Source organism: Podarcis raffonei, chromosome 3, assembly GCF_027172205.1.
Source record: "Podarcis raffonei isolate rPodRaf1 chromosome 3, rPodRaf1.pri, whole genome shotgun sequence".
In the NCBI taxonomy this organism is placed as follows: domain Eukaryota; kingdom Metazoa; phylum Chordata; class Lepidosauria; order Squamata; family Lacertidae; genus Podarcis; species Podarcis raffonei.
The window spans coordinates 11,744-154,657 of record NC_070604.1 but is presented as its reverse complement, the minus strand read 5'-3'; the positions used below and the strand labels follow the sequence as shown (position 1 = coordinate 154,657).

The window sequence follows — 142,914 nt, the reverse complement described above, 5'->3', positions numbered from 1 at the left end:
CGTGCAACTTCTTAAAAAATTCAGATTTCCCCTCATTTGGTGCATAAACTCTTATAATTAAATATTTTTCTCCTTGTGTTTGGATTTCAATTGCCAAAATTCTTCCTTGTTCATCTTTAAAAACAAATTTCGGTGATAGGCTCTGTCAGCGCTGCCCAAGGTCCCAGCTCACACAAGACCAACGCTGCTTCTTGCTCAAGTTTAAAAGTCTTTATTGAAGTTCAGTCTCATTTCCAGACGCGCAGCGCGCAACGCTACATCAATCCATCAGACCGTAGAAGTCCCATCTGAATCTCCTCCCCCCTGACACCAGTTTAAGATTCTAGCCTTACTCCACCTCTTCCTCTGTTCCTTCTTTCTCTGGGTCCTTCTGCTAGTCGGAGTCTCAGCCCTCCGAGATTCCTCTGACGCTGATTCTCCCGACTCCTCCCCCCCCTCTTTCGGGCTTTAGGACCTGGCTCCCAATCCGGGTTTTCTGCTGTCCCGCGCTCCTCCACATTTGAACTTGGCACGCGCGCGCAGCCTCCCACTTTCCTTCTGACCGTTACACTTGTGTCACTGCTCCCCCTTTCGGGGAGGCTAGCTGGACCTGGCCTTCCCTCCGTCTCCCCACTCCCCGATGGAGGAGAAGCTGGTCCTGACTCACGTGACTCTTCCCCCCCACTGTGCTCTGGTGAGGGAACTGGCCCTACTCCTCCGCTACTCCTTTGGGACTCCCCTCTGGTTCCTTGTTTATGGATCGTCCCCTCTGGGATTCGCCTCGCCCTTACCATAGGCGCCCCCTCCTGGGAATCTTCAGATTCGCTGGAGAAGCTCATGGAATCTCTCGGTCCACTGTCATATTCCCCTACGCTCCCCTCTGATTCCTCTCCTCCGCTCTCTATTTGCTCTCTCCCCTGCTCTTCTGCTCCTGAGCCTCTGACAGGCTCTCTTTTGCATAGATTACCACTCCTCTCTTTTTAACTTTGTCCGATGAGATGAATTCTTGGCCCAATTTTTTATTTATCAAAAGTTTCCTGTGTAGCCTTATCACATGCTGTCAGTGCCGCCCGAGGTCCCAGCTCACCAAGGACCAACGCTGCTTCGTCGTTTAGTATAAAAGTCTTTATTGAAGTTCAGTTTCACTTCCACAGCCGCAGCGTGCAGCACTACGTCTCAAACTCTAGACCGCCGAAGCTCCATCTGAATCTCCTCCCCCCTGACACCAGTTTAAGATTCTAGCCTTGCTCCACCTCCTCCTTTGTTCTTTCCTCCTCTGGGTCCGCCTGCCCGTCGGGGTCTCTCCCTTCCTAGACTCCTCTGACGCTGAGTCCCCTGACTCTTCCCCCTCCCTCCGTCGGGCTTTAGGACCTGGCTCCCAATCCGGGTTTCCTGCTGTCCCACGCGCCTGTACACTTGAACTTGGCGCGCGCGCCCAGCCTCCCACTTTCCTTCTGACCGTTACACTGCTGTCACTACTCCCTCCTTCGGGGAGGCTAGCTGGAACTGACCTCCCCTCCGTTTCCCCACTTTCTGATGGGGGCGTGGTCAGCCCTGACTCATCTTCTCTCCCTGCTGGAGGAGAGGCTGGCCCTGACACATGTGACTCTTCCCCCCCACTGCGCTCTGGTGGGGGAGCTGGTCCTGATCCCCCGCTGCTGCCTTGGGAGTCCCCGCTGGCCCCCTGCTTCTGGTGCATCCCCCCTGGGACCCCCCTTGCCCTCACCATCGGCGCCCCCTTCTGGGAATCTTCTGATTCGCTGGAGAAGCTCATGGAATCTCTCGGGTCACTGTCATACTCCCCTACGCTCCCCTCGGATTCCTCCCCTTCGCTCTCCATTTCCTCTCTCCCCTGTGCTTCTGCTCCTGAGCCCCTGACACATCGTTTCCTGTAGACAAATCAAGTCCAATTGTTCCTTTTTCAGTATATGAAATATCCTTTTCCTTTTTTCCGGAGAGTTTAGACCATAAATGTTCCAGCTTAAAAGTTGCAGAGACATGATGTATTTATTTATTTTCCTCCAACTGCTCCCAGCAGTTATTCTTTGTCTAACGGTGGTATCGCTTTCTCTGACTTGCAAATCCTCTTTGTGGTCTTTCAAGAATTTCTCCTTATCTTCCACTGTTCTTATTTTTACCTTTTTCCCTTTGAAGGTAAGGGATAGGCCTTGGGGGAATTCCCACCTGAATAAAATTCGGCTTCCTCTCAACAAGGCTACCAGATCTCCGTAGTTGGCTCTCATTTCTAAGAGATATTTTGGGATGTCTTTAAAAATCTCAACCCTTGCGTCTTCTATCTCAAGAGTCTTTTGAAAATGCAAATTCAGTATTTTATCCCTCTCCTCTTTCGATCGGAGGGAGATCAAACAGTCTCTCACCCTGTTCTTCCTCCCTCCTCTTCCAAGTCTGAAAGCACTTACTATCTTAAAGTCTGGCTTTTCTTCATCTAACTCCCAAAATTCTGTAAATTCCTGCGTAAGAAATTCACTTAAACTTTCTTTCTCACGTTCAGATACTCCCCTGATCCTCAGATTAGTCTGTTTATCTCTTAATTCAAACATAGACAGCTGCGATTTGTGATCATCCAGCCTTCTGTGTATTGGTGATATCTCTCCTTTTACCTCCTCTGCTATTTCCTTTTTTTTAAAATAAATTTTATTAATTTTCATCGAATTGTACATTTCATCCCGAATACAACAAATCATAACTGTTTTGGACTTCCTTCAGCGTCTCTGACAATCATCCATATTTATACCTTTAATACACATTCCCTTCTTTCATATTGCCAATATTCCTCCTTACTCCTAATATTTCTAATAAACAATACTTATTTGTTTTTTACAGTGCCTCTTGAAATCCCGCTAGCGTTGTGCTAACACCGCATGTATTTTTCAGATAGTCTACAAATTTTTCCCAGTCCTCAATAAACTTTTGATCTTTACTATATCTAATTTTCCCAGTTAATTTGTCCAGTTCTGCATAATCTGTCAATTTTAATCTCCATTCTTCTATCGTCGGTATCTCCTCTTGTTTCCACTTCTGGGCCAACACAATTCTGGCTGCCGTTACTGCGTATTGGAAAAGCTTACAGTCCTTTCTTCTTATGTCCTTTCCTACAATCCCTAAAAGAAAAGCTTCAGGTTTTTTCACAAAAGTATATCTCAACATTTTTTTCATCTCATTATATATCATTTCCCAAAAGCTTCTCACTTTCTTACATTCCCACCATTGATGAAAGAACGTCCCTTCTTTTTCTTTGCATTTCCAACATTTGTTATCAATCTTATACATTTTTGCTAATTTTACAGGTGTCATATACCATCTCTAAAACATTTTCATCACATTCTCTTTCAGTAACGTACAAGCCGTGAATCTTATGTTCTCTTTCCACAATTTTTCCCATTCTTCGAATTGAATGTTGTGCCCCACATCCCTTGCCCACTGTATCATTACCGATTTGACCTCTTCATCCTTAGTGTACCATTCTAACAATATCTTATACATTTTTGACAGAATTTTATACTCATTATTTATTATGTCTTTTTGGAAAATTGATTCTTTTTCAGCATACCCTTTATCCTTCAAGTCTTTTTTAAATGTTTCATTTACTTGGAAGTAGTGCAGCCAATCATTCATATACTCTTTAACTTGTTCATATGGCTTCAAATTCCATTTCCCACCTTCACTGGTTACCAATTCACCATATGTACCCCATTTTTCTCTCATATTAATCTTCTTAACACTCAGTACCTCTAGCGGAGACAACCAATGTGGTACTTTTGGTTCCAATATATTTTTATATCTTTCCCAGACCTCTATTAGTGAACCTCTGAAGATATGGTTTCCAAATCCTTTGTGAACCCTTTTTTTATCACACCATAAATACGCATGCCACCCAAATCTGTTATCGAAACCCTCAAGGTCTAATAACTCATTGTTTTCTAACTTTATCCATTCCTTTATCCAGCATAGACATGCTACTTCATAGTACAGTCTCATATCTGGCAGGGCGAAGCCTCCTCTTTCTTTTACATCTGTCAATAACTTAAATTTTATTCTCGGCTTCTTCCCCTGCCAGATATACCTTGAAATCACTTTTTGCCATTCTCTGAAGGTTCCTGTACCCTTTAATATGGGTATAGTCTGAAATAAGAACAGCATTTTCGGTAGCACCGTCATCTTTATCGTAGATATTCTTCCCCAGAATGATAATTTCATTCTGGCCCACACCTCCAGATCTTTCTTAATTCCTTTCCAGACCGGGATATAATTGTTTTGATACAAATCAATGTTCTTAGGTGATAACCAAATTCCCAAATATTTAACCTTTTTCACCGCCTCTATCTCAGTTCGTTGCTGCAACAAATCAATCATATTTTGTTCCATATTTTTTACAATAATTTTAGTCTTTCTCTTATTCAATCTGAATCCTGCCACCCTTCCGAATTGTTCCATTTCATCTAAAACCTCCTTCACACTTTCTAATGGTTCTTCCATAGTCAGTACCAAATCATCGGCAAAGGCTTTAACTTTATACTCATTTAGACCTACTGTTACCCCTTTTATTTGCTTATTATGTCTAATTGCATTTAGAAAGACTTCCAGAACCGTTATAAATAACAGTGGTGATAGTGGGCAACCTTGTCTTGTTCCTTTAGATATTTGAATATCTTCAGTAATAACATTGTTCACAATCAATTTTGCTCTCTGCTCCGTATAGATTGCCTTTATACCATTATAAAACTCTTGTCCCACTTCCATATATTCTAGGTTTTTCAACATAAATTCCCAAATCACGTTGTCAAAGGCCTTTTCTGCATCTACAAACATTAAAATTGCTTGTTTATCGCTCCTATCAGACAGATATTCTATAACATTAATTATGTTTCTTACATTATCTCTCATTTGTCTGCCTGGTAGGAAGCCTGCTTGATCTTTATGTATAAGTTTTATCAATATCTTTTTCAATCTCTTTGCAAGAATTCCTGCAAAAATCTTGTAGTCTGTATTTAATAATGAGATAGGCCTATAGTTCTTAACTTGAGTTAAATCCGAATCTTGTTTTGGGATTAATGTAATAAACGCTTCTTTCCACGTTTCTGGAATGTCTCTTTCTTTTAAAATATTGTTCAAAACTTTAGTCAACGGGGTCACCAACACATCTTTCATTTCTTTATAATAACTCGATGTAAACCCATCCGGACCAGGAGCTTTCCCTCTCTTCAACTCCTTTATCACTTCCTTTACTTCTTCTTTTCCTATTGGGGCATTCAGCTGGTCTTTTTGGTCTGTCGGGATCTTCCGCACCATTTTCTCTTTTAGATATCTTTCTATTTTCTTCTTATTGTTCCTTTCTTTATTTTTATATAACTGTTTGTAGAATTCCAAGAAACCTTTCCTTATTTCTTTCGGATCAACTGTCTCTTCTCCATTTATCTTAATTTTGTTGATTGTGCTCTGCTCCTTTCTCTTTTTAAGTTGCCACGCAAGCCATTTTCCTGATCCTCTGCTATTTCCTTCACCTCTTGAGCTGTCTTGCGATTTTATGCAGCTTCCTGCAGCAGTTTCTCAATAGAGTTTGTATTTTTCTCAATAGAATCTGTATTTGAATTTACCTTCTGCCCCAAGTTGTTAATACTTAGGGTGTTTTGATCAAGTTGCTTACTTACTTTTTCCAAAGTTCCAAAAAATTTTTCTAGTGCCGAAGCAATTGAGCCTTCTTCCGAGGTCATTCCTTTATTTTTATTTTTTTAAAAGATATTTATTGAAATTTTCCACTTTAATACATTAAAAAAATCAAAAAGAAAAAACAAAAAAGTTTAAAAACACATAGAGGTCACAATCCTTGTTTTTCTATAACATATTTCCCTGACTTCCCCACACCTCCCCTTCTTATATTCAAATTCAAATTGTTAGTTCAGCAAGTTCTTATCCCAATTTTTTTACCTTTTTCTATTTAGTTCATTTTAAAAAAGCCAATTTTACCTTATAAACATCAATATTTATACATCAGTACTCATTCTTAAAACCTTTTTCTAAAGTCAACCCAAATTCCCTTCCACGACTTCCCCAATCTTCATACAAATAACAAAACAAAACAAAAACAAAAACAGATTATAATTATGCACCCTTTGGATTCCCAAACTCCACCCCCCCTTTCCCGGTTTCAATCCCCAACAAATGTCCATCAGTCTTAATCTACTATCAGCCTGGAGATCTCACGTCCGAGGCTCTTAATTCTCTCTCAATTCCTCTCTGCCGGTTTTTTTTGATGGTCCTTAATATTAAACACCAGATCTCGGAGAAGCTCTAGCCCAATGGGATCCATGTTTCTTCCAGCCAGACCTCCATACTTAAAAGTGGAGCCCGAATCTTGTTTCTTACTCCTTTCAAGTCCAAATGTCCCCAAAGCTCCAACTTCCACCTTAATCAGATTTGTAATCCTTGGATCTTCAGATCTCCACATAAGGAGATCTCTCCATTCTTCAATCTCCAATTCAAACCAGATTTTCGACATCCAGTTCTTATTTTCCTTTGTAGCCATCATGTCAGGCCTCTGGCTCTCCTTTGTCATCTGCAGCATTACAGCTCCTCCTTCCTTTTCCTCAGGAACAACATATATCGCTTTCTCCACACTCTCAAAGCTCTGAAGTTTCTCTTCTTGTCCAGCTGCATGGACTTCCTGAGTCAAGTCCTTATCAAATTCAATGAGTTTATTTACTGTTAAATCCAGAGTTGCAACATTTGTAGCCAAAACATCAATTTGGCCTTGTAACTTTCCCAAGAGAACAAAAACTCTGTCCAATTTAGCTTGTATTTTCCCTCCTTCAGCCATTCTTGTAATGTCCCAAAACCCCCTCTAGAGGGATTTTGGTTACTTAATATTCCTTCCAGTTCAAATCCAAAAGTCAAGTTAGTTTGTATCAGTTCTTCCTTGTTTTCAACAAATTATAACCAAATTGTAACAAATATAACCAGCAGAGACAACAGAAACAAAGTTCTCTTTTTCAGTCTTGACAGCTAATTTGACAGTTGTCAAACTCTTCAATACCTCTTCAACAGGCTCTCTCGCAGATCACTCCCGGGTCTGGGGGGGTGGCACTTCAGCTCCCAAAATTAGCTCTTATCCTCCAGTAAGATTTCTTATACTGTCAAATCGTGAAATTAATGTCTTTTACCCAATAAAAAAGAAAAGATTCTCTTGACCTTAGTTAGCAGGTCCTTGCTTTAGATTATTTACAAGACGGGGAGACGGACTTCCTGTTTGCGCCTTCCCCGATCGTGCCTAATTCAAAAAAAATTTTTCTTTGCAAATCCAATTTCTATACTACTCACGGGTTGTTGCTTTAAAGTCCAATTACTCACAAGAAGAAGTCAGCGCTCTCCGGCCATGGCAATGCGGCTTCACTCCGCAGGAGAAGCAGTTGACTCTCAGCACCGCGCCGCTCACCCCGCCCCCCATTCCGAAGCCTTTAAAAAGGCTCCTTCGCAGGTCGGGGGGCGCAAATGGTGCCCGCCGAGTCACCAGGTTCACAGGCTTCACCGCCTGTGATTTTTAAGGGTCCCCGCGTCGCCGCAGCGGGAAGACCCAAATCCTCCGGAGCTCAGAGGGAATCCGCCATTCGCTGATGGCGCTAACCCGGAAGTCCCGAGGTCATTCCTTTAAATCCTTGTTGACCTGACTCTTCCTCTGGTGGGCCAGAGGGACCAGATGCTGACGCTCTTCGCTGTTGCTGCTGCTGCAGTTTGGCTTTAGTCGATCTTGTTGCTCTTTCTGGCGGCTGACTTGCCATAACACCTTATCTGAGGTTCAAGGTCAGTCTCACAGTCCAAGCTTGTTTAACAATGGAAATTTTCCCAGCCTGTTAAGAGTGGAAAGTCCCCAGTAGCCAGTTGTAACAGTTTCATAAATCCTCTAGGGGGACACAGTAACAATTAAAGTTTGTAGCTAAAAAGTTCAACTTTTAAACTTCTGTTAATTTCCCCTTGAATAAATAGCCACAGTATCAGTCATAAAAACCTTCAAGTTCTAGGTATCCTTCTTGCAGAGTTAGCTTTCTATCAATTTGTAGCAAAGTCCGTAAAAAGTGCACAACACTGTAACAGTCCCATTAACCTGGCATTCCGATTCCAAGGATTGAGTGGTGGTCTTGTTCTTTTAACACTCTTTAAAACAGCAGAAAAGTCTCATTAAATCTTCCCTCCCTCTTCTGAGGGGGGAGTTCTTGTGCAGATGTTAGATATAAAGTCTTTTAAAACTCTTTAACAACTCAGGCTTAGCGGACACAGTCTATGCCTTTGATCTCTCTACAAAAGCGGAAGGCGGACTTCCTATTTTGCGCCTTGCCACTTCGGTCCAAATTCTTCTTAATAAATTCTTTATAATCCAATCTTTGTATATAACCTACTCACGGGTTGTTGTTTCATAGCCAAATTTTCAGAGGAAAAAGGTCGGCGCTCTCCGGCAACAGCTGCGCGGCTTCACTCAGCAGAAGTAGCGATTGACTCACAGCACCGCGCCAAACACCCCGCTGCAAAAACGGAGCCCATTACCGGGCTCCTTTGTCGTTCGGGGGGGCGCTAATGGTGCCCGCCGAGTCCCAGGACCACAGGCTTCTCCTGCCTGTGGGTTTTGAAGGGGTCCCCGCTTCACCGCAGCGGCAAGACCCGGTTTCTGCCAAGCTAGTCCGTCAGAGACAGAGGGATTCCGCCATTACCGATGGCGCCGCCTCCGGAAGTCCGTCGTGGAGTTGTTTGAGTACCCTTCCCCTCAAGGCCTCCCCCGGTACGTACAGCACCCCCTTATAGTACAGTAGCCTTCCTTTTCCTCAAACCCTCCATGGTTTTCCCTTTTGTTCCCTGATTTTAGTTTGAGCGAACTCGTCGTTTCTAGTGAGCCCGGCCAGTTCTCGTTTCCCAACCAACGCCCCCCCCCCAATCGGTTCTCAGGGATCACGTGTCGGACCTCCGGCGGTCCCTCTCCTTCCATGTACTCCGGCTTCCAGGAGAGAGCATCTGCTCTTACGTTTTCCTCTCCCGGCACGTACCGGATCTCGAAAGAAAACTCGGAGGACTCCTGTGCCCATCGAATCTGTCTCTGGTTGAGTACTCGCGCAGTCCTCCAGTATTCCAAGTTCTTGTGATCCGTACAAACCTGGATCTTGTGCTGCACCCCTATTAACAGATGTCTCCATCGGCGAAACGCTGCATAGATTGACAGCAGTTCGCGGTCATACACCGTGTAGTTTTGCTCCGACTTGCTCAGCTTCCTCGAGAAAAAGACTTCTGGAGGCGGCGCGACTTCCGGAGGCAGCGCCAATGGCAATGGCGGTCTCCTTCTAACTACGAGGGAGAAGCTCCGCAGAAATCGGGTCTATCCGCTATGGCGCAGCGGAGACCCTTTAAAAAACCGCAGGCGGGGGAAGCCTGCGGCCGTGGGACTCGGCGGGTGCCAAAAGCGCCCCCCCAAGTGGCAAAGGGACCCCGCGAGGGGCTCCGGAGCGGAACGGGGGTGGTGCGGCACTGAGAGTCGATCGCTACTTCTGTGGAGTGAAGCCACTGCAGCTGTTGCCGGAGAGCGCTGTCCTTTCTTCCTTGAAATTCGGCTTTTAAACTACAACCCGTGAGTAAGATCTTCTAAAGTTGGAAAGATCAAAGGATTTGTTCCTTTGATCGGAATAAAGAACTTGAATTTGGCTCTGAAGCGGGGAAGACATAAAAAGGAAGTCCGTCATCCGGTTTTATAGACAGTATTAAAGCAAAGACTATTGGAACTAAGAACCGTGAAAGCTGAATTAAAAAGATTTAATTTTAATGCCAGATTTAAGAACCCCCTTCAGAGTGGGGGGGGGGGAGAAGAAAGTACTTTTTTGAAGGGAAAAGTGGAAGGAAAGAAGAGACCACCACTTAATCCCTGATATTGGTCTGCCAGGAAAGTGGAAAGTATTGCACCGTTTAGAGACATTGTAATTTTATGTGTTTAACCTGCATTTGAACTGAATTGAAGGACCCCCTTTGCAACTGTTGCCATTCTATGGGAGAATTGGAAAGTAAGAGATACTGCTGCCTTTAGACAAAAGTTGCTTTGAAAAGAACATTGTTGCCATTGTGCTCCCCTAGAGGAGGATTGGGATACAACTGGGGAATTTGCACTGCAGCTGGCTTGGAGATTTTCTCATAACAAAACAAGTTAAGTTGTGAGAACGACCTTGGGACTTTAAGCTAAAGTTATGGATCAGGATAAACCCCAGGAAAAATCTACAAGGATAAAAACTAGGCAGCAGCAACGAAGACAGTCGATAGTAGTTCCATTTCTCCCAGAAAAAGAGGATACTGGGCAGACAGGAACAAAGGGAGTAGGCCCTGATGAGACATTAAATGTATCACTTGACAAAATATTTGGAGCTTTGGAAAAATTGTCAGCTAAAATTGATTTAAACACTACAACCATCAGCTCCAATACACAGGCTATTGACCTGCTGCTCCAGGAATCTAAAGAGACAAGGAAAATTCCTGAAGAAGCGAAAGAGAAGGTGACGGAGATAGAGGGAAAGATATCTCCAATTAATAAGCAATTGGAGGATCACAAGGCCCAACTATCTCTAATTGAACTTAGAGACAAACAGAACAATTTAAGAATTAGGGCAGTACTGGACGTGGAAGGAGGCAACTTGTGTGATTTTCTTACACAGGAGTTTGAGGAATTTTGGGGCCTTGAGACAGATAAAGATTTCAAGATAGTGAGTGCCTTCAGAATTGGCAAAGGGGGAAGAAAGAACAAAGTGAGAGACTGCTTGATTTCGCTTAGATCTAAAGAAGAGAGAGACAAAATATTGAGCCTCCATTATAAGAATCCATTGGAGATAGAAGATTTGAGAATTGAAATCTTCAAAGATATTCCAAAGCATTCACTGGATTTGAGAGCTAACTACGGTGACTTAGTCCATCATTTTCAGGTGGGAGTTCCCCCAGGGTCTGTCCTTCAATTACAAAGGGAAAAAAGTGAAGATAAGATCAGAGGAAGACAAAGTGAGATTTTTGAACCATCACGAGGAAGATCTACAGAAAGAGATGGAAAAAGAGCGAAGACATTAAGACCAGGAGTCCTGGACATAGGGAACCCACCACCAGGCTTGGAAAAAACAGAGAAAGCATTACCACCCACTGATCAAGAACAACTGACGGGAGCAGTTGGAGGGACTACAGAATAACAACACAATGTCTCTGCAAGCACTAAGTTGGAACATCCGGGGTCTGAATTCCCCTGACAAGAGGAAAGCAATCTTTCATTTGTTGAAAAAAGAAAATTTGGACTTGATTTGCCTGCAAGAAACCCACGTGATTAGAACACATAGGAAAGTATTGATCAACAAAAGATTGGGCCAAGAATTTATTTCATCAGACAAAGTTAAGAAGAGAGGAGTGGTGATCTATGCGAAAGAAAGTTTATCCCCAAAATTTGTCCTTAAAGATGAACAAGGAAGATTTGTGGCAATTGAAATACAGGCCCAAGGAGAGAAATTCTTGATAGTAGGTGTTTATGCACCAAATGAGGGGAAATCAGAATTCTTTAAGAAACTGCATGAGACGTTGTTGGACTTTATGGATTATAACATCATTATGCTTGGAGATATGAATGGAGTGGTATTGACAAACATGGACAAGTCAGACAGACAAATAATAACAAAAGATGGAAGACTACCGAAATCCTTTTTTGAAATGACAGACAATATGGATCTAATTGACACTTGGAGAACTAAGAACCCCCTAAGTAAAGAAGGGACTTTCTTTTCTGAAGCCAAAAAGACCTGGACAAGAATTGACCAAATCTGGATAACCAGAGGAATGACTCCAAAGATTTGAAAGGTGGAAATCTGCCCCAAAACTTGCTCTGACCATAACCCTGTGAAACTGGAAATGAAACTAACACTGACTGGCTCCTTCAGATGGAGGATGAATGACACCTTGTTTAGAGATCTAGAAATTATTAGGAAGGCCCAAAAAATGGTGAAAGACTATTTTGAGATAAATTTGAAGACATCAGTAGAAAAAAGGGTAATCTGGGACGCAAGTAAAGCCGTTATGAGAGGATTCTTGGTTCAGCAGAATGCAATAAAAAAGAGAACTCAAGAAGAGAAAAAGGGAAAGATCTTGGAAAAAATAAAAGAAGGAGAGAAGAAGCTTAGAGTTAAACCAAAGTCACAGGAAATCTTGAGAGAGATCAAATTTTACCAAGCACAATATATGAAAATGACAAATCAGGAGACAGAATGGAAAATTAAACAGATGAGACAGAAGACTTTTGAATCTGCTAACAAATGTGGGAAATTGCTAGCATGGCAATTGAAGAAAAGACATAAGTTAAATGCTGTGACTAACCTCGAAGTGAATGGAAAGAATATACAAAATCCACAGGAGATTAGAAACTGCTTCCAGAGATATTTCAAACAACTTTATACACAAGGGCCACAGACAGAGACTAAAATTGATCAATTTCTGAAAACCAATGGATTACAAAAAATTTCTCAAGAAAATAAATTATTGTTGAACTCTAAAATATCAGAACAAGAGGTTGAAGGTGCCATACAGACTATGCAACTGGGAAAATCTCCAGGGCCTGATGGATTAACCTCCAAATATTACAGAACTTTGAAGGACTATTTGATTCAACCACTAAAGGAGGTTTGTAATGAAATCATGGAGGGGAAAAAGGCGCCGGAGTCGTGGAAAGAAGCCTTCATCACACTTATACCTAAAACTGAGTCTGAGAAGACACAACTCAAGAACTATCGCCCCATATCCCTGCTTAATGTGGATTACAAAATCTTTGCTGATATTTTGGCTAAAAGACTTTAAAAAGTTTTAGTAGAAGTGATACATAAAGACCAGGCTGGCTTTCTCCCTGGTAGACATTTATCTGATAATATGAGAAATGTAATTAACATTTTGGAAAAGTTACAAGTGAATACTAATACAAAAGCGGTTTTGATATTCGTGGATGCGGAGAAAGCCTTTGACAATATTTCTTGGATTTTTATGAAGAAAAATTTGCAGGGGATGGGGGTTGGACAAAATTTTGAAAATGGTATAGGTGCGATTTATTCTGAACAAAAGGCTAAACTTATAGTTAATAACATAGTGACAGAAGAATTTAAAATTGAAAAAGGGACACGACAAGGCTGCCCAATTTCCCCATTGCTTTTTATTTCGGTCCTGGAGGTTTTGCTAAATATGATAAGAAGGGACCAGCTGATTCATGGTATTCAGGTTGGAGCAAAACAATATAAACTTAAAGCCTTTGCAGATGATCTTGTATTGACATTACAAGAGCCAGTACCTAGTACCAAGAGGGCTTTAGAATTAATCCAGGAGTTTGGCCATGTGGCAGGCTTTAAGTTAAACAAGTCAAAAACTAAAGTTTTGGAGAAAAACTTGACACCGATGGAGAGAGAGGTTTCAGAAAGAGACAGATCTGACATTAGTAAAGAAGGTAAAATACTTGGGGGTGAATATGACTGCTAAGAATGCAAATTTATTTAAAGACAATTATGAGAAATGTTGGTCAGAAGTGAAGAAAGATTTAGAGATTTGGTCGAATTTGAAGCTTTCCTTGCTGGGTCGGATTGCTGTCATTGAGATGAATGTACTGCCAAGAATGTTGTTTTTGTTTCAATCATTACAAATCATTGACAAGACGGACTGTTTCAAGAGGTGGCAAAGAGATATCTCTAGATTTGTCTGGCAGGGCAAAAAGCCCAGAATAAAATTTAAGATACTTACTGATGCTAAAGACAGAGGGGGGTTTGCCCTGCCGGACTTTAAACTTTATTATGAATCAGCAGCTTTTTGCTGGTTGAAGGAATGGCTACTTCTTGAGAACACTGACATCCTAGATCTTGAAGGTTATGATAATGTATTTGGGTGGCATGCATATTTGTGGTATGGCAAGGTTAAAGTGCATAAAGCATTCAAAAACCATATTGTCAGGAAAGCATTATTTAATGTCTGGACAAGATATAAAGATTTTTTGGAGAACAGAACCCCAAGGTGGTTATCACCTATGGAAGCGAAAGCTATGAAAAAACTTAATATGGAGGGAAAATGGCCAAAGTATTGTGAAATTTTGGATCAGGAAGGTGACAAGCTGAAATTGCAGAGTTATGAGAAGCTCAAAGGGAAGATGCGAGACTGGTTACATTATTTTCAAATAAGAGAGGTTTATAATCAAGATAAAAAAATTGGTTTTCAGGTGGAAAAATCAAAGTTGGAAATAGAATTGTTAGAACCCAATGCTAAGATATTATCAAGAATGTATAATTTGCTGTTGAAATGGAGTACTGAGGAAGAAACAGTAAAATCTGCTATGATTAAATGGGCACAAGATATAGGACATAATATCATGTTTGCTGACTGGGAGCAGTTGTGGACCACTGGGATTAAATTTACGGCATGTAATGCCCTAAGAGAGAATATTATGAAAATGATGTATAGGTGGTACATGACCCCAGTCAAGCTTGCAAAAATATACCATTTGCCCGATAACAAATGTTGGAAATGTAAAGAAATTGAAGGTACATTCTTTCACCTTTGGTGGACGTGCCTGAGGATTAAGGCTTTCTGGGAGACGATTTATAATGAAATAAAAAAGGTACTTGTGATGGGATGGTGAGCTGCTTGTGCGTAAAATCCTAGTCCCTCAGAGTTTGGCTAAGTCCACAAACCTCTGTCTGTGACGGAGCTCCTTAAGCATGGCTCCATCAGTCGCTCGTTGAATCGGACAGTGGGCGTTTACGGAACTTCTTCCAGCATAAAAGCTCCTTAACGGAAACGCGTCTTCTGGACTCTCGGCGTGACAGTTTCCGGCGAGGAGTGGGTGTCCCTATAGGAGGTCCTGAAACCTCCCCACTGTTCTCGCTTGAAGTGTCTCTGAGCCCTCCCTCCGACTCACTTTCCCTTGGAACTCCACTTCTCCCCCTGCTGGTTCCCTCCTCAGCTGAATGGTCTCTCTCACCCTCCGTGAGCCCTTTCACCTCCTGCGCCTCAGATGGCAGTTCCCTGACATCCACCTCCCCTCCAGGGCCCCCTTCACCCCCTTCCCTCCCCTCCTCTGCGGGAGGCGAGGGAGCAAAACCCCTGAAAGAACCTCCCTCATCTTCCGAAGTTTCGAACACTTCCCTCCACCTGTTGCTGTTTCTGGTTTCCAAGTACTCCTCCTCATCGGAGTCTGTTCCTTCTTCCAACTCCGATTCCCTGAATCCTTCCAGTTCCTCCTCATCGTCGGTGGTGCCAAAGTACTCCCTCCTGAACCTCGCTACTGGCTGAGGTTTCCTGGGGAACCTTTGGTGGAACGTTTCAATCAAGATCTCGTCACTGACCTCCTCTGCCGTCACCCAGGTGTTTTCCGACTCCGGTTCCCCTTCCCACGCGACCAAATACTCCACCTGATTACCCTTCCACCTGGAGTCGATGATTTCCGCCACATGGTTGCTGCTTTCCCTTTCTTCTAAGACTGGCCCCCGTGTGGATACCCCTTCACCTTCCCCCCTATATGGTGACAGTAATGACCTGTGGAATACTGGGTGCAGTTTCATGTGGTTCGGTAACCGGAGTCTGAAAGCCACTGGGTTGACCTGTTGGACGACCTCAAATGGTCCCAATCTTTTGGGTCTCAATTTCTTGCAACCCCCCTTGAACGGCAACCCTTGGGTTGATAGCCAGACCTGACTCCCCACCCTAATGGTTTCACCTTCCCTTCTGCTCTTGTCTGCCTGCCTCTTATATTCTTCTTTGGCCCTTTCTAAGTTGAGTTGGAGTTGACGATGGATCGCTTCCATTTCTTCTACAAAATGTTCAGCGGCCGGGACACTCCATCTCTCCCCTCCTCCCCCTGGAAACGCCCTGGGGTGGCACCCATAATTAGCCAAAAAGGGGCTCATCCCGGTGGACACATTCTCCGCATTATTGTAAGCAAATTCCGCTAGCGCCAACTTTTCGGCCCAATCGTTCTCTCTGTCATTGACATAACACCTCAGGTATTGTTGGAGGATACCGTTTGCCCTCTCCGCCTGCCCATTGGTCTCAGGGTGCCTGGCAGTCGAAAAGTTGACCTCTACGTGCAACAAGCTCATAAGTTTCCTCCAGAATCTGGACGTGAACTGTTTCCCTCTGTCGGAGACCACCCTCAAGGGGGCGCCATGCAGCCTAAAAATATGTTCTACAAACAATTTCGCTGTCTCTTCCGCCGTGACTGCATGTGAGCAAGCTACAAAGTGACCCATCTTAGTTAACAGGTCTACTACGACTAGTATGGCGGTTTCCCCCTGGGATTTAGGCAGATCAGTCATAAAATCTATCGATACCGCCTCCCACGGTCGTTCTGGTGTGGGTAACGGTTCTAATAACCCCGCTGGCGCCCGCCTTTCTCCTTTGGCTCTCTGGCATTGGTCACACCCTCTCACATACTCCCGTACATCCTCCCTCACCTTGGGCCACCAAAACTCCCTGGTCACCAACCACATGGTCTTGTGTTGCCCAAAATGCCCCGCTGTGGGGTTGTCGTGCAGCTGTTTGAGTACTCTCCCCCTCAATTCCCCTTCGGGTATATATAGTGCCCCTTTGTAATACAATGCCCCGTTTCTTTCTTCAAAACCTCTGGGGTCTTCTCCCTCTCTCCTTAAACCTCTGAGCTTATTCTGGGCGTATTCATCATTTACCGTTCCCTCTACCAGTTCCCTTTGCCCCACCCAGGCCGCCCCACACACCCAGTGGTCCTCTGGGATAATATGTCTCTCTTCAGGCGCTCCCTCCCCCTCCAAATATTCAGGTTTGCGTGAGAGAGCGTCCGCTCTGATGTTTTCTGGACCTGGCACATAGCAAATTTCAAAATGGAATTTGGAGAACTCCTGGGCCCACCTCACTTGTCGTTGGTTGAGCACTCGTGCCGTTCTCCAATACTCCAAATTCTTGTGGTCCGTACACACTTGCACCTTATGCTGTGCGCCAATTAGTAAATGTCTCCATCTCCGGAACGCTTCGTGAATGGCGAGTAGTTCTCGGTCATATACGGTGTAGTTCCTCTCGGATGTGTTCAGCTTACGTGAAAAGAAGGCACACGGTCTCCATTCCGACTTATTGCTCCCTGGCTGAAGCAGCACCGCCCCCACCGCCCGGTCTGAGGCATCAGTTTCCACTCTCATGGGTTTTTGTAAATCCACATGCAGGAGCTGTTCTTCCGAAGCGAATGCCCTTTTCAATTCCTCAAATGCTTGCTCCGCCTCCGCCGTCGAAACGAATTTCTTCTTGCTGCTTAGACAGTCCGTGATGGGAGCCGTTAAGTGGGCAAAGTTCTTGATGAATTTACGGTAAAAGTTCCCAAACCCTAAGAACCTTTGCACATCCTTTTTCGTTTTCGGTGGCTTCCATTCCAGCACCGCCTGGACCTTGCCTGGATCCATGGCTAATCCCTTGCCTGATAAGCGGTACCCCAGGAATTCCACCTCCTTGGTGTGAAACTGACACTTCTCCAATTTCACCCACAGCTGGTTTGCTTGCAGTTGGCTCAGCACTTCCCTGACATCCTTTACATGCTGCTCCTCATTCTCTGAATATATCAGCACGTCATCGAGGAAGGCCACGCAATTCTTGTAGAGCAAAGGTCCCAGGACATGGTTCATGAGCGATTGAAAACATGCAGAGCCTGATTGCAATCCGAATGGCATAACTAAATATTCAAAAGCCCCCAAAGGGGTGAACATGGTGGTTTTCCATTCATCCCCTTTCCTTATTCGTATCAGGTTGTATGCCCCTCTCAGGTCCAGTTTCGTGAATATCTTTCCCTTCCTCACCCTGGTCAAAATGTCATCAATCCTGGGCATGGGGAAAGTCACTGGTTCTGACACGGCATTTAGGGCCCGGTAGTCCACTACAAGCCTGGGTTTATCCGTGTTTTTTTTGTCCACAAAAAACACTGGGCTCCCCCCCACCGCTCTGGACTCTCTGATGAAGCCCCTCTTCAGGTTTTTATCAATAAACTCCCTTAACTCCTGCATTTCCCTGTCTGACATGGCGTACAGCTTGCCCACGGGGAGCTGGGCCCCAGGGACCAGGTTAATTTGGCAGTCAAAGGCTCTATGCGGTGGTAGTTTATCTGCTTCCCTTTCACTGAAGACCTTGCTCAGGTCAGCGTATTGTTTGGGCACCTTCCCTTTGTCCGCCACTTCCGTCCCTGCTAGAAAGGCTTTTGCCCCTTCTGGCACCTTTCCCTCTCTGCAGTGTTCCAGGCAATGTGCTGACCCAAAGGAAACCACTCTCTGATGCCAGCCCACTAGCGGATCATGCAACGCTAGCCAGCTCATTCCCAAAATGACGGGAGCCCCTCCCAGGGTGGCCACATTGAACGCTATCCTTTCGGTGTGCCTGGCCACCCTCATAACCATTGGGACGGTCTGTAGGCTAACTTCTCCTCCCAACAGCTCCCTCCCATCGATCGTGGTCACCTGCAGGGGGTTGCTTAAAGGGAGTATCTGTATCTGGTGTTCAGCTGCAAACTCCTTACTCATAAAATTACAGGAGCTGCCTGAGTCCAACAGCGCCTTTGTCTTTAGTGGGTATCCGTTTGCCAGCTCCAGCAACACCTCTATTACCAGGGCTGGCCTTGGAGGTTCCGGAGTGGGCACTTTTACTGCTCCTTGGCCTGGCTGCAGTGCCCTGACGGTGGCAGCCAGGCGTTGGCTTTTACTGGCTCCTGGACTCCCTCCTCCTTCCCCCCAACAGCTCCCGCCATCCCTTGCCATTCCTTTCTTTGCGGGCAGACTCTGGCAAAGTGACCTGGCTGCTGGCAGAGATAACATTTCTTGGCGCTCATTCCCTCCTTCTTCCTCCCTTCACTGGGATTTGAAACTGCGCGCGCGGGAAACTTGGCTCCGGAATCTCTGGAATGCGGAAATCCCTCCAACGCTCTCCTTTCCCCTCCCGCTTCTCCAAGGCTCTTGCCTCCTGGCGCGCTCCAATGGTCAGCGCTGATTTGGTCAGCTGGTCCATAGACTCTGCCCTGGGCGCCCGGGAAAGTTCGTCTTTCACCGCCGAAGAAAGCCCCTCTTCAAAGAGCATTTGAATGGGTTCCGCCGATAGGTCCCACCCCAATTTATGTATCAACATTGTAAACTCAGTCCAGTACTCACGAACCGATCGGCTACCCTGTTTACAAGCCATCAATTGTCTGCGCACCAGTCCCTGTTCAATCTCGCTGGAAAACATCAAATCCATGGCGCGAAAAAACTTCCTCGTGTCCTTCAGCATTTCACTATTCCCTGCCATCAGGGGTCTAACCCAGTCTCTCGCCCCCCCTTCGAGATGGCCAATCACAAACGCCACTCGCGATGCCTCGTCGGGAAAGTCGTCAAACTGCAGCTCGAGAGCATACTGCATCTCTGTCCTAAAGGCTTGGTAGTTCCTGGGGTCCCCCCCAAACTTCTGCACCAATCCTGGCATCTTTCTTGCTAGTGTAGCGCCTTTTGCCTTTTCTGCATCCTGCGCCCTCCTTTCCTCTAGCCTCGCCGTTTGCAGCACTAGCTGGACTTCCAACACCCTGTACCTTTCTTCCAGGCTTGGACCCTCTCCAGCTCCTCCTGCTCCCCCGGCTCCAGCTGGGTTGCTCATGATGCCTCTCTGCACAAGCTGCTTTCAGGGACTGTCCGATTGCTGTGATGGGATGGTGAGCTGCTTGTGCGTAAAATCCTAGTCCCTCAGAGTTTGGCTAAGTCCACAAACCTCTGTCTGTGACGGAGCTCCTTAAGCATGGCTCCATCAGTCGCTCGTTGAATCGGACAGTGGGCGTTTACGGAACTTCTTCCAGCATAAAAGCTCCTTAACGGAAACGCGTCTTCTGGACTCTCGGCGTGACAGTTTCCGGCGAGGAGTGGGTGTCCCTATAGGAGGTCCTGAAACCTCCCCACTGTTCTCGCTTGAAGTGTCTCTGAGCCCTCCCTCTGACTCACTTTCCCTTGGAACTCCACTTCTCCCCCTGCTGGTTCCCTCCTCAGCTGAATGGTCTCTCTCACCCTCCGTGAGCCCTTTCACCTCCTGCGCCTCAGATGGCAGTTCCCTGACAGTACTTAAATACACTTTTGTGAAGAAACCAGAGGCCTTTCTCCTGGGCATAGTTGGCCAATTGGTGCCAAAGAAGGATAGAACTTTATGTATGCTACAGCAGCAGCAAGAATACTCATCGCAAAGCATTGGAAGACACAAGAATTACCCACCTTGGAAGAATGGCAAGTAATTGACTATATGGAAATGGCTGAGATGACTGACAGAATCCGAGACCAGGGAGAAGAGTTGGCGGAAGAAGATTGGAGGAAATTTAAAATTTATTTACAGAAGTACTGTAAAATGTATGAATGCTGATGACATTGAAATAAAATGAAGGGGTTCTAGTAATAAGAGATAAAAATTATAAATTATAAATTTGGGAGGTAAAATATATAAGGACAAAGTAGTAGGATACGAATTTGCTGAACTAACTGTTAAAAAGGGATATAAAAAAGGGAGACGTGAGGAAGTCAGGAAAATAAGTTAATCGAAGATGAATAATTAGAAAAGAGTGATTTGTGTTTTTCCTATTCTATTTTTTGTGTGTTGACTGTTCTCCCCCCCCCCCTTGTTAGGTTAAATGTTTATATTTTATGTATTGTGAAAGTTTGTATTGTTGTGTTTTATATTTTCTCTGTGTTTTTATTGTCCTATCTTTCTATTGTTAAACTTAATAAAATAGTATTTAAAAAAAAGAGAGAGAGAGAAAAAAAGGCACACGGCCTCCATCCCTGCTGGGCCCCTGGCTGCAAAAGTACAGCTCCGATGGCTCGGTCTGACGCGTCGGTCTCCAGACTCATGGGCTTCTCCAGATCCACATGCAGGAGCTGCTCTTCCGAAGCGAACGCCTTCTTCAGTCTTTCAAAGGAAAAACTTCTTTTTACTACTGAGACAATCGGTGATGGGTGCTGTCAAGTGGGCGAAGTTCTTGATGAACTTGCTGTAGAAGTTGCTGAACCCTAGGAACCTCTGCACGTCCTTCCGGGTTTTGGGGGCCGTCCATTCCAGCACCGCCTGCACCTTGCTTGGGTCCATAGCTAGGCCCTTGTCTGACAACTTGTACCCCAGAAACTCGACCTCTCTGGCGTGAAATTGGCATTTCTCCAGCTTGACCCACAACTGGTGCTTCTGCAGTCTCTTTAGCACTTCCCTGACGTCGCTGACATGTTGCTCCTCATTGTCAGAATAGATTAAGATGTCATCCAGAAAGGCTACGCAGTTCTTGTACAGCAAGGACCCCAACACGTGGTGCATGAATGCTTGAAAACAGGCGGAGCCCGACTGTAATCCAAATGGCATAACTAAGTACTCAAAGGCTCCCAGGGGGGGTGAACATAGTGGTTTTCCATTCATCCCCCTCCCTCATCCTAATCAAATTGTACGCTCCCCTGAGGTCCAGCTTGGTAAAAATTTTCCCCTGCCTCACCCGTGTTAAAATGTCGTCAATCCTGGGCATTGGGAAGGTCACAGGTTCTGACACAAGGTTCACCCCCCTGTAATCTACGACCAATCTGGGCTGATTTGTGTCTTTTTTGTCCACAAAGAACACCGGACTGCCCCCCACCGCCTTTGATTCTCTTATGAAACCTCTCTTCAGGTTCTTGTCAATAAACAGCCACCACTCCTGCATCTCCCGGTCAGACATGGCATACAGCTTACCCACCGGCAGCTGAGCCCCTGGGAGTAAGTTGATTTGGCAGTCAAAGGGCCTATGGGGGGGGGTAGTCTATCCGCCTCCTTCTCGCTAAAGACCTCCTTCAGGTCAGCATATTGTGGTGGCACCTCCCCTTTTGGCTCTACAGCCATCCCAGCCACCCTGGCCACTGTCATCCTTGGGTTCTTCCCCCCCAGACAGTGTTCCAAGCAGTAAGCTGACCCAAAGGTGACCGACCGCTGATGCCATGCCACTACTGGATCATGTAATGCCAGCCAGCTCATTCCCAGTATTATTGGTGGTCCTGCCAGTGTGGCTACGTGAAAGGCAATGGTCTCTGTGTGCCTGGAAATCCTCATTCTCATTGGTGGGGTCTAGTGCGTCACTTCCCCTCCTAGAAGTTCCCTGCCATCGATGGTGGTCACTTGCAAGGGAAAATCCAGGGGCAACAGGTGGAGTTGGTGCTCTAGAGCGAAGTCCTTGCTGAAGAAATTGCAGGAACTGCCTGAATCCAGCAGCCCCTTAACCTTGACTGGGTGCCCATTCGGGAGTTCTAGCACCACTTCTATGGCTATAGCTGCCCTGGGGGGGTCTGGTTGGGGCACTTCTATTGGTTGCTGGCCTGGCTGCTGTGCCTGCTGATAGGCAGCCAAGCGTTGGCGTTTCCCTGCGTCTGCCCCTTTTCCTCCTCCTCCTCACAGCCAGCAGCTCCCACCATCCCTTGCCAGGCCTTTCTTTGAGGGCAGACCCTGGCAAAATGTCCAGGCCGTTGGCAGAGGAAACACTTCTTGGTGGTTTTCCAATCCTTTCCCTCCCTCTTGCGACCTTCACTGGAGTTTGAAATCTCCCCCGCGCGCCATCTATTTCCATTGGCTCAGCCGGCTGGGAAGGCTGCCTCGGTATTTCAGGAATGCGGTAGTCATGGCAACATTCCCCTCTCCCTTCGCGCTTCTCCAAAGCCCGCGCTTCCTGTCTTACCCCAATCGCGAGCACAGCCTTGGTCAGCTCATCCATTGACTGAGGGCGGGGTGCGTGGGAAAGTTCATCTTTCACTGTTGGGGACAACCCTTCCTCAAATAACATCTGAATGGGTTCGGAGTCCAAATCCCACCCGAGCCGGTGGATTAACATAGCAACGCACAACCAGTAGTCTCTTACTGATTGGCTTCCCTGCTTGCACCCCATCAGTTCCCGTCGCGTCACATTTTGCTCCACTTGACTGGAATACATTGCATCCATCGCCTGGAAAAATTTCCTAAGGTCCTTCAAGGTGGCATTTTGCGTTGCCATTAGGGGCCTGATCCATTCACGGGCCCCATCCTGTAGATGCCCAACTATATAGGCCACCCTCTCCCCATCATCAGCAAAGTCATCATGCTGCAGTGCCAAAGCGTACTCTATTTCCATTCGGAACGCGTTGTAGTCCTGGGGCTTCCCCCCAAACTTGTGCACCAGTCCCGGTACCTTCCTTGCGGTGGGGGTGGGTCTGACCTGGGCATCCTGAGTCCGCTGTTCATCCAGCCGTGCCGTCAGGAGAGCCACATGCTGCTCCAAATCTCGGTTCCTCTCCATGAGACTCTGCACACCAGCAGTCCGCTCCGTGGCGCCGGCTTCTGCGGTTTGACTCATGATGCTGCCCTGCCTGTTGCTGCGCACAAGCAACTTCAGGGACTGACGGATTGCTGTAATGGTTATAGGGGTTGCTCGTGCGTAAGTTACTGCCACTCTGGGCTTGGTTGCCTGGTTAAACCTTTCTTGTCTGGACAGCCATTAGCTTCATGGCTGCTCAGTCACTAGCAGAATCCGTCAGTGGGCGTTTCTTGAACTTCTTCCAACACAGAAGTTCTTTGACGCCAAGTCTCCTCCTACTCTCCCTGCGCAAAAGTCTTCTGCGCAGGGTGGGTGTGGGCAGCGGAGGATCCATGCTCTCCCCGCTGGTCTCCGGCGAGGAGTCCTGGAGCCCCTTCGCCGATTCCCCCATCAGCCCCCCTTCATCCCTGGTGTTACGCTGATTGCCTTCCCCAGCAGATGGGCTGCCTCTCCCCCTGCTGGGCCCCTCTCCATCATCGCTCGGGAGCCTTGCCTCCTCCTCTAGCTCCGATGGCAGTTCCCTGACAGGGGGCTGGTGTGCCAACTGTGCCACAAACTGGGGAATGCAGAGCTGGCTATTACATTGGGACAGCAGATGCAGTTTGCCCAAAATTTACAGCTAAGATGCTGACAAAAACCAGTCATTGGGAGGGAACATGTTACTCCAGAGCAAAAGCAACTGCACTGACTTCCTCATTCTTTGAGCCCAATTCAAGATGCTGCATTTTACATTAAAGATCAGACTTTAGCAATGACCTACATTTCTTTTTTACGGGTGTTTTTAAACACAGCATTGCCGCTGTCTTAACTGCTTTTATTTCTTGCTCTGCAATTCTGTTTAGTTTTGCAATTGTTTTATTGTATTTAATGTTTTTTAAGTTGTGAGCCATCTCAAACTTTTCTAAGGAAACACAACACTGTTGTGTGGAGCCGTCTTTGGGTTTGGTTCAGAAGCACCAGCTGATGGGAGAACGCAGCGACCGGACTGCAGTGGTGGCGGTGGGCATCTGGCCATTGTTCAAACAGCTGCACTGGCTGTCCACTTACTACTGAGTCAGGTTCAAGGTCCTTGCATTGCTTGACAAAGCCCCAAACAACTTGGGTCCAGGATACCCCAGCGACCGCCTGAACCCTTATCATACCCCAGTTCAATCACAGAGGTCATCTGCAGAACCATCGTTGGTCATTCCCTGAGTTGGTGAGGCTCGTCTGACAAGAAGGAGTCGCGCCTTTGGTGTCACTGGCCCAGTCCTGTGGAACTCCCTGCTACAGGAAGGGGAAGCGGCTGCTGGAACAGGAGCGGGACCAGAGGGTGGGGCCTGCTTCTGCCTACAAGCAGAGCCCCAGGAGAATCTCGGGGGGACTCAACTGCTCCCGCCCCCCCAGTTTGCAGTGGGTGCGGGGAGGGCGGCCACGGAGGCGGCCACGGAGGTGGCTCCAGGTCCCCCTGCAGGGAGGCTGTCCGGGGAGGGAGCAGGGCGGGGGGTGCTGCATCTCTGGTGGGCTTGGCCTGGGACTCCAGCTCAGCGTGGGAACCTCGCCAGCCTCAGTTTCCACAGCCGTAAAAAGGGGTCTGGGCCAAGCCTCCATCCGGCCTCTGCCATGGTGACCGCCTCCTCCCACCTCCCTCCCCCGCACGCAAGACAAACGCGGATGCAGGAAGGCGGAGTGGGCGGGGCAAAGCGGCCCGCCCATTTTATTCGCTGCTTGCTCCTCCAGGGGGCGCTCGCAGCCTCGCCCATTGGCTGGCGGGCCCGAGTCCACTATTGGCCGCCCTAAGTGTCCGTCTTGGGCTCCATCCTTCCTGAATGGCCTTCCTCAGGGATCCCGCCCCTTGTCCTTTCCGCGACCCTCATTGGACCAGCCGCTGGCCGTGGCCTCCTCCTTCAGCTCACGCAGGAAATTGTTGCGCAGGCACAGTCCGCGCATCAGGGCCGAGGCTGTGAGGCACGCTGCCGCCCGGAAAGGCCTCGCCTCCGCCAGCCGCTCCAGGAGCCGGTGGTCGTTCAGCAGGGCGAGCAGCAGCCGGTGCAGGACCATCCTCGCCGCGAAAGGCAGGTGGCTTCTGACAACCGAAGACTCCAGGCAGGAGAAGGAGCCGCGTCGCGAGCGGCGATTGGGCAGAGTAGGCGCCGGGCAGGTCACATGCTGGCCTGTTGTCAAGATTGGCTGGGGGAGCTGAAGGCCGCGCGTGCGCCGTGCCTGGCGTGAGTTGGTCCGCCTGACCATAGAGTAGCGGGTCCTGTGGGCGGAAGTGAACGCAGCTTCCGGGCCTTTGGCTAAAGTGCAGCTGAAGTCAAGATAGCTGTCGGGAGTAAGCCTGGGCCAATGGTAGCCAGTAGGGTGGGAAACCGCCTTCTTCATAGCTGCCAAACATCCCTTATTTGGAGGGACAGTCCCTTATCCCAGCGCCGTGTCCCGCAGCAGTCCCGGATTGATGATATCCCTTAAATTTCCCTGGTTTCAAAGGAAGCAGCTCCTCTCCCTCCCTCCCTGCTGGCCAGGGAGGAGGGAGGCTCCAACTGTGTTGCTTGGCTGCCCGGCCTCCTCTCACCAGCCTCGGCCCCCGGGAGCCCCTCCCCACCGGGACTGGCGGGAGCCTCGGGCCCTTCCACCGCCATCCTCCTCGCGGTCACCGAACTGAGCTTCTCTGCCTTGGGCCTCCGGATGAGATGGGCAGCCTGGCGCGGCCTATGAATTGCCGAGGAGCCTTGAGAGGAGAGTGAGGGCAACCACAGAGAAAGCAGTTCAGAGAGAGGAGGAGGAGGAGGAGGAGGCGCAGGCAGGCGTTCCAAGGGCTACAAGGGAAGGACTGCAAGGGCTTCTCCCATAGATTTGTAGTGGTAGACTAGCATAGATGGTCTGATCTGCGGGTTTATTTCGGGCGCTATTCCCCCCCACTTCCTCCCGCCCCTCCTGATGGAATTGAGAGCTGAAGATGGAGCACGAGAGAAAAGATACAGAACTGCAGCAGCATCTTTGTAGCTTGGACTTCGTTTTGCGCGAAAAGTGGTTGCTGCTTGTAGTTATTTAATTGCAGTGTTTCATCAGCTGGTGTCTTGAGCAGCAACCTCTGGAAACGAAGGGCTAAAAACCGGCGCTGCTCTCCCAAATTATGTGGTCCCTTTTAACTTCGTATTTCAGCTGGTTGACTAAAATCCCTTATTTTGGCTGCTGATCCCTTATTTTCAAATCTGTAAGTTGACAGCTATGTTTCTTGGAAAACTAACCAACAAACTGAAACTGATACGAGGACAAATAGAAGAAGACGCCTTCACCCTGTATGGCTCCCTTCTATCACATATACAGCCCAAGAAGACAATGACAAGAATCCACCAACAGCAAAGGAATCCCTCTGGCTAACCTGATTCAAAAACACCCCCAGCCCCCACTCACACACCCATGGCCAACCCCAACCTCTCCCACCACCAAAGGAACACAAGTGAATAGTAAAGAGAACCTGCACAAACGATGCTGACGCCAAACCCCACAAATGTAAAACAGAAACATCGCCACCTGACCCTAACCCCACCCACCATGGCCCCCTCCACCTCTTTCCCCCTTTTCTTTCTAATGTAACACTACTGTCTCAAAAAATGAAACTGATCTGCAGAATATGTAACTTGAAAAAAGAGACATTGCACATACTTTTGTAAATCAAGAAATATTTAATAAAAATACGCTTTAAAAAACTTATATATTTGCTAAAAACTTTTCTGTGTCATTTTCTGTAATAGTTAGCTGATGTCCTCTGTAATTTTAATTCTTTTTTACTGTACATTTATAATAGTTGTAAAAAGCTTTGGGACTTTATTATGAAATTGCTGTATGAAATAATTTTTTCTTAATTAAAAAAACTATTAAAAAAACAAAACAGCTAAGGTCACCTCAGCGCTTTCTCTCACAGCAGCAGCAGCCACGGCAGAGGACCATGCAGGGCTGTTGTGCGCATTCCTCTCCACAGCCCAACCTCCAGCTGCAATGGGGTCTCATAAGGCTGGCCTGGTTTGTGGCGGTGGGAATCCGTCTCTCAAACCAGTTTGCAGGAGGCGGCAGTCGGAGTGAGCTTCATTGCTGGGCTGTTGTAAGCTGCTCCCTTCCAGCTCAGGCTCTGGTAACGAGTTGTGTTGGGATGGGGAAAAGGTGAGATATATATCACCTATATATATATTACATATATGATATGTGTGTGTGTGTTGGCCCAAACCATGTAATGCCATGTGAGTTCGGAAGACTGGCCTCCTCTGAGCCCATCAGTGTGGTGGTGGTGGTGGGGATCCACTGGTTCCCAGTTGCACTTATTGTACAATCCTGGATTTCTCACCTGATTTCTAAACTTGTGAAGCACCCTGAGATCTTGTGATGAATTGTGGAATATAAATCTAATAAATAAATAAATAAATAAACGCTTCTTGGTGTTAGAGATACAATCCATGTAGATATGTGCCTTCTCACAATGCACAAACATAGCTCCAAAAGTGATAGCGGCTAATAGCAGCCTTTTAAAATTTAAATGCCCCCGCCCTTTAAAATTTAAAGGAAATAAAATCTCCTTGTCATGGAAATGCAGTTCCTCCTAGGTAGGATTTTAGTTGTCTTAAATATACTGTCAAGACCAGAGATAAGCAGTAAGGCACCTAAGAGGTATCACTTTATTGATTTAATTAATTCTACAGGAGCAGGTCAGTAACTCCAGGTCAAAACCCAAAGGCCCCAGGCCTCGAACATATGCATTGCCAACCCTTTTATACAATTTTGTAACTTGTAAAAATTACCAAATGTGTCAAAGCAATGAAACGAATGTGTGCATATCAGTTTTATCTCTGTTAATAGCAATATCCTTTATTGCTGTTTATATCTGTTTATCTTATTGATACATTAGCCTCTGCCATGTCTTTACCCTCTGAAGGTTGTGGATTCTCCCTCATTGGAGGTCTTTAAGCAGAGGTTGGATGGCCATCTGTCATGGAGATTCATTTAGTTGAGATTCCTGCATTCTCGTAATTTTGAAGAAAATGTAGCCAATCCACCTCACATTTTTTAAATGGAATGGTTCAGCACAACCAGCAATTTTTAAAGGAAACTTGTGGAGTGTTTATTGTAAATTGAGCCTTTCACTGCAACATGTCTACTCAGAAGTAAGCCCCACTGAATTCAATGGAGCTTACTCCCAGGTCATTGCGTAAAGGCTTGCAGACTTTTACCATTTTTGACCCTGGTGAAAGAAAGCCTAGTTTTGCCCCTGCAAGCAGCATTATTGATACAAATGAAGAATATCATTGCAGACCTCCTGCAAACTTGCCCCTCCCAGGCCTTGCAGAGCGGAAGAGAGGGAGGAACCTTGGCTCCCTGACTTAGTTCTCTCCTACATGAGAAGGGCAGGAGAGCCATGCATCCTTCCCCTGCAGCCCTGGGACTCCCCCTTCTCCCCAGTACACCTCTGGCAGAATGATAGAATCATAGAATTGTAAAGTTGCAAGGGACCCATGACAGATGACCAATGTTTAAAAACCTTCAATGAAAGAGAGTCCACATTCTCCTGAGGGAGAGTGTTCCACGGTCAAATAGCTCTTGCTATCAGAAAGTTCTTCCTGAATAAAGAGAAGATTCATCAGGTACTTGCAGAGGGGAGAGACAAAAGCCACCCCTTCCCCTTTCAGGAAGAGACTTGGGAGTGTGAAGAGAATGATGGGAAAGGGGGAATGGATGGGGCAGTTGTCTAATTTTTAACTGTTTAAATGTCACTCTTGGAGTTGGGACCCGAAGGCCCTCCTGTTGGGGAAAGAAATAATGGAGAAAAGATACTTTCTGCTTGTGACTTCTGTGCATGAGGAAATCCTGAGAGACGCATAGGAGGCAGTGCACTTGCATCCTCTGAGGATGCCAAAGCTGAGGGCTTCTGATTTCAATTAACTGCTTGTGGCCTTCAAGCAGAAGGCTTGTGAGCCCCTTGCTGGGCTCCTGTCCTGAGCTGCAAATTTTCTGTGAGGTGAGTGAGGCTGAGAGACTTAAGAGAAGTGTGACTAGCCCAAGGTCACCCAGCAGCTGCATGTGGAGGAGCGGGGAATCGAACCCGGTTCACCAGATTACGAGTCCACCACTCTTAACCACTACACCACACTGGCTCTCAGTCTTTTATATGGAAGATGCCTGATGCATATCTGGCTCTCAGTCTTTTATATGGAAGATGCCTGGAAAACTTTGCCTGTAGCATTCCCAAATGCCAGCTTAATAACTGAGAGAGGAAAGTCTCTGAAACATACCAGAACTGCTTTGTTATCTTTCCACAAAATAAATACATCTATATAACACCTGTTGGTTGGATGCCACCCACAATCTCTGCTGAGGTTTGGCAAGATTCCAGGGGAGTCCCAGGCACTTACCCAGGGTCTGTGTTCCCTTGAGAATGAAGGCATGGAGGAGGCTGTTGTACCTTTAAGAAATATGATATATTGACATATCTACACCTGAATTTGGATGGAAGGAGTCCAGATCTAACAACGTGGTCATCCAAGAGGGGTTTGTTCCCCACAGCAGTGCAGCAGTGGAGTCCAAGGCATCTCTCCCAGCCTCCCTTCAGCCATCCTGCCAAAATGGTTCTCAGCCCCCAACTCTACATATGACATCATGCTCTGCTACCCCGGTAACATTCCAAACCTCCTGTCTCTGTTTGTACATCTGGGCATGGGGGAAGGACAGTTATCTTGCATTACCAATGGCCCTCAGTGACCCTGCATCACTTCTTAGTAGCCCTAGCGTAGCCAGGTTGTTTTGCATAAGCTTGCCCATAATTCGTCTGCAGTTTGTATTTTCCCTTCATATTCCAAATGGATGCTTTATTTGAGATTCCTGCATTGCAAGGGGTTGGACAATAACCCTATGAATCAAAACCCTATCATTTATTATTTTCTTGGGGTTGGGGGGGTTCCCCTCTCAAATTCATAGAACACCTATATTGCCGCTAGAAGAAGTTGTTCAAGCACATGTCAGCAGGATTGCTGCTCTTGAGGGACAGGCTCCTCGGACTTCCTTGAGTGGGAATTGACCTCCTGAGGGTGACATGAACATGTTCCTCATCAACAGCACCTGGAAGAGCTACCCAAAGGTAGATGTTGGTCTATGTCCCACTGTCTCCGCCCTGGCCCGCCACCTAAGGATGCCAGCTGCTGCAGCATATGGCTAGGCTGGCTAAGCAATGGACATTATGTTTATTTCAATGAACTGAATAGAGTGAAAGATTATGAGTCATGGGGGCATGGAGAGTGTGTGTATTAACAGCGCTTGGTTTATTTTTTTAGTTGCTAATACTGTTTTATAGATTATAAATGCTTTGTTAATCATATAATATGACTTTTGTTGTAATTGTAATGTTTAGCATATTTTTGTTGCCGCTTTGTTAATACACTGGTACCTCAGGTTACAAACACTTTGGGTTACAAATTCCACTAACCTGGAAGTAGTACCTTGGGTTGAGAACTTAGCCCCAGGGTGAGAACGGAAATCGCGCACCAGCGGGAAAGCGCGCCTCAGGTACCACTGTTGTGTTTTCTAGGCTGTAATTGTTTTTACTGATGATTTGTTAGGCTGAAAGAGCTGCTCAATGCCCCAATGCTGGGTCTGAATACGAAACACTCTGAAAACTTGGGGAACCTGCAGCCCAGACCTCCTACAAACCCAAAGGAGCAGCAATCTTATCTCCTTCAGAAATGTTACTAAAAATAGCCTAACTGCATGGACAAGAGTCAATGTGAAAGCTGTGCAAACATTCTTTCTTCTCTTCTCTCCATTCTGGGAGATTAGACGACTTCCAGGTGCACACAGGACTCCACATTCTCAGTGAGGCCAGTTTGAGAGAAGAGAACATGCTGTGGCTGGGTTGCAGTTTACTGCTGGCGGCTCTTGCAGGTACAATCCCCCCCGCAAAAAATCTGGACAGTTTATCTGCCCAAGAATAGTCATGAAATGTTGGGTGAGGATGAACAAAACTGCAGTACAGAAGCTGGAATGCAAATCCACGGCCATCAATCCAGAAGAGGGCTAAGATTTCAGTGTGCAAGTAGAAGTGTCCTGGCAACAGAGGAGGGGAAGGAGAACCAGGCAGTTAAGCCAGGAAACAGAAATGCAGGAGGGCTATCTCCATTATCAGTCATACTCAGATTTAACCCACTGATATTAATGGGCATGCCTAACTTAAGTCCACTGATTTCAGTGGGACTACTCCGAGTATTACTTAGTTAGATACAACCAAAAAACCCACTCTCTACACTGACCATTCAGACTATTCACCCAGTCCCACCTTATTAAAAAAGCTCAGTGGTGTTAGACTTACCAAAGCAGCATTTGGTCAATCTGTGCTGTCCATCACTGAATTTGTTCTGTAACAGTGTGTGAAACTGACATATCCCTAAGCAACTTGGTCCCAAAGTACCATGAGACCCCAAAGTACTTACTTTCCAATGTGACCACCAAGATCTGTTGATGGGGCACTTCTGCTGGTCTCCTCACCCCAATGAACCCTGAGGTTTAGCTGGACGTCATTAGGGATTGAGCCTTTGGTGTGGCAGCCCCTGCCCTGTGGAACTCCCTGCCACCAAGAGCCATCCCTCCCTTCAGACATCTTTTGAAAACTTTAATGTTTAGAGAAGCCTTTGTAACATGAATCTTATTTCATAGTATTGTAGAGTTGAAAGGGACCCCTAGGGTCATCTAGTTCAATCCCCTGCAATGCAGGAATCTCAACTCTGTTAACTAATTAGTATTTATTGGCATTTTAATAATGTTTTCATGCTGATTTTATTCATATATATATATATATATATATATATATATATGTGCAGGTTGTAAGAAAATAAATTAACAGCTCATGTCAGAATAATTAAAAGCAGTCAATTATTTGGGCTGATTGTACAAAGAGGAAATATCACTATTATATGGGGCAAACCAGCAGTGTACTATAGTTACTGTTTTGGAATAGTCTACAATAATACATTATTATCTTTCCTGTGATTTAATATCGTGGCTTTTATTTTAGCAGTATGAGTGATGGTATGTAGAACTCTGGCAGAAATTAATCAGGAACAGTTGCTAGCTACACTTACTTGCAATATGAGACCAATAATTCAAAGGATTCCTATGCAGGGAGATGGAGGTGGAAAGCAGGATATGGTGGCAAAAAGTTGAGCCTTTGTTTACTAGCAGGAAGAGATTGCATGCAGCGCCCTCATCTAGCTACCGTAGTCTGGCTGACAGATGCCATGGGATAGGCTGGATGCCATTTCCTGAGTTCACGAGGCCACATTGCATTTTAGCATGTTCCTAACCAGTGAAAAAGTCTTGATTTTTTCCTCTACCAATTATATATTGAGCTGTTGCAGCTGCTGAGAAGTTGGTTGGTAGTGCCAAGTGCCAACAAGATTCTGTGCCGTGGCAAGTCTCCCTCCAGTCAGTGCACCATGTCTGCAGTAGGGCCCTCATCAGCCAAGAATGGGTGTTGTCCTCAGCTCAGTGCAGCAGGAGGTGGGTATAAGCCTGCTTCACACCCTTTGCACACAATCTGTCTCCCACAGGGAATAAAGTCCATTCTCTGCTGTTGGCTGCTCTGTTCTCATTTGAAATAGGAGGGCAACTTGTGCATTTGACTGCCTGCCTACAAGAATCCTTGAGGGTGAGCAATGAATCTTTCAACCCAGGCTGAGGCAGAAAAACTCTAGGGAGAACACTATTGACCCACCTGCTCTTCTTCCAGCAGCCCAGACCACATGGAGGTCTGGCTTGGCCTACAAGTCCCTGAGACTCCTCCTAAGGAGAAGCAACAGGTCATTGCTGCTGCCAAGCTGGTCCCTCATAAGCAGTTCAACAACTACACACTGGACTATGACATCATGCTCATCAAGCTTGCACAACCAGCTGTCCTGGGTGAGCTAGTGCAGCCCATCAGTTTGCCCAGCCAATGTGCCATAGCTGGGACCCAGTGCCTGGCTTCAGAATGGATCAGCAGCAACTGTGAGTACAGAGAGGGTGGTGCTGAGAGACTAACCAGGACCAGCAACAACTCTGACAGACTGGAGCAGGGGGCTGCTGGAAGATGCCCCTCTTCGTGGCCATGGGGGATTATGGTTGGGATGCGCAAGGGGGCACTGAAGTTCCTTAGTGATGCATGGGATAAATGACACCATGCAAAAAAGGGAAGGGTAGATGAACGGCAAATGGTGGGAGGGAGGCACCAACAATTCATTGTACTATGATAGATTCATGGCAGGTGGCAGTGCCCCCTTGAAGCAGAAAGAGCTCAAGGAGAGAGGGGTGAGGCCTGAGCATAAGAGTCTCCCTCCTGCCTTGCCCCAGGCAGCTGCTCAGGATCAACATATTTTGGGCTTACAGCTGATGGAACAGACAACCTTCTGCAGTGCTCCTACCTTCCAGTCACATCTGATGCCACGTGCAACAATGCCTACCCAGGACGGTTCACTGACAGGATGCTTTGTGCTGGACAGCTGGACAGCAGCCAAGATGCCTGCAAGGTGAGGCTCTTCTCTTTTTACTGGCAAGTCCAGTGATTGGGGTGGGTGGGTGGGTGGGTGGGGAGCAAACAACAGAGGCATACCTTGACTCCCTTGTGATCTTGGCCAGAAGCTGTATCAGTACATCTGAAGCTGGGAGAGACCATGGACCAGAAACTCCAAAAGTTTGCTTTCTGTCACCTTTCATGCTCTGCCTATGATTTTCTCCATGACCATCAGGACTGCTCTTCTTCGTCTCCCCCTCCCTCTCTTCCTGCAACTCTCACCTGCTGTCTCTATCTTTCTTCTATCCAAGTGCCACTTGGCACTCCACTCACAGTTCCAATAGCATCACTGGCCAACCTGGGAGATGGTCCTGCAGGGCTGATGAGATGGGTGCCTAGAGGAGCCTGCATGCCTTGCCTGGCCTCCCAGATGGGCATGTGTGCTCCTAGCCACTCCAAGCCATGGGTGAGAGGTGCGGTTTTGGTAGCCCCCTGAGCCTGCACTTTTTGGTGGGAGGTAAGGTTGTATAGGTGTCCCTGATTTTGAGTTCAGTAACATGGTCTAATTATGTGCATCCACACACCATATAGATGAATGCTTCCTTTCAGACTAGAGCTGTCTCCAACCAATTCACTCACAAGCACAAGCATGCTCCATAGGCAGGCTAGTAGCTACTGGCCGAACATTAACCAGAACTAAACAACAAAGCATAATATATTTGAAAAGTACAATGAAAAGGCATGTGCCAAATTCTCCCCATATCAAAGTTAAATAGCATTTATGTTATTCCTACATTCTTGAGAGGGCCAGAGGGGCTGTAAGCGCAAGTGCACACCCACCCCAACAGGAGAAGGGAAATTCTCCAGCTGCAAGAGCCAACCTCTTGGGACCACTCAGGAGGTACTTGTGGCTGGGGAAAGCCTCACACAGCTCCCTCTCTCCTGTTGCAGGCAGTGCTCCAGGGCCTGAGAGTTCAAATAACGACAGTGAGAAATTGCCATGATTTGATCCTGTCCCCTGGAGAGTCCCAAAGCTGTTGTCTATGTCTTAGGGAGATGTGGGCAGCCCCCTGGTGTGTGAAGAAGCCCTCCAAGGACTGCTGTCCTGGAAGAAAAGCTGCAGTGAAGAGAACCGGCTGGGGCTGTACACCAAGGTCTGCATCTTTGAAGACTGGATCCACTACACAATTGCCAATAACTGAAGAGCAATAAAGCCAGATTGAGCTCTGACCTGGTATCTCGCTGCTCTGAGAGAGACCCTGTGATCTGGCACCACCAGCAATGCAATGACTATACAGGCCTGGCTACTGTGGAAGAGAAGGCTTCTAGGAAGTCTACCCCCCAGTCTGCCCACCACCAGAGGAGTCATGGCTGAGGCAAGGGAGCAGAATCGAATGATTTGCTCCCTCACTCCTCAGCTTCCGGCACACCTCCTGGAATGGCTTGATTTCACATTACGGTAGATGTTGGTTAGGTTTTACCATGTAGGTGAGGGAATATATTAACTATATTTTATTCCTCCACAAACCTGGCCAACAGACAAAACATCAGCTTATCGCTTGTGTTTAGAAGCACAGTGCCGAGCATCTTAAACAGTAAAAACAAAAGCCTTTAGGCTGATCTCCCCCTTCTGTTACCCTGTTTATTATAGAAACAGGCTACCGACTGAAAAGTATGGCTAAAACATATAGTTTACTCACAGTCAAGCACCTGTCCTTACCAACAACAGCAGTAAAAATAAATGCAGGTAAAATACTTGTATTTACAGTGAAAGCAGCCTCAGGCATGAGCCTGATGGTGGAGCAAGCAGATACAAGTCTTCTCCCATTGGCTGGTTGAAGAGAGAGAGAGAGAGAGAAGGAGGAGAAAATACTTCTTTGCTTCTTCCCTCCTGAAATATACTCAGAGTCGCAAAGTGATTTCATGCTCTTTATTCAGCTCATAGTGGTGAGGAGGAATGAATGAAAGTCCCCTCAAAGTATCTGCTTTATATACATTATTTACACAATGGGCTGCACATGATTGGCTAATTCCGGAATTCTACTGTAAGCCAATCAGGTTGTGGATTCACTTCTATCTGGAGCATGATTGGGTAGTTCCTGCCAACCAATCATACTGCTGCATTGTTCTAGGACCAATCAGACTGCTGCATTCTGAATCCTATTGTTCTAGGACCAATCAGACTGCTGCCTTTTGGATCCTATTGTTCTAGGACCAATCAGACTGCTGCAGTTTGGATCCTATTCAACTCAGTACATAACACCTCCCAAGAGAGGAGGTGAAATGAAATAACACAGAGCCTTCTCTACCAATTGCATTGGTCTGAGTCCACCTAACAGCAATACTGCTCTGTGATTTTAATCCCCACACTTGCTTACTAGTAAGAATATGCATTTTTAGATTTGATTTCTAAACTCCCACAATATTTACTCCATGGAGCAGTTTCATTAGCATCCCAGCCTTCCATGGCCTAACACAGTCAAAGCTCCATGAAAGAACCTACCACACCAGCACCCACCTAGAGCTGGCTCTGAAGTCTGCCTGTTTGTGAAGTGAGGCACTTGGGGTGCTCAGAGGCCCGACCCCTCCAACGGATGTAAGTTGCAGAGCTGCTGATTTCCATACCCCCTAAGGTACCCATCTCACACACCCCTCTGCAACGTCACTGTTTCTGCCAAGAAAGTGCCTGGTAGGTTGAGGCACAACCTCTTCAGTTCTTTGCTCTTCATCCAAACTGGCTATCAGTTGTACTTAAGGAGGCCACCCAACAGTCCCTTGCCTGAGCTAAGCCAAGCCCCCTTGCCCACCTCACCAGCTTCTTACAGACATCTCAGTTCTGTTTTCCCATCATTGCCAACCACAGAGATGCCAACTGAGAGTGCCCACAAATGGCAAGTTTAGTTGAGTGTGCTCATACGCTCTGAAACAAACACCAACTGATTATCAAAACACAGCATCCTTGGAGGTTGCTACTGCTGCTGAAAGCTCTTAACTCTGTCCCTTGATAAAAACAGGGTTATGACAGGAGGGATGCATTCCATTGTCTCTGCAGGCAGAGGCGGAGGAAGGGGGTGCGGTGGGTGGGTGCCACCCTGGGCATCACCACTGAGGAGGGTGACAAAATGCTGGGCGGCACTCACCACGAGGCCTGCAGCATGCCCAAACCACCAGTGGTCAGGACCTCATTAGCAGGACCAGTGGTCAGGGATGATGGGCCTTGTATTCCCACAACATTGGGTGACCCAAGGTGGAGAAAGGCTGCTCTGCACTGACTGGCAACCACTCTCTATCTCACACAAGGCAGAGATACCTGGGTGCATTGGGTTCGCTGATGCGTTTGGTGCAGAAGTTTCCCCTACGCAAGTTGCTCTCTCTGTGGTCTTTGTGGTCTTTAAGAACAGGCGACAAAGTCCACGGCCAGTCCTTTGGCAAACACACAGGGCAGAAGTGAAACCAATTGAATCATCTGAAGCAAACTTAACAATAATACAAGGCTATGGCTATATGCACACTAACTTGAAATGAATTTTGTTGAGATCAATGTGACATTTTGGAACCTGGGTGAAACTATCCTGAAAAGGGCAAGTCAGCATAGAAGTCTTTTTTTGTCTTTTGTCTTTACATGGAATGGCTGCAGGTCTGTCCTGCACATTTTTCTGGAAGCAAGTCCCAAATTTATGGGTTCAGGGAAAGGCCCAAAGAAAAAAATCTATGCCAATCCAGGCTATTTGCCACAGAAAGGCCTTCATTTGGCACCAACACCCAAGCTAAACACTCTGTCAGTTTGCCTCAGATTCTAGAGAATTGTAGGCTTCAGAGATCCCCAAGGGTCATCCAGCCCACCCCCTGCAATGCAGGAAGTACACTTTGATTGCAACTGACACTCACTGTTGCTCATGAGCACCAGAAGCAGGTGTTGTCCCCTTCCAACGAAAACCCAATCTGTTTTTGGAGATCTGCACACACCTCCTCAGGTTGGGCAGGTGGCCATGTTTCCATTTCACTATTTCATGAAAAGTATGTGTTGCTTGATTGTAGAACAAAAAACCTCAAAGCAGTTTACAAAACCAGCAAAAGCACAGGCAAGCGCAGCAAAATCCTTGGCAGTGAGCATGGGGGGGCAGGGGGCACCGTGGGATTTTCACTTGAGTAAATGCAGGACGGGATGCCAGTATGGCCGAGAAGCATAGCTCTTGCAGGGGGACCTCCATGGACAGATGCAACCTAGCAGGGAATGGGCTAGGTTGGGGAGGGGGGCGAGCGAAGACCAGAAGCTTAATGCTGTGATGCAGCAGCAGCAAAAAAGGCGAATGCTCTTCTCGGCTGCCTCCACAGAAGTCTAGTGTGCAGATCCAGGGCCCAAATCCTGGAGAGTCAGTGTTCAAGTTCAGAGGCAAGAGCATTTATGTTGCAGGCAAATCCTCACTGGTATCTGCAAGGGGGGCTGGGAGAGACCCTCACCATGCCACCTGAAGAAGAAGAAGAAGAAGAAGAAGAAGAAGAAGAAGAAGAAGAAGAAGAGGAGGAGTTTGGATTTGATATCCCGCCTTTCACTCCCTTTAAGGAGTCTCAAAGCGGCTAACATTCTCCTTTCCCTTCCTCCCCCACAACAAACACTCTGTGAGGTGAGTGGGGCTGAGAGACTTCAGAGAAGTGTGACTGGCCCAAGGTCACCCAGCAGCTGCATGTGGAGGAGCGGAGATGCGAACCCGGTTCCCCAGATTACGAGACTATCGCTCTTAACCACTACACCACACTGGCTCTGAAGCCCTGGAGAGCAGCAGCCAGTCAGTGTAGAGGTGGTGTGGCATAGTGGTAAGAGCAGTGTTTCTCAAACTTGGGTCCAGACAACAGCTGGGAAGAAACAGTGGATCAGAATGTCGGTCTAGGGCCCGGGAGGCTGGGGTTCAAATTCCTGTCTGGCCATGAAGCTCACTGGGTGACCTCGGGCCAGTCACTCACTCTCAGCCTGACCTCCCTCGCAGGGCTTTTGTGAAGACAGAATGAGCAGGAGTGGCAGAGCCTAGGAAAAGGGACGGGCCGCCTGTCGTTCTCTCACTTTAGCCTGGGGGCTGATGCCGTAGCTGGTGAAGGCATACTGGCAATGCAGCAGCCCCAGGTGGGTGATCAGGAGCCGGCAGTAAGCGGTGAGGAAATGCCAGTAGAGAGCTTGGTCCAGAAACCAGATCTCAGAATGCGGGGTGACAACTGGAAGAGAGAAGAGAGACTGCAGGATGAGAAGAACAGACCACCCCACCTTTCAAGGGGGCCTAGGGATGACGAACTGGGCCTCGGTGCTTTCTGCAAAGGATAAAGGCGTTTCCAAGGGAAATTCATCCTCTGAGGCCCTTCTTCGGGTGCCTCCTCCCCGAGAGGAGGGTGGCTACACAAGAACAGGCCTTTTCTGCAGTGGCCCCCGTTTGTGGAAGGCTCTCTCCAGGAGGCTCGCCTGGCACCTTCGCGACCTATCTGTAGGCGTCAGCGAAAATGTTCCTCTTCAACCCAGCCTTTGACTGATTGACACCTGATATCTTTCTAATTATGTTGGGTGGGGGGATGCTTGTTTTTCTTCTTATTTTTATTATGCATTTTGTGTTTTTTTATATTGCAGTTTTAGGTGGTAAACCGCCCTGAGATTTGTGGATGAAGAACGGTATGCAAATTTTAATAATAATAATAATAATAATAATAATAATAATAATAATAGGGAAAGATGAAAGCCAGGCATAGCTTGCTTCAGGAAGACTTCATCACAGGCCATGATAGAGAACAGCCTTTGTCAACCTGGTGCCCTCCAGTTGTTTTGGAATATCCGTCCAAAGCCCATCAGTCTCAGCCAGCACAACTGTATGGTGCGAGGAACAGTAGTCCTGCCCTATTCCCTGACGGGGAAATAAGAGGGGCTGAAGACCTATAGGGAGTGGGGAATGGGGCAATCCGTCATCCAGGAATGGCCCTACTGCAGCTAGGGAACCTGACAAAGCTGGTGAAAGGCACTGCTAGCTCCCTGACACTTTCCATTAGCTCTTGCTAACATTGGATGAATTTGCAAGTCACAAGAAATAGTTGATGCAAATGAGCCGCAGTTTCTCTCTGGCGCGCATTCTTCCCCCACCTCCTTTCCTCCCCAGACTTTTCCTTCTGGTTTTCCCTTGGCAACCCTTTCCTGTTTTGTGGGGGCAGTGGGGCGTCTTGCAGTAGGACCCCCTCCTAAAGTGGCTCTCTGCTATCAGCCTAGCTTCCTTCCGGGCTTGAGAATCTCCGCAGCCAGTTATTTCCTCCCAGCCTAACCTGCCTCACAGGGTCGTTTGATGATAAAATGTGGGAGAAGTTAATGACGTGCCCCATCTTGGGCTCCTCAGAGCAAAGGTGGGATATCAATGTAATGAACAAAAATGCTCCAGGGCTATTTTTTATTGCATTTTTATCCCACCTTTCCCTTCAAGGTGGTTCTCTCCCTCCTCATTCAATCTCCACAACAGCCCTGTGAGGTAGACCAGGCTGACAGGCACTGACTGACCCCCCCACCCCATGGCCAAGTGGGGATTCGAACTCTGGTCTCCCAAGGGGCAAATTGTACAGGGAATGCGTACAATGGAATTTTATGAAAGCAAAACAGTACAGTTTAATGATTTTAAAAGGTGATCAAAATCCATATAAGAGACTGTCTGTCCTCAAAGAGTACTATTTACATGGACACCCTAAAAGCTGAGTAGAGAGTCTCTCTGAACAGAAGGCTGTTGTGTACCCCAATATTATCTATAAATATAGAAAAGTCTTGGAAAACTGCTTATAATGAGTACTATTTTAGGAAGACTAAGGACAGATCGTGAAGTTGAGGCTCCAATACTTTGGCCACCTCCTGAGAAGAGAAGACTCCCTGGAAAATACCCTGATGTTGGGGAAGATGGAGGGCACAAGGAGAAGGGGACTCCAGAGGACGAGATGGTGGGACAGTGTTCTGGAAGCTACCAGCATGAGGGAGGCAGTGGGAGACAGGAGTGCCTGGCATGCTCTGGTCCAGGGGGTCACAAAGAGGCGGACATGACTAAACAACAACAACAGCAAACTAGCAGCTGGAACCTTGTCAGGAGATAGGAGGCAGATATTACCTTGGAAGGCAAGAGCTTGCTAATGAAGGGGAGTTAAAATAAGACACAGGGCAACAAGAGAATAAATGCCTTAAAAAGAAGCTTGTAAGATTTAAGATTGCTCGGAAGAGACCAAAAGGACAGAATGTACCCCCAAAGCTAATAGGGAGACCCCAACACTGAAAGAAGAGAACAGTAAGTGACTGCTCTTTAGGAAATCCTTGCGACCAAGGTCACATTCACCCAGGAAGCGAGAAAACTGGCCAACTCCGGAGGATGGAAGACCCTTTGAAGATAAGAAAGCGGCGCTGTAGAATTCCATCCTGCGTCATAAATGATGTCAGAGCAGCAGTTTTCATTGCTCCTACGTCATGAGGGGCTTGCCTTTCGAAATGGGTCCAAGGTCTGGCCTGAAGTGCATACATCGCTTCAGTCTCTCGAGATTGGAGACTAGTTGCAACTAATCAAGGGTGGCTTTCCCTCAAATCCTTGGTCATTTTGATTGGCTAAGAAATTCCATCTTCCCCCAGACCTCTGGGAGATTTGCAGCCAATGGAAGCTGTCATGCAGCGGTGAATTAATCAAGGCAGAGTCTTATTTAGAAACAGAATGAGACTTGTCTTGAGAAAATAAACTTGCTCCTAAACAGCACAGCCAAAGAGCATACAGAGTGCTCAGAGCGGCTCCTTACAGATTAACTGCGGTCCTGGGGCCACTCTGCCTTAGTTTACACAGCAGCAGCAGCAGCAGCCCAATTCCACAGACTTCTCCTGGCTGAGACACCCTCAGGCCCACAGAGCACCTGGCGACTATTTCGAGGGATGTTTAAAACAGAAATTTGAATGTTGTTTTTCTCCTGTCCTTGTTTGTGGGCACACGTGCTAAACCCTGTCTGTGGTGCCTACCCCTTTTCCCAAATGATAACACAAGAGACCAGAGTATGGGTTCAAATTGGCCACAACTTTATTGAACTTCAGAAGTGGGAAACTTGGCACAGGCCTTGGCAGGTAACCCTCTCAGCCCACCTGGCCGAGGATATGCAGGCAGTTGAGGCCCAGTGAGAGGGGACTGCAAAGCGCAAACTTACACAACATGCCCTTCCACTGACCTCGTCCAGGGAGTTTGACCTACATGCTGCCGCTATAGGGCCAGGGACTCCCAGTTTGCCCTTTAACGGGCCCTGCACGCGCCGCTGCATGGGGAGGGAGCATGAATGCATCCCCCCCAACTTGATGTTAGACTAAAGACTACCTTGCCAAGGCCTAAAACCGCCACTCGAGGCTCTAAGGGGCCTCGCCGCCAAGTCCCACAACTGAGGACCAATTAAACCCCGCAATCTATCCAGTCCCCAAGGGCTTGTCGCAAGTCGTGGAGCCAGACGTCATTGCCCAGTGGGGTCAAGTGCACCCCGTCCCCCCAGAATAGGTCAACTCTATCTGCTGTGATGGTGGGATGTGGGATAGAGAACCCACCAATTTGGTGCATGGTGTTGCGCATGGCCCTGTTAATTTTATTCACCGCATAATTGAGGCGAGAGGGATTGGAAGCCCCCCTCCAGTGAAGACGGGGTAGGAGATTGGACCAGCCGATGGTCATTGATGGATACAAGGCATGCAGGCTTTTTAGATCTGCCCTTGCAGCAAGGGTAAGGGCAATGCCTTTTTGCTCCACTAGATCGTTCTCCCCCGCATGTATAATCAAGACCCTTGGAGGATTAAGGGTCGCTGCGGCACTACGCAGCATGGGCATCAAGCTCCGCCAATGCATGCCCCGCTGGGCCATCCAATAAAAGCATACCTTGGGGTAGATGTTAAGGTTAAGGCCACAATTTTGAGACCGTGCATGATCCGCTGCCCAATGGACCATGCTGTGGCCTATCACCCAGATCTTCATGGTGGGCAAACCTGTAAGACAATTAAATTGCAAGTGATAAGGAGAAGGAGCCGGGACGAATGTAACTTTTGTAGGCTGTCAAGCGCCAGCGGCCCGGTGTCTTGATGTATGCGGGGTCCCAACCCTGTATCGCTGCTGAAGTAGCAGCCCCGATACAAAACGAGTGCCCAGAATATTCCTGGGGACTAACACTGCAAGTAGATAAGGCTTTGCGTAAAACCGCTGTGAATTGTGATCGCGTCAACGGGCACGTGTTTGAGTGAATGAAGAAAGGGCCCTTGAACTGGGGCCGGACCCTGAAGAAGTGGCGTGTGTCGCGATATGGGCAGGGGCCTGCCTGTTCCGTTGGGGACAGCGTGAGCGTGACCCCTTTCCGCAACTGGTCAGTTTTTGAGGACCGAATCTTAACATTCAACGTATGCCCAGAGAACTTGATGTCGTTGTCTGCCAATCCTGATTGCAGGGGCCCAGCCAAACACTCCCCAATGCGCATGGCACCAAAAAAGGCTAGGGAAAATGCTGCCCAAAAGAGACGCGTTTCGAAATTTGACCAGCAGATCTCTGGTAGTTTTTTCCAAATTAGATAAAGTATGTCTATGTTGATAGGCTTCCTGCCATCCTGACGAGGGGGAATGACACGCCGCCACCCAGCCAGTAACTTCTTGATGTGGAAGCTGTCACTGGGATCTGGCCAGTGACGGAATTTACAAAAGAAAGAAATAGCTGCCCTGTAAAGCATTAAAGTTTTTATGGCAAGGCCCTTGCTCTTTAGGAGCACCAAGAACTGAAGCACCTCCTCCTCAGATGCGTGCAAGGTTACAGAGCCACGAAAGCGCCCAAAGGCATCCCAGGCCCTGGAATAAGAACGTCTAGTGGAGGGTGCTATTGCTGCCAATACTCCCTGGTTTACTTCTTGCTTCCAATCTCCCACAGATCGTCTGGGAAGGCGTCTGGGGACTGGGCTGCTCCTGGTGCCAGTTCGCGGAAACGCTCCATCTGGAAACGAGACAGGGCATCAGCAATGTTATTGTTAAGGCCAGGTATGAAGCGGGCAGTGAAAGAAATATTGTGCCGCAGGCACTCCAAGACAAACAGGCGCAGGACCCTTATGACCCTCTGGGACTTTGCTGACTGCCTACCACTCTTACCACTGCTTGATTGTCAGACCAGAAACAGACCCTGGAATTCGAAAAGAGGGTTCCCCAGATGCGAATGGCGACTAGAATAGGAAAGAACTCCAGAAAGGTTAAATCCCGAGTAATGCCTGCTGCGTGCCAAGAAGATGGCCACGGCTGGGCGCACCAATGTCCCCTGAAGAACACGCCAAAGCCAAAGTGGCCAGAAGCATCAGAATGAACCTGGAACTCCTCCCCGGGGTTAAGGCACTTCTGCCAAAAAGAAACCCCATTATAATCCTGCAGGAATGCAAGCCAAACCCTCAGATCGTTCTTTATCTGCTTTGTCACCCTGATGTGATGGTGGGGGGCTACCCCCCCAGCCGTGAGCCGTGCCAGACGGGCACAAAAGGCACGGCCTGGTGCCACTACTCTACATGCAAAATTAAGATGACCCAACAGGGATTGCACCTGGCGAAGGGTGGTCTTCTTAACCCCAAGCATTGCCTCCAGCAAAACTTTCAAGGATTCCAACTTGGTTTGCGGTAGGCGTGACGACTGCCGAATTATGTCCAATTCAATACCCAAGTAGGAAAGGATAGTCGAAGGGCCCTCAGTCTTGTCAGCAGCCAGAGGTATGCCAAAGTCAGCTGCAAGGCGCATGAATGTAGCTAGGGATAGGGCACAGTTGGGGGAGTCTGGGGCCCCACTGATAAGAAAGTCATCTAAGTAATGGGTCACAAAAGGGGAACCAGATGTGGTTTTGAAGGCCCATTCAATGAATGTGCTGAAGGTTTCAAAGGCTGCGCAGGCCACAGAGCAGCCCATGGGCATAGCCTTGTCAAAGTACCAGCTATCCCTGAATTTGAATCCAAGCAGCCAAAAATCTTCAGGATGAACTGGGAGCAGCCGAAAGGCTGACTCGATGTCACATTTTGCCAATAAGGCCCCAGTGCCCAATTTCCTAATAATTTTAATGGCCACATCCAAGGATGCATATTTAACTGAACAAAGCTCCCGTGGTATGGCGTCGTTTACAGACCCACCCCTAGGATAAGAAAGGTTGTGTATCATGCAGAACTCACCAGGAAGTTTTTTGGGCACCATGCCAAGAGGGGAAACTATAAACTTTTTGAAAGGGGGGGCCGGGAAAGGGCCGGCCACCCTGCCTAAACGCCGCTCTTTTTCAATTTTGTTAAAAGCAACAAGGGGCATTTCCATTACCGAATTTTGATTAGGAGGGGTTCTGGATACCGGTGTATTGGAGACAGGGATGCAGAAGCCAAAACGAAACCCTGCTTCCAAGTAGTCGGCTGCAGTACTGTTGGGATAAGCCTGTAACAAAGGTAACATCGCGGAGAGGCGGACAGGGGTTGGGGCTAGGGTGGAAAAAACCTCATTTCCGGGAGGCAGCCTTGGCTTGCTGAGCTCCAGAGATAGAGGCTCCTGAGTCTCCCTTGGCGTCCTTGGCTCCACTCCCTGATCCTGTTTTTCGAAAACTGCGAAAAGGGGGCTTAGCCCGAAAACACTTAGTCCGTGAGTGAGGACCACCACAGCGCTCACAAGCATGGTCAAAGCGGCATCGGTCCCTGCTGCACAACCCATTATTAAATTCCCAACATTTTGATATAGCCACTGTCAGCGCTGCCCAAGGTCCCAGCTCACACAAGACCAACGCTGCTTCTTCCTCAAGTAAAAAAGTCTTTATTGAAGTTCAGTTTCACTTCCAGACGCGCAGCACGCAACGCTACGTCTATACCTTAGACCGTCGAAGTTCCATCTGAATCTCCTCCCCCCTGACACCAGTTTAAGATTCTAGCCTTACTCCACCTCTTCCTCTGTTCCTTCCTTCTCTGGGTCCTCCTGCTAGTCCGAGTCTCAGCCCTCCTAGACTCCTCTGACGCTGAGTCCCCTGACTCTTCCCCCTCCCTCCTTCGGGCTTTCGGACCTGGCTCCCAATCCGGGTTTTCTGCTGTCCCGCGCTCCTCCACATTTGAACTTGGCGCGCGTGCGCAGCCTCCCACTTTCCTTCTGACCGTTACACTTGTGTCACTGCTCCCTCTTTCGGGGAGGCGTGGTTACCCCTGACTCATCTTCTCTCCCCGCTGGAGGAGAAGCTGGTCCTGACTCATGTGACTCTCCCCCCCCCACTGTGCTCTGGTGGGGGAACTGGTCCTGATCCTCCGCTGCTCCCTTGGGAGTCCCCTCTGGTCCCTTGTTTATGGAGCGTCCCCCCTGGGACCCTCCTCGCCCTTACCATAGGCGCCCCCTTCTGGGAATCTTCTGATTCGCTGGAGAAGCTCATGGAATCTCTCGGGTCACTGTCATATTCCCCTACACTCCCCTCTGATTCCTCTCCTCCGCTCTCTATTTGCTCTCTCCCCTGCTCTTCTGCTCCTGAGCCTCTGACAGCCACCCTTTGCACTTTGGAGGGGGGTTTACCTGACTTCTCCCCAAAAGCCCTTTTTTGGAAGTTTGGGGCCACTACTTCGGACCAAAGATCATTATCCTTGATGTCCCAACGGGCCGTGGGTTCTTCAGCAGCCCTCTCACAGAACAGCTCATCGTAAGCCAAAGCCGCTGAGTCCCCTGCCATTTTTTTGGCTTTTAAGATAATGCCCAGATAGTTAGCCAAGTGCCAAGCCCTATCTGGGTAAGCAGCGGCCACCAAACCCATGTAAGAGGCGAAAGCAGCTAGCCAATTGTCAAAAGTTCTATATTGATATCCACTGCCTTCTTCTTGCGACGCGATTCAGGCTTAAACTTGGAACTACAAGAATAAGCTGGGGAGAGCAGGGCAAACAAGTCCACAAATTCCCCATTTAGAATGTGGTTGCGTATATTCTTTTTAAGCCGGATGCCAGGAGGCTGATCCGTGGTCTTGAAGTTAGATGCCCGCACCTTCCCTTTTGCATCAAGCCCATCCTCCCCACATGGTTCCTTGGCCCCAAAGGCACGGCGATGGCACCGGGTGCGACGTTCCCAAATCCAACTAGGCAGGCCAGGGGCCTTGTGGGTAGTAACCCAGTACCCTTTGCACCGTTCTTCTGACTCGCCACAGGAGGAATCACACGTACCTGAAAGATCTGAAGAATCAGAAGAGTCCCTCCTCCGACGTGTTCTGCGCAAATCAGGGCTGGAGGAGCTGTCTGATGAACTCGAAACCGGTGACCTATGCCTCGCGGGAGCGTCAACGAGGGGACTTATCTAAGTGCTCCTTAGCCCTAGCCAGGCGACGCTGCAGGATGCGGTTCTGACGCAGTAATTCCTGCACATCGTCGTCACTGGACTGGGAAGAATCGCTCTCAGCAGTGAGCTCCTCTGTGTATGCCTGCTTTTTCTTCTTAGGAAGGGCCCTGTAGGGCCTGGCATCAGAGGTGGAGGGGCCATCATCCCTCACTTTTTTCTTAGAGATAATTAACTTCATAGGTGGGACCTTCCGGCTGGAAGACAAGCCCCTTTTTTTTAATCCTGTTGGCTGCCTTTACTGCATTGCTAGGGGTACCCCTCGATGCGGCTCTTGGGGTGCCCACCCCTACGGCACCAAGAGAGTGCGAGGGGGAGCCTTCTCTTTGATCAGCAGCCACGGCTAGAGACATAATGCACCTTGAAGCAAGTCAACCACTACTAAGACCTACAAATACCTAAGTATGATGTTGTATTTGTTTTTGTTTGTTTGTTATATTAATTATAATTATTAGATTTATTTATATTTGCAATCGGAATGTTTTGGTGAAAGACAGAACCAGCCAACGTAATTGCGCACAAACGCTAAGACTGCAAAAAATAGAGACAGTTAACACACATCCTGAAGACAAACTTGGGGGAACGGGGGGGGGGGGGTGGGTGGAAGCATGACCGCCATGCGGCCTGACTTAGTCCCCCCCCCCCAATAAGGAAAAACTGAAGTGGGTTGCCCTGCAGCCCGGCGAGGCACCCCCTCCCCAGCGTGATTCAGCTCAAAAAGGTCGCCTTGTGGCCCTCTTCTGCGGATGGCAAAACAGCAGACCCGCCTAGCGGCCCAGCTGAGGCCCGCGCCACATTTTGGCCAGCAACACCAGTGGCTGGCAGCAATGCCACCCCCCCCCAGCTGCAAAACAAGCAGCCACTGGCTGCTGCCTAGCTGGGGCCTGGGCATCCCGCTCGGGTCGGTAGCAGCAGCTTCAACAAACCACAACAATAAGCCTCAACAGACAAATTAAATCATAAATCTCAACAGAGCCTCCTGGGTTTGCAGGGCCTCCTGCGGGGGTAATGCCGCCGCCCCCCCGCAGCTGAGAAAGGGACTAGGCCGCGTTTTGAGGCCTAGGCAGGCCTGTGCCGTCCTTCTGGGCTGGCAGGCAATGGCAGGGGGCAATGCCGCCCCCCGCCCCCCCGCTGCTGGGAAAAGGGGACTAGGCCTATTTGTCCACAAAACTGCTAATTTTGCTAGTTTTGCATAGTCCATTATCTCACTTATCCCTTCTTTGGAACTTCATTTTCCTTCCATTTCTGCGCATATAGAATCCTAGCTGCTGTTGTTACATATAGAAACATCTTTAACTAATTATATCGAATAGCAGGTCACCACAACCAAAAACTGCAGTATCTAGCACACCATTGCAATGATAAACTCTAAAAATATAATTGAGACAAGACATTTTAAGGAAAATTCATCAGAAACTATTCACCTTGGTTGTTGTTAGTGGCTGTGGACATGCCATAACATTACAGCACATGACTCCTTCCCCCCGGAGAATCATGGGAACTGTAGTTGACCTCTAAACACAGTGCTATAGGTCCCAGTGCAACACATGCCTGGCTTATCCTAGAGATCACTGTGTGCAAAATTTGCGGTGCCACTTGAGCCTAATATTTACCCTGCAATGCCAACCACCTTTGCCCAGGACAATGTACGACACCCTGGACTCAGCTCTTCAAAAACTATTAGAATTTGGACTAAGAAACAGGAGAGTGTTCTGGAAGGAAGGATATTTCAAAATGACTGGAAGATCAGAATTATGAAATGGGGGGAAAACTTGGAAAAAATATATTTAAAAAACTCTTCCAAAAATCCCTTTAAAAGAATCAAGTCTTTAAAAAAAAGTCCTAAAAAAGTATTTAAAAGAATCCTTTCCAAAAAATTAAGAAATTGTACAGTAGCCCCTTAGAGGTAGGTAGTTGGTCTACCTAGCTGAATCTGGGGGGGAACAAGAGAGAAGAACGCAGGAACAAGTGAAAGAAACTTTCTCCTGACAGCCAGAACATGGAAAGGCCTCCCCAAAATTTTTAGTTTGGAATGTATAATTGGCTTTATTGTTTGTATTATGATGTGGCAAGAATTGATTTGATTTGTTATCATTGGAATGTTATTAATGGAGAATTAATTTTAAAAATATTCAATCCATTAATAAGTTCTTAGTTCATCTTCGATGAAGGTTTGCCGGATCATAAATCAGCAAATATAATGTAAATAGAAAAAGAGATGAGCAAGAGGTCTCCTTTCCACTGACATCATCATTCCATCATGTTGTCATAGTGCTGTGACCTCATGTCTCCAGGGGCTTGGGAGCCCTTAGCAACGCTGGTACACAGCGACCTCCATAGAGAGTGAGTGTGTTTTCTTGTTCTCCCCAAAGTCAGTGTGGTATATTTAGTTTTAATTTGGCATTTGTGTTCCCTTTTAATAAGAATAAGAATAAGAATGAGAATTTTTTATTTGTATCCTGCCCTCCCCGGCTGAGGCTGGGCTCGGAGCGGCTAACATCATAAAAAACCCCCAGGAAGGACCTTTTAGGCAGAATTTTGTTCCAAAGCCAGAACCATTCAGCTCTTTCAGGGGCTGGCCAGGGTAAAATGTAGAAATTGGAGACAGAGGCCTGTTCAGAGCTATTTGTGGTGGTATCATTACTACCCATGGAATTCCTTACTAATTAAACGTCTCCCTGATTTCACAAGAGAAATAACCATTCTCTATATAGCTCATGTCTGGGAAAAGGTGGCATTTTCCCAAGGTCTTACCATGAGGGTGCAGTAAATGAGAATTGGCCCTAACAGCTTGCTTGGTTCCCTCCCCTGTACGTTTTAGGCTCACGTTCCCTTTTTCTCTGGGATGCGGTGCAGGCCGTGATTTGGGCTGACTTCCCAGAGAGCCTCTGTTGTAAATAAAAAATTGCCCTTTTTCCTTATGGGGTTATCCAAGAGCCCATATAGAGTCCTTACATAGGTTCCCTATTGGTAGGAGAAGATAACAGAGGCCAACCAGAGAATATTGAGAAGCAAGGCAGCTAGTAAGCTTGATCTTTATTGATCTGTTGCAACAGGGTGCTCCCCTCACCCGCAGGAGAGACGAGGAACCCAGAACAATGGTGCGCAAGGCCTTATATGGACTCTTGAAATTGCCACCCTGTAGACCAAGACCACCCCTGGAACATCATACATACATCACAGAAGGGGTGTAACCTAAGACCACCCCTCAGATACATCACACCTACATCACAGAAAAGGCGGTCTAAACAGAAATTTGATGTTGTTTTTGTCCTTGTTTATCTCCTGTTTGGCAGGTTACTTGACTGGATTGCCTGAAAAACCAAAAGGCTAGAAATTGAAAAACCAAAAGGCTAGAAATTGCCAATTGGGAAAAATTCCTACCATGCCCCTTGCGGCGACAGACCGAAGTCCATAGCAAAGTCAAAGACCTACCTAAAGCCTATTTAAAGGAGGGAGGGTGGGAAAACGTGAGGGCTAGCCGGCGAAAAGAGGGTGAGCCCCCTCTGCGCCGGCCCTAAATAGGGCAGGCCACGCCCCCCCAGCCAGCTGATTGGCTGGCTGGGGGGGGCAGACCCGGCCGGGATTCCCCTGCTCACGTGGGGTGGGCATGAAGCCCGCAACCCCACCTCCTGGGCAGGCCGGAAGTGGCTTTACTTGATTGGATTGCCTGGGGAGCCCGGCCAGTCTTTCGTAATGATAAATACTTAGTTCCTGGGATGGTCACAGACTCACCCTATTCAAACACAGACATACCCTTAAGACAGGATTTGTGAAGGAAAAGACAATGGGGAGGCTTTTCCAGTCTGACCTTGCAGAGAAAACATTTGCTCAGTTTAGGAATCAAAATGGCTTCAGGTCGGTCTTCCTGTGCTGATCTATGTATGTGCGCCTATCACACCATCCCATGAGCGGTGTGAGTTGTTCAACCGCATTCTAAATGACATACAGCATTACCAAACCAATAAACAGAATATCCAGTCAATCTTCAGTACCTATAAAAGAACTTCAGGGATAGGACCAGAAACATTAGCCTCATCCTTAGGATCAGAAGCTGAGGCTCCCACAGATGAGAGTTGTTGTTTTCAACACAACAAAGCCACTTCCGAACCTGGCGAGGAGTTGGGGTTGTGGGCTTCACGCCCACTCCATGTGCGCGGGGGCTGGTTCCAGCCCCCGTGAGACTGAGGGAATCCTGGCCGCGTCGTCAACCCAGCCAGCCAGTTGGGTGGCTGGGGGGCATAGCCTGCCCTATTTAGGGCCGGCGCGGCCGGGGCTCGCCCTCTTTTCACCTCGCCAGCCATCCCGCTTTGGTTTGTATTAAGGTTGTTTTGTCTCTTGCTTACCTTTTTTTAAGGCTGTGTATCTCAATTCCTTCGGTGATCGATTTTCACTTGGATTTACCCGCGCATCGGTGTTGTGCCTCCCATCGGATTGCCTGCCTCAAGCCCGCCCGTGTTCCAGGCAGCGGCTTCGGCAGCCAGAGCCATTTAGCTCCGGAACAGCAGGGCTGAAACCGCACTGGAAAACCCCATCGACCGGGTGTTCCCTTCTCTCTGGGTGGCTTCTCTGCAGCGGAGCTTTGCGGAACGCGGTTTGCACGTTCAGCGCCAGCCCATCGCCGTTTAGTCCTTTTACTTGGAAGCGCACAGCTCGCCCGACGGATCAGGTTTGGCTGGGGGTTTTTATTTCTAGCCACATTCGCAGGGTGGTGGGGCACCTTTAACGTTTGTGGGGGGCTTGGTGGAGCAAAAGGAGGGAGGCTTAAAAGGACACGTCTTTGTCGCTACCCCTTTGCATTTGGTACTGGCCGCGTTGCCTTTGCGTTCCAACGGTTGCTTCTTCACCATTATACCTTTCCAAGAACCTCAGCCAGACTTCCAGATCAGATTTTACCTCTTTAGATAGGCGAACCCTGTGATGGGGTGACCGCAAGCCTGCTGACAACCTCGCGAGGCGGCTGCAAAATGGGCGGCCTGGGGAAACCACTCGGCAAGCAAAGTTCAAATGGCCTAACAATGACTGAATCTGCCTGAGCGTAACTTTTCTTAGAGGGAGAAGTTGCTGAATGAGGTCCCTAAGCGCAACCAATTTTTCACTAGGAAGTTTTGAGGTTTGGGCGACTGTGTCCAACTCAATGCCTAGGTAAACCATAGTTGTAGCTGGGCCCTCCATTTTATCTGCAGCCAAAGGTACTCCCAGCTCTCCTGCTAAAGATGTGAAGGCTTCCAGAAGGGCCGAGCACTTATGCCTACTATCAGCTATGCGAATAAAGTCGTCCAAGTAGTGTGACACACCCTCAGAGCCTGTTCTAAAACGAAGCGCCCAGTCCAAAAAGGTACTAAATGCCTCAAAGGCTGCACAGGCCACTGAGCAACCCATAGGCATTGCTTTGTCTACAAAGTAAGTAAAGGTAAAGGTACCCCTGCCCGTACGGGCCAGTCGTGTCCGACTCTGGGGTTGCGCGCCCATCTCGCTTAAGAGGCCGGGGGCCAGCGCTGTCCGGAGACACTTCTGGGTCACGTGGCCAGCGTGACGAAGCTGCTCTGGTGAGCCAGCACCATTACAGCACACGGAAACGCCGTTTACCTTCCCGCTATAAAGTGGTACCTATTTATCTACTTGCACTTAAGAGTGCTTTCGAACTGCTAGGTGGGCAGGAGCTGGGACCGAACGACGGGAGCTCACCCCGCTGCGGGGATTCAAACCGCCGACCATACGATCGGCAAGTCCTAGGCGCTGAGGTTTTACCCACAGCGCCACCCGTGTCCCGTGTCTACAAAGTATGCCCCATCAAATTTAAAACCCAGCCACCGGAAATCTTCCGGGTGGACTGGCAGGAGTCAGTAAGCAGACTCTATATCACATTTCGCCAGCAACGCGCCTTTTCCAAATTTGCGAATAAGTTTAACCGCTTGGTCAAATGAGGCATACCTCACAGAGCAAAGTTCCTGAGGTATCGCATCATTGACGGACCCTCCCTTTGGGTAGGATAGGTTGTGAATCATGCGAAACTCACTGGGTGCCTTTTTGGGGACGATGCCTAATGGGGATATATGCAAACCCTCTATGGGAGGGACAGAAAAGGGGCCGGCTACCCTCCCTGCCTTAATTTCTTTAAGTATTTTCTTGCACGCCACTTCGGGCATCTCTCTAACTGATTTCTGATTTGGTGGGTCACCTGAATTGGGGGGGGGAGCAACTGGGATTCTAAAACCTAAACTAAAACCTTCCCAGAGAAATAATGCAGCTGTTCTGTTGGGATAGAGATCCAAAAGGGTTTTTAAGGCTCACTTTCCCTCTTTCTCTTTTTTTAAATAAATTTTTTATTAATTTTCCAACATATATCAAAACACAACACAACTAACAATACACAAACAAACACACATACAAACACGTATAATTTCATAACCTCTTTTTCTTAAACCTTATTTCAACGACTTCCCCATACCTCCCTTTTCTGCATCCCTGTTTTAAACTTTTCCAGCAACCCCAAATTTCAATTACAGTGGTGCCCCGCAAGACGAACGCCTCGCAAGACGAAAAACCCGCTAGACGAAAGGGTTTTCCATTTTTCGATGCGCTTTGCAAGACGAATTTCCCTATGGGCTTCCTTCGCAAGACGAAAGCCCATAGGGAAATCTCCAGGACAGCGGGGAAGCGCAGCGCGTCTTCCCCACTATCCTCGGACCTCCTCCGAAGGCTGGCGGTGGGGCAGAGAGACCTCCTCCCGCCGCCAGCCTTCGGAAGGCTCCTCCGAAGGCTGGCGGTGGGGCGGAGAGACCTCCTCCCGCCGCCAGCCTTCGGAAGGCTGCTCGGAAGGCTGGCGGCGGGAGGAGGTCTCTCCGCCCCACCGCCAGCCTTCGGAAGGCTGCTCGGAAGGCTGGCGGCGGGAGGAGGTCTCTCCGCCCCACCGCCAGCCTTCGCAAGGCTGCTCGGAAGGCTGGCGGCGGGAGGAGGTCTCTCTGCCCCACCGCCAGCCTTCGCAAGGCTGCTCGGAAGGCTGGCGGCGGGAGGAGGTCTCTCCGCCCCACCGCCAGCCTTCCGAGCAGCCTTCCGAAGGCTGGCGGTGGGGCGGAGAGACCTCCTCCCGCCGCCAGCCTTCGGAAGGCTCCCCCGAAGGCTGGCGGTGGGGCGGAGAGACCTCCTCCCCGCGCCAGCCTTCGGAAGGCTCCCTCGAAGGCTGGCGGTGGGGCGGAGAGACCTTCTCCCCGCGCCAGCCTTCGGATGGCTGTCCTGAAGACTTGTGGTGGGAGGAGGGTTTTCCTTCCCACCGCCAACATTCAGAATGCTGTTCTGAATGTTGGCGGTGGGGAGGAAAAACCCTCCTCCCACCGCAAGCCCCGGGAACAGAGGAGAAGCGCTGCGCGCCTTCCCCTCTGTTCCCGTACCTGTCCTGAAGGCTTGCAGTGGGGAGAAAAGCCCTTCTCCGCACCGCCAGCCTGGCAAGTGGTCTCCATAGGAACGCATTAATTGATTTTCAATGCATTCCTATGGGAAACCGTGCTTCGCAAGACGAAAAACTCGCAAGAAGAAAAAACTTGTGGAACGAATTAATTTCGTCTTGCGAGGCACCACTGTACTTATAATTCACTTTCTTTAATCCTTTTTCTCTTACCCAATTATTTGTCACTGCAATTCTGTTTTACATTACCCATAACATTTTAGCACTCATTAATTTTACAACAGTTCTTAAGATAAGTTTTAAATTTCTTCCAATCTTCTTCCACCGTCTCTTTTCCTTGGTCACGGATTCTGCCAGTCATCTCAGCCAGTCCCATATAGTCTATCACCTTTGTCTGCCACTCTTCCAGCGTGGGTAGTTCTTGTGTCTTCCAATACTTTGCTAAAAGAACTCTTGCTGCTGTTGTAGCATACATAAAGAACGTCCTATCTTTCCTTGACACCAATTGGCCTACCATGCCCAGGAGAAAGGCCTCTGGTTTCTTATGAAAGGTACACTTAAGTACCTTCTTAATTTCATTATAGATCATTTCCCAGAAGGCCTTGATCCTTGGGCACGTCCACCAAAGGTGGTAGAAAGTACCTTCAGTTTCCTTACATTTCCAGCATTTATTATTGGGCGTATGATAGATTTTTGCAAGCTTGACTGGGGTCATGTACCACCTACAAATCATTTTCATAATGTTCTCTCTTAAGGCATTACATGCCGTAAATTTTATACCGGTAGTCCATAACTGTTCCCAGTCAGCAAACATAATGTCATGACCAATGTCTTGTGCCCATTTAATCATAGCTGATTTAACCATCTCATCCTGTGTATTCCATTTCAACAACAAGTTATACATTCTTGACAAATTCTTAGTATTGGGTTCCAACAATTCAGTTTCTAATTTTGATCTCTCCACCTGAAAGCCGATTTTCCTGTCCTGTTTGAAAACTTCATTTATCTGGTAGTAATGAAGCCAGTCTCTTACTTTTGACTTCAATTTCTCATAGCTCTGCAATTTCACTTTTCCCTCCTCTTGTTCTATGATTTCCCAGTATTTTGGCCATTTAGATTCCATGTTAAGTTTTTTCACTTCCTTAGCTTCCATTGGTGACAACCACCTAGGGGTTTTGTTTTCCAACAAATCTTTATACCGAATCTAAACATTATATAGTGCTTTCCTAACAATATGGTTTTTGAATCCTTGATGAATTTTAACCTTGTCATACCATATATATGCATGCCAACCAAACCTATTGTTAAACCCTTCCAGATCCAAAATGTCTGTGTTCTCAAGAAGTAGCCAGTTTTTCAGCCAGCAAAAAGCCGCTGATTCATAATACAGTTTTAAGTCTGGCAGGGCAAACCCCCCTCTTTCTTTTGCATCAGTTAATATCTTAAATTTTATTCTGGGCTTTTTGCCCTGCCAGACAAATCTAGATATGTCTTTCTGCCACCTCTTGAAACAGTCCATCTTGTCCACAATCTGCAGTGTTTGAAACAAAAACAACATTCTCGGCAACACATTCATCTTAATAACAGCAATTCACTTTCCCTCTTTCTCTGGGATGCGGTGCACGCCGTGATTTGGGCTGACTTCCCAGAGAGCCATCACATGAGCGGTGTGAGTTGTTCAACCACATTCTAAATGACACACAGCATTACCAAACCAATAAACAGAATATCCAGTCAATCTTCAGTACCTATAAAAGAACTTCAGGGATAGGACCAGAAGCATTAGCCTCATCCTTAGGATCAGAAGCTGAGGCTCCCACAGATGAGTTGTTGTTTTCAACACAACAAAAGGGATGGCGTTTCACTCCTGCATCTGCTGGAGAACCGCCCCCCCTTCCAACTAACTGAAAGTACAACCTGGGAATATACACAGAAGCCCAAATGATTATTTGGAGGCGGAACAGGTACTGCTCGCAGCTGATGGGGTGCGGCTCTTCCCATGCGCCAGCTTCTTTAGAGCGGATCGGTGTCCTGAAGCGACTGTCTGTTGTCCATGCCTTCCCCTTTCTCCGGGGGGGGGGGAGAAGCCAGGGAGTGAAGGAGGTGAGGACAGGTGACCCCCCCTAGGCCCAAAGTCACCCCAGGCCTCAAAACCAAATTTCCCATTTCTCTCGTCTACAACAGCTTTTCTCTGCTCTTCTCTGCTTTCTCACAAGATGCTGCTGCATAAGCAAAAGGTTATTTTTTATCAGTACAAGAAGGCTTCAAAAAGCTAATGAATGGGCTCTGTCAATGCCAGGAATAAGCAGGTCTGGGAACTGAGTCTTATCTCATCCAGTTGCATCACATCTTGGACACACTGAACGCAAGGCTTCTCAACCCCCTTGGCTTCTCATCCCCCTTTCCTGGGAAGGGCGCCAAGAGTCCCAAGAGTCTCAGGACAGGAGCTTTCTGTTCATGCTCAGGGAAACTCATGAGGCAGGACTCCTGAGGAGGGGGAGAAGGGGGAGGGAACTGGAGGGGAATATATGCTCTGTGCAAATGGCTGTGAACTTGTGCTTGTTTATGAAGTTATCACACTAGCTCCTTCTACCAAGCCCGGATGATAGAAATAAAGCTCTTTCTCTGAAATTATCCCTTGAGTGCCTGTTTGACTCCCCTTTCCCTCTCCCGGGTGCAATGCTCTTCCCACCTGAGGGCAAAGCCTGAAAAGGCTACGGGAGTTGTGGCGTCCTCAGGCACAGAGGTTTTCCAGGTAGCTAGTCCCAGTGTCAACTTCTGCAGGCAGCGCACCTCCACCCGCACACAAGACAAGCCGCCTGCAGGAGTCGACTTCTGCAAAGTGGCCCAGCAAGGGGAGATCCTTCCAGCCAGACCTAGTCTGTCCTGGGATCCACCCAGGAGAAAACGAAAACAAAACTATTCACACAAAAGGCAGGCCTTACATCCAGGCTTTTACTGACCGTACATTAAAAGACCTTTTCACAAGAGATATTGAAGATAATAAAACACAGCACCCAGAATTAGGAAGAGATAACCAGGCTGGAATAGTAGATCATGTCAGATCATTTTCCTCCACAAATTTTACAATATTCTTCCGCGGTATCCACTTCCTCCCCCCTTGGATCTACATGAGCTTGCTATTTCCAGGTCTGTCAAATATTTGGTCATCCTTCTCACTCTGAGTAAAAAGACTTCCTCATTTCAATGTTTACAAATAAAAATACCATACCAAATACTTTGAATCATTCCCAAATTCTGTCACTATTCAGGATAATATTTCCCAGTTGCTAAATTTCCAGCAATCAAAACTGGAATATCATATTCCAGTCTTAATAGAATACCTAAAAATGACACTTTCTTATCCAGAGATTCTATTTATTTTTTAAAAATAATTTTTTATTGATTTTTCCATGGATTCTACTTCTAACAATATATCTTTAACAATTTTTCATATTTCGACCCTCCTCCCCTGGACTTCCCTCGTACTCACATTTTGTTTTATTTCCCTATTGTTCACCTTGCGTATTTGATGTTTCCCCAAAAGTTCCTCAATACATATAGTCTTATTTTTTGTTGTAGACAGTTGTGATTGTTCACTCAAACCCTGCCAATGAGTCCATTTATTTATGTTGCCTCTTCATATATGTTGTAAATGGTTCCCATTCTCTTTTAAAGTCTTTGTTGTCCTTTTCATGTAATTTTTTTGTTAGTTTTGCCGGTTCTGCATATTCCATAAGTTTCCCTTGCCATTGTTCTTTCGTTGGTATTTCTTCTGTCTTCCAAGTTTGTGCTAATAAAATTCTTGCTGCTGTTGTTGCATGCATAAATAATTTCCAATTTTCTTTTTTTACGTCTTGGTCTAAAATTCCTAGAAGGAATGTTTCTGGTTTCTTAACAAAAGTCTTTTTAAACAGTTTTTTCAATTCATTATATATCATTCCCCAATAATTACTAATCTTTTTGCATCTTGCAGGATGGCTTTTTTTCTAAAAGGAAAAAAGAAAAACAAGATCTACCCCTCATATGAGGATGAGGCCCCTGCCCTACTGCCGGCATTGGCGAAGCCTTCAACATCAGCCACAGAGGGCAGGAGGAAAGATCAAGTTGCACGCAAAAACAAGATCTACCCCTCATATGAGGACGAGGCCCCTGCCCTACTGCCGGCATTGGCAAAGCCTTCAACATCAGCGGCAGAGGCCAGACCGGCAGAGGCCAGACCCCTAGTCTTGCCAGGGCTGGTGAAGCCCCAGACCAGCAAGCAAGACCCAAGCCAGCAGCGGCCCTCAAAAAAGAAGAGCCTCGAGGACTCTGGGCCAGCGCTCCCAGGTGAGTAGGCAGAACCAGATCCCTTTTGGGTTCCCCTTGGCCTTAGACTTGGTGTTTACCTCTACGGATGTTGGTGATCTGACACTAACTAAAAGCGAAACAAAAGAAGTGCCATGGTCAGACCACTTCCTGGTGCAAGTGGACTTCTCCACGACCCTTCCCCTCTGCAGGGAGGTGGGACCGATTCGGATGGTCCAGCCCCGCTACTTAATGGATCCAACTGGTTTCCAGAGAGTGGCAGGGGATGTTTTATCCCACGTTGATGGCCTCTCAGCTGATTCCCTGGTGGCCCTTTGGAATGCGGAGATAACCAGGGCTATTGACTGTCTGGCTCCGAAGCGCCCTCTCAGATTGCATGGAGCCCGGACAGTTCCGTGGTTTTCCCCAGAGCTGAGGGCGATGAAACAATCGTTGAGACGGCTAGAGCGCTGGTGGCGGAAAACTCACTCTGAATCAGACCGGACACGGGCTAGAGCTCAATGTCGAGCCTACCAAGTGGCAATGGTGACGGCGAAGAGGGCCTTCTTCGCCGCCTCCATTGCATCTGCAGAAAAGAGCAGCAGGAGACCTTTTCAGGTGGTTTGCAATCTATCGGAACCACCTGCACCACCGGGGCATGGTAGGGACCCCAAGATCTCCTGCAATGCTTTTGCAAAGTTTTTTTTGCAGATAAAGTCACTCAGATTTAGAAGGAGGTAGACTCCACTGTGGGAGCAGGGCCAGGGTGGGAGAGTGCTAGAGTTCTGTCTAGTCCTGTTACATGGGATCAATTCCAATCTGTTACCTCCGAGGATGTGGACATGCTGCTTGGACAAGTGAAACCGACCACCTGTCTCCTTGATCCTTGCCCATCCTGGCTGATAAAAACGAGCCGGGAAGGGCTGGGCGATGGGCTCTGCGGGGTGGTGAATGCTTCTCTCTGTGAGGGAGCCTTCCCAGACCCGCAGAAAAAGGCGGTCATTAAACCGCTTCTTAAAAAAACATCTTTAGACCCAGCCAGTTTGGCCAACTATCGCCCAGTCTCAAATTTACCATTCTTGGGCAAGGTGATTGAGCGGGTGGTTGCCGAACAACTCCAAGCATGCCTGGAGGATGCAGACCATTTGGATCCCTTCCAATCAGGATTCAGGCCTCACCATGGGACTGAAACTGCCTTGGTCGCGCTGGTCGATGATCTCCGGCGGGCTAGGGACAAAGGTGAGAGCTGTTTCCTAGTTCTGCTGGATCTCTCAGCGGCCTTTGACACCATTGACCATAACATCCTTCTGGACCGTCTAGAGGGGCTGGGAGCTGGGGGCACTGTTATACGGTGGTTCCGCTCCTTTCTCCTGGGCCGTGTCCAGAAAGTGGTGTTGGGGAATGAGTCTTCAGACCCCTGGGCTCTCACGTGTGGGGTGCCTCAGGGTTCCGTCCTCTCCCCCATGCTTTTTAATATCTATATGAAGCCGCTGGGAGAGATCATCAGGGGGTTTGGGCTGGGTGTTCATCAGTATGCAGATGACACCCAGCTCTACCTCTCCTTTAAATCAGAACCAGTGAAGGCGGTGAAGGTCCTGTGTGAGTGCCTGGAGGCGGTTGGATGATGGATGGTGGCTAACAGTTTGAGGTTGAATCCTGACAAGACTGAAGTCCTGTTTTTGGGGGACAGGGGGCGGGTGGGTGTGGGGGATTCCCTGGTCCTGAATGGGGTAACTGTGCCCCTGAAAGACCAGGTGCGCAGCCTGGGAGTCACTTTGGACTCACAGCTGTCCATGGAGGCGCAGGTTACTTCTGTATCCAGGGCAGCTGTCTACCAACTACACCTGGTACGCAGGCTGATACCCTCCCTGCCCACGGACTGTCTCATCAGAGTGGTGCATGCTCTAGTTATCTCACGCTTGGACTACTGCAACGCGCTCTACGTGGGGCTACGTTTGACGGTGACCCAGAAACTGCAATTAATCCAGAATGCGGCAGCTAGACTGGTGACTGGGAGCGGCCGCCGGGACCACATAACACTGGTTCTGAGAGATCTGCATTGGCTCCCAGTTCGTTTCCGGGCTTTCCTTTCGCTTCCAGGCATATCCGCAACTGAACGTCCTTTCGGCTTTAGCCCAGCCACTTCATCAGCTCTGGATCTACTTGTACTTGTCCTCCGCTCTTCCCCAGTAGCATGTTGGACGCCTTCCGACCTGAGGGGCTCATCTTCCAGCGTCATAACTTTTATATGCCTGTTGTCTTTGTCCATGGAGTTTTCTTGGCAGGGATACTGGAGTGGCTTGCTGGTTCCTCCTCCAGGTGGATCACGTTTGGTCAAAACTCTCCACTATGACCTGTTCATCTTGGGTGCCCTGCTCGGCATAGTTCATAGCTTCTTTGAGTTCTTCAAGCCACTTCGCCACGGCAAGGCAGTGATCCATGAAGGGGAAAGTCCAATGCTGCGAAAGGAAAGTCCAATGCTGTAAAGAAAAATATTGCATAGGAACCTGGAATGTAAGAACCATGAACCTGGGTAAGTTGGATGTGGTCAAAAATGAGATGGCAAGAATAAATATTGACATCCTGGGCATCAGTGAACTAAAATGGACGCGAATGGGCGAATTCAGTTCGGATGACCATCATATCTACTACTGTGGGCAAGAAACCCGCAAAAGAAATGGAGTGGCCCTAATAGTCAACAAAAGAGTGGTGAAAGCTGTACTGGGATGCAATCTCAAAAATGATAGAATGATCTCGATACGAATCCAAGGCAGACCTTTTAACATAACAGTAATAACAGTAATCCAAGTTTATGCACCAACTACTGGTGCTGAAGAAACTGAAATTGACCAATTCTATGAGGACTTACAAGACCTTATAGAAGTGACACCAAAGAAGGATGTTCTTATTATAGGGGATTGGAATGCTAAAGTAGGGAATCAAGAGATAAAAGGAACAACTGGCAAGTTTGGCCTTGGAGATCAAAACGAAGCAGGGCAAAGGCTAATAGAGTTCTGTCAAGAGAACAAGCTGGTCATCACAAACACGCTTTTCCAACAACACAAGAGACGACTCTACACATGGACATCACCAGATGGGCAGCATCGTAATCAGATTGATTATATTCTCTGCAGTCAAAGATGGAGAAGCTCAATACAGTCAGCAAAAACAAGACCTGGAGCTGACTGTGGCTCAGATCATCAGCTTCTTATAGCAAAATTCAAGCTTAAACTGAAGAAAGTAGGAAAAACCACTGGGCCGGTAAGATACAATCTAAATCAAATCCCTTATGAATACACAGTGGAAGTCAGGAACAGGTTTAAGGATTTAGATTTGCTAGACAGAGTGCCTGAAGAACTATGGATGGAGGCTCGCAACATTATACAGGAGGCAGCAACGAAAACCATCCCAATGAAAAGGAAATGCAAGAAAGCAAAGTGGCTGTCCAACGAGGCCTTACAAATAGCGGGGGAGAGAAGGCAAGCAAAATGTGAGGGAGATAGAGAAAGATACAGGAAATTGAATGCAGATTTCCAAAAAATAGCAAGGAGAGACAAGAAGGCCTACTTAAACGAGCAATGCAAAGAAATAGAGGAAAACAACAGAATGGGAAGAACCAGAGATCTGTTCAAGAAAATTAGAGATATGAAAGTAACATTTCGTCCAAAGATTACCATAATAAAGGACAAAAGTGGTAAGGACCTAACAGAAGCAGAAGACATCAAGAAGAGGTGGCAAGAATACACAGAGGAATTATACCAGAAAGATATGGATGTCTCGTACACCCCAGGTAGTGGGGTTGCTGAGCTTGAGCCAGACATCCTGGAGAGTGAAGTCAAATGGGCCTTAGAAAGCACTGCAAATAACAAGGCCAGTGGAAGTGATGGTATTCCAGCTGAACTATTTAAAATTTTAAAAGATGATGCTGTTAAGGTGCTACACTCAATATGCCAGCAAATTTGGAAAACTCAGCAGTGGCCAGAGGATTGGAGAAGATCAGTCTACATCCCAATCCCAAAGAAGGGCAGTGCTAAAGAATGCTCCAACTACCACACAATTGCACTCATTTCACACGCTAGCAAGGTTATGCTTAAAATTCTACAAGGAAGGCTCAAGCAGTATGTGGACCGAGAACTCCCAGAAGTGCAAGCTGGATTTAGAAGAGGCAGAGGAACCAGAGACCAAATTGCAAACATGCGCTGGATTATGGAGAAAGCTAGAGAGTTCCAGAAAGACATCTACTTCTGCTTCATTGACTATGCAAAAGCCTTTGACTGTGTCGACCACAGCAAACTATGGCAAGTTCTTAAAGAAATGGGAGTGCCTGATCACCTCATCTGTCTCCTGAGAAATCTCTATGTGGGACAAGAAGCTACAGTTAGAACTGGATATGGAACAACTGATTGGTTCAAAATTGGGAAAGGAGTACGACAAGGCTGTATATTGTCTCCCTGGTTATTTAACTTATATGCAGAATTCATCATGCGAAAGGCTGGGCTGGAGGAATCCCAAGCCGGAATTAAGATCGCTGGAAGAAATATCAAAGCCTCAGACATGCAGATGACACAACCTTGATGGCAGAAAGTGAGGAGGAATTAAAGAACCTTTTAATGAGGGGAAAGAGGAGAGCACAAAATATGGTCTGACGCTCAACATCAAAAAAACGAAGATCATGGCCACTGGGCCCATCACCTCCTGGCAAATAGAAGGGGAAGAAATGGAGGCAGTGAGAGATTTTACTTTCTTGGGCTCCATGATCACTGCAGATGGTGACAGCAGTCACGAAATTAAAAGACGCCTGCTCCTTGGGAGAAAAGCAATGACAAACCTAGACAGCATCTTAAAAAGCAGAGACATCACCTTGCCAACAAAGGTCCGTATAGTAAAAGCCATGGTTTTCCCAGTAGTGATGTATGGAAGTGAAAGCTGGACCATAAAGAAGGCTGATCGCCAAAGAATTGATGCTTTTGAATTCTGGTGCTGGAGGAGACTCTTGAGAGTCCCATGGACTGCAAGAAGATCCAACCGATCCATTCTGAAGGAAATCAGCCCTGAGTGCTCACTGGAAGGACAGATCATGAAGCTGAGGCTCCAATACTTTGGCCACCTCATGAGAAGAGAAGACTCCCTGGAAAAGACCCTGATGTTGGGAAAGATGGAGGGCACAAGGAGAAGGGGACGACAGAGGGCAAGATGGTTGGATAGTGTCTTCGAAGCTACAAACATGAGTCTGACCAAACTGCGGGAGGCAGTGGAAGACAGAAGTGCCTGGCGTGCTCTGGTCCATGGGGTCACGAAGAGTCGGACACGACTAAACGACTAAACAACAACACGTTTCCGGGCACAATTCAAAGTGTTAAAGCCCTAAACGGCCTCGGTCCAGTATACCTGAAGGAGCCTCTCCACTCCCATCGTTCAGCCAGGACACTGAGGTCCAGCTCCGAGGGCCTTCTGGTGGTTCCCTCATTGCGAGAAGTAAGGTTACAGGGAACCAGTCAGAGGGCCTTCTCGGTAGTGGCGCCCACCCTGTGGAATACCCTCCCTTCAGATGTGAAGGAAATAAGTAGCTACCCTATCTTTAAAAGACATCTGAAGGCAGCCCTGTTTAGGGAAGTTTTTAACATTTAACGCTGTATTGTTTTTAATACTTGATTGGGTGCCGCCCAGAGTGGCTGGGGAAACTCAGCCAGATGGGCGGAGTATAAATAATAAATTATTATTATTATGATACAAGGTCGGGGTCTCTCTTGGTTTCCTTGATGTCTGGGTGGAAGTCCCCCCCCCTTGTTAAGAGGTGTGTGTCAGGGGCTCAGGAGCAGGAGCACAGGGGAGAGAGGAAATGGAGAGCGAAGGGGAAGAATCCGAGGGCAGCGTAGGGGAGTATGACAGTGGCCCGAGAGATTCCATGAGCTTCTCCAGCGAATCAGAAGATTCCCAGAAGGGGGCGCCGATGGTCAGGGCAAGGGGGGTCCCAGGGGGGACGCACCAGAAACAAGGAGCCAGCGGGGAACCCCAAAGCAGCAGCGGGGGATCAGGACCAGTTTCCCCACCAGAGCGTAGTGGGGGGGAAGAGTCACATGTGTCAGGACCAGCGTCTCCTCCAGCGGGGAGAGAAGATGAGTCAGGGCTGACCACGCCTCCATCGGAGAGTGGGGGAACGGAGGGAAGGTCAGTTGCAGCTAGCCTCCCCGAAGGGGGAAGCAGTGACAGCAGCAGTGAAACGGTCAGGAGGAAAGTTGCTGGCTGGGCGCGCGCGCCAAGTTTAAATGTACAGGCGCGAGGGACAGCAGGAGACCCGGATTGGGAACCAGCTCCTAAAGCCCGCCGGAGGGAGGGGGAAGGCTCAGGGGATTCAGCGTCAGAAGAGTCTAGAAAGGGCGAGACCCCGACGGACAGGCGGAACCAGAGGCGGAAAGAGCAGAGGAAGAGGTGGAGTAAGGCTAGAGTCTTAAACTGGTGTCTGGGGGGAGGAGACTCAGACGGAGCTTCAGTGGTCTGAAGTTTGAGACGTAGAGCTGTATGCTGCGGCTCTGGAAGTGAAACTGAACTTCAATAAAGACTTCCGTACTTAACAGCGAAGCGGCGTTGGTCCTTTGTGAGCTGGGACCTCGGGCAGCTCTGACAGCGTGTAACATGGAGCAGGGACTTCCGGGTGGCTGCCCCTGTTCTGCATTGCTGGGGGTTGGACTAGGTGACCCCGCAGGTCCCTTCAGATGCTACAGTTCTATGATCCCTGTTCAGATATGGCATGCACCCACTCATTGCAACAGGCGAGAAGCCCCCTGAGAAAGAACTTGCCGTCTTTTCTCGTGTATAAGACGAGGTTTTTTACCCACAAAATCAAGTGTCAAATTGGGGCTCCTCTTCTACAGGGGGAGTGCTGAGGGGGGACGGGCGCTTGGTTGTAGCCGCCAGGAAGAGATTCCCAGCCATGATTTCTTTGCTGTGAAAAGGGCTGTTGTCGACTGGCAGACGATAGGTGACTTGGTGGTTGATGCCTGCAATTGTGCAATTTGATTAATGGCTCCCTCCCCCCAAATAAAGCTCAACCACTCTGGGCAACCCCTCCCCAAAAAAGCTTAACAAGTCTTGGCAATCTGCCCCCATTTTCTAAATTTTGAGTGCCCAAAAATAGGGGGCGTCTTATATATGGGGGCGTGTTATACATGGAAAAATACGGTACCTTTCCCTCTCATCCGCCTCATTTACTCACTTCTCTCTCTCTCTCTCTCTCTCTCTCTCTCTCTCTCTCTCTCTTTCTTTCTGAAGAACTCTCTGATGAAAACTTTGAGTACTTGTGGATGGGTAAGAAGATCCTGGGAGGAAGAACCATCAGAGAAGCCTTGGAGATGATGGATGAAAGGGAGATTTTGGACACCATCCTCCAACACCTCCAGCCACCTCCCCAGGTATTATTGTGGGGTATAATAAGTTAACTGTGTACAGACGCTTCAGGTTACATACGCTTCAGGTTACAGACGCCGCTAACCCAGAAATAGTACCTTGGGTTAAGAACTGCCATCGGCTCAGGGGCAAGAGGGGGAAAGCCGGGTGGATTACAAAGAGCCCCCAAAGATTGTGGGAAGCAGCACTTCCTCAGCGGAGGAAGGAGAGGAGATGCAGGGGTCGGAGGAGGCAAGGCGGTGCCAGGACACCTTGCCTGAGCAAAGCGGGGAGGAGGGGGGTCCCCCATTACCCAAGCCTTCCTTGCGCAGTAGGCCTCTGCGCAGAGAGGGGAGGCGCAGACTGTGCTGGGGAAGGTTGAAGGGCCGCCCACTCTCAGATTCTGCCCGTGAATGAGCAAGACACGGAATAGAGGCGCTCTGCATTCTAAAGGTTTTGATCAGTAAGAAGAAAGCTTGAAAACAGACTCTTGAGCCATATTTCCTGATTGCTCTCAAGCAACCAACCGATACCTCTAACAGTGGTGCTTCAGGTTAAGAACAGTTTCAGGTTAAGAACGGACCTCTGGAACGAATTAAGTTCTTAACCTGAGGTACCACTGTATATTTGGACAACTTTTCTGCTGTACCTTATTGGAAGGATAAAAATAATCATTTCCTTAATAAGAATTTAAACAATTTATTTAACTAAAACAATAACATTATAGCATATATATCCATGTTTGTTAACTGATGTGGTTAAACATTTTTTTAAAAAAAATTCTTAAAATGAATTTTAGCATATATGAAAAACTTAAAATAAATCCTTACTTCCCAGTGAATAGCCGTTGGACTATAATGCAACTTAAAAAGAAAAATATATTTCGAAAGATTTTTCCTCCAAAAGCATTTTATTTTAGAAATCCAATTTAATTTTTTAAAAAATGTGATTTAAATCAAAGAAATCCATTTAAAAAAAATAAAAATGGGTCATTGATTTTTATCCACCCTGGTCTGATGTTGCGCAGCGTGAACCAGGATTTCCCAACCTGGTGCCCTCTAAATGTTCTGGACCATATGCTGCCTGGGGCTGGTGGGAGCATGTAGAAGGGTTCAAGTTGAGGGGAACTGCCATGAACTATCACAGGCAAAGGCAAACTCGGCCCTCCAGCTGTTTTGGGACTACAGCTCCCATCATCCCTAGCTAACAGGACCAGCGGGTCAGGGGTGATGGGCATTGGAGTCCCCAAACAGGTGGAGGGCCGTGTTTGCCTAGGCCTGAACTATTGGGAGCCCAGCTTGGAGGAAGGTCCTATTTGCAGATGCAAGAGACGACTTTCCCCTGGTGAGAAGGAGTGGTGGCCGCCAGTCTGGGGGGCTTGAAAAGAGGACCAGGCAAATTTGGGAAAGCAGAGAAGGCGACCAGTGCAGGATCTGTAGACCGGAAGAAGAACCAATCCATGAACTTGATTTGGTGGGGTGACTTGGACCCCAGGAAATGTTGCATTTTTTTTCTTTAACTTTTGCAACTGATCGTTCCCGATATCTGGGAACGTTTGAGAACCCGATATTGTGCAGTAAAAGTTTTCGTGACTGTATTGTGCCTGATATGGCCAATATTTCCTCTTCGCTCTCAAGAGCAGTTAATTTGCCAGGCCTGGGCATTTGGCAGAGCAGGCAAGCAAATACTTTATGCAACAGAAAATTTAATAAATAATCATACTGGGAGTGGTATTGTCTGTTTGTTATTATGGTATGTATTTTTGAGTTTTTATATTGTAAACCGCCCTGTGATCTTCGGATGAAGGGCAGTACAGAAATTTAATAAATAATAGTAATAGCCACAATGCCTAGATTCTGTTTGTTCATGGCAGGAAACAAAGTGCTTTAAATGAATGGTGTGTCTCCCAGTCCAGAGGATTTATTTAATCTTCTTTGGAGTGTTACTTTAAAAAAGAAGAAGAATTGATTGCAATAGATTTTACTCCAAATGATTTTTGCAATAAGTCTATTTCTAGGCATGTGGGGTTTTTTTTAGAGAAGACAAGTGGCAGATAGATGGCAACTGTTCTCTAGACAAGAAACATGACACTTTTCTTCATTTTATTCCCAGCAGAATACATCCAAACCTGGACACAACAAGGTAAGTCCTTGTCGCGAATTCCTCGCGGCGCTTTTAGCAGAATGCTCAGAGTCCCAGGTTCTTTAGTGCAGTATTTATTATTGTGAGCTCAATATATATACAAATATCTACAGAAGCAGTTCATCTAATCAGACAGAGTACCTGCACCTTGAGGCAAAAGAAGACTCCACACTCATCTACGCCACTCCACCACTATTGGACAGGCTTCCCTTTTAAACCAGTGACAGCCAATCACATTACTGCTGCATCATTCTGACCCAGCACTTCCACAGAGAGTATTGGATCTGTAGCCTTATTGGAGTTCACTGATTGGGTCTGCGTTGCTCCGGGACAGGAGGAAGGAAGCCAAATGACACCGAGGTTGATTCAAAGAAGAAAGAGTTTATTCTGCTTTCCGGATAGCAGAAGGTACTTGCGTGATTAAGTCCACAGCAAGTCCAAAGAAATGACAAGTTTCATGCAGTATATATATCCTCCAGGCACCCTCTCCCTCCTTCCAACCACATCAGCTTGTGTACGCAGGTTGACATCACATATGTTCTTGCTCTGGTATTCTTAACCATAAAAGGGTGTTCCTTTCTGTACTTCTGACCATAAAAGGATCTTCCTCTTCCTACTCTTATCTGGGAGGAATAGGTCATAATCTCCGGGAACACGCTCTGGTGCTGTTCCCAGATTGGGTCTGTGCGTCTTTTGTGGTCAGCACATAAGATAAGGCACACACGCATCATCCCTGCTCTACTGGAACTTGGCAAGGTCACTCATTGCCGCCACAGACTGATAAGGGAGAGAGCTTCGAGCACAGCCGGGTTTTTGTTTATACATTGACTCAGAGCTCAAGTTAATGGATTTTAGCTAAGGAAAAATAGGGATTTTGGTGCAGTTTTCAAACTGCCTTCACAGTCAGTTTTGGGTTTGGGAAACCCATTCCTTCACATCAGCCTGTTGCAAACTGAAGCCTGCAGACTTACTTGCACAGCATCCTGTGAATCCCAACACTCCTCCTTAAGTCAAAGGCTTGAGACCTAATAATTCTCTTAGGTCTCGAAATTTAGGAGCATCCAAACATTTTGTATACAAATCTGCCACATTACATTTTGTGTTACAGTGCTGTACCTTGAACACATTTCTTTCCAAAGCATTTTTCACATTTCCGTATCTTATAGCAATATGTTTGCTCTTGCTCTTAAAGTTCTGTTGGTTAGCAAGCTGTTGTGCAGCCATGTTGTCACTGAGCACAGAGATTGGCATTTCAGAAGGTATTCCAAGCTCTTTTGTTAGGCAAGCAAACCACTCTACTTGTGACATACATTCGCTTATGGCTGAGTACTCTGCTTCACAAGTACTTGTGGCAACAAATGTTTGTTTCTGGGATTTCCACTGAACCAGGGCATTTCCAATATATATGGCATAGCCAGTGGTAGACTTTCCATTTTCTCTGTCTCCCCAGCTGGCATCAGTATATGCATACACTTGCTGATCATATCCTGTATCCAGCACCAGTTTGTAATCTTTTGTGCCTTTCAGATACCTTAGGATTCTTTTAAGTGCTACCCAATCTCTCTGAGCCAGGTCTGCACTTCTTTGGCTTAACATGTGCACTGCCAATGTTATGTCGGGTCTCGTCCAGCAACTTAAATATAACAGAAAACCTAACAAAGAATGAAACACAGTTGCATTCTCACATTTTTGTCCTTCTGGTTCATTTTTGTACTGTTTAGTTATGGGAGTGTCAACCTCATTTGCCCTCTCCATTCCATATGTCTTCAGTAACTTTTCGATTTTTTCCTTCTGACTCAGAGAGTAGACGCCCTCTTCATTTCTCTGAACCTCTACTCCTAAGTAATTCTGAATCTCTCCCAAATACTTCAGTTTGTATTTGTTACCTAGGCTGTTTATAAACCAAGACCCTTGCTTTAGTGCAGTTGTTATTAGACAGATATCATCAACATACAAAAGTAAATAACAAACGCTTCCTTGCACCATTGCTGAATATAAACAGGAATCAGCCAGGCTTTGTTTGAATCCCATCTTTTTCAAAGTTGTGTCTATGCATTCATGCCATAGACGTGCACTTTGGTGTAAACCATATAGTGCCCTTTGCAGCTTTAACACCATGCTGTCTTTTTCCAGCTCATAACCTGGTATTTGCTGTAAATACACCTCGGCGTCAATAGGAGCATTTAGATATGCTGAGGCAACATCAAAATGATTAACTTTTAACCCCCTCAGACTTGCCATTGCTAAAACTGATTTTACTGTTTCAGCCTTTGCTCTTGGGGCAAACACTTCATCATAATGTATCATTTTCCTTTGTGTAAAGCCCCTTGCAACCAGCCTGGCTTTCCTCTGACAACTACCATCAGCCAGCTTTTTCACTTTAAAAACCCACTTACAGCTTATGGGCTTTTTACCTTCAGGCAATTCTGTAGGTGTCAGCATTGCCCTTGAGCCAGTGTCACCAACTGGACTCATCCACTTCAGCCCCAACTGAGCTAGGCGAGCTGGGTAGCACTTCCAGAGACCACCTTCTGCACAGGAACAGGTCAAAGTGCTGTGGACTCACAGCTTAGAGTTGTGAGCACCAGATTCACTTCCACAAGAAGACAGTCGTCGCACAGCAGAGTATAGCAGAGTACAGCAGAGCATAAATGACTCGGAGAACAGCTCTGTAGAATATCTTCTTTATTCTATCTACAACTATAATACACAACTATATACAGAGCTAAATGAGGTCTAAACGAAAATGAATGCTGAACTGCACTGAGTGTCTGCAGCTGCTCTTAGCAGCAACCTTATCTATACACATGATCTCTCTCTAACACTCAGTCTCTCTCTCCGACACTTTGATGTGAGGCTGGAGCGGAATAAATAGAGAGCAAAAACCGCCCCCTCCTCTCTGGAGAATCAGCAGAGAACATCAGCAGATTCTTGGATATGGGAGGGGTGAAATCTCCTCAGTAGGTACAAACACATTGTTATTTAGCAGAGAGTTATACTTTGCCTGCATTGCCTTTAACCACACCTCTTTCTCTAGAGTAGGTAACTCTTGCACTTCTTCAAAGTTTGCTGGCTCAGTTACACAAACCTGGTTTATGGTGGCTGGGAACCCATAACGGGCTGGAGGTTGGCCTTTATTACTTCTTTCAGACCTCCTTGGTTCATTAATCTCACCCCCTGGGCTACCTTCAGGACTGCTTTTGGGATGGATTGACTCTGGAGATTTACCTCCTCCTGTCCCTGTTGCACTTTCTCCCCCCCCCCCCGTTCCATGCTAGCAGCTGGAGAAAAATGCTCAGTCTTTACCTCCTCCCTTTCAATTTCTCTGGGAGAGCTGCCAATTCTTAGCTTTCTTTCAACGGCCTTATCAGGTACGCTTGGCAGTAAAACTTTTTCTGGCAGCAGGTTTGCATGTATCTTGGGCCAATTTCTTTGCTCATTAAAGCTGGCTGACCAACTATAACTCAAAAGATTTTTATCATCTTCAAACCTGTAGGCTTTCGTACCGCTTTCATACCCAAGAAATAGCAACTGCTGTGCCCTTTTCCCACCTTTTCTTCGGTTTTTTTATAGGTATGTCAACCCGTGCCTTTGTCCCAAAGATTCTCAAATGTTGCAAACTGGGACTTTTGTTATAGAGAATCTTATAGGGTATGTCATCTAGTACCCTTGACCACAAACAATTTCCAATATAATTCGCTGTCTTAATACTCTCAGTCCAGTATTTAATTGGAAGATTTGCATCTGCCAACAATGCTTTCATTTGTGTCTGCAAGACACCTCCCCTACGCTCTGCTACTCCATTCTCCTGAGGAGTCGCCACATTGGTAAGCCTATGTTTAATCCCTTGGGATCGCAACCAGTTTCTTAGGGAGCTTGCCATAAATTCTCCTCCCCTGTCTGTCTGAATAGAGCACACCTTTTGGCCAAGTTGTCTTTCTATCCTTCTTACCCAGAACTTCAAAGTTTGGGCAACATCAGATTTTTGCTTTAATGGATAGACCCAGCCAAATCTAGAATAGTCATCCACTAGGATCAAACAATACTTGTTGCGGGAGACACTTGGTGGAAAAGGACCAGTTACATCAGCATGAACCAACTCCAGTGGTTTTTTTTGTTTCTCTCTGGCTTGCTCTTGCTACTGGGCAAGCCCTGCTTTTAACCTCCTTGCAGATATTGCAGTCTAAGTAATTATCACAACTTATAATGTTTTTCATCCCCCCACACAACTCCAATGTTTTGTTCAGCACCTTAAAGCTGGCATGAGCCAGACGCCTGTGCAGCAGATGAATACACATATCATGGGTCGGGACATTTTGCACATTCACAACCTTAGACTCACACTGCAGTACATACATATTAGTTCTAAGGTTAGCATTTGCCAATACTGCCCCATTTGGCTTTATCTGGCACTGATCTCCCACAAAGTTTACTTCAAAGCCCGCTTTTGCTAAGTCAGGAATACTCAGGAGATTGTTTTGCAAACTAGGCACACACAACACATTCCTGAATGTGTGTCCCAGCTGTGGGAACACAATCTCCCCCTCACAGACTATATTAGCTTTCTGGCCTGAGGCAAGACTTACATGGTTTTGTTGGAAGCCCTAGCATCAGTTAGCAATGCTTTTCTTTTACAAAAAGTTTGAGAAGCTCCGCTGTCCAGAACCCACAGCTCTTCATTTTCTTGGCCATCTGCAGACACCCAAGTGTTAGACTCTCTCTGCTGCCTCCTGTGCTTCTGCTGTTTTTGTTGTTTCCTCGGGCAGTCCCGAAGCAGATGTCCACTGGACTTGCAGCAAAAACACCTTTTTAGTTTGTTGACCACCAGCTGGTCTGCAGCAGCTCCTCCTGGTTGTTTCTCCGGCTCCTGACACCTCTGCTCTTCCCGGCTGTTCCCTCTGGGATGCTCCAACAGCTGGACTGAGGTGATCTTTTGCTCTGAACACCTGTTCTCCTCTGCATACAACCGTCCGGTAACGTATTCCAGAGTCAGCTTATCAGTCTCTACCGACTCGAGGGAATTGACCAGCATATCATAGCTGTCATCAAGGGAACTCAGGACTATAAAGACTTTGTCCTCTTCCCCCACAGGCCTCCCTCTTAAGACTAGCTCCTGGAAACAGCCTGTTAGGAATTTTATGTGGTTCACCAGGGAGTCTCCCGGTGTCTTCCGACACCGGTACGTTCTCCTGGTCAGTGTTATCAGCGAGCCAGCTGTCTCTCGCACATGGACAGCCTTGAGCGCATTCCACGCCTCACTTGCTGTCACCTTATCAGCTACATAGATTAGCTGGCTGTCGTCCACTCCAAGGATGATCGTAGCCAAGGCTTTCTCATCCTTTTCATCCTCCTCAGGGGGCTGCGGTGGATCTTCCACCACTTTCCACAGGCCCTCACGCTTGAGGAAGTGTTGCATGCGGACTGACCAGATCCTGTAGTTTGTGGCCGTCAGCTTCTCCAGCAACACGCCAGCTCTGGACTGCTCCATCCCTGCAGCTCCCCTCCAGCACCCACGGCTAGATAACTGCCACCTGTACTCATGCGCAGCGGAAGCGTGCTGGGCCCATAACCCTGTCACGAATTCCTCGCGGCGCTTTTAGCAGAATGCTCAGAGTCCCAGGTTCTTTAGTGCAGTATTCATTATTGTGAGCTAAATATATATTTTTTTGGGGGGGAATTTATTTGTCCTGTCTTCACGCTTTTTATGATGGAGGACCGCTGTAGTCAGCCCCAACGACACGTTCTCAAGATGGAGGGTGAGGGAACAGCTGCAGTCGCCTGTGGTTCCTGCGCAATGTTTGCCATCTTGCCAAAGGTTGCAGGCAGCTTTACCTGCAGCAATTGCATGTTGATTGCCCTCTTAAAAGACAAAGTCCAGCAACTGGAGGAACGTGTAGCTACGCTCCAAAGAATTAGAGAGCTGGAGCTCTTCTTGGAAGCAACAGAGCACACCGTCTCCACCAAGGAGGAGACAGGGGACTCCCCTGAGAAGGAGGCTAGTTCACCAACACAGGAGCCAGATATATGGAGAAACGTGACTCAAAGAAGTAGGAGGCCCAGGGTTCGCTCTGATTGTTTAGAAATACACAATCGCTTTGAGGTCCTCTCCCCTAGCATGGAAGACGAAGAGCAGACTCCATTTGAGGATCTCTCCCTCATTAACAGTCGATCAGGTATATGAAGACGAGCAGCAAAGTCAGCCCTCAGGGAATGTGCAGGCGACCTTGGAACGGACAGCTCACGGAAGAACCCCGACCAGACCTTAGAGGAGGCGTGTGGTGGTGATAGGGGATTCCCTACTGAGGGGAACAGAAGCAGTTATCTGTGGGCCTGACAAGATGTCTCGGGAAGTGTGCTGTCTCCCCGGGGCTAAGATCCAAGATGTAACTGAACGACTGCAAGGAATCATAAAACCCACTGACAAATGCCCCTTCCTCTTGGTTCATGTGGGAACCAATGACACTGCAAGCAATAGCCTCCAGAAGATCAAAAGAGATTACGAGGCTCTGGGCAGGAAATTGAAGCAATTAAATGCACAAATTGTCATCTCATCTGTCCTCCCAGTTGAACGACGTGGCCCAGGGAGAGAGGGAAAAATAGTGGAAGTGAACAACTGGCTTCGCAAATGGTGTAAACAGGAACGGTTTGGATTCTTAGATCACGGAATGCAGCTTCTTGAAGATGGACTTCTGGCAAGCGATGGGCTGCACCTCACAACGGTTGGGAGGAATGTTTTTGCAAAAAATCTCAGAAACCTCATCAGGAGGGCTTTAAACTGACTAATGTGGGGGAGGGAGACAGTGGTCCTGAAGGTAGGAGTCTATCAATTGATGAAGATGATCATCCAAATGTCATAGACCGAATGGAGCAAACAGCACGCAGACCTAGTGGTGGGAGGAAAAAATCCTTAAATAAGAGACACGGGGGAATGATTAATGGACTTCAATGTCTGTACACTAATGCGCAAAGCATGGGAAATAAACAAGATGAGCTTGAGCTCTTGGTGCAGCAAACTAAATATGACATAATAGGAATCACTGAAACCTGGTGGGGTAAGTCCCACGATTGGAATGTAATAATGGAGGGATACAATCTATTTCAGAGGAACAGACCAGACAAGAAAGGAGGAGGAGTGTCAGGGATGTGTATACCTGTGAAGAGATCCAAGATTTAGAACCTCAAAGCCAAAGTGAGAGCATTTGGGTCAAAATTAAGGGAGAGAAGAATAACAGTGACCTCATTGTGGGAGTTTACTATAGATCCCCAAGCCAAACAGAGGACATAGATGATGCCTTCCTGGAACAGATGGCCAAGCATGCAAAAGGAAGGGAGATAGTAGTAATGGGGGACTTCAATTACCCGGATATTTGTTGGATGTCAAACTCAGCCAAGAGCATAAGGTCAAACAGATTCCTCACTGGCCTTGCAGACAACTTCATTGTCCAGAAAGTGGGAGAAGCAACAAGAGGAACAGCCATTTTAGATCTGGTCCTAACCAATGTTGATGACCTGGTTAGTGGGGTAGAAGTGGAAGGATCATTAGGCGCGAGTGATCGTGCTCTTCTGAAGTTTACTATACAGCGGAAAGGAGCAGCCAAGCATACTAGGACACAATTTCTCGACTTTAAGAAAGCCGACTTCATAAAACTTAGGGAAGTGCTGGGTGAGATCCCATGGACAGTAATACTAAAAGGAAAGGGAGTTCATGATGGCTGGGAGTTTGTTAAGAGGGAGATAGTAAAAGCACAACTTCAGGCAATACCAATGAGACGGAAACATGGAAGGTGCCTAAAGAAGCCAGGGTGGCTATCTAAAGAACTTTTAACTGAGTTAAGATTAAAAAAGGATGTGTACAAAAAATGGAAAAGGGGGGAAACCACCAAAGAGGAATTCAAACAAATAGCCAGCACGTGTAGACACAAAGTCAGAAAAGCTAAAGCACAGAATGAACTCAGGCTTGCTAGAGAGGTTAAAAGCAACAAAAAAGGCTTTTATGGGTATGTTCGTAGCAAAAGGAAGAACAAAGAAACAGTGGGGTCACTCAGAGGAGAAGATGGTGAAATGCAACCAGGGGACACAGAAAGGGCTGAACTCCTCAATGCCTTCTTTGCCTCAGTCTTCTCCGATAAAGAAAACAATGCCCGACCTGAAGAATTTGGAGCAAATGATTCAGCAGAGGAAACACAGCCCAGAATAACTAAGGAGATAGTACAAGAATACTTGGCTAGTCTAGATGTATTCAAGTCTCCAGGGCCAGATGAACTGCATCCAAGAGTATTAAAAGAACTGGCAGATGTGATCTCAGAACCACTGGCAGTCATCTTTGAGAATTCCTGGAGAACAGGCGAAGTCCCGGCAGACTGGAGGAGGGCAAATGTTGTCCCTATTTTCAAAAAGGGCAAAAGAGAGGACCCAAATAATTACCGCCCAGTCAGTCTGACATCAATACCAGGGAAGATTCTGGAGCAGATCATTAAGCAAACAGTCTGTGAGCACCTAGAAAGGAATGCTGTGATCACCAATAGTCAGCATGGATTTCTGAAAAATAAGTCATGTCAGACTAACCTGATCTCGTTTTTTGACAGAATTACAACCCTGGTAGATGAAGGGAACGCAGTGGATGTAGCCTACCTTGATTTCAGCAAGGCATTTGACAAGGTGCCCCATGATATTCTTGTAAAGAAGCTGGTAAAATGCGGTCTTGACTATGCTACCACTCAGTGGATTTGTAACTGGCTGACTGACCGAACCCAAAGGGTGCTCATCAATGGTTCCTCTTCATCCTGGAGAAGAGTGACTAGTGGGGTGCCACAGGGTTCTGTCTTGGGCCCGGTCTTATTCAACATCTTTATCAACGACTTGGATGATGGACTCAAGGGCATCCTGATCAAATTTGCAGATGACACCAAACTGGGAGGGGTGGCTAACACCCCAGAGGACAGGATCACACTTCAAAACGACCTTGACAGATTAGAGAACTGGGCCAAAACAAACAAGATGAATTTTAACAGGGAGAAATGTAAAGTATTGCACTTGGGCAAAAAAATGAGAGGCACAAATACAAGATGGGTGACACCTGGCTTGAGAGCAGTACATGTGAAAAGGATCTAGGAGTCTTGGTTGACCACAAACTTGACATGAGCCAACAGTGTGACACAGCAGCTAAAAAAGCCAATGCAATTCTGGGCTGCATCAATAGGAGTATAGCATCTAGATCAAGGGAAGTAATAGTGCCACTGTATTCTGCTCTGGTCAGACCTCACCTGGAGTACTGTGTCCAGTTCTGGGCACCACAGTTCAAGAAGGACACTGACAAACTGGAACGTGTCCAGAGGAGGGCAACCAAAATGGTCAAAGGCCTGGAAACGATGCCTTATGAGGAACGGCTAAGGGAGCTGGGCATGTTTAGCCTGGAGAAGAGGAGGTTAAGGGGTGATATGATAGCCATGTTCAAATATATAAAAGGATGTCACATAGAGGAGGGAGAAAGGTTGTTTTCTGCTGCTCCAGAGAAGCGGACACGGAGCAATGGATCCAAACTACAAGAAAGAAGATTCCACCTAAACATTAGGAAGAACTTCCTGACAGTAAGAGCTGTTCGACAGTGGAATTTGCTGCCAAGGAGTGTGGTGGAGTCTCCTTCTTTGGAGGTCTTTAAGCAGAGGCTTGACAACCATATGTCAGGAGTGCTCTGATGGTGTTTCCTGCTTGGCAGGGGGTTGGACTCGATGGCCCTTGTGGTCTCTTCCAACTCTATGATTCTATGATTCTATGATTCTATGATATATACAAATATCTACAGAAGCAGTTCATCTAATCAGACAGAGTACCTGCGCCTTGAGGCAAAAGAAGACTCCACACTCATCTACACCACTCCACCACTATTGGACAGGCTTCCCTTTTAAACCGGTGAGAGCCAATCACCTTACTGTGGGGTGCCACAAAAGAGAACACCCTCTCCCAATTTCAGTCGTGGAGGGAGGGTGGGGAAACCCGTAAGAGGCTGTGGGTGCAGGTATTAGTTCTCTTAAAAAGCGGGAAGAGCCTAGGGTCAGCATATCCAGGACAAAAGTGTGTCATGAGAATGAAAGACGAGGCTGCTGGGTTAGACCAGCAGCCTGCACAGTCCAGCATCCTTATCTCACAGAGACCAACCAGATGCCCATGGGAAACTGGAAAGCAGAATTCGAACACAGAGCCCTCTCCCCTTCCTGTGGTTTCCAGCAACTGGTATTCAGAAGCATTCCTGCCTCCAACAGTGGAGGCAGAGCAATTAGGACATGCTGAACTTGTCAACTTTCAAATTCCCCAAATGAGGAGTACTAAAGAGTTGTAATAGGGACGCGGGTGGCGCTGTGGGTTAAACCACTGTGCCGCTTGGGCTTGCCAATCGGAAGGTTGGCGGTTCGAATCCCTGCGACGGGGTGAGCTCCCGTTGTTCGGTCCCAGCTCCTACATACCTAGCAGTTCAAAAGCACACAGTGCAAGTAAATAATAATAATAATAATAATAATAATAATAATAATAATAATAATAATAATAATTTATTTATATCCCACCCTCCCCAGCCGAAGCCAGTACTGCTCCGGCTGGAAGGTAAACGGCGTTTCCGTGTGCTGCTCTGGTTTCGCCAGAAGCGGCTTAGTCATGCTGGCCACATGACCTGGAGAAACTGTCTGTGGAAGCAAACAAATGCCAGCTCCCTCGGCCTTAAAGCGAGATGAGTTTTAAGCCCAGAGTCGTTTGCGACTGGACTTATTTGTCAGGGGTCCCTTTACCTTTACCTTTAAAGAGTTGTAACATGACTTGGGAATTCAGAAGATGTGTAAAATTGCATACAAATCATTAAAACAATTGCCTAGTACTTGCAATCTATTATTATTATTCAGTATTACCCGACATTTTCAGACGGTAAAACTGAAATTCTTTGGTTTTCCAAAAGCAGTTGATGTAGCTGGTGGGGTCTCCTCCCTGTGACTCACCCAAACCTTCCCCAACCCTTAGAACGCCCTCTATAGATACTATGGACTCAAGCTGCGGGATTCCAGGAGCGCAGAGACAGTCCACCAGTACCTGCACTTACTCCTGACGTTGCCTCTCGAAGAGGAAGCAGACAGAGAGGTGAGTGAAAGTGTGGGATGTTAGGGGGGAGGAGAGCCAGCGGGACTGGGACTGTGCTCACACGGAGACTCTCCACCTCCAGCCGTGTCCTGGAAGAGCCTCCTCCTTCTGAACCCTCCTGCTTCAAGCGCCTCCCCAGGCTGCTCCCCAGTGTCCCACCACCACAATCCAGGGTCCCCCACTCTTATTCATCCAGCCAGTCCCTGACATTACCCCACAGACCCCACCAGCCCTCTGTCCTGATTTCTGCTCATGACCTTCCTTCCTCCAAGGATTTCGTGCCCACCCAGTCACCCCCTCAAAGCCTCTTACAGGAGGAACCGCTTTTCAGCATTCAACATATCTGGGGCAGATTTGTTTAGTTTTGGGTTAGATCAGAGCAGCCAACAAGTGGCTCTCAATGCCTTTCTTGGCAGCCCTCAGCAACCTTGGAGGCACCCCTACACACCTGTAGGCCTTGCATCACCTTCCTAAAGCTGGGTAAGGAGGTGATGGGCTTGGGGAAGGAGGCAGGTGTGATCTGTCAGGGTCCTAGAGTCCTCAGTTAGCTCTTTCCCACCTTTGGCAAGAAGGTGGGAAGGCGCTAGGTCCCACCAGAGCCTCGTGCCTCCTTCCCAAAACCCAGCGCCTCACCTGCCTACCTTTGGGAAGGCAGCATGCGGGCCGGGGGTGTGTGTCAAATTTTGGCCTTGCTCCCCTCTCCCACACGACAAGTCAGTGTGCGGCCCACAGGTTCTATGCTGAACTACTCTTGTGGCCCGCTTGGTATGAGATATTGGAGCACCCTGGTTTAGATGGTGCATATTTCTGCTCTGGCACCTTTGGGTGAGGGGTGGATTACAAATACTTCCAGGGAATAAATGATGCATTTTAATGTAGTTGGGTGTTTAATGAAGCCAAGAACTGTATCACAAGATTCAAAAATGTCAGAATGCAAGGCATCCTTGCATTGCAAGCTGCACATGAGTCTGGGAGGTGTGGTCTGGTCAGTTCACATCAGAATCCACAGAAATATCGTTCTTCAAACCACCCCTATTATTATCCGGGATGAAAGGATCTGTTCAAATTGGTTCTCTAAGTGTCTCATTTCTCCATTCTTAAATTTGGTTCCCCACATTTTGCAGCAATCTGCTTACAGAATCACATTTATCCTCCATCCCTCATGATCAGCTTAGCTTAATGGTTGCCATCAATTTCATTTTAATTGATTTTAATTAACTTTTATAATGAAATGTTTTTAGAATGTTGTACTATTTTATTGTTGTTAGCTGCCCTGAGCCCGGCTTTGGTTGGGGAGGGCGGGATATAAATAAAATTTATTATTATTATTATTATCACTAATTGCAATCAAGAAAACAACATTTTTGACGTGCCTCATTCTCCCTAGGGAATTTCTGAGGCTATTGGTGTGGCTTCAAGCACCCATATTTCCCAGGCGCTGATGGCAGTGCGGGATTTTGGCCGCGCAGCCATTGCAAGGAAGACAGAGACGTCTGAGGTAAGGGTGTGAAGTGAGGAAAGAGCGCAGCAAGAGTGTAGGTCAGCCATCCCCAGCCTGGTGCCCCTTCCCCATCCGTGTGTTTTGAATTGGAACTCCCATCAGCCCCTGACAGCATGGCCAATGGTTAGACAAAGGTCCTGGCAAATTGGATCCTTAGCGGCTATTTACATCCACACCAAAGCACGTGAAGCAGCCTGTGGGTTCCTCTGATCTAGTAAAACAGAGCTGTGTTGGAAAAGAACGAATCCTGCCCCATTTCCAAATATGCTCTTTTTCAAGGGATGGGATCCTTACCATTCCAAAAAGGCAATTGGATCTGCTCATCCTCTCAGTATGGAAGCCAGACAGCTTCCTCTGTGGGTATGTCTCAGTCATCCTTCTGAAGTGGGCTCCAGCAGTCCTGTCTCTGTGGCTCCAGATCCTAGATCTGATCTGATCCCTTGGCTCAGTCAGTCAGTCAAACGGATTCGTTAGAAACCATTGGTCATCCCCCAAAGTACGCTGACCCCTGTTTTTAGGTTGGTTGTCAGATGGTTGGTTGGCATTTCTTCAATAGTGGAAGCTAATGGGGGACCCCCAAGGGTCATCTAGCCCAACCCCCTCCGATGCAGGAATCTCAGCTCAAGCATCCCTGAGAGATGGCCATCCAACCTCCAATGAAGGAGAGTCCACAACCTCCCAAGGGAGAGTGTTCTGCTGTCAGAAAGCTTTGAATGAAGAACCTCTTAGAGTTTGGAAGAGGGGACACCTCTCCAACTGAGGGGAGGGAGCAGAACCCAAGAGAGCAGGCAGGCGGCAGGCTGGGAGAGGCAGAGAGAAAGAGGGGAGAGGTTTCAGCTGCATCCCGGGGCAGGGCAGCTGCCAAATTTGCTCTCGTGCAAGGGTTCTTCTGCTTATGGGAGTGCCTGCTGGCCCCATTCAACTATGTTCTAGAGCAGACCCATTGAATTTAATGAAGATGACTAAGTTAGGCCCATTCATTTCGACAGGTCTACTTGAAGCAAAGCATAGTTGAGTGTCACTCTCTGTGTTCACCTCCATGTATTCGTTAATTAAGCGAATTATTACAAAGGCATAGTAACTGCGTGCGGATCTAACAGTTCCATAACCTGAGGGGGCCTTGGGGTCATGTGCCCCCGACTCTCCAATTCTCCAACCCAGCTGGAAGGAGATCAGAACCTTTTCCTTCCACTTTCAGTTAACTTCCCTCAAGCTTCTGGTCTCCGTTTTGCAACTGTGCTAGAGGAGAAGGGAGCAGGAGCCGATGAGTCCAAGGCTCATTCACACAATAATAAACCATAGTTTATCACAGAGGTAACCAAAATGGGGCCCTTCAGATGCTACAGACTGCAACTCCCATCCCTCCTGACCACTGGCCATGCTGGCTGAGGCTGATGGGAGCTAGAGGCCAACCTATGTTGATGCCCTCTGGTTTATTGTTACATCTGAACGCAGTCCTGAACTCTCTTGTGCTCTGCCATCCAAGAGAAATGAAACCCAGGAGTGTGGTACCCCTGGATTTTTGCTGTGAGTTGGGAAATGACCAAGGAAATTTCCCAACCCTCACTATGGAGAAGATGAGCAGATCCACCCGGTTCATTTTAATTTTAAAAAAGCAGCTCCCATGGAAAAGAGCACCAGTGGTCAGTCTACCCTACACTGTCCTGCACTTCCTCCCTGGTTGACTGACCGAACCCAAAGAGAACACCTTCATGGTTCCTCGTCATCCTGGGGAAAAAGTGACCAGTGGGGTGTCAAAGGGTTCTGTCCTGGGCCCGTTGTTGTTCCACGTTTTTTTAAAATAAATGACTTGGATGAAGGAATTGAGGGGATGCTCATCAAATTTGCAGATGACACCAAACTGGGAAGGGTAGCCAATGCCACAGAAGACAGAATCGGGATTCAAGATAACCTTAACAGATTGGAGAACTGGGCCCAAACTAACAAAATGAAATTCAATAGGGTCAAATGTCAGGCTCTACATTTAGGCAGGAAGAACCCGATGCACATATATAGGGTGGGGGAGCCCTGGCTTGCCAGCAGTTTGAGTTTCCTGGAGGAAAAAAAAATACAAAATTTGTAAGTCTGCACAACAACTTGTTGTTGTTGCTTAGTCGTTTAGTCGTGTCCGACTCTTCGTGACCCCCTGGACCAGAGCACACCAGGCACTCCTGTCTTCCACTGCCTCCCGCAGCTTGGTCAAACTCATGCTGGTAGCTTAGAGAATCATAGAATCATAGAATCATAGAATCATAGAGTTGGAAGAGACCACAAGGGCCATCGAGTCCAACCCCCTGCCAAGCAGGAAACACCATCAAGGCACTCCTGACATATGGTTGTCAAGCCTCTGCTTAAAGAACTCCAAAGAAGGAGACTCCACCACACTCCTTGGCAGCAAATTCCACTGTCGAACAGCTCTTACTGTCAGGAAGTTCTTCCTAATGTTTAGGTGGAATCTTCTTTCTTGTAGTTTGGATCCATTGCTCCGTGTCCGCTTCTCTGGGGCAGCAGAAAACAACCTTTCTCCCTCCTCTATGTGACATCCTTTTATATATTTGAACATGGCTATCATATCACCCCTTAACCTCCTCTTCTCCAGGCTAAACATGCCCAGCTCCCTTAGCCGTTCCTCATAAGGCATCGTTTCCAGGCCTTTGACCATTTTGGTTGCCCTCCTCTGGACACGTTCCAGTTTGTCAGTGTCCTTCTTGAACTGTGGTGCCCAGAACTGGACACAGTACTCCAGGTGAGGTCTGACCAGAGCAGAATACAGTGGCACTATTACTTCCCTTGATCTAGATGCTATACTCCTATTGATGCAGCCCAGAATTGCATTGGCTTTTTTAGCTGCCGCGTCACACTGTTGGCTCATGTCAAGTTTGTGGTCCACCAAGACTCCTAGATCCTTTTCACATGTACTGCTCTCAAGCCAGGTGTCACCCATCTTGTATTTGTGCCTCTCCTTTTTTTTGCCCAAGTGCAGTACTTTACATTTCTCCCTGTTAAAATTCATCTTGTTTGTTTTGGCCCAGTTCTCTAAACTGTCAAGGTCGTTTTGAAGTGTGATCCTGTCCTCTGGGGTGTTAGCCATCCCTCCCAGTTTGGTGTCATCTGCAAATTTGATCAGGATGCCCTTGAGTCCATCATCCAAGTCATTGATAAAGATGTTGAATAAGACCGGGCCCAAGACAGAACCCTGTGGCACCCCACTGGTCACTCTTCTCCAGGATGAAGAGGAACCATTGATGAGCACCCTTTGGGTTCGGTCAGTCAGCCAGTTACAAATCCACTGAGTGGTAGCATAGTCAAGACCGCATTTTACCAGCTTCTTTACAAGAATATCATGGGGCACCTTGTCAAATGCCTTGCTGAAATCAAGGTAGGCTACATCCACTGCGTTCCCTTCATCTACCAGGGTTGTAATTCTGTCAAAAAACGAGATCAGGTTAGTCTGACATGACTTATTTTTCAGAAATCCATGCTGACTATTGGTGATCACAGCATTCCTTTCTAGGTGCTCACAGACTGTTTGCTTAATGATCTGCTCCAGAATCTTCCCTGGTATTGATGTCAGACTGACTGGGCGGTAATTATTTGGGTCCTCTCTTTTGCCCTTTTTGAAAATAGGGACAACATTTGCCCTCCTCCAGTCTGCTGGGACTTCGCCTGTTCTCCAGGAATTCTCAAAGATGACTGCCAGTGGTTCTGAGATCACATCTGCCAGTTCTTTTAATACTCTTGGATGCAGTTCATCTGGCCCTGGAGACTTGAATACATCTAGACTAGCCAAGTATTCTTGTACTATCTCCTTAGTTATTCTGGGCTGTGTTTCCTCTGCTGAATCATTTGCTCCAAATTCTTCAGGTCGGGCATTGTTTTCTTTATCGGAGAAGACTGAGGCAAAGAAGGCATTGAGGAGTTCAGCCCTTTCTGTGTCCCCTGGTTGCATTTCACCATCTTCTCCTCTGAGTGACCCCACTGTTTCTTTGTTCTTCCTTTTGCTACGAACATACCCATAAAAGCCTTTTTTGTTGCTTTTAACCTCTCTAGCAAGCCTGAGTTCATTCTGTGCTTTAGCTTTTCTGACTTTGTGTCTACACGTGCTGGCTATTTGTTTGAATTCCTCTTTGATGGTTCCCCCCTTTTCCATTTTTTGTACACATCCTTTTTTAATCTTAACTCAGTTAAAAGTTCTTTAGATAGCCACCCTGGCTTCTTTAGGCACCTTCCATGTTTCCGTCTCATTGGTATTGCCTGAAGTTGTGCTTTTACTATCTCCCTCTTAACAAACTCCCAGCCATCATGAACTCCCTTTCCTTTTAGTATTACTGTCCATGGGATCTCACCCAGCACTTCCCTAAGTTTTATGAAGTCGTCTTTCTTAAAGTCAAGAAATTGAGTCCTAGTATGCTTGGCTGCTCCTTTCCGCTGTATAGTAAACTTCAGAAGAGCATGATCACTCGCGCCTAATGATCCTTCCACTTCTACCCCACTAACCAGGTCATCAACATTGGTTAGGACCAGATCTAAAATGCCTGTTCCTCTTGTTGCTTCTCCCACTTTCTGGACAATGAAGTTGTCTGCAAGGCCAGTGAGGAATCTGTTTGACCTTATGCTCTTGGCTGAGTTTGACATCCAACAAATATCCGAGTAATTGAAGTCCCCCATTACTACTATCTCCCTTCCTTTTGCATGCTTGGCCATCTGTTCCAGGAAGGCATGATCTATGTCCTCCGTTTGGCATGGGGATCTATAGTAAACTCCCACAATGAGGTCACTGTTATTCTTCTCTCCCTTAATTTTGACCCAAATGCTCTCACTTTGGCTTTGAGGTTCTAAATCTTGGATCTCTTTACAGGTATACACATCCCTGACATATAACGCCACTCCTCCTTTCTTGTCTGGTCTGTTTCTCTGAAATAGATTGTATCCCTCCATTATTACATTCCAATCGTGGGACTTATCCCACCAGGTTTCAGTGATGCCTATTATGTCATATTTAGTTGGCTGTACCAAGAGTTCAAGCTCATCTTGTTTATTTCCCATGCTTTGCGCATTAGTGTACAGACATTGAAGTCCATTAATCATTCCCCCGTGTCTCTTATTTTAGGATTTTTTCCTCCCACCACTAGGTCTGCGTGCTGTTTGCACGCAGAGAGCTTGTCCCCTTCTCCTTGTGCCCTCCACCTTTCGCACAACAACTTACTGACTACTAAACTGACTTACTGACTACTAAACTGACTCAAGGGCATCCTGATCAAATTTGCAGATGACACCAAACTGGGAGGGGTAGCTAACACCCCAGAGGACAGGATCACACTTCAAAACGACCTTGACAGATTAGAGAACTGGGCCAAAACAAACAAGATGAATTTTTACAGGGAGAAATGTAAAGTATTGCACTTGGGCAAAAAAAAGGAGAGGCACAAATACAAGATGGGTGACACCTGGCTTGAGAGCACTACATGTGAAAAGGATCTAGGAGTCTTGGTTGACCACAAACTTGACATGAGCCAACAGTGTGACGCGGCAGCTAAAAAAGCCAATGCAATTCTGGGCTGCATCAATAGGAGTAGAGCATCTAGATCAAGGGAAGTAATCGTGCTGCTGTATTCTGCTCTGGTCAGACCTCACCTGGAGTACTGGGTCCAGTTCTGGGCACCACAGTTCAAGAAGGACACTGACAAACTGGAACGTGTCCAGAGGAGGGCAACCAAAATGGTCAAAGGCCTGGAAACGATGCCTTATGAGGAACGGCTAAGGGAGCTGGGCATGTTTAGCCTGGAGAAGAGGAGGTTAAGGGGTGATATGATAGCCATGTTCAAATATATAAAAGGATGTCACATAGAGGAGGGAGAAAGGTTGTTTTCTGCTGCTCCAGAGAAGCGGACACGGAGCAATGGATCCAAACTACAAGAAAGAAGATTCCACCTAAACATTAGGAAGAACTTCCTGACAGTAAGAGCTGTTCGACAGTGGAATTTGCTGCCAAGGAGTGTGGTGGAGTCTCCTTCTTTGGAGGTCTTTAAGCAGAGGCTTGACAACCATATGTCAGGAGTGCTCTGATGGTGTTTCCTGCTTGGCAGGGGGTTGGACTCGATGGCCCTTGTGGTCTCTTCCAACTCTAGGATTCTATGATTCTATGAATATTTTCCCAGCTGCTAAAAGGTCCCAACTAAATGGTGATTTGTCTCCAATTGCACTTAAGGTTCCCAAACTCACTTTCCCCATCCTTTCCCTCCAGAATACTAGCAAGACGAATGCCAGTATCACCGTCATCCTTTGCTGCGGGCAAATGGCATTCGGGGCACGGCAGGATGATCTCCCCTTTTTTATAGACGTCATCACAGAGGAGCTCCTCTTCCAATTCCAGAACAGCAGGAAGGTATGGCTCTGATTATCACACGGACTCCTGTTGTTTGTTCTCTCAGCTATACCATACTTTTCCGTGTATAAGACGAGGTGTTTTTTATTATTATTAAAAAATGATGTTTAAAAATGAGGGTCATCTTATACACAGATAGTGCATAGGGGGACGTGGGATTGGTTGCCGCTGCAAGCCGGAGATAGTCAGCGGCTATTGTGCATGTTATTGGTGGCTGCGGCAAGGGGTGGTGTTGACTGGCTGTCGCTGCGGCAATTGGGAAGGCGATTGGCGGTTTCTGCCGGCGAGGGACAGACAATAGGTGGGTTTTGTGACGTGTGTGAGTGGCAGCATAGGTCCAGCAGGTGAGCAATATTTGGAATCCCCTCCCCCAAATAGCTGAACAACTGTGGGTGATCCTCCCCCCCAAAAGCTCAGCAACTCTGGGCAATCCTTCCCCCATTTTCTTAATTTGGAGTCCCCCAAAATAGGGGGTGTCTTATACACGAAAAAATACGGTATATCCTGCCTTTCTCCTGTCATACGACTCCATTTCCCCCGTGGTCACCATCCAGGCACTGAGCAGACCTCCTGAGCTCCGTCAAGGTCCTTGCACCACATGCCTTCAGACTGTGCCCTAGGGCAGGGTCTCTGGCTTCATCCACCGAAGGGTTGTAGACTGGGGTGTATACTGACTCCACCCTTAGGACCAGATGGGGCACTACAGTGGTACCTTGGTTCTCAAACTTAATCCATTCTGAAACCAAAGCGTTCCAAACCAAGGCACGCTTTCCCATAGAAAGTAATGCAAAATGGATTAATTCTTTCCAGACTTTTTTAAAACAAACCCTAAAACAGCAATTTACCATGAATTTAACCATCTAACAAGACCATTTCTGGGTTAGGGTTAATTTTTGGATTGGGTTAGTGTTAGGGTAAGGATTAGAATTAGGGTTAGGGTCAGTGTGGCTTTATGTTTCCTTGTGATTTTGATTCAAACTCAATTTTATAAAATCCCTTCTCCTTTCAGAACCAGGCTTTGAAGAAGAGCTTTATGAAGGCAGCAACTCTAACAACCAAGGCGCTTGTGCAATCGAATGTGGGATATGTCACCTTCCCCCACAAAGACGAGCTCACCTTCTGCATCATAGTGAGTAAAAAGAAAAAGAAAAAAAGAGGGGGAATCTCCTGGGGTTTATTTTCAGAGCGTTTTTTCTTAAAAATAGCTGTGTAGGTCTAGCTCTGGGTTGCATGTTCTGACCATCTGGCCCCAAACCATTTCTGGGTGGTCACGTTCTGCTCCAACTCAAGTTTCCAAACCCTCTAGAAAGGCAGCCCTACATTGTGGCAACCTCAGCAGGATGTCACCAGCGCCTAAGTAAAAGAGGCTAGGTTCTCCCAGGAGGAGAGGGTTGTCGATGGCTCCCAGCCATGATTGCTATGTTCTACCTCCACAGAGGAAGGAAGCAATGTTTCTGAATATAGTTGCTGGAAGCCACAGGTGGGGAGAGGGCTCTTGGGCTCATGGTCTGCTCCCTGGTTTCTCACAGACGTCTGGTTGGCCACTGTGAGAATGCTGTGAGGATGCTGGACTAGATGGGCCCTTGGCCTGGTCCAGAAGGCTGATCTTATGCTGTTCTTATGTGGTAGAGCTCTGCCCAGGAGAAAAAGGGAATCATAGAATCCTAGAGTTGGAAGAGACCACAAGGGCCATCGAGTCCAACCCCCTGCCAAGCAGGAAACACCATCAGAGCACTCCTGACATATGGTTGTCAAGCCTCTGCTTAAAGACCTCCAAAGAAGGAGACTCCACCACACTCCTTGGCAGCAAATTCCACTGTCGAACAGCTCTTACTGTCAGGAAGTTCTTCCTAATGTTTAGGTGGAATCTTCTTTCTTGTAGTTTGGATCCATTGCTCCGTGTCCGCTTCTCTGGAGCAGCAGAAAACAACCTTTCTCCCTCCTCTATGTGACATCCTTTTATATATTTGAACATGGCTATCATATCACCCCTTAACCTCCTCTTCTCCAGGCTAAACATGCCCAGCTCCCTTAGCCGTTCCTCATAAGGCATCGTTTCCAGGCCTTTGACCATTTTGGTTGCCCTCCTCTGGACACGTTCCAGTTTGTCAGTGTCCTTCTTATTCCCAGATCCAGGAAGCCCACTCTTCTCCTCTAGGAGGACCCACTTGCCAATTGCAAAGAAGTTGTCAAGTGGGCTGGATAGAGAGCACAACTCAGGGCTTGGTGTGGTGGTGGCAGGGATGGCGCCTCCAGTTCCCTGACATGCTGTGTGCTTCCCCACCACAGGAGGTTATCAAAGAGGAGCCGATGGCATCGCTCACCATATTACACCAAGCGATGGAAACTATCATTCGCATGACGTAAGTACGGCCAGACACAGTACATATTTCTTCACCAGGTTTATGGACTGCTGGGTGCCGATCCTTTCCTCTCCCCTTCTTTCTCTTTTCAGTGCCTTGAGACCACGCATGGACCCCCTGCTCCGGTCTCAGCTGCTACAAAAAACCATCAGGAAGGTCTTCCAATTGCCATCATTGCAGGTTACGAAGGTCAAAGCCGGGAGCTCTGTGCCAGCAACACAGAGCCAGGTGACTGGACCTTCTGCTTCTGGAGGAAAATGGGGTTGCCAGGTTAAAGGATTTGAGGGCAAAGAGTCTGAGCCGTGTAAGCTGCAAAGAATGCTGCCCGAGACACTTGACCCATCACAATGATGTAACAGCCAGAGACTTGGGGTGTATATTTTTGATTTTAATCACGTTTCCATATTTATTGCATTTCACCTTTGGCTAAAATGCATCCACAAATGATTCCTGCATGCCTGCATTTTGTGACTCTCATGCCTCCCTCCTACGCTGCATTTAATTTTATTTGTTTGCTTGTTTGTTTATATGCTGCCCATCTGACTGGGTTACTCTAGCCACTCTGGGCGGCTTCCAACAAATTAAAACACAGCCAGACATCAAATATTTAAAACTTCCCTATGCAGGGCTGCCTTCAGATGTCTTCAGATGGAAGTATAATGATGTATCTCTCTGACATCTGATAGGAGGGTGTTCCACGGGGTGGGCCCCACCACCAAGAAGGCCCTCTGCCTTGGAACACCCCAAGGAAGTTGAGCCCAGTGTGGAGTCCTGTATCTTTATATCACATGACCTGTAACCTTACATATATCAAGAAACGTTTGCTGTTTATGACTCTTTGTGTGCCTTGCTTGAAGCCCTGCATAAGCTTTGTTACGAATTTGGACTAGAAGGCTCCAGAGCATGTGGGATTTCCATGGGGGTCTTCAGCTTCTAAGTGCTTTTGCTTCTCTCCTTCCAGGACTGCTTTCAAGAGACCATCTACATCTGGCTCAACATGCTCACCAGCTTGCTGTCGGAGGCCCCCTCTCTGGAGACGCTGCAGGAGATATTAGTGGTAAGGGAGCCCCCAAGGTGTCAGAGCAGGGGGAAGCAGCAGCTTCCATGCTGGAGGACAGACCCTCTTGAAATGAATGCACGGGGGGCATCTGCGGCCAACTCGCTGGTTGTGGGTGCTGATGGTCAAGTGGGCCTCTGTTCTGCTAGCAATGCTTGTGCAAGGCACACAAGATATGTCCTCTGCTGATGGCGTATGGGGAAGGGCTGTGGCTTGGGGCAGAGCATCTGTCTTGCATGCCCAAGGTCCCCGGTTCAGTCCTCAGCATCTCCAGGTGGGGCTGGGAAAAGGCTCTCTGCCTGAAAGGCCAAAGGGCCAACTGCCAGTCCTCAGTACCTGTGGATCAATGGCTGGGCTTGGTCTAAGGATGCTTCCTGCATTCCATTGCTATGGCTGTGGTGAGGTGTATGTTGTATTGTTGTAATTATCACACACACAAACACACAAATGACAGATTGCAGGGCGGTTCACAACATAAAAATACACAATCAGAACAGAAAATGCATAATAAAACAAAAGCAACCCAAGAGCCAATTAATATCTAATTCTACTAATGCTTTTTTTTTAATGGCTTCTTTTTTCTGTGTCTTTAGTTGTTCTTGTTTTGTTTGTAAGCTGCCTCGAGTCCCTGTCTGGGAAAAAGGTGGGGTATTATTATTATTAATAATAATAATAATAATAATAATAATAATAATAAACAAATTGCAGCAAACTTTCTCCTTTACAAAACAACCCCTTTTTGCAATTTGTCCCCTCTATGAAGCTTTGTGAATTTGCAAACCTGGATTAAGGGTTGTCCTTCCATGTGATGACGATGATTTCTCTCTCGCAGCACACAAATGGCTGGATTGACTCCACAAAAATCAGTGAGAGGCAAAGAGCAGTCAAGACCACCAACGTACTCATGAAATATGTCTCCGAGCATTTGGACTTTGATGTGAGTGACCAAGGCTTAACGCTGCAATTTCAAATCGTATTGCGTTGGAAAGTTCAGGTGTGAACTAGATGAAAGCTGTATGGCATGGCCATCCCAGGGGAAGGTGCCAGCCAGTGCTATTTTTCTAGAAAAAGAGGTGCCAGGACTCACCATGAACTCACCTCCCTCATTCTCTTATAATGGCAATAGCGCCCACCTGAGAGGTGCCAGTGTTAGCTATTTGCAGTATAGTAGCACTGCAGAGAGCTTGCTGGGGGGTCCATGCATTAAAAAGGGACTCAGAAATAACTAAACAAGGTTTTAATAACAAACACAAAAACTCCTTATACACTAAATACACCAACAACAAACCAGACCCAACCACCAACCCATCCCCCAGGGTAATGGGAGAGCTAGGTGCTGCTCCTTATATACTACACCCAAATGCTGACACAGCTTAATCAATACAACTCAGCACCTGCTGTGTTTCACAGCTGTAAAGCTGGGTCTCGTTATTTTGCTCTGGCCCTTGCTCTGGCCCCTTAAAGACATACACAACTGGTGGAACAATAATGAACCTTTACATTTAAAGAAACCATTCAACATTTCCCCTGCGGTTCATCATTGTGGAACAAAAACATAAAGCATATTTTGTACATGTCTTTCATGAGTAAGCTTTGGAAGTGCTTTTGTAAAAATGTCTGCAATTTGATTGTCACCTGGAACATATTGAAATACAATCATTTCGTCAGCAATTAGTTTCTTTACAAACTGTAAACGTAACCTTAAGACTCTAGTGCGCTGCGTATTGGTCTCTGAACACAGGATAGCGAGTCCGCTCTGGGAATCAAGGTAAACTCTTACTGGTAGTGTTACTTTCATCTGTAGGTCTGCAAATACTTGCAGATACCATTCCACATCATGAGTGGCCTGAACGCATGCACATAATTCACTCTCTGTTGTGGAGAGACAAATAATGGTTTGTGTCTGGGACTTCCATTCAAATGGACAACCGTTATAACAAAACACCATACCAGACACATCCCTGCAATTATTTTGTTCCACTGCATGAGATGCATCGCAGAAAATTTCAAAACCTTTGTCAATACATGATGTAAACTGCAACCTATAATGTTTGGTATGTTTAAGGTACATTACCACTCTCTTAAGAGCAGAGAAACATTGCGTAGTGGGCTTTTCCACAAATTTTGCCAGAAAGTGAAAGGCATAAGTTATATCTGGTCTTGAGATTCTTTGAATGAAATTTAGCTTGCCTATAGCAGAACGATACAAAGTTTTGTTAGGAAATGGCTTATCTTCACCTGTAAAGGTGAAACCACACACCATAGGCGTTTCCTTCCCATTTGCATTTTCTTAAACCCATTTTGAATCAATAAGTCTCATATCTGGGGTTTGTGGTACAAGAGACCAGGTGTTATGCTCTTTTAAAGAAGCTATCTCAGAGTTCGTAGCTTTATACCAATTTACAGCTTGGTGCTTAGGTAAATTCTGAACATCATTGTAGCTTTTTGGCTCAAAAACCGCCTTATTGGCATACACAGTATTTAAATGTTCATCTGCAAAACATTGTGGCTTCTGTCTTTTTCTATCTGAATGTCTCAGTCCGGAAGGAGAGTCAGACTCCTCAGACTTAATGGGACTAAGTGAACTACTAGTTTCAGGTTGTAAATCATCATTGTCAGACTGAAGAGGTGCCTGTAGGCTAAGCTCACAGTCAGAAAACTCAAGAGAATCTAACCTCCCCTCGGGTGCCTGTGACTTTAAATCATCAAACAAATTATCAGATTCAACAGGCTTTTTGTCTTGTTCCATTAATTCAGAAGCACCATTTCCTGCTGCTGCTGCTGCTGCTGCTTCCTCTTCTTCCTCAGTGTCATTTATACCGTTAGTATCTTGGAAAACAGCAACGCCATTCCAATTTACAGTTTGTATCATGCTTCTGGTAATATGAAATTTGCCAGTTGCTGGTATGTAAATTCTGTACGCCCCCTGCTGGTAGCCCATTAATTTTCCCTGAACACTACGCTCACCCAATTTCTGCTTAGCGGGATAATGCATAATTATATCTGAATCCCAAATGCGTAGGTATTTCAGATTAGGGCGTTTTTTAAACAGCTTCTCATAGGGGGTTGTTAGGATATTTCCGTTCCACCTTAAACAGGGAGCAGGCTGTTGTTTGAGTCACAGTCTGCGTACTTCCGGCTCACAGGAAGTTTATGTTTTGTACATAGCTATTGTTTCTCTCTCTGTGCCTGAACACGCAGGCAAGCAGTCATGTTTTTTCTTTGTTCTGACCAACGCTGAATAAAGTTGTAAATAATGCTCTCCTGAGTGCATCTTTCGTTGTGCGAACTCTGCAAAGGGCGTGCACAAGTCCTCGGAATGTGGAAAGCTGTTTCTGAGGCTTGTGTCGCTAATCGACTGATACTGCGTTCCTACGGGAGGTTGATGGATCGTCCGAAGTCGACGTGGGGGCATGATGGCCTTTGTCTCCCTGGCAGTATCCCAACAGGGGTGACATCTAAACCAGAATGATAACTGCGATTTCTAACGTAACAAAAGGCATCGAGCGCTTCAGCCCAAAAGACTTTGGGCAGATTAGCATTGTGCAGATAAGTTTTAACCCCTGCCTGCAGGTCACGCTGCACAACTTCAACAAGCCCATTTTGCCAGGGACTTCGGGCACAAGATAACTCATGTGTAGTCCCCTGCGCTTCCAGGAAATTCTCAAAATCCTCAGAAACAAATTCCCCGCCCCGGTCAGTAAACAGGTTCTTAATTGGTTTGTTAAAATGCGTTTTTACCCAGTTGCAAAAAGCTCTGTACTTCTCAAATGCTTGGGACTTCTCAGCTATTGCATAAGTCCAACAATATCTACTATACTGGTCTATCAGGGTAAGCCAGTACTTTTTTTTTTTTTTGGTATAATATTTATTGAAATTTTACAAAAACATAAAAGAAATAAGAAAAGAAAAAGATAAAAAAAGAAAACATACAAAAATACACAAAAAAAGAAAAAAAGAAGAATAAAAATACAAAGTACAAAAAACGAATAGATACAAAAGAGTTAAAAACAAATCCATTTTTTGTAACTTTAAACTCATTAGCTTGTTTCCTTGACTTCCTCACACCTCCCCTTTTTGTATTCCCATTTAAATAATCAAATCAGCAAATCCTTACCCTCTTTCGTTTATCTTAACTCTATATCTTAACATATTATAACTCTATATTTTCATCCATTATCAACTCATTTTTGCATATTCTCATTAACTTTGTTGCTAATACCTCTTATTTTCAATCCAACATCATTTTTAATATTCATTAATTTTACAGTGTTTCTGAAGATAGTCTTTAAATTTCTTCCAATCTTCTTCCACCAACTCTTCTCCCAGGTCTCGGATTCTGCCAGTCATTTCCGCTAATTCCATATAGTCCATCACCTTCATCTGCCACTCTTCCAGGGTGGGTAAATCTTGTGTCTTCCAATACTTTGCAATGAGTATTCTTGCTGCTGTTGTTGCATACATGAAGAAAGTTCTATCCTTCTTTGGCACCAATTGGCCGACTATGCCCAGGAGAAAGGCCTCTGGTTTCTTCAGGAAGGTATATTTAAATACCTTTTTCATTTCATTATAGATCATCTCCCAGAAAGCCTTAATCTTTGGGCACGTCCACCAAAGGTGAAAGAATGTACCTTCATTTTCTTTACATTTCCAACATTTGTTATCGGGCAAATGATATATTTTTGCAAGCTTGACTGGTGTCATGTACCACCTGTATATCATTTTCATATTATTCTCTCTTAAGGCATTACATGCCGTAAATTTCATACCGGTGGTCCAGAACTGTTCCCAGTCCGCAAACATAATGTTATGACCAATATCTTGTGCCCATTTAATCATAGCAGATTTAACCGTTTCATCCTGCGTATTCCATTTTAACAGCAAGTTATACATTCTTGAAAGTATCTTAGTTTTGGGATCTAACAATTCTGTTTCCAATTTTGATTTTTCCACCTGGAAGCCATTTTTTTTGTCCAAATTATAGGCCTCTCTTATTTGATAATAATGAAGCCAGTCTCGCACTTTATCTTTTAATTTCTCAAAACTCTGCAATTTCAATTTATCTCCTTCTTGTTCCAATATTTCCCAATATTTCAGCCATTTGGCCTCCATATTGAGCTTTTTCTGAGCCTTCGCTTCCATTGGTGACAACCACCTTGGGGTTTTATTTTCCAGTAAGTCTTTATATCTTATCCAGACATTGAACAATGCTTTCCTGACAATATGGTTTTTAAATGCTTTATGTGCTTTAACCTTGTCGTACCACAAATATGCATGCCACCCAAAAACATTGTTAAATCCTTCTAGGTCCAAAGTGTCCGTGTTCTCAAGAAGCAGCCAGTCTTTCAACCAGCAGAATGCTGCTGATTCATAGTAAAGTTTAAGGTCTGGCAGGGCAAATCCGCCTCTTTCCTTTGCATCAGTTAATATTTTAAATTTTATTCTGGGCTTCTTGCCTTGCCAGACAAATCTATAAATATCTCTCTGCCACTTCTTGAAACAGTCCATCTTGTCCAAAATTTGCAATGATTGAAACAAAAATAACATTTTTGGCAATACATTCATCTTTATAGCTGCAATTCGACCCAACAAGGAAAGCTTCAAATTTGACCATATTACTAAGTCTTTTTTCACTTCTGTCCAACATTTCTCATAATTATCTTTAAATAAATTTAAGTTCTTAGCCATCATATTAACCCCCAGATATTTTACTTTCTTAACTAATGTTAAACCTGTCTCCTTCTGAAACCTCTCCTTCTCAATCGATGTTAAATTTTTCTCAAGAACTTTAGTTTTTGACTTGTTCAGCTTAAATCCTGCCACATGACCAAATTCTTGAATTAGTTCTAATACTCTTTTCGTACTAGATTCTGGCTCCTGTAACGTCAAAACTAGGTCATCTGCAAAAGCTTTCAATTTGTATTGTTTGGCTCCGACCTGGATACCTTTAATCAGACGGTCCCTTCTAATCATATTTAATAAAACCTCCAGGACTGAAATAAAAAGCAATGGGGAAATTGGGCAGCCTTGTCGTGTCCCTTTCTCTATCTTAAATTCCTCTGTCATCACATTATTGACTATTAGCTTAGCCTTTTGTTCTGAATAAATTGCACTTATACCATTTTCAAACCCTTGACCCACCCCCATCCCCCGAAGATTTTTCTTCATAAAATTCCAAGAAATATTGTCAAGGGCTTTCTCCGCATCTATAAAAATTAAAACTGCTTTAGTATTAATGTTCACTTGCAACTTCTCCAATATGTTAATTATGTTCCTCGTGTTGTCAGACAAATGTCTACCTGGGAGAAAGCCAGCTTGGTCCTTATGTATCTCTTCCACTAATACTTTTTTTTATCTATTAGCCAAAATATCAGCAAAAATTTTGTAATCCACATTGAGCAGGGATATGGGGCGTTAGTTCTTAAGCTGTGTCTTTTCAGACTCCGTTTTCGGTATAAGTGTAATGTAGGCTTCCTTCCACGACTCTGGCGCTTTTTTCCCCTCCAAAATTTCATTACAAACCTCCTTTAGTGGTTGAATTAACCAATCTTTCAAAGATCTATAGTATTTTGAGGTTAAGCCATCCGGCCCTGGAGATTTACCCAACTGCATATTCTGAATGGCACCTTCTACCTCCTGTTCTGTAATTTTGTAGTTCAGCATTATCTTATTTTCATGAGAGATTTTTTGTAATCCATTTGTTTTTAAAAATTGGTCTATATCAAACTCTTTCTGTGGCCCTTGTGTATATAACTCTTTAAAATACCTCTGGAAGCATTTTCTAATTTCCACTGGATTCTGAATGTTCTTTCCTTCCACTTCCAAATTTGTGATAGTGTTAAGTTTTTGTCTTTTTTTCATTTGCCAAGCTAACAATTTTCCACATTTATTAGCCGATTCAAATGTCTTTTGTCTCATTTGTTTAATTTTCCATTCAATTTCTTGGTTCATCATCTTCATATATTGCACTTGATATAACTTTATGTCTCTCAGAATCTCTTGTGACTTTGGTTTCGCTCTTAGTTTCTTCTCACCCTCCTTTATTTTTTCTAAAATTTTATCTTTTTTCCATTTTGGGCTCTCTTCTTTATTGTATTCTGTTGGATCAGAAACCCCCTCATAACTGCTTTACTTGCGTCCCAGATTATTCTTTTTTCAGTAGTAGTATTCAAATTTATCTCAAAATAGTCTCTCAAGGTTTTTTGGGCCTTCTTGATAACCTCTTGATCTCTAAATAAGGTGTCATTCATCCTCCATCTGAAGGAACCGATTGGTGTTAGTTTCATCTCCATTTTCACAGCATTATGGTCGGAGCAAGTTTTTGGGCAAATTTCCACTTTTTGAGTCTTAGGTGCCAGTCCTCTAGTTATCCATATTTGGTCAATTCTTGTCCATGTCATTTTGGCTTCAGAGAAGAATGTTCCCTCTCTTCCTAGGGGGTTCTTAATTCTCCAAATGTCAATCAAGTCCATATTGTCAGTCAGTTCAAAAAAGGTTTTTGGTAGTCTGCCATCTTTAGTTACAATCTGTCTCTGCGACTTGTCCATATTTGTAGATACCACTCCATTCATATCTGCCATCATAATGATGTTCCATATAGTGATCCATATAGTCTAACAATGTCTCGTGCAATTTCTTAAAAAATTCAGATTTTCCCTCATTTGGTGCATAAACTCCTACTATTAAAAATTTTTCTCCTTGTGATCGAATTTCGATTGCCACAAATCTTCCTTGATCATCTTTAAAAACAAATTTCGGTGACAGGCTCTCTTTGGTGTAAATTACAACTCCTCTCTTTTTAACCTTATCCGATGAAATAAACTCTTGACCCAATCTTTTATTAAACAATACTTTCCTGTGTAGCCTTATCACATGTGTTTCCTGTAAACAAATTAAGTCCAATTGTTCCTGTCAGGGGCTCAGGAGCAGGAGCACTGGGGAGAGAGGAAATGGAGAGCGAAGGGGAAGAATCCGAGGGCAGCGTAGGGGAGTATGACAGTGACCCGAGAGATTCCATGAGCTTCTCCAGCGAATCAGAAGATTCCCAGAAGGGGGCGCCAACGGTCAGGGCAAGGGGGGTCCCAGGGGGGACGCACCAGAAACAAGGAGCCAGAGGGGAACCCCAAAGCAGCAGCGGGGGATCAGGACCAGTTTCCCCACCAGAGCGTAGTGGGGGGGAAGAGTCACATGTGTCAGGGCCAGCGTCTCCTCCAGCGGGGAGAGAAAGTGAGTCAGGGCTGACCACGCCTCCAACGGAGGGGAGGTCAGTTGCAGCTAGCCCCCCCAGAGGGGGAAGCAGTGACAGCAGCAGTGAAAAGGTCAGGAGGAAAGTTACTGGCTGGGCGCGCGCGCCAAGTTCAAATGTACAGGCGCGGGGGACAGCAGGAGACCCGGATGGGGAACCAGCTCCTAAAGCCCGCCGGAGAGAGGGGGAAGGCTCAGGGGATTCAGCGTCAGAAGAGTCTAGAAAGGGCGAGACCCCAACGGCCAGGCGGATCCAGAGGTGGAAGGAACAGAGGAAGAGGTGGAGTAAGGCGAGAGTCTTAAACTGGTGTCTGGGGGGAGGAGATTCAGATGGAGCATCAGCGATCTAGAGTTTGAGACGTAGAGCTGCACGCTCTGGAAGTGAAACTGAACTTCAATAAAGACTTTTGTACTTAACAACGAAGCAGCGTTGGTCCTTTGTGAGCTGGGACCTCGGGCAGCTCTGACAGTTCCTTTTTCAATAAATGAAAAACTTTCCTCCTCTTCTCCGGGGAGTTAAGTCCATGAATGTTCCAACTTAATAATTGCAGAGACATGGTGTATTTATTCTACTTTCCTCCAACTGCTCCCAGTAATTCCTCTTGTTCTGACGGTGGTATCACTTTTTCTAATTTGTCCAATCCCAAAGGTGGTGGTACTATGTCTAGTACTCCTGGTTTTAAAGCTCTTAGCTCTTCTAGAACTTCTTTTTGCAGGTCTTCTTCGTGGTCTCTCAGGAATTTTTCCTTGTCTTCCACTGATCTTATTTTGAACTTTTTCCCTTTAAAGGTAAAGGATAGGCCTTGAGGGAATTCCCATCTAAAAACAATTCTGTTACTTCTCAACAGGGCCACCAGATCTCCGTAGTTAGTTCTAAGATCCAATAAGTATTTCGGAATATCCTTGAATATCTCCACTCTTGAATCGTTTATTTCCACGGTCTTCTGGAAGTGCAGACTCAGTATTTTATCTCTCTCTTCTTTCGTTCGGAGGGTAACCAAACAGTCTCTCACCCTGTTCTTTCTCCCTCCTCTTCCAAGTCTAAAAGCACTTACTATCTTGAAATCTTGCTTAGCATCCAAATTCCAAAATTCTGCAAATTCCTGCGTAAGAAAGTCACTTAAACTGTCTTTTTCCAATTCAGGGACCGCCCTGATCCTCAGATTAGTCTGTTTTTCCTTAAGTTCGATCATAGACAGAAGCGACCGGTGGTCCTTTAGCTCTTTGCATATAGTTGGAATCTTTTCCTCTACAGCCAGCACTTTTTCCTTTGCTTCCTCAACTGCCTTTTGGTTCGAAGCGGATTCTTGCAACAGTCTTTCAATAGCTTCTGTATTTGAGTTCACCTTCTGCCCCAAATTGTTGATGCTAGTAGTATTTTGGTCAATTTTAGTAGTCGCTTCAGTAACTTGGTTACTTAATTTTTCCAAGGTTTCAAAATTTTTATTTAATACTGAAGTGAATCCCTCTTCAGTAGCCATTCCTTTAGACCCAACTTGTGCAGGATCTTTTCCTTGTGCAGGATCTTTTCCTTGTGATGCAGAAGGGGCAGATACAGATGCAGAGGCAGATATGGATGCTCTGCGCTGCTGCGTTACACTAGTCTGCTGCTGTCTAACCTTTCCTGATCTTGTTGTCTTTTCCTGAAGCAAGTCTGCCATGCCACTTTATCTAAGGATCTGAAAATCAAGGTCAATCCCACGGCCAAAACTTGTTTTGCTGTGGAAGTTTCCCAGGCCAGTCGAGAGTGGAAAATCCCCTGGCTAGTTGCAACAATTTCAAAGTTCCTCTAGGGGGACACAGTAACGATCAATGGTATTGCAATAGAGTCTCTTTTCCGATTTTCCAAAGTCCCCCTTCTACAAAAGAAAAAAGCAACAGTTCCAAGTCCAAAGTAACCCTCAGAGTAAAAGTGTCTCACTTGCAGAGTTAACTGTCACAAAGTTACATTGTCCATAAATAGTGTGATTCTCAGTACAGCAATTTTATTAATCTGGCAGTCCGTTCCCAAGGATTAAGTGGTGGTCTTTACTCCTTTTTCTCTCCACTTTTTTTGCAGGCAAAATACATTTTATCCTCTTCCCTCCCCTCTCCTGCAATTCAGGGAGGGAAATCTTTTAATTTGACGTTAGGATTTAAGTCCTTTTAAACCCAGCTCTCCAGCGTTAGCTTGATCAGTCTTTGCTTTGATCTATATACAAAAAGGAAGGCGGACTTCCTGTTTGCGCCTTCCCGTTTCAGTGCCAAATTAATCCTATTTTCCTTAAATTCCCCGGTCTTTGAACTTGACCTACTCACGGGTAGTTGTTTGTTAGCCAAATTGTCCCAGGAAAAAGGTCAGCGCTCTCCGGCAACAGCTGTGCGGCTTCGCTCCACGGAAGAAGCAGTTGGCTCTCAGCACCGCGCCTATCTCCCCGTTTCGCTCCGGGACCCCTTGCGGGGTTCCCTCGCAGTTAGGGGGGCGCTGAAGGTGCCCGCTGAGTCCCACGAACACAGGCTTCTCCCGCCTGTAGTTTTCTAAGGGGTCCCCGCATCGCCGTCGCGACTAGACCCGATTTCCGTGGAGCTATTCCCTCACAGCTGGAGGGAATCCGCCATTACCGATGGTGCCGCCTCCGGAAGTCAGGGTAAGCCAGTACTTAGAACCCCCTAATGATGGTGGGAGTGGCCCAACTAAATCATAATGTACACGCTCAAATGGCTCAGTTACTTTCCTATCTGAGCACCTACCCTTGAGTGCAACCTTAATGTTATTCTTGCAACAGGATAGACATTGTATAAAGAATTTACATGGTTTTAAGTTTAGGCCATTAACAATATTCTTTGTCTTAATTACATCAGCAAAATTCAGATGTCCCAGAATTCTGTGTGCTTCATGGGCACACCCGGAATGTGGCCTTACATTCCTCAACCCCTGGCTTGACTGTGCTGCTCTGCAATTTATAGGCGATTGGGAGTAGGTGCAAAAATACAGTCTATATAAACCATCAGAGTCCTGGGCATACAATAGATGTTTGTTCCCATCGAAAAACTCACACATTGACTTTAAGAAACGCACAGTTATGCCTTGACGAGCAAAACATCTTACTGACAATAAATTGTCCACTGACGGGCAGTAAATGCAGTTCGCTATCGTAATGTTTAAAGAGTCAAGTTTAATAGTACCCCTGCCAAGCGACTGCAAGACTTGTGAATTGGCTAAATGTACATTACCAATTTCCTCTTCAAAAGAAATAAACAAGCTTCGATCATTGCAAATGTGCTGGGATGCTCCTGAGTCCACAATAAAAGACTTCCACTTGGCACCTTTAATTCTTTTACGATCTGTACTCCGAGCATGAAAAGCTCACGGCTCGTTTCTGTCTTTACGGTACGATGTCGGCTGCTGGGCTGACGACCGTGACTGACGAACAGAAACAGACTTGGGAGTACTTTGCTTTCTTTTGGATCTGCAGTCCTTTGCAAAATGTCCCTGCTTATTGCAGAACCAATAACGCTTTGCAGCTTTAAATGCAGTCGTATCACCACAAGTTTGCATATGGCGTTCCTCATTGTTTCTGGAAATAGGAGTGCTTATGGCACAAGCCTCCCTTCTATCCAACTCGCCCATTAATCTTGCCGTTATCCCTTCCACAGTTAATTGTGCTGGTGGAACGGCAGATATCTGGCTAGCTACACCATCAAAGTCCTCATTAAGGGAACAAAGAATGATAAAAACATACTGAATATCAGGTATCTCTATGTCCCTTTGAATTAATTTGCAGCGTATTGCCTCCAGACGTCTCAAATGTGCTGCCAAATCAGATTTTGGAACAAGAAGGAGACAAATTGAAATTGCAGAGTTTTGAGAAACTAAAAGATAAAGTGTGAGACTGGCTTCATTATTATCAAATAAGGGAGGCTTACAATCTGGACAAAAAAATTGGCTTCCAGGTGGAAAAATCAAAATTGGAAACAGAACTGTTAGACCCCAAAACTAAGATACTATCAAGAATATATAACTTGCTGTTGAAATGGAATACTCAGGATTAAACGGTTAAATCTGCTATGATTAAATGGGCACAAGATGTTGGACATAACATTATGTTTGCTGACTGGGAACAGTTGTGGACCACCGGTATGAAATTTACGGCATGTAATGCCTTAAGAGAGAATATTATGAAAATGATATACAGGTGGTACATGACACCAGTCAAGCTTGCAAAAATCTACCATTTGCCCGATAATAAATGTTGGAAATGTAAAGAGAATGAAGGTACATTCTTTCACCTTTGGTGGACTTGCCCAAGGATTAAGGCTTTCTGGGAGATGATATATAATGAAATGAAAAAGGTATTTAAATATACCTTCTTGAAGAAACCAGAGGCCTTTCTCTTGGGCATGGTCGGCCAATTGGTGTTAAAGAAGGATAGAACTTTTTTAATGTACGTTACAACAGCAGCAAGAATACTCATTGCAAAGTACTGGAAGACACAAGATCTTCCCACCTTGGAAGAATGGCAGATGAAAGTGATGGACTATATGGAATTGGCGGAAATGACTGGCAGAATCCGAGACCAGGGAGAAGAGTCGGTGGAAGAAGACTGGAAGAAATTTAAAGATTATCTACAGAAACATTGTAAAATTAAGGAATGCTAAAATGATGTCGGAATGAAATGAAGCGGTTTTAGCAACAATGTTAAAAGGAGTATGTAAAATGGATTGTTAATAGATGAAAATATAAAGTTATAATATGTTAAGATAAAGAATTAAGATAAAAACAAAGAGGGAAAGGATTTGCTGAATTAACCATTCGAACTGGAATACAAAAAAGGGAGGTGTGAGGAGGTCAGGGAAACAAGTAAATGAAAGGCAAGACATGGAATGATGGATTTATTTTTAATTGTTTTTATTTCCTCTGTATTTTGTATCTTTTGTTTTCTTTTTTCTATCTCTTTATTACTTTTGTAATTTCTTTTGAAATTTTAATAAATATTATTTTTTTAAAAAAAAAAGTGTGCTGCCAAATCACCACCAGGCTGCAACTTGGTCTGGTACAGCTGCTTGAAAAACGTCAATGCGGACGCTGACTCTTTTCTAATATGCACTGCTGCAAGACTGTCCCACATTTCTTTGGCAGTTTTCTTATTTCTTATATAGACTACTTGCTGGTTGCTGACTGCCAAATTAATTATTGCCCTGGCTTTCGCATCTCCTTTTGACCAAGCATTAGTTACAGGGTCAGGAGGGTCATCAGTTACATAGGTCCATACTTCCCTAGAGGTCAAAAGCGCCTCCACCCGAAAAGACCATAAACTATAGTTCTCATCTGTTAGCTGTGGGAACACCAGAGCCTTCTTGGCTTCTGGAACCCGGTCAACCATTCTGGAACTCTTCCAGACCCACAGAAACTACACTAACAGGAGAAGGAGTTTTCAAACCTTTCTCAGAGTCCAAAAATATGCAGTCATCCACTCAGCAGCTGGGCCCATAACCAAAGATGTTAGCTATTTGCAGTATAGTAGCACTGCAGAGAGCTTGCTGGGGAGACCATGCATTAAAAAGGGACTCAAAAATAACTTAAACAAGGTTTTAATAACAAAAACAAAAACTCCTTATACACTAAATACATCATCAACAAACCAGACCCAACCACCAACTCATCCCCCAGGGTAATGGGAGAGCTAGGTGCTGCTCCTTATATACTACACCCAAATGCTGACACAGCCATTCAATGAATGACACAGCCATTCAACATTCAACCATTCAACATTCAACCATTCAACAGCCAGAACTGAGTTCCAGTGAGTTCTGGCTGGGGAAAAAGCCCTGGGGCAAGCCTAGGGTGGGCCACCTAAGCACAGCTCTCTTGCCCTGCGCCCCTCTGTCACCTTTGCCGACTGAAAGCATGCCAGACGGTTTTCTCTTGCTGGGCTCTGTGGGACGAGGGCTGACTGTGCATCTCTCTCTTTCCACCTCCTAGGTATCCCAGGATTTCCCCCTTCTTGGACAGCTGGTGGCGCTCTTGTCCCTTCACCTCGCAGACAACGTGAAGGAGATTGGCCTGCAGTCAGCGGAGGCCTTGTACCATCTCCATTACATCATGATAGCCAAAATGGGTGAGGGTGATGCTGGGAAATGGCTTGTTTCTTGTAAGCCGCAGGGTGGGAGATCTGTAGCCCTCCAGAGGCTGCTCCAACTCCCATCATCCCTGAGTGTTGCCCATGCTGGCTGCTGCTGGTGTTGATCAGGGAGTTCAGGAGGGCCAGAATTCGTGCCAGCACTGGCCTAACGCCAACACCCTGTTGGCCAGAGACGAGAGGGCAGTCTTGGGGGAGGGATTCACTGCTGAAGAAGATCAGAAAAGCCTTCTGGACCTGACCAGTGGCCCAGCCCAGCCCAGCATCCTGTTCCCACAGGGGTTGACCAGATGCCTGTGGGAATCCAGCAAGCAGAATTCAAGCTCTTTCTACTCCTGTACTTTGCTGCCTCTGACCATGGAGGCAGAGCATAGCCATACTGGCTAATAGCCATGGGTAGCCTTCTCTTCCATGAATTTGCCTCATCTTCTTTGAAAGCCATCTTTGTCCGTGGCCATCAGTGCCTCCTGCGGCAGGGAGTTCCAGAGTTTAGCTGTGCACTGCAAGAAGAAGGACCATCCTGAAACTTCAGTTTCATTGGAGGTCCAGTTGTTCTCATGTTCTGACGGTGAGAGAGAAAGCTTTCTCTCTCCACTTTCTCCATGCCATACATTGTGTCTCCTCTTCCTCGCCATTTTTCTAAACGGAACCCCCCCCCAAATGCTGCAACCAGCTCCACAAGCACCCCAGTCCTTTTGGTTGCCCCCTTCTGAACCTTTTTCCCAGTTCTGAATTATAATTTTTGAGGTGAAATCGATAATTGTTTTTGTTGGTTCCAGTGGGAAAACTGGAGGTTTTGAGCAGGGAGCACTAATGCTGGGTTCTTTTGCATGCATATTCCAAAACCCGACCCTGCTTAGGTAAGGAACTGGAGAAGAGGAGGAATAAAAATAAGAAAGGCAACATGGTCAGATGGGTCCGAGAAGACTTCTTCATCCCTGGGCCCTCCCTCTTCCACTACCACATCGCAAAAGTGGCCAAGGTAGGGGTGGCTTTTTGTACTCTTTATTGCTAAGACCGCAGCCACTCCCAGTTAGCAAAGATTTGCTCACTCGGGCCAATGGGGCCCTGCCCCACCAACTTCAGCCTGCCCTCAGGCAGCCCACGCCTTCTAGGGATGAGGGAGAGATTCAGAGCAGTTCACACTGGAAGCCAAAGCTATCAAATCGAGGCTTTCAGAAACAATAGGAGAACTGAAACACAACCCGCCTTTGAAATTCACACGTCCTTGAATTTCGCAATGCCAAACAGTGTGTAAAAAAATCCATGCGTGAGCTATTAGTGTAAATAACATTCAGAAATGCATTGTATTAGAATAAATTGCTCAAAGACAAGTGCCCGGTAGCCTAAACTGCATGCAGAATTCTACTTATTGAAATTCTACCAGGTGCTGGGAGACCTAGGGTTCAGATCCCCACTCAGCCCTGAAACTCACGAGTCAGTCACAGTCTCTCAGTCTAACCTACCTCATGAGACTAAAACGGGGAGGAGAGAGAACCATGCATTGCCACCTTGGGCTCCTCAGGGCGGAAAAAGAATAGGAAAAGTTGACTCATTCGATACATCTTTCACAAGGCACTGCCAAGCCAATGAACTATGCCAACCTTGTGGTGGGTGTTTTTGTTGTATATTAAGAACTAAACACACAGCCAGCAGGTTCCCACCCAGTCTGTTTGGCATTGGTTATATAACGGATAGCCACTATTATTCACCCTCTCTGTTCCTGCGAGAATTTTTTTTTAATTTTCTAGTCTGATTTTAGATTGAACCTCTTCATGTTCCAATGTCATAACCAATTTAAGATGTGGATCGAAAATAGCAAGGCGTCACCTGACTTTTAGTTTTCTTTGTTGTAAAATCTTTCAGCTACTTAAATAAACACATAAACAGAATCACCGAATTGTAGAGTTGGAAGGGACGTGGGGGTCACTTAGTTCAACCCTCTCAAGGCAGAGTGGAGATGTCTTTCACTTGGTTTGTGAAGGCACCCTTGGACTACTGAAACGTGGTCAGAGTGTGGAGCAGAAGAAAACTCCCTCTTCTTTCTTCTTTGTGCCAGGCTTTTGGGGAGCACCTCAAGCCCAGCCAGATCAACGAAGTCGTGTTGAAGGCGATTGACAACCTGACAGTGGAAGACAGAGCCGTCTCTCAGGCTGCAGGAAAGCTCCTGAGGTCCTTCCTTGAGGAATGTGGGATGGAAATGGAGGACGTAAGGCTCAAAACGGAGGCAGGGGGAGCAGGTTTCCTCTAAATTAAACATTCTCTTCGGACTTAGAATTAGCTTGTTTCTGGGAAGTAAGAAGGCATTGTGTGGGAAGTAAGAAGAGCCAGTGTGGTGTAGTGGTTAAGAGCGGTAGTCTCGTAATCTGGGGAACCGGGTTCGCGTCTCCGCTCCTCCACATGCAGCTGCCGGGTGACCTTGGGCCAGTCACACTTCTCTGAAGCCTCTCAGCCCCACTCACCTCACAGAGTGTTTGTTGTGGGGGAGGAAGGGAAAGGAGAATGTTAGCCGCTTGGAGACTCCTTCGGGTAGTGATAAAGTGGGATATCAAATCCAAACTTCTTCAATTTCCGTGTCTGTGGCTCGCGCCTCTGTTTCCATCCTGCTGCAGTTTGGCTTCCAAAAATCAACCACCCTGTTTTTCATCTCGCTGTCTGCTTTGGTAGTATTTTAATTACATTATTCCACCCTGTTCATTTCAGTGCAAAGGAAACACAATGTGTACAACACTGAGGTCAATTAATAAAACTTTGCTATGATCAAAATGATCACCCTCCCAAAACTAACCTACCTATTCCAAACCCTCCCAATCTGGATTCCCCCAACACAACTCCACAGATGGCAGAGAAAACTACACTCTTTTATCTTCTCACATAAAAAACCAAAAATAAGCCCCAAATACCTGCACCTCCCCACCTCAGAAGGAAGATGGGGAATCCCCAACATAGAAGCATATTACATTGCCAGCCAAATACTCCATATAATCCCATATATACTAGAAGATGAGACAAAACAATGGGTGCACCTAGAGAGGGACATAATTGAAAATACCAACCCCATCCCCACTAATCCCCCTGCCGTACCACCCATTATTCCACCATGCAGCACAAAACCTCCAAATAAAAACCTGGCAAACCAAAGGCTTATATCGCCTAATAGACTTCTGTAAAAATAACAAACCTTTGTCAACACAAGAAATACAAGACAAACTAGAAGACACCCAAATGCCCTGGTTAACACAACACCAATTACATGCCCTCTTAAACAATCCAACAGTAAAATCAGCAGCAACTAGGCCCCTGATAACCTTTGAAAACCTCCTCCTAACAACAAAGGGAAACGGTAAAAGGATGGTATCCGCAATATACAAAATACTACTCCAAAACCCCGCAAATCCCCTAGACGCAATCAAAAAACAATGGGAGAATGACATAGGCTATGAGATTAACCCCACTCAATGGATCAGAATGTGGTCTAACCCCCCCCCTTTAAATCCATATCAACGAAAAGAACTCACTCTGAAACTCACCTACAGGTGGTACCTAAGACCAAGAAAACTAGCGCTAATACGCCCAGGAACCTCACCAAAATGCTGGAGAGGGTGCACCTCCACAGGCACATACCTCCACATGTGGTGGGAATGCCCCAAAATCCAACTATTCTGGACAACAGCCATACGAGAAATATGTAAAATAACTAAGCAAGTACTAGACATCACCCCAGAACTGGCCCTACTAAAGATCTTCCAAGACAACAATGCCCACTTACACCACAAAGAACTCATAACCCACCTACTTTCAGCAGCCAGAAACACCATAACCAGACACTGGAGAGACCTGTCAGGAGTAAGCATGGACCAATGGTACCAAATAGTATGGGAAACAGCCCTACTAGAAAAATTAACCAATAAACTGAAACTGACACGGGGACAAACAGAAGAAGACGCCTTTATCCTGGTATGGCTCCCCTTTATCACAAACACAGCCCAAAAAGACAATGACAATAATCCACCAACAGCATACAAATCAATATGGCTAACCTGATCCAAAACACCCACTCACCCCACTCACACACGAAAACAAAGATCACCACAGCCAATCACAAACAAACAACCACACCCTAGGCCAACCCCAACCTCTCTCACCACCAAAGGAACACAAGTGAACAGCAGAGAACCGGCACGAGTAACGCTGACACCAAACCCTACATACATTAAGCCAAATAGAAACAGGTTCAGCACACTTTCTCTTTTTATATATATATATAATATTTATTAAAGTTTAGGAATTTATATAAAACAGAATAAACAGAACAGTAAAAACAAAAACAATAACAATACATACAATCCAAAAAAGAAAAAACACACATACAAAACAGGTATAATTTCCATCCCTTATATTCATAAAACTTACTTTCCCGACCTCCTCATACCTCCCCTTTCTGTATTCCATTCTCTAATTAAGTCAATTCAGCAAATCCTTTCCCTAATTTCTATGTACTTTTTAACCTTTCTTTTCTTAACCACATAATCATTACAGCTTTTAACTCCTTAATTTCTAAATCAACATCGTTCTAGCCTTCAATAATTTTACAATGTTTCTTAAGATAGTCCTTAAATTTCTTCCAATCTTCTTCCACCGTCTCTTTTCCCTGGTCTCGGATTCTGCCGGTCATTTCTGCCAGTCCCATATAGTCTATCACTTTCATCTGCCATTCTTCCAAGGTGGGTAGATCTTGTGTCTTCCAATACTTTGCGATGAGTATTCTTGCTGCTGTTGTAGCATACATAAAAAAAGTTCTGTCCTTCTTTGGCACCAATTGGCCGACCATACCCAGGAGAAAGGCCTCTGGTTTCTTCAAGAAGGTATGTTTAAATACCTTTTTCATTTCATTATAAATCATTTCCCAGAAAGCCTTAATCCTTGGGCAAGTCCACCAAAGGTGAAAGAATGTACCTTCAGTCTCTTTACATTTCCAACACTTATTATCAGACAAGTGGTAAATTTTTGCGAGCTTAACTGGAGTCATGTACCACCTATAAATCATTTTCATAATATTTTCTTTCAAGGCATTACATGCCGTAAATTTCATACCGGTGGTCCACAACCGTTCCCAGTCCTCGAACATAATGTTATGACCAATATCTTGTGCCCACTTGATCATAGCTGATTTAACTATTTCATCCTGTGTATTCCATTCCAACAGCAAGTTATACATTTTTGACAAATTCTTAGTTTTGGATTCTAATAGTTCTGTCTCCAGTTTTGATTTTTCCACCTGGAAGCCAATTTTCCTGTCTGACTTAAAGACCTCCATTATTTGGTAGTAATGGAGCCAATCTCTCACTTTATCTTTCAATTTCTCATAACTCTGCAATTTCATTACATCCCCTTCTTGCTCCAAAATTTCCCAATATTTTGGCCATTTAGACTCCATATTAAGTTTTTTCACAGCCTTTGCCTCCATTGGGGACAACCACCTGGGAGTTTTGTTCTCCAGCAGGTCTTTATACCTAATCCAGACATTATACAGTGCTTTCCTGACAATATGGTTTTTAAAAGCTTTATGAGCTTTGACCTTGTCATACCACAAATATGCATGCCACCCAAAAATATTATTGAACCCTTCTAGATCCAAGATATCTGTATTTTCAAGAAGTAGCCAGTCTTTCAACCAGCAAAAAGCCGCTGATTCATAATAAAGTTTAAAATCTGGCAGGGCAAATCCCCCCCCTTTCTTTTGCATCAGTTAATATCTTAAATTTTATCCTGGGCTTTTTGCCCTGCCAGACAAATTTTGAAATATCTTTCTGCCACTTCTTGAAACAGTCCATCTTGTCAACAATTTGCAATGTTTGAAACAAAAATAACATTCTAGGCAATACATTCATCTTTATAGCTGCAATTCGACCCAACAAGGAAAGCTTCAATTTTGACCAAATTTCTAAATCTTTTTTTACCTCTGTCCAGCATTTTTCATAATTATCTTTAAACAAATTCACATTTTTAGTTGTCATATTGCTCCCCAAGTATTTCACTTTCTTAACCACAGTTAAACCTGTCTCATTCTGAAACTTCTCCCTTTCCATAGGTGTTAAGTTTTTTTCCAATACCTTAGTTTTGGATTTATTCAATTTAAATCCTGCAACCTGGCCAAAATCTTGAATTAGTTCTAAAACCCTTTTAGTACTAGATTCTGGCTCTTGTAACGTAAGTACCAAATCATCTGCAAATGCTCTCAATTTGTATTGTTTAGCTCCGACCTGTACTCCCTTAAACAACTGGTCCTTTCTAATCATATTCAGCAAGACTTCCAGGACTGATATAAAAAGTAATGGAGAGATTGGGCACCCCTGACGTGTCCCTTTTTCTATCTTAAACTCTTCCGTAACCATATTGTTTACAATTAACTTTGCTTTCTGCTCTGAGTATATTGCACCTATACCATTTTCAAATCCTTGGCCTACCCCCATCCCCTGAAGATTCTTCTTCATAAAACTCCAAGAAATATTGTCAAAGGCTTTCTCCGCATCCACAAATATCAAAACTGCTTTAGTATTTATGTTCACTTCTAGCTTTTCCAAAATGTCTATTATATTCCTTACATTATCTGACATATGCCTTCTCGGGAGAAAGCCCGCTTGGTCCCTGTGAATCTCCTCCATCAAAACTTTTTTCAGTCTCTTAGCCAGAATATCAGCAAAAATTTTGTAATCCACATTTAGTAACGAAATAGGGCGGTAGTTCTTAAGTTGGTTCTTTTCAGTCTCAGTCTTTGGTATAAGTGTAATATAAGCTTCTTTCCACGTTTCTGGTGCCTTTTTCCCCTCCAAAATTTCATTACAAACTTCCTTCATAGGTTGTAATAGCCACTCCTTTAACATTTTATAGTATCTGGAAGTAAGCCCATCCGGTCCCGGAGACTTGCCCAGTTGCATATTTTGAATGGCACCTTCTATTTCCTGTTCAGTTATTTTCTGGTTCAAACGTATTTTACTTTCATAAGAATTTTTTTGTAATCCGTAAGTCTTGAGAAAATTGTCTATATCTGTCTCTTTCTGTGGCCCTTGTGTATATAATTGTTTAAAATATCTCTGGAAGCAGTTTCTAATCTCATTTGGCTTATATACATTCTTTCCTTTCACTTCTAGATTTGTAACCGTATTTAATTTTTGTCTTTTCTTCATTTGCCAAGCCAATAGTTTGCCGCATTTATCTGCTGATTCAAATGTCTTTTGTCTCATTTGTTTAATTTTCCATTCTATTTCTTGATTCATCAGCTCCATATATTGTGTTTGATACAATTTGATTTCTCTCAAAATCTCTTTGGACTTTGGTTTTGATCTTAGTTTCTTTCCCCCTTCTTTTATCTTCTCCAAAATCTTGTCTTTTTTCTCATTTTGGCTTCTCTTTTTTATTGCATTTTGTTGTATCAGAAATCCTCGCATAACGGCTTTACTTGCGTCCCAGATTACTCTTTTTTCCACATTAGTGTTCATGTTTATTTCAAAATAATCTCTCAAAGTTTTTTGGGCCTTTTTGTACACTTCTTCCTCTCTAAATAAGGTGTCATTCATCCTCCATCTAAAGGATCCAGTTGATATTTGCTTCATCTCCATTCTTACTGCATTGTGGTCGGAGCAGGTTTTTGGGCAGATTTCCACTTTCTTTATCTTTGATGCCATTCCTCTAGTAACCCAGATTTGGTCGATTCTGGTCCATGTCATTTTGGCTTCAGAAAAGAAGGTTCCCTCTCTCTCAAGAGGATTCTTTGTTCTCCAAATATCAATCAAGTCCATATTGTCAGTCATTTCAAAAAAAGTTTTTGGTAATCTTCCATCCTTAGTGAGTACCTGTCTTTGTGCTTTATCCATATTAGTAGATACTACTCCATTCATGTCTCCCATCAAAATAAGATTATAATCCATATAGTCCAACAAAATCTCATGCAACTTCTTAAAGAATTCAGATTTCCCCTTGTTCGGTGCATAAATTCCTACGGCTAAAAATTTCTCTCCTTGGATTTGAATTTCAATTGCCAGGAATCTTCCTTGTTCATCTTTAAAAACAAATTTCGGTAGTAATTTTTCCTTTGCATATATCACAACTCCTCTTTTTTTAACTTTGTCTGATGAAATAAATTCTTGACCCAATCTTTTATTCACCAATATTTTCCTTTGTAACCTCGTCACATGTGTTTCTTGTAAACAGATCAAATCCAGTTGTTCTTTCTTCAATATATGAAAAACAGCTTTCCTCTTTCGAGGCATATTCAAGCCATTACAATTCCAACTTAGAAGTTGCAGAGCCATGATGAGACTATTTACTTATTCCTGTTGCTCCAAGTAGTTGTTCTTCCTCTGTCGATGGTTTCAAACCAAATGACAAGTTCGATATGTCTGATATATCCAGTGTTCCTTTTCCCAATGATGTCAGTTCCTGCCCGGAATCCACCTCCTTCTGTAGATCCTCTTCGTGGTCTCTCAGGAATTTGTCTTTATCACTCAATGTTCTTATTCTTATCTTCCTTCCTCTGTATTTGAAAGATAGGCCTTGTGGAAATTCCCACCTGAAGAATATTTTGTTTTTCTTCAATAAAACGACCAGATCTCTGTAGTAGGTTCTTACGTCCAAAATGTGCTTCGGAATATCCTTAAAGATCTCCACGTAAGAATTTTCAATCTCCAGGGTTTTTTGATAGTGCAGATTCAAAATTTTATCCCTTTCTTCCTTTGTCCTTAATGTTATTAAGCAGTCTCTTGCCTTATTCTTCCTTTGTCTTGTACCAAGCCTAAATGCACTCACTATCTTAAATTCTTCCTTCTCCAGGCCCTGTTGCCAAAAGTCCAAAAATTCTTTTGTCAGGAAGTCCACCAAGTTATCTTTCTCACTTTCCGGAACCGATCTTATCCTTAAATTCCTCTCTTTTCTCTGCAGTTCAATCATAGACAAAGTCAGATCATGATCCTCCAATTTCCTGATGACCGGTGGTATCCTCTCTTGGGTGAGAACCGCTATTTCCTTTGCTTCCTCTGCAATCTTTCGAGTTGTGGCCGAGTCCTCCAAAAGTCTTACAATAGTCTCTGTGTTGGAATTTACCTTCTTTCCCAATTCATCAATACTTTTCGTGTTCAGATCAATTTTTGCTGAGATCTCAGCCACTTGTTTATTAGTTTCCTGAATTTGTTTATTAGTTTCCACAACTTGTTTACTTGTCTCTGTTCCCTGCTTCGTTAAATATTCCAAAGATACATTAATCTTGCCAAGTGCTTGTGCTAAAGCGTCTTCTGCTGACATAACTTTTGGTTTAGTTTGAGAGGCAGCAGCTGTGCCCGTGCCTCCGGATGTTGAAGCTCTCCGCTGGTGGGAAAAATCAGTCTTGTATTGTCTGCCTGATCTTAAACTTCTTTCTTCAGACTTCCCCTTTTCTTTATCCATAACACTCTCATTCGGAGCCAAGGTCACGTCTTACTCTTGTACTTTGTTTTGAGAAGGAAATTTCCACTGGCTCTCACTCTGGTGGCTTGATTGTTATTGTAACAACAAAGTCTCCACTAGGGGGAAAAGTTCCAGCTTCACTTTGTAACTTTATAACCAATATCTCTTAAAAGCCCCCTTTTTTCCAATTAGCCACAGTTTCAAATTTATTTTCAATGCTATTTTATATATAAGTCCATTCAAAGACACTGTATCTTTACATAAAGTTACTGTTGTAAACAGTCCCAATGTATTGACAGTCCACCATTCAGTTTCCATGTCAAGGCAGTCCGACTCCAGAGATCAAAGCAGCGGACGTTCTTTTTAAGCGTTCCTTTCTTACAGGCATAAAAAGTTCAATTTCCACCCCCCTCCGCTCCTGTCAAACGTTGGGGGGAAATACTCTTCCAAACGATGGATTACTAGTTCCAAAAAAATATTCCCTCTTAAGTTACAGCTTTCAGTCTCTTTGCTTCAGGTTATTTACACAATGGGGAGGCAGACTTCCTTTTTGTACCTTTCCCGTGCAGTACCAAATTTCTTCCCAATTTTGTTTCAAATTAAGCCCGTTATTACTACTAATGAGTAGTTGCTTTAAAGTCCAAATTTCAGAGAAGAAATCAGCGCTCTCCGATCATGGCAATGCGGCTTCACTCAGCAGGCTTTGTCAGCGACCCTCAGCACCGCGCCGTTCTCCCGCTGCCGCTCCAAAGCCTTTAAAAAGGCTTCTTTGCGGTTTTGGGGGGGCGCAAAAGGTGCCCGCCGGATCTCTTCGCTCACAGGCTTCCGCGCCTGTGATTTTTTAGGGTCCCCGCTTCGCCGTTGCGACAGGACCCGAACCCGCGGAGCAGGCTTCCCCCGGAGCTCGGGGGAAAGTCTGCCATTAATCGCCGGCGCTGACTGGAAGTCCTCCAGGTTCACCACACTTTCTCATCCTGGTCTTCTTTAATCTTCTTCCAGCTGCCTATGGTTGTGAAGGAGATTTACAACCATCTCCACCAGATCCCCGACACCCGCACTAAGGAAGAGACGCTTTCGGCTATTGTCAGCCTAGCCACCAAGCGCCTACAGCCGGTCGTAGACAGCCTGTTGGACTGCTCGATGGAGTGTGATGAGTAAGTTTTTGTGATGTGAAAATGGGGAGGGGTAGATTTAAGGGGTTTCTTAATTTATATTTATTTATATTTGTCAGGGACTCAGGAGCAGGAGCACTGGGGAGAGAGGAAATGGAGAGCGAAGGGGAAGAATCCGAGGGCAGCGTAGGGGAGTATGACAGTGGCCCGAGAGATTCCATGAGCTTCTCCAGCAAATCAGAAGATTCCCAGAAGGGGGCGCCGATGGTCAGGGCAAGGGGGGTCCCAGGGGGGACGCACCAGAAACAAGGAGCCAGAGGGGAACCCCAAAGCAGCAGTGGGGGATCGGGACCAGTTTCCCCACCAGAGCGTAGTGGGGGGGAAGAGTCACATGTGTCAGGGCCAGCGTCTCCTCCAGCGGGGAGAGTGAGTGAGTCAGGGCTGACCACGCCTCCAACGGAGGGGAGGTCAGTTGCAGCTAGCCCCCCCAGAGGGGGAAGCAGTGACAGCAGCAGCAGTGAAACGGTCAGGAGAAAAGTTACTGGCTGGGCGCGCGCGCCAAGTTCAAATGTACAGGCGCGGGGAACAGCAGGAGACCCGGATGGGGAGCCAGCTCCTAAAGCCCGCCGGAGGGAGGGGGAAGGCTCAGGGGACTCAGCGTCAGAAGAGTCTAGAAAGGGCGAGACCCCAACGGCCAGGCGGAACCAGAGGCGGAAGGAACTGAGGAAGAGGTGGAGTAAGGCTAGAATCTTAAATTGGTGCCAGGGGGGAGGAGACTCAGACGGAGCATCAGCGGTCTGACAGTTGAGACGTAGAGCTGCGCGCTGCGGCTCTGGAAGTGAAACTGAACTTCAATAAAGACTTTTGTACTTAACAACGAAGCAGCGTTGGTCCTTTGTGAGCTGGGACCTTGGGCAGCTCTGATGATATTGAATTTCGTATTTGCAAAAAATTGTGCTCCGAGTTGTGGTTTCTTTCTTTGCTAATGTATGTGCAATATAAAGAAAATATCAAAGGCCTGACTTTTTTTAAGAAAAGGAAAAAGGAAAAATTCTGTTTTGAAAAATTGCAGAAGTGCCGCAACGATCTGGAAGTCGTTGGTCACCGATCCGTATTCCAGCGTCAAGCTGCTGAGACCCCTCCTGAAAAGGCTGCAGGATGAAGACCCCAAAGCGGAAGTCACTTCCAGGCGACGCAGCACTTCTCAAATGCCAATGGCGGTACAAAACCACTCAGTTTCTCTCTCCTGGATTGTTTTGAATGGGAGCTGGATGGGGCTGGGGGCTTCTTGCTGGGAGGGGGGTGCATCTTAATAAGTGGTCCATCCTGTGAGCACCTGCTTTGTATGCAGAAGGGCCCCAGCATCTCCATGTCGGGGAGTCCCTCGCCTGAAACCCTGGACAGCCACTGCTAGTCAGTGTAGACAACACTGAGTGAGATGGACCGGGGCTCTGAGTCGCGTCTGAGATCTTGATCTGACGATGACCTCTGCTGAATGCCGTTCTCCTGTCCTTGTCCCTCCAGGCTACCAACGCTCTGTGTCATATCCTGTCGTTGCCTGAGGCTGCAGGTATCCTGAAGAGCAAGTTCCACCACCTGCTGTTTGCACTTAGCACTCGGATCTGTTTTGTCCATGAGGCGAGAAGAAGAGGTTCGAGGGCGACAAGTCTAATCCCGGAGCCCTCTTCGCATCTCGATCCGCTGACGTAAGGGACCTGCTAATGCATTTGGGGGGGCCCTCCCTTCTCTCTCTGACCCATAGCGGTGATGGCTCAGCCCTCCCCCAAGAGATAGGCTTCATTTGGACAAGGAGGTTCTGCTTAGGTTAGATAGCTAGGAGACCCAGGCTTCCCCAACCCCTGTGCTCTTCAGTCGCTTTGGACCACAACTCCCACCAGCCCCAGCCAGCACAACTGGACTGAAGATGGGAGTTGTAGCCCAAAACATCTGAAGGACCCTAGGATGGGAGAGGATGTTGGAGACTCTCCCGTACGATGGGCTGATTTGGGTGTGGTGGACTCACGTGTCATGAAACCTTAAGTCTCCATCACAGCCGAAAGGTTGCCGCTTGTGCTGGAAACATGGGGGAGGCTGCAGGGGGTGATGGTTGGGGTTGGACTGCAAGATGTCAAGGACCTAAAACTCCCCAGATGAACCTACCCAGACCTTGCGCTCATCATCGGAAGCCCCTCTTCACGTGCCTCCTCCACACAAGAAGGGGCCTTTTCTGTGGTGGCTCCCCATTAGTGGGTTGCTCTCCTCAGGGAGGCTTGCCAGGTGCCTTTAGATGCCAGGCAAAAATGGTCCTCTTCAATCAGGCCATTGGCAGATTAACCTCCTATGCCCTTTCAACTGTGTTTGTTGGAGGGAGAGGAGTTATTGGTTTGCTTTGGTTCTTGTTTTTATTCTGTATTTTGTGCTTTTTAACTTGCATTTTTATGTTGTGAACTGCCCGGAGATCTACGGGTGAAGGGCAGTATACAAATTTTTAAAATATAATATTCTTAATTCCTTCACTTGACTCAGGACCGCTGTGCAGGCCCTGAAACAACTGATTGGGCGTGTTGAATACCTTGACGAATTTGAGGTTTTGGGCTGCTGGGATATGCTGTCAAGTCCAGAAAGCTTTTTCGAAGGCATTCGTCTTCTGGCAAGGTAAGAAGGTGAAAAGGACTGGCAGGTGAGGCATGAAGAGCAAGGCCTGCTTTCTGGGGAAATGGGGATAAACTTCTTATTTATTTCAGAAAATGTACCATATTGTTCACTCTATAAGACGCAATTTTCCCCTCCTAAAAAGTAAGGGGAAATGTGTGTGCGTCTTATGGAGCGAATGCAGGCGGGAGGCTCTGCTCAGCGTTCAAGTACAGTGGTGCCTCGCAAGACGAAATTAATTTGTTCCGCAAGTTTTTTCTTCTTGCGAGTTTTTCATCTTGCGAAGCACGGTTTCCCATAGGAATGCATTGAAAATCAATTAATGCGTTCCTATGGAGACCACTTGCCAGGCTGGCAGTGCGGAAAAGGGCTTTTCTCCCCACTGCAAGCCTTCAGGACAGGTACGGGAACAGAGGGGAAGGCGCGCAGCGCTTCTCCTCTGTTCCCGGGGCTTGCGGTGGGAGGAGGGTTTTTCCTCCCCACCGTCAACATTCAGAACAGCATTCTGAATGTTGGCGGTGGGAAGGAAAACCCTCCTCCCACCGCAAGTCTTCAGGACAGCCATCCGAAGGCTGGCGCGGGGAGAAGGTCTCTCCGCCCCACCGCCAGCCTTCGGAGCAGCCTTCCGAAGGCTACCGGTGGGGCCGAGAGACCTCCTCCCGCCGCCAGCCTTCGGAGCAGCCTTCTGAAGGCTGCCGGTGGGGCGGAGAGAGGAGGTCTCTCCGCCCCACCGCCAGCCTTCGGAGGAGGTCCGAGGACAGTGGGGAAGACGCGCTGCGCTTCCCCGCTGTCCTGGAGATTTCCCTATGGGCTTTCGTCTTGCGAAGGAAGCCCATAGGGAAATTCGTTTTGCGAAGCGCCTCCAAAACGGAAAACCCTTTCGTCTAGCGGGTTTTTCGTCTTGCGAGGCGTTCGTCTTGCGGGGCACCACAGTAACCTGGTGGTGGTGGTTGTTGTGCAGGAACGCTGAGCGGTTCTTCCTGCCAGCTTCAGGCTTGTGAATCCTTTGTCTCTTACTCTTATGTTTCAGGACCTTGTTCACCTCCTCAACCGAACAGTACAAGAGGATTGCCCGATTGGCACGCGAATATATGTGCTGTCCAAACAATAAGAAGAGAGCCATCGGCATGGCGTTTTACTTGGAGGTAGGAACTGGAAAAAGGGAATGCCTGTTCTAATGTTTCTAATGGTTTCTTTATTCCTCGCAATTTAACTGTCAAATGTTCTTTAGCATTTACACATTTTTTATTTAATTGTACAACTTCAGCTGCATTCACTGCTATCATGTCTAATATATATGGACAATATTTTTTTGATAGAAGATGAATGTATACATAATAAAAGATGCACTTACAGTGGCTTTGCTCCAACTTAGGGGATGTCCGACTCTGATACAGACACTTCCATGACCTAGCGCGCAAGTTACTGCAGGCAGCAATCATACAGGTATTCCGTTAATGGATGGACAAGTCTTCACCTTTGGAAGGCTAAGATTTTTCTTAAAATTACATTTTTATATGTACTATTGGAAACACCTTAAAGCTGGTATAAGTTCATATGTATTTATTTTTGCCTGCTTTAAAGATTGATTTATGTGTGTCTGCTGGTTTATTATATATCTTTTTTTCTCTTTGTTCCACTATGTATCGGGGTGGGGAGACATAATAATAATAATAATAATAATAATAATAATAATAATAATAATCCTTTGCTCGTCCAAATAAGCTTTTTTCATTTATTTATTGAGGCCACTAAGTCTTTGAACTGAAGAGATTTCTCCAGTTTCAAGCCTCATCTCATGCTCTTTATGAGCCAGGTCCAAACCCTCCTGCAGTTCAGACCCAGCTGAGGATGCATTTGGTTCAGCATGATTCCAACCAGCTCATACTCCTTCCTTCCCTTTCCCACCAAAATGTACCTGACTGTGAAGAGCAGAGGCAAATTAGATTGGGAGGGCCATGCCCGGCCCCAGAGGTTGGAATGCGGGGTCCAGGCCCACCAGAAACCACCGGAGAACTCCATAGTTCCAAATGGAAGCACCAGTCTAGCTTCTGCTGCGGCCAGTTTGGGATGAGAAGGGGCAGGAGGGGTCATGCGTGGCTGGGTGCTTCTTGCTGGAGACCATTGAACTGAAGTGAGCTGCTTTGGGGGCCAACCTGAATCAATCCCAAAATAACCCGTTCAAAAAAATTGTTATTGAAATTGATTTGTTTTCAATATTTTTCTTTTTCTTTTTCTTTTTGTATTTGCATAAAATTGGAAAACTTAATAAATATTTATAAAAAAACAAAAAACAAAATAACCCGTTCAAGAGGTGCTTTTTAGAAACTGAGCTCACACTCCAACTGTAAAACCATGACATTATATGCTTATGAAATACGTGATATTTGTTGTCTGATAAGGGGGGGCGGCAGCTCTATACCTTCCATGGGTCACAACAAGCCTGGGGGTCAAAACAAGGCACCACCTTCTCAGGTGAATATCAGGCTTGAGTCCATAAATGTTGCTTGACTTTATCTGGTGTCACTTAGGATCTGACGGTGAGACGACCTGTGCTGCTGCCGCTGCCCTTTCTGGCTGTCAAAGCCGAGACGACCTATGCTGCTGCACCTGCCTCTTCTGGCTGTCAAAGGCTCGACGACCTGTGCTGCTGCCGCTGCCCCTTCTGCCTGTCAAAGCCTGAACGATCTACGCTGCTGCCTCCGCCTCTTATGGCTGTCAAAGCCTCAACGACCTGTGCTGCTGCCTCTGGCTTTTCTGGCTGTCAAAGCCTCGACGACCTGCGCTGCTGCATCCGCATCTTCTAGCTGTCAAAGCCTCGACGACCTGCGCTGCTGCCGCTGCCCCTTCTGGCTGTCAAAGCCGCGACGACCTATGCTGCAGCCGCTGCCCCGTCCGGCTGTCGAAGCCTGAACGATCTACGCTGCTGCCTCTGCCCCTTCTGGCTGTCAAAGACTCGACGACTGGTACTTCTGCCTCTGCCTATTTCGGCTGTCAAAGCCTCGATGACCTGCACTGCTGCCTCCGCCTCTTCTGGCTGTCAAAGCCACGACGACCTGTGCTGCTGCCGCTGCCCCTTCTGGCTCTCAAAGCCTCGACAATCTGGGTTGCTGACTCTGCCTCCTCTGGCTGTCAAAGCCTCGAGGACCTGTGCTGCTGCTGCAGCTCCTTCTGGCTGTCAAAGCCTCGATGACCTGTGCTGCTGCTTCTGCCACTTCTGGCTGTCAAAGACTCGACGATCTGCGCTGCTGCCTGTGCCTCTTCTGGCTGTCAAAGCCTTGATGACCTGCGCTGCTGCCTCCGCGTCTTCTTGCAGTCAAAGCCACGACGACCTGCGCTGCTGCCGCTGCCCCTTCTGGCTGTCAAAGCCTCGACAATCTGCGTTGCTGCCTCTGCCTCTTCTGGCTATCAAAGCCTCGATGACCTGCGCTGCTGCCTCCGCCTCTTCTGGCTGTCAAAGCCTCGATGACCTGCGCTGCTGCCTCTGGCTTTTCTGGCTGTCAAAGCCTCGACGACCTGTGCTGCTGCCTCTGCCTCTTCTGGCTGTCAAAGACTTGACGACCTGCGCTGCCGCCGCTGCCTCTTCTGGCTGTCAAAGCCTCGATGACCTGCACTGCTGCCTCTGCCTCTTCTGGCTGTCAAAGCCACGACGACCTGCACTGCTGCCGCTGCCCCGTCTGGCTGTCAAAGCCTCGACAATCTGCGTTGCGGCCTCTGCCTCTTCTGGCTGTCAAAGCATCGATGACCTGTGCTGCTGCCGCAGCCCCTTCACGCTGTCAAAGCCTCGACAACCTGTGCTGCTGCCTCTGCCTCTTCTGGCTGTCAAAGACTTGACAAACTGCGCTGCTGCCGCTGCCTCTTCTGGCTGTCAAAGCCTCGATGACCTGCATTGCTGCCTCCGCCTCTTCTGGCTGTCAAAGCCACGACGACCTGCACTGCTGCCGCTGCCCCGTCTAGCTGTCAAGGCCTCGACAATCTGCGTTGCTGCCTCTGCCTCTTCTGGCTGTCAAAGCCTTGATGACCTGTGCTGCTGCCACGGCCCCTTCTGGCTGTGAAAGCCTCGACGACCTGTGCAGCTGCCTCCGCCTCTTCTGGCTGTCAAAGCCACGATGACCTGCGCTGCTGCTGCTGCCCGGTCTGGCTGTCAAAGTCTCGACGACCTGTGCTGCTGCCTCTTCCATTTCTGGCTGTCAAAGCCTCAATGACCTGTGCTGCTGCCACTGCCCCTTCTGGCTGTCAAAGCCTCGATGACCTATGCTGCTCCCTCTGCCTCTTCTGGCTGTCAAAGACTCGATGACCTGCGCTGCAGCCGCTGCCACTTCTGGCTGTCAAAGTCTTGACGACCTGCGCTGCCGGCGCTGCCACTTCTGGCTGTCAAAGCCTCGAAGACCTGTGCTGCTGCCTCTGCCTCTTTTGGGTTTCAAAGCCGCTACGACCTATGCTGCTGCCGCTGCCCCTTCTTGCTGTCAAAGCCTGAACGATCTACGCTGCTTACTCTGCCTCTTCTGGCGGTCAAAGCCACGACGACCTGCGCTGCTGCCGCTGCCTTGTCTGGCTGTCAAAGCATTGACGATCTGCGCTGCTGCCTCTGCCTCTTCTGGCTGTCAAAGCCTCAATGACCTGTGCTGCTGCCGCTGCCCCTTCTGGCTGTCAAAGCCTCGGCGATCTGTGCTGCTGCCTCTGCCTCTTTTGGCTGTCAAAGCCTCGATGACCTGCACTGCTGCCTCCGCCTCTTCTGGCTGTCAAAGACTCGACGACCGGCACTGCTGCCGCTGCCCCTTCTGGCTGTCAAAGCCTTGATGACCTGCTCTGCTTCCGCAGCCCCTTCTGGCGGTCAAAGCCTCGATGACCAGCGCTGCTGCCTCCGCCTCTTCTGGCTGTCAAAGCCACGATGACCAGCGCTGCTGCTGCTGCCCCGTCTGGCTGTCAAAGCCTCGACGACCTGTGCTGCTGCCTCTTCCTTTTCTGGCTGTCAAAGCCTCAATGACCTGTGCTGCTGCCACTGCCCCTTCTGGCTGTCAAAGCCTCGATGACCTATGCTGCTGCCTCTGCCTCTTCTGGCTGTCAAAGACTCGATGACCTGCGCTGCAGCCACTGCCCCTTCTGGTTGTCAAAGCCTTGATGACCTGCGCTGCTGCCTCCGCCTCTTCTGGCTGTCAAAGCGTCAATGACCTGCGCTGCTGCCTCCGCCTCTTATGGCTGTCAAAGCCTCGACGACCTGTGCTGCTGCCTCTGCCTCTTCTGGCTGTCAAAGACTCGACGACCTGCGCTGCTGCCGCTGCCCCTTCTGGCTGTCAAAGCCTTGATGACCTGTGCTGCTGCCTCCGCCTCTTCTCCCTGTGAAAGCCTCAATGACCTGCGCTGCTGCCTCCGCCTCTTATGGCTGTCAAAGACTCGATGACCTGCGCTGATGCCGCTGCCCCTTCTGGCTGTCAAAGCCTTGATGACCTGCGCTGCTTCCGCAGCCCCTTCTGGCGGTCAAAGCCTCGATGACCAGGGCTGCTGCCTCCGCCTCTTCTGGCTGTCAAAGCCACGACGACCTGCGCTGCTGCCGCTGCCTCGATGACCTGCGCTGCTGCCTCCGCCTCTTATGGCTGTCAAAGACTTGACGACCTGCGCTGCTGCCGCTGCCCCTTCTGGCTGTCAAAGCCTTGATGACCTGCGCTGCTTCCGCAGCCCCTTCTGGCGGTCAAAGCCTCGATGACCAGGGCTGCTGCCTCCGCCTCTTCTGGCTGTCAAAGTCTCGACGACCTGTGCTGCTGCCTCTTCCATTTCTGGCTGTCAAAGCCTCAATGACCTGTGCTGCTGCCACTGCCCCTTCTGGCTGTCAAAGCCTCGATGACGTATGCTGCTCCCTCTGCCTCTTCTGGCTGTCAAAGACTCGATGACCTGCGCTGCAGCCGCTGCCCCTTCTGGCTGTCAAAGCCTTGATGACCTGCGTTACTGCCTCCGCATCTTATGGCTGTCAAAGCCTCGATGACCTGCGCTGCTGCCTCCGCCTCTTATGGCTGTCAAAGCCTCGACGACCTGCGCTGCTGCCGCTGCCCCTTCTGGCTGTCAAAGCCTTGATGACCTGTGCTGCAGCCTCCACCTCTTCTCGCTGTCAAAGCCACGACGACCTGCGCTGCTGCCGCTGCCCCTTCTGGCTGTCAAAGCCTCGACAATCTGCGTTGCTGCCTCTGGCTCTTCTGGCTATCAAAGCCTTTATGACCTGTGCTGCTGCCGCAGCCCCTTCTTGCTGTCAAAGACTCGACGACCTATGCTGCTGCCGCAGCCCCTTCTGGCTGTCAAAGCCTCGATGACCTGCGCTGCTGCCTCCGCCTCTTCTGGCTGTCAAAGCCTTGACAAACTGCGCTGCTGCCGCTGCCTCTTCTGGCTGTCAATGACTCGACGACCTGCGCTGCTGACTGTGCCTCTTCTGGATGTCAAAGCCTCGATGACCTGCGCTGCTGCCTCCGCCTTTTATGGCTGTCAAAGCTTCGATTACCTGCGCTGCTGCCTCTGGCTTTTCTGGCTGTCAAAGCCTCGACGACCTGCACTGCTGCCTCTTCCTTTTCTGGCTGTCAAAGACTTGACGACCTGCGCTGCCGCCGCTGCCCCTTCTAGCGGTCAAAGCCTCGATGACCTGCGCTGCTGCCTCCGCCTTTTATGGCTGTCAAAGCCTCGATTACCTGCGCTGCTGCCTCTGGCTTTTCTGGCTGTCAAAGCCTCGACGACCTGCACTGCTGCCTCTTCCTTTTCTGGCTGTCAAAGACTTGACGACCTGCGCTGCCGCCACTGCCCCTTCTGGCGGTCAAAGCCACGATGACCAGCGCTGCTGCTGCTGCCCGGTCTGGCTGTCAAAGTCTCGACGACCTGTGCTGCTGCCTCTTCCATTTCTGGCTGTCAAAGCCTCAATGACCTGTGCTGCTGCCACTGCCTCTTCTGGCTGTCAAAGACTCGATGACCTGCGCTGCAGCCGCTGCCCCTTCTGGCTGTCAAAGCCTTGATGACCTGCGCTGCTGCCTCCGCCTCTTCTGGCTGTCAAAGCCTCGATGACCTACGCTGCTGCCGCTGCCCCTTCTGGCTGTCAAAGCCTCGATGACCTGCGTTACTGCCTCCGCCTCTTATGGCTGTCAAAGCCTCGATGACCTGCGCTGCTGCCTCCGCCTCTTATGGCTGTCAAAGCCTCGACGACCTGTGCTGCTGCCTCTGCCTCTTCTGGCTGTCAAAGACTCGACGACCTGCGCTGCTGCCGCTGCCCCTTCTGGCTGTCAAAGCCTTGATGACCTGTGCTGCAGCCTCCACCTCTTCTCGCTGTCAAAGCCACGACGACCTGCGCTGCTGCCGCTGCCACTTCTGGCTGTCAAAGCCTCGACAATCTGCGTTGCTGCCTCTGGCTCTTCTGGCTATCAAAGCCTTGATGACCTGTGCTGCTGCCGCAGCCCCTTCTGGCTGTCAAAGCCTCGATGACCTGCGCTGCTGCCTCCGCCTCTTCTGGCTGTCAAAGCCTTGACAAACTGCGCTGCTGCCGCTGCCTCTTTGGGCTGTCAATGACTCGACGACCTGCGCTGCTGACTGTGCCTCTTCTGGATGTCAAAGCCTCGATGACCTGCGCTGCTGCCTCCGCCTTTTATGGCTGTCAAAGCCTCGATGTCCTGTGCTGCTACCTCTGGCTTTTCTGGCTGTCAAAGCCTCGACGACCTGCGCTGCTGCTGCTGCCCCGTCTGGCTGTCAAAGCCTCGACGACCTGTGCTGCTGCCTCTTCCTTTTCTGGCTGTCAAAGCCTCGATGTCCTGTGCTGCTGCCACAGCCCCTTCTGGCTGTCAAAGCCTCGACGACCTATGCTGCTGCCTCTGCTTCTTCTGTCTGTCAAAGACTCGACGACCTGCACTGCTGACTGTGCCTCTTTTGGCTGTCAAAGCCTCGATGACCTGCACTGCTGCCTCCGCCTCTTCTGGCTGTCAAAGACTCGACGACCGGCACTGCTGCCGCTGCCCCTTCTGGCTGTCAAAGCCTTGATGACCTGCTCTGCTTCCGCAGCCCCTTCTGGCGGTCAAAGCCTCGATGACCAGCGCTGCTGCCTCCGCCTCTTCTGGCTGTCAAAGCCACGATGACCAGCGCTGCTGCTGCTGCCCCGTCTGGCTGTCAAAGCCTCGACGACCTGTGCTGCTGCCTCTTCCTTTTCTGGCTGTCAAAGCCTCAATGACCTGTGCTGCTGCCACTGCCCCTTCTGGCTGTCAAAGCCTCGATGACCTATGCTGCTGCCTCTGCCTCTTCTGGCTGTCAAAGACTCGATGACCTGCGCTGCAGCCACTGCCCCTTCTGGTTGTCAAAGCCTTGATGACCTGCGCTGCTGCCTCCGCCTCTTCTGGCTGTCAAAGCGTCAATGACCTGCGCTGCTGCCTCCGCCTCTTATGGCTGTCAAAGCCTCGACGACCTGTGCTGCTGCCTCTGCCTCTTCTGGCTGTCAAAGACTCGACGACCTGCGCTGCTGCCGCTGCCCCTTCTGGCTGTCAAAGCCTTGATGACCTGTGCTGCTGCCTCCGCCTCTTCTCCCTGTGAAAGCCTCAATGACCTGCGCTGCTGCCTCCGCCTCTTATGGCTGTCAAAGACTCGATGACCTGCGCTGATGCCGCTGCCCCTTCTGGCTGTCAAAGCCTTGATGACCTGCGCTGCTTCCGCAGCCCCTTCTGGCGGTCAAAGCCTCGATGACCAGGGCTGCTGCCTCCGCCTCTTCTGGCTGTCAAAGCCACGACGACCTGCGCTGCTGCCGCTGCCTCGATGACCTGCGCTGCTGCCTCCGCCTCTTATGGCTGTCAAAGACTTGACGACCTGCGCTGCTGCCGCTGCCCCTTCTGGCTGTCAAAGCCTTGATGACCTGCGCTGCTTCCGCAGCCCCTTCTGGCGGTCAAAGCCTCGATGACCAGGGCTGCTGCCTCCGCCTCTTCTGGCTGTCAAAGTCTCGACGACCTGTGCTGCTGCCTCTTCCATTTCTGGCTGTCAAAGCCTCAATGACCTGTGCTGCTGCCACTGCCCCTTCTGGCTGTCAAAGCCTCGATGACGTATGCTGCTCCCTCTGCCTCTTCTGGCTGTCAAAGACTCGATGACCTGCGCTGCAGCCGCTGCCCCTTCTGGCTGTCAAAGCCTTGATGACCTGCGTTACTGCCTCCGCATCTTATGGCTGTCAAAGCCTCGATGACCTGCGCTGCTGCCTCCGCCTCTTATGGCTGTCAAAGCCTCGACGACCTGCGCTGCTGCCGCTGCCCCTTCTGGCTGTCAAAGCCTTGATGACCTGTGCTGCAGCCTCCACCTCTTCTCGCTGTCAAAGCCACGACGACCTGCGCTGCTGCCGCTGCCCCTTCTGGCTGTCAAAGCCTCGACAATCTGCGTTGCTGCCTCTGGCTCTTCTGGCTATCAAAGCCTTTATGACCTGTGCTGCTGCCGCAGCCCCTTCTTGCTGTCAAAGACTCGACGACCTATGCTGCTGCCGCAGCCCCTTCTGGCTGTCAAAGCCTCGATGACCTGCGCTGCTGCCTCCGCCTCTTCTGGCTGTCAAAGCCTTGACAAACTGCGCTGCTGCCGCTGCCTCTTCTGGCTGTCAATGACTCGACGACCTGCGCTGCTGACTGTGCCTCTTCTGGATGTCAAAGCCTCGATGACCTGCGCTGCTGCCTCCGCCTTTTATGGCTGTCAAAGCCTCGATTACCTGCGCTGCTGCCTCTGGCTTTTCTGGCTGTCAAAGCCTCGACGACCTGCACTGCTGCCTCTTCCTTTTCTGGCTGTCAAAGACTTGACGACCTGCGCTGCCGCCGCTGCCCCTTCTAGCGGTCAAAGCCTCGATGACCTGCGCTGCTGCCTCCGCCTTTTATGGCTGTCAAAGCCTCGATTACCTGCGCTGCTGCCTCTGGCTTTTCTGGCTGTCAAAGCCTCGACGACCTGCGCTGCTGCCTCTTCCTTTTCTGGCTGTCAAAGACTTGACGACCTGCGCTGCCGCCACTGCCCCTTCTGGCGGTCAAAGCCACGATGACCAGCGCTGCTGCTGCTGCCCCGTCTGGCTGTCAAAGCCTCGACGACCTGTGCTGCTGCCTCTTCCTTTTCTGGCTGTCAAAGCCTTGATGTCCTGTGCTGCTGCCACAGCCCCTTCTGGCTGTCAAAGCCTCGACGACCTGCACTGCTGACTGTGCCTCTTCTGGATGTCAAAGCCTCGATGACCTGCGCTGCTGCCTCCGCCTTTTATGGCTGTCAAAGCCTCGATTACCTGCGCTGCTGCCTCTGGCTTTTCTGGCTGTCAAAGCCTCGACGACCTGCGCTGCTGCCTCTGCCTCTTCTGGCTGTCAAAGACTCGACGACCTGTGCTGCCGCCGCTGCCTCTTCTGGCTGTCAAAGCCTCGATGACCTGCGCTGCTGCCTCCGCCTTTTATGGCTGTCAAAGTCTCGACGACCTGTGCTGCTGCCTCTTCCATTTCTGGCTGTCAAAGCTTCAATGACCTGTGCTGCTGCCACTGCCCCTTCTGGCTGTCAAAGCCTCGATGACCTATGCTGCTCCCTCTGCCTCTTCTGGCTGTCAAAGCCTCGATGACCTGCGCTGCTGCCTCCGCCTCTTATGGCTGTCAAAGACTCGACGACCTGCGCTGCTGCCGCTGCCCCTTCTGGCTGTCAAAGCCTTGATGACCTGCGCTGCTTCCGCATCCCCTTCTGGCTGTCAAAGCCACGATGACCTGCGCTGCTGCTGCTGCCCGGTCTGGCTGTCAAAGTCTCGACGACCTGTGCTGCTGCCTCTTCCATTTCTGGCTGTCAAAGCCTCAATGACCTGTGCTGCTGCCACTGCCTCTTCTGGCTGTCAAAGACTCGATGACCTGCGCTGCAGCCGCTGCCCCTTCTGGCTGTCAAAGCCTTGATGACCTGCGCTGCTGCCTCCGCCTCTTCTGGCTGTCAAAGCCTCGATGACCTACGCTGCTGCCGCTGCCCCTTCTGGCTGTCAAAGCCTCGATGACCTGCGTTACTGCCTCCGCCTCTTATGGCTGTCAAAGCCTCGATGACCTGCGCTGCTGCCTCCGCCTCTTATGGCTGTCAAAGCCTCGACGACCTGTGCTGCTGCCTCTGCCTCTTCTGGCTGTCAAAGACTCGACGACCTGCGCTGCTGCCGCTGCCCCTTCTGGCTGTCAAAGCCTTGATGACCTGTGCTGCAGCCTCCACCTCTTCTCGCTGTCAAAGCCACGACGACCTGCGCTGCTGCCGCTGCCACTTCTGGCTGTCAAAGCCTCGACAATCTGCGTTGCTGCCTCTGGCTCTTCTGGCTATCAAAGCCTTGATGACCTGTGCTGCTGCCGCAGCCCCTTCTGGCTGTCAAAGCCTCGATGACCTGCGCTGCTGCCTCCGCCTCTTCTGGCTGTCAAAGCCTTGACAAACTGCGCTGCTGCCGCTGCCTCTTTGGGCTGTCAATGACTCGACGACCTGCGCTGCTGACTGTGCCTCTTCTGGATGTCAAAGCCTCGATGACCTGCGCTGCTGCCTCCGCCTTTTATGGCTGTCAAAGCCTCGATGTCCTGTGCTGCTACCTCTGGCTTTTCTGGCTGTCAAAGCCTCGACGACCTGCGCTGCTGCTGCTGCCCCGTCTGGCTGTCAAAGCCTCGACGACCTGTGCTGCTGCCTCTTCCTTTTCTGGCTGTCAAAGCCTCGATGTCCTGTGCTGCTGCCACAGCCCCTTCTGGCTGTCAAAGCCTCGACGACCTATGCTGCTGCCTCTGCTTCTTCTGTCTGTCAAAGACTCGACGACCTGCACTGCTGACTGTGCCTCTTCTGGATGTCAAAGCCTCGATGACCTGCGCTGCTGCCTCCGCCTTTTATGGCTATCAAAGCCTCGATTACCTGCGCTGCTGCCTCTGGCTTTTCTGGCTGTCAAAGCCTCGACGACCTGCTCTGCTGCCTCTTCCTTTTCTGGCTGTCAAAGACTTGACGACCTGCGCTGCCGCCACTGCCCCTTCTGGCGGTCAAAGCCACGATGACCAGCGCTGCTGCTGCTTCCCCGTCTGGCTGTCAAAGCCCCGACGACCTGTGCTGCTGCCTCTTCCTTTTCTGGCTGTCAAAGCCTCAATGACCTGTGCTGCTGCCACTGCCCCTTCTGGCTGTCAAAGCCTCGATGACCTATGCTGCTGCCTCTTCCTTTTCTGGCTGTCAAAGCCTCGATGACCTGTGCTGCTGCCGCAGCCCCTCCTGGCTGTCAAAGCCTCGACGATCTATGCTGCTGCCTCTGCCTCTTCTGGCTGTCAAAGACTCGACGACCTGCGCTGCTGACTGTGCCTCTTCTGGATGTCAAAGCCTCGATGACCTGCGCTGCTGCCTCCACCTTTTATGGCTGTCAAAGCCTCGATTACCTGCGCTGCTGCCTCTGGCTTTTCTGGCTGTCAAAGCCTCGACGACCTGCGCTGCTGCCTCTTCCTTTTTTGGCTGTCAAAGACTTGACGACCTGCCCTGCCGCCGCTGCCCCTTCTGGCGGTCAAAGCCTCGATGACCAGCGCTGCTGCCTCCGCCTCTTCTGGCTGTCAAAGCCACGATGACCAGCGCTGCTGCTGCTGCCCCGTCTGGCTGTCAAAGCCTCGACGACCTGTGCTGCTGCCTCTTCCTTTTCTAGCTGTCAAAGCCTCAATGACCTGCGTTGCTGCCGCAGCCCCTTCTAGTTGTCAAAGCCTCGATGACCTGCGCTGCTGCCTCCGCCTCTTCTGGCTGTCAAAGCCTCGATGACCTGCGCTGCTGCCTCTTCCTTTTCTGGCTGTCAAAGCCTCGATGGCCTGCGTTGCTGCCGCAGCCCCTTCTGGTTGTCAAAGCCTTGACGATCTGCGCTGCTGTCTCTGCCTCTTCTGGCTTTCAAAGCCGTGACGACCTATGCTACTGCCGCTGCCCCTTCTGGCTGTCAAAGCCTGAACGATCTGCGCTGCTGCCTCTGCCTCTTCTGGCTGTCAAAGCCTCGATGACCTGCGCTGCTGCCTGTGCCTCTTCTGGCTGTCAAAGCCTCAACGACCTGTGCTGCTGCCTCCGCCTCTTTTCGCTGTCAAAGCCACTACGACCTGCGCTGCTGCCGCTACCCCTTCTGGCTGTCAAAGCCTCGATGACCTGTGCTGCTGCCTCTGCCTCTTCTGGCTATGAAAGCCTCGATGACCTGTGTTGCTTCCGCTGCCCCTTCTGGCTGTCAAAGCTTCGACGATCTGCGCTGCTGCCTCTTCCTTTTTTTTTTAAGAAATATTTATTAAGATTTTACAAAGACAAATATACAAAAACACATAATAATAAAAGAGAAAAAATTAAAAATAAAAAGATAAATAAAACATACAGAAACAACAAGAAAAATTAAAAACAATTATTTTTCATAACATAAAACTCATTTGCTTGTTTCTTTGACTTCCTCACACCTCCCCTTCTTGTATTCCCATTTAAATAATCACATCAGCAAATCCTTACCCTCTTTCATTTATCTTATCTCTATAACTTAACATTTTATAACTCAGTATTTTCATACATTATCAATTCATTTTTGCATATTCTTATTAACTTTGTTGCCAATACCACTTATTTCCAATCCAACACCATTTTAGTTTTTTTTTTTTACCTAATTATACCCTTCTTCCATATTCTTAAAGCATTACAGCTGGAAACCACTTAATTTCTATCCAACATCATTCTAACATTCATTAATTTTGCAATATTTCTGTAAATAGTCTTTAAATTTCTTCCAATCTTCTTCCACCGCCTCTTCTCCCTGGTCCCGGATTCTGCCAGTCATTTCTGCCAGTCCCATATAGTCCATCATCTTCATCTGCCATTCTTCCAAAGTGGGTAAATCTTGTGTCTTCCAATACTTTGCAATAAGTATTCTTGCTGCTGTTGTTGCATACATGAAGAAAGTTCTGTCCTTCTTTGGCACCAATTGGCCGACTATGCCCAGGAGAAAGGCCTCTGGTTTCTTCAGGAAGGTATATTTAAATACCTTTTTCATTTCATTATAAATCATTTCCCAGAAAGCCTTAATCTTTGGGCACGTCCACCAAAGGTGAAAGAATGTACCTTCATTTTCTTTACATTTCCAACATTTGTTATCGGGCAAATGATATATTTTTGCAAGCTTGACTGGTCTCATGTACCACCTGTATATCATTTTCTTGTCCACGATTTGCAGTGTTTGAAACAAAAACAGCATTCTAGGCAATACATTCATCTTTATAGATGCAATTCAACCCAACAAGGAAAGCTTCAAATTTGACCAAATTTCTTTTTTCACTTCCGTCCAACATTTTTCATAATTATCTTTAAATACGTTCGCATTTTTTGCTGTCATATTAATCCCCAAGTATTTCACTTTCTTAACCACAGTCAAACCTGTCTCATTCTGGAACCTCTCTCTTTCAGTCAGTGTTAAATTTTTCTCTAAAACCTTAGTTTTTGACTTGTTCAATTTAAATCCTGCCATTTGACCAAATTCTTGAATTAGTTCTAAAACCCTTTTAGTACTAGATTCTGGCTCCTGTAACGTTAATACTAAATCATCTGCAAATGCTCTCAATTTGTACTGTTTGGCTCCGACCTGTATACCTTTAACCAACCGGTCCCTTCTAATCATATTCAGCAGAACCTCCAGGACCGATATAAAAAGCAATGGGGAGATTGGGCACCCCGTCGTGTCCCTTTTTCTATCTTAAATTCTTCCGTCACCACATTATTTACTATTAATTTAGCCTTTTGTTCAGAATATATTGCACCTATACCATTTTCAAAACCTTGGCCTACCCCCATCCCCTGTAGGTTCTTTTTCATAACACTCCAAGAGATATTGTCAAAGGCTTTCTCCGCGTCCACAAATATCAGAACTGCATTAGTGTTTATATTCACTTCTAATTTTTCCAAAATATCAATTATGTTCCTCAGATTATCAGACAAATGTCTTCCCGGGAGAAAGCCCGCTTGGTCTCTATGAATCTCTTCCATCAATACTTTTTTCAATCTCTTGGCCAGAATATCAGCAAAAATTTTGTAATCCACATTAAGTAACGATATAGGGCGGTAGTTCTTAAGCTGGGTCTTTTCAGTCTCTGTTTTCGGTATAAGTGTAATATACGCCTCTTCTGGCTGTCAAAGCCTCGATGACCTGCGCTGCTGCCTGTGCCTCTTCTGGATGTCAAAGCCTCGATGACCTGCGCTGCTGCCTCCGCCTCTTCTGGCTGTCAAAGCCTCGATGACCTGCGCTGCTGCCTCTGGCTTTTCTGGCTGTCAAAGCCTCAACAACCTGCGCTGCTGCCTCTTCCTTTTCTGGCTGTCAAAGCCTCGACGACCTGTGCTGCTGCTTCTGCCTCTTCTGGCTGTCAAAGACTTGACGACCTGCGCTGCCGCCGCTGCCCCTTCTGGCTGTCAAAGCCTTGACGACCTGCGCTGCTGCCGCTGCCCCTTCTGACTGTCAAAGCCTCGATGACCTGTGCTGCTGCTTCTGCCTCTTTTGGCTGTCAAAGCCTCGATGACCTGCACTGCTGCCTCCGCCTCTTCTGGCTGTCAAAGCATCGACGATCTGCGCTGCTGCCTCTGCCTCTTCTGGCTGTCAAAGCCTTGATGACCTGCGCTGCTGCCGCAGCCCCTTCTGGCTGTCAAAGTCTCGACGACCTGCGCTGCTGCCGCTGCCCCGTCTGGCTTTCAAAGCCTCAACGATCTGCGCTGCTGCCGCAGCCCCTTCTGGTTGTCAAATCCTTGACGATCTGTGCTGCTGCCTCTGGCTTTGGCTTTTCTGGCTGTCAAAGCCTCGACGACCTGCGCTGCTGCCTCCGCCTCTTCTGGCTGTCAAAGCCTCGACGACCTGCGCTGCTGCCTCTGCCTCTTCTGGCTGTAAAAGCCTCGATGACCTGCGCTGCTGCCGCTGGCCCTTCTGGTTGTCAAAGCCTCGGTGACCTGCGGTGCTGCCTTTGGCTCTGGCTTTTCTGGCTGTCAAAGCCTCGACGACCTGCGCTGCTGCCTCCACCTCTTCTGGCTGTCAAAGCCTCGACGACCTGCGCTGCTGCCTCTGCCTCTTCTGGCTGTAAAAGCCTCGATGACCTGCGCTGCTGCCGTTGCCCCTTCTGGCTGTCAAAGCCTCGACGACCTGTGCTGCTGCCGCTGGCCCTTCTGGTTGTCAAAGCCTCGACGACCTGTGCTGCTGCTTCTGCCTCTTCTGGCTGTCAAAGCCTTGACGACCTGCGCTGCTGCCGCTGCCCCTTCTGGCTGTCAAAGCCTCGACGACCTGCGCTGCTGCCGCTGCCCCTTCTGGCTGTCAAAGCCTTGACGACCTGCGCTGTTGCTGCTGCCCCTTCTGGCTGTCAAAGCCTCGACGACCTGTGCTGCTGCTGCTGGCCCTTCTGGTTGTCAAAGCCTCGATGACCTGTGCTGCTGCCTCTGGTTCTGGCTTTTCTGGCTGTCAAAGACTTGATGACCTGCGCTGCCGCTGCTGTCCCTTCTGGCTGTCAAAGCCTTGACGACCTGCGCTGCTGCCTCTGCCCCTTCTGGCTCTCAAAGCCTCGATGACCTGCGCTGCTGCCTCCGCCTCTTCTGGCTGTCAAAGCCGCGACGACCTATGCTGCTGCCTCTGCCCCTTCTGGCTGTCAAAGCCTGAACGATCTACGCTGCTGACTCTGCCCCTTCTGGCGGTCAAAGCCTCGATGACCTGCGCTGCTGCCTCTGCCTCTTCTGCTGTCAAAGACTCGATGACTAATCCATTGGGGATTATAAAGTGCTTCCAGAGATATTTTAAACAACTATACACACAAGGGCCACAGAAAGAGACTGATTTAGGCCAATTTTTAAGAACAAATGGATTATAAAAAATCTCTCAAGAAAATAAGATAATGTTGAACTACAAAATTACAGAACAGGAGGTAGAAGGTGCCATTCAGAACATGCAGTTGGGTAAATCTCCAGGGCCGGATGGTCTAACCTCCAAATACTATAGATCTTTGAAAGAGTGGTTAATTCAGCCACTAAAGGAGGTCTGTAATGAAATTTTGGAGGGGGAAAAGGCGCCAGAGTTGTGGAAGGAAGCTTACATTACACTTATACCGAAAACTGAGTCTGAAAAGACACAACTCAAGAACTACCGCCCCATATCCCTGCTTAATGTGGATTACAAAATTTTTGCTGATATCTTGGCTAACAGATTAAAAAAGGTATTAGTTGAAGAGATACATTAAGATTAAGCCGGCTTTCTCCCAGGTCGACATCTGTCTGACAATACGAGGAACATAATTAACATTTTGGAGAAGCTGCAAGTGAACATCAATACCAAAGCAGTTTTAATTTTTATAGATGCGGAAAAAGCCTTTGATAATATTTCTTGGAATTTTATGAAGAAAAATATTCAGGGAATGGGGGTGGGCCAAGGGTTTGAAAATGGTATAAGTGCAATTTACTCAGAACAAAAGGCTAAGTTAATAGTCAATAATGTGATGACACAGGAATTTAATATAGAGAAAGGGACACGACAAGGCTGCCTAATTTCCCCATTGCTTTTTATTTCGGTTCTGGAGGTTTTGCTGAATATGATTAGAAGGGACCGTCTGATTGAAGGTATTCAGGTCGGAGCTAAACAATACAAATTGAAAGCTTTTGCAGATGACCTAGTTTTGACGTTACAGGAGCCAGAATCTAGTACGAAAAGAGTATTAGAATTGATTCAAGAATTTGGTCATGTGGCAGGATTTAAGCCGAACAAGTCAAAAACTAAAGTGCTTGAGAAAAAATTTACACCAATTGAGAAAGAGAGGTTTCAGAAGGAGACAGGTTTAACATTAGTTAAGAAAGTAAAATATTTGGGGGTTAATATGACTGCTAAGAATTTAAATTTATTTAAAGATAACTATGAGAAATGTTGGATAGAAGTGAAAAAAGATTTGGAAATATGGTCAAATTTGAAGCTTTCCTTGTTGGGCCGAATTGCAGCTATAAAGATGAATGTATTGCCAAAAATGTTATTTCTGTTTCAGTCATTGCAAATTTTGGACAAGATGGACTGTTTCAAGAAGTGGCAGAAAGACATTTTTAAATTTGTCTGGCAGGGCAAGAAGCCTAGAATAAAATTTAAAATATTAACTGACGCAAAGGAAAGAGGCGGATTTGCCCTGCCAGACCTTAAACTTTACTATGAATCAGCAGCATTCTGCTGGTTGAAAGACTGGCTGCTTCTTGAGAACACAGACATTTTGGACCTAGAAGGTTTTAACGTTTTTGGATGGCATGCATATTTGTGGTATGACAAGGTTAAAGCACATAAAGCATTTAAAATCCATATTGTCAGGAAAGCATTGTTCAATGTCTGGATAAGTTACAAAGATTTACTGGAAAATAAAACCCCAAGGTGGTTGTCACCAATGGAAGCGAAGGCTCAGAAAAAGCTCAATATGGAGGCCAAATTGGACTTCCGGGTTAGCGCGAACGGCTAATGGCGGATTCCCTCCGAGCTCCGGAGGGAATCTGCTCAGTAGGGGACGGGTCCTGCCGCGGCGGCGACGCGGGGACCCTCAGAAACCACAGGTGCTGAAGCCTGTGGACCTGGTGACTCGGCGGGCACCATTTGCGCCCCCCGACCCGCGAAGGTGCTGTGAGTCGACTGCTTCCCCTACGGAGTGAAGTCGCATGCCATGGTCGGAGAGTGCTGACTTCTTCCTTTGAACATTTGGACTAAAAGTAACAACCCGTGAGTAATACAGAAATTGGACTTAAAATTTCTTTTTTGGATTTGGCACGAGCGGGGAAGGCGCAAAGAGGAAGTCCGTCTCCCCGTCTTGTAAACATTTTAAAGCAAGGACTAGATAACTAAGGTTGAGAGAACACCTTCTTCTTGAGAGGATAAAAGTAATTAATTTCACGTTTTGGCAGTATAAGTGACTTTGCTGGAGGATAAGAGCTAATTTTGAGAGTGGAACTGCCACCCCCCCCCCCAGGACCCGGGAGTGATTCGTGAGAGAGCCTGTTGAAGAGACATAGAAGATTTTGACAGCTGTCAAACTAGCTGTCAAAGCTGGGGGAAAAAGAGAACTTTGTTTCTGTTGCCTCGGCTGGTTATATTTGTTACATTCAGGTAATAAATTGTTGAAAATAAAGAGAAAAAGTTATATTGACTTTTGGATTGGAACTGGAAGGAATACTAAGTAACCAGAACTCCTCTAGAGGGGGCTCTGGGACATTACAAGAATGGCTGTAAGTGGAAAAATACTGATTGAACTGGAAAAGACCTTTCTTCTTCTGGGAAAATTCCAAGAACAAAGCAATGTTTTGGCTATAAATGTTACAACATTGAATGAAACAGTAAATAATCTTGCTGAAACTGGAAGGGACTTGACTCAAGTCTTTGTATCAGAACAAAAAGATTTTGTATCTAAGCTAAAAATTTTTGCAGCTGAACAAGAAAAGAAATCCGATAAATTTGAGAAAGTGGGGAAAGAGATACATGATAATTTAGAGGGAAAGGAAGGAGGAGCTATAATGCCGCAGATGATTAAGGAGAGCCAGAGGCCTGCTAAGATGGATATAAAGGAAAAGAAGAATGAGATTATGAAAATCTGGTTTGAATGGAAGAATGAGGAATGGAGAGATCTCCTCATGTGGAGATCTGAAGACTTATGGATTACAAACCTGACTAAAGTGGAAGCTGGAGTTTCTGGGACATTTGGACTTAAAAGAAGTAAGAAACAAGATTTGGACTACAATTTTAAATATGGAGGTCTGGCTGGAAGAAACATGGACCTTATTGGGACAGAGCTTCTCTGAGATTTAGTGTTTAATATAAAGGACTACCAAAAAAACCGGCAGAGAGGAAATGAGAGAGACTTAAGAGCCTCGGATGTGAGATCACCAGGCTGACAGCAGATAGACTGATGGACATTTGTTGGAGCTTGAAACCGGGAAAGGTGGGGAGTGGGGTTTTGGGTATCCAAAGGCTGTACAATTATACTTTGTTTTTATATACTTTGTTTTGTTACTTATATTAAAATGGGGAACTCGTGAAAGGGAATTGGGGTCGATCTTAGAAAAAGATATTAAGAATAAGTACTGATGCATAAAGACTGAGGTTTATGTTAAAATTGGTTAACCAAAAGGATTTAAATATAATAAGGTAAAATTTGGGGATAAGAACTTGCTGAACTAAAAATTGAATTGGAATACAAGAAGGGGAGGTGTGGGGAAGTCAAGGAAATATGTTATTGAAAGAAAGGAATGTAACAATACGTGTGTTTTTTATTTTTATTTTTATTTTTATTTTTTTGTTTTTTCTTTATTTTTTGAAAATTTCAATAAATATCTTTAAAAAAAACAACAAATGGCCGAAATATTGGGAAATATTGGAACAAGAAGGAGACAAATTGAAATTGCAGAGTTTTGAGAAATTAAAAGATAAAGTGCGAGACTGGCTTCATTATTATCAAATAAGAGAGGCCTATAATTTGGATTAAAAAATTGGCTTCCAGGTGGAAAAATCAAAATTGGAAACAGAACTGTTAGATCCCAAAACTAAGATACTTTCAAGAATGTACAACTTGCTGTTAAAATGGAATACGCAGGATGAAACGGTTAAATCTGCTATGATCAAATGGGCACAAGATATTGGTCACAACATTATGTTTGCTGACTGGGAACAGTTGTGGACCACCGGTATGAAATTTACGGCATGTAATGCCTTAAGAGAGAATATTATGAAAATGATATACAGGTGGTACATGACACCAGTCAAGCTTGCAAAAATATATCATTTGCCCGATAACAAATGTTGGAAATGTAAAGAAAATGAAGGTACATTCTTTCACCTTTGGTGGACGTGCCCAAAGATTAAGGCTTTCTGGGAGATGATCTATAATGAAATGAAAAAGGTATTTAAATATACCTTCCTGAAGAAACCAGAGGCCTTTCTCCTGGGCATAGTCGGCCAATTGGTGCCAAAGAAGGATAGAACTTTCTTTATGTATACAACAACAGCAGCAAGAATACTTATTGCAAAGAATTGGAAGACACAAGATTTACCCACCCTGGAAGAGTGGCAGATGAAGGTGATGGACTATATGGAATTGGCGGAAATGACTGGCAGAATCCGAGACCTGGGAGAAGAGTTGGTGGAAGAAGATTGGAAGAAATTTAAAGACTATCTGCAGAAACACTGTAAAATTAATGAATCCTAAAATGATGTTGGATTGAAAATAAGTGGCATTAGCAACAAAGTTAATAAGAATATGCAAAAATGAATTGATAATGGATGAAAATATAGAGTTATAATATGTTAAGATATAGAGTTAAGATAAACAAAAGAGGGTAAGGATTTGCTGATTTGATTATTTAAATGGGAATACAAAAAGGGGAGGTGTGAAGAGGTCAAGGAAACAAGCTAATGAGTTTAAAGTTACAAAAAACGATTTGTTTTTAATTTTTATTTATCTACTCATTTTTTGTATTTTGTATTTTTATTTTTATTTTTTATGTATTTCTGTATGTTTTCTTTTTTATCTTTTTCTTTTCATATGTCTTCTTTGTATTTTGTAAACCTATGTTTTTGTAAAATCTCAATAAATATTTTATAAAAAACAACAACAAAGACTCGATGACCTGCGCTGCTCCCGCTGCCCCTTCTGGCTGTCAAAGCCTTGATGACCTGTGCTGCTGCTTCCGCCTCTTCTCACTGTCAAAGCCACGATGACCTGCGCTGCTGACTGTGCCTCTTCTGGATGTCAAAGCCTCGATGACCTGCGCTGCTGACTGTGCCTCTTCTGGCTGTCAAAGCCTTGAGGACCTGTGCTGCTGCCTCTGCCCCTTCTGGCTGTCAAAGCCTCAAAGATCTGCGCTGCTGCCTCTGCCTCTTCTGGCTGTCAAAGACTCGACGACCTGTGCTGATGTCACTGCCCCTTCTGGCTGGCAAAGCCTCCATGACCTGTGCTGCTGCCTCCACCTTTTCTGGCTGTCAAAGCCTTGATGACCTGCGCTGCTGCCTCTGCCTCTTCTGGCTGTCAAAGACTCGACGACCTGCGCTGCTGCCGCAGCCCCTTCTGGCTGTCAAAGCTTCGATGACCTGTGCTGCTGCCTCTGCCCCTTCTGGCTGTCAAAGCCTCGACAACCTGCGCTGCTGCCTCTGCCTCTTCTGGCTGTCAAAGACTCGACGACTTGCGCTGCTGCTGCAGCCCCTTCTGGCTGTCAAAGCCACGACAACCTGCGCTGCTGCCTCTGCCTCTTCTGGCTGTCAAAGCCTCGACGCCCTGTGCTGATGTCACTGCCCCTTCTGGCTGTCAAAGCCTCGATGACCTGTGCTTCTGCCGCAGCCCCTTCTGGCTGTCAAAGCTTCGACGATCTGCGCTGCTGCCTCTGCCTCTTCTGGCTGTCAAAGAGTCGATGACCTGCGCTGCTGCCTCTGCCTCTTTTGGCTGTCAAAGACTCGACGACCTGTGCTGCTGCCTCTGCCTCTTCTGGCTGTCAAAGCCTCGACAACCTGTGCTGATGTCACTGCCCCTTCTGGCTGTCAAAGACTCGACGACCTGTGCTGATGTCACTGCCCCTTCTGGCTGTCAAAGCCTCGATGACCTGTGCTGCTGCCTCTGCCTCTTCTGGCTGTCAAAGCCTCGACGACCTGTGCTGATGTCACTGCCCCTTCTGGCTGTCAAAGCCTCGATGACCTGCGCTGCTGCCGCAGCCCCTTCTGGCTGTCAAAGCCTCGACGACCTGCGCTGCTGCCCCTGCACCTTCTGGCTGTCAAAGCCTCCATGACCTGTGCTGCTGCCTCTGCCTTTTCTGGCTGTCAAAGCCTTGATGACCTGCGCTGCTGCCTCTGCCTCTTCTGGCTGTCAAAGACTCGACGACCTGCGCTGCTGCTGCAGCCCCTTCTGGCTGTCAAAGCTTCGATGACCTGTGCTGCTGCCTCTGCCTCTTCTGGCTGTCAAAGAGTCGATGACCTGCACTGCTGCCTCTGCCTCTTCTGGCTGTCAAAGACTCGACGACCTGCGCTGCTGCCGCAGCCCCTTCTGGCTGTCAAAGCTTCGATGATCTGCGCTTCTGCCTCTGCCTCTTCTGGCTGTCAAAGTGTCGATGACCTGCGCTGCTGCCGCAGCCCCTTCTGGCTGTCAAAGCTTCGATGATCTGCGCTTCTGCCTCTGCCTCTTCTGGCTGTCAAAGAGTCGATGACCTGCGCTGCTGCCTCTGCCTCTTCTGGCTGTCCAAGCTTCGACGATCTGCGCTGCTGCCTCTGCCTCTTCTGGCTGTCAAAGCTTCGACGATCTGCGCTGCTGCCTCTGCCTCTTCTGGCTGTCAAAGAGTCGATGACCTGCGCTGCTGCCTCTGCCTCTTCTGGCTGTCAAAGACTCGATGACCTGCGCTGCTGCCGCAGCCCCTTCTGGCTGTCAAAGCTTCGATGACCTGTGCTGCTGCCTCTGCCCCTTCTGGCTGTCAAAGAGTCGATGACTTGCACTGCTGCCTCTGCCTCTTCTGGCTGTCAAAGCCTCGATGACCTGTGCTTCTGCCGCAGCCCGTTCTGGCTGTCAAAGCTTCGATGATCTGCGCTTCTGCCTCTGCCTCTTCTGGCTGTCAAAGAGTCGATGACCTGCACTGCTGCCTCTGCCTCTTCTGGCTGTCAAAGCCTCGGTGACCTGTGCTTCTGCCGCAGCCCGTTCTGGCTGTCAAAGCTTCGACGATCTGCGCTTCTGCCTCTGCCTCTTCTGGCTGTCAAAGACTCGACGACCTGATTACAAACACAATATTCAATGCTGACAAATCATGAAATCGAATGGAAAATTAAGTTAATGAAGCAAAAATATTTCGAATCAGCTAATAAAACAGGTAAACTACTGGCTTGGCAATTGCGAAGAAGGCAAAAACAAAATGTGATAAATAAGATAAAAATAGGGGAGCAATTGATAGAAGATCCAAAAGGAATAAAGGAAAATTTCCTCAAATTTTATGAGAAACTGTATAAAAAGGAAGACGAAGATTTAAACCAAATAGAAAAATATTTAGAAGACTGCAGCGGGAAGACCATAACTAAACAAACCTATAAAAATAGAAGAGATCCAGAATGCGATAAGAAAAATGAAACTAGGGAAGGCCCCAGGACCGGATGGACTGTCTGCAAAATACTACAAAGTATTAGAAAATCAACTAACGCCAGTGCTATGTGATATCATGAATAAAATATTAGGGGGAGGAAAGATACCAGAGTCATGGAAAGAGGCTCACATCACGATGATCCCTAAACCGGACACGGATAAATTAAACATCAAAAACTACAGGCCTATATCATTATTAAATAATGACTACAAAATCTTTGCAGAGGTAATGGCAAACAGACTTAAAAAGTGTCTAGCAAATCTAATTCATAAGATCAAGCAGGATTCCTCCTAAACAGGTTTCTTAAAGATAATGTAAGACATACTATAAACATCATTGAATATCTGGAGTGTAAGAATGAGATACCTGCGGCGCTGATTTTTATCGACGCAGAGAAGGCATTTGACAATGTCTCATGGTCGTTCCTATTAAAAAGTATGGAAAAGGCAGGGATAGAGGGCGAATTCATGAAAGGAATAAAGGCAGTA

At 47.1% G+C, this 142,914-nt stretch overlaps 2 protein-coding genes and 1 long non-coding RNA gene across 4 annotated transcripts; 2 read left to right on the top strand and 1 right to left on the bottom strand.

The window, feature by feature from the left end:
• The first annotated feature begins 27,184 nt into the window (after window positions 1-27,184).
• On the top strand, window positions 27,185-35,116 carry LOC128409817 (trypsin-like). Of its 2 annotated transcripts, none has more exons than XM_053380240.1 (6): window positions 27,185-27,454; window positions 31,112-31,216; window positions 32,677-32,827; window positions 33,060-33,313; window positions 33,692-33,831; window positions 34,868-35,116. In XM_053380240.1, exons 2-6 carry the CDS (start codon window positions 31,174-31,176, stop codon window positions 35,015-35,017), a joined length of 738 nt encoding a protein of 245 aa, XP_053236215.1. In that variant the 5' UTR covers window positions 27,185-27,454; window positions 31,112-31,173; the 3' UTR covers window positions 35,018-35,116. The 2 variants fall into 2 exon arrangements, with proteins under 2 accessions (XP_053236215.1, XP_053236214.1); XM_053380239.1 differs by lacking the exon at window positions 27,185-27,454 and adding an exon at window positions 30,068-30,416.
• Window positions 35,117-51,523: 16,407 nt separating this feature from the next.
• Window positions 51,524-119,983, top strand: LOC128409814 (uncharacterized). The gene is made up of 19 exons (XM_053380238.1): window positions 51,524-51,829; window positions 58,542-58,894; window positions 66,122-66,261; window positions 79,382-79,498; window positions 80,886-80,996; window positions 87,244-87,384; window positions 88,394-88,513; window positions 89,674-89,747; window positions 89,840-89,975; window positions 90,709-90,804; window positions 91,637-91,741; window positions 105,011-105,146; window positions 106,028-106,149; window positions 107,227-107,376; window positions 115,605-115,759; window positions 116,790-116,937; window positions 117,242-117,423; window positions 118,244-118,372; window positions 119,400-119,983. The coding sequence occupies exons 2-19, from the start codon at window positions 58,543-58,545 to the stop codon at window positions 119,545-119,547; spliced, it is 2,562 nt and encodes an 853-aa protein (XP_053236213.1). The 5' UTR covers window positions 51,524-51,829; window position 58,542; the 3' UTR covers window positions 119,548-119,983.
• LOC128409815 (uncharacterized) lies at window positions 91,050-105,013 on the bottom strand. Its single transcript, XR_008329316.1, has 3 exons — window positions 104,806-105,013; window positions 91,586-91,937; window positions 91,050-91,432 (listed from the first exon to the last, which is right to left on the bottom strand). It is a non-coding gene; the product is annotated as an uncharacterized LOC128409815 (long non-coding RNA).
• Window positions 119,984-142,914: the final 22,931 nt, after the last annotated feature.

Coding starts and splice junctions, on each gene's coding strand:
- LOC128409817 (XM_053380240.1), top strand. CDS start 31,174: ATGCTGTGGCTGGGTTGCAGTTTACTGCTGGCGGCTCTTGCAG. Junction 31,217..32,676: donor ACTGCTGGCGGCTCTTGCAG/GTACAATCCCCC, acceptor TTATATATTGAG/CTGTTGCAGCTGCTGAGAAG. Junction 32,828..33,059: donor TCAGCTCAGTGCAGCAGGAG/GTGGGTATAAGC, acceptor TTCTTCCAGCAG/CCCAGACCACATGGAGGTCT.
- LOC128409814 (XM_053380238.1), top strand. CDS start 58,543: ATGGCTTTTTTTCTAAAAGGAAAAAAGAAAAACAAGATCTACCCCTCA. Junction 89,976..90,708: donor TGCCAGCAACACAGAGCCAG/GTGACTGGACCT, acceptor CTCTCCTTCCAG/GACTGCTTTCAAGAGACCAT. Junction 115,760..116,789: donor TGCTCGATGGAGTGTGATGA/GTAAGTTTTTGT, acceptor GAAAAATTGCAG/AAGTGCCGCAACGATCTGGA.